The sequence below is a fragment of the Podarcis bocagei genome, assembly GCF_964188305.1.
Source record: "Podarcis bocagei genome assembly, chromosome: 5".
NCBI classification, from domain to species: Eukaryota; Metazoa; Chordata; class Lepidosauria; order Squamata; family Lacertidae; genus Podarcis; species Podarcis bocagei.
Genome location: NC_138129.1, coordinates 32035859 through 32152560, shown reverse-complemented (window position 1 = coordinate 32152560; position 116702 = coordinate 32035859). Strand labels below are relative to the sequence as shown.

The 116702-nt window shown below is 42.7% G+C and overlaps 2 protein-coding genes and 1 long non-coding RNA gene across 6 annotated transcripts; 2 read left to right on the top strand and 1 right to left on the bottom strand.

Moving 5' to 3' along the window:
• Positions 1 to 26202: 26202 nt before the first annotated feature.
• On the top strand, positions 26203 to 82870 carry ACSS2 (acyl-CoA synthetase short chain family member 2). 2 transcript variants are annotated; one of them, XM_081196189.1, is made up of 19 exons: positions 26203 to 26446; positions 30475 to 30670; positions 52623 to 52714; positions 55137 to 55240; positions 55760 to 55832; positions 57935 to 58010; positions 58763 to 58877; positions 61087 to 61125; positions 64733 to 64870; positions 66421 to 66591; positions 67373 to 67506; positions 68161 to 68293; positions 68855 to 68911; positions 69349 to 69429; positions 71697 to 71805; positions 72561 to 72629; positions 77379 to 77555; positions 79879 to 79953; positions 80828 to 82870. In XM_081196189.1, the coding sequence occupies exons 1-19, from the start codon at positions 26314 to 26316 to the stop codon at positions 80953 to 80955; spliced, it is 2100 nt and encodes a 699-aa protein (XP_081052315.1). In that variant the 5' UTR covers positions 26203 to 26313; the 3' UTR covers positions 80956 to 82870. The 2 variants fall into 2 exon arrangements, with proteins under 2 accessions (XP_081052315.1, XP_081052316.1); XM_081196190.1 differs by lacking the exon at positions 61087 to 61125 and having other exon boundaries at positions 26204 to 26446.
• Positions 82871 to 84266: 1396 nt separating this feature from the next.
• GSS (glutathione synthetase) lies at positions 84267 to 96810 on the bottom strand. 2 transcript variants are annotated; one of them, XM_081196416.1, is made up of 13 exons: positions 96673 to 96810; positions 94169 to 94326; positions 93039 to 93184; positions 92335 to 92410; positions 91736 to 91875; positions 90393 to 90509; positions 89456 to 89536; positions 88790 to 88867; positions 87994 to 88060; positions 86882 to 87076; positions 86486 to 86567; positions 85783 to 85972; positions 84267 to 84715 (listed from the first exon to the last, which is right to left on the bottom strand). In XM_081196416.1, the coding sequence occupies exons 2-13, from the start codon at positions 94295 to 94297 to the stop codon at positions 84592 to 84594; spliced, it is 1425 nt and encodes a 474-aa protein (XP_081052542.1). In that variant the 5' UTR covers positions 94298 to 94326; positions 96673 to 96810; the 3' UTR covers positions 84267 to 84591. The 2 variants fall into 2 exon arrangements, with proteins under 2 accessions (XP_081052542.1, XP_081052543.1); XM_081196417.1 differs by lacking the exon at positions 96673 to 96810 and adding an exon at positions 96260 to 96503.
• Positions 96811 to 96928: 118 nt separating this feature from the next.
• LOC308588360 lies at positions 96929 to 103768 on the top strand. 2 transcript variants are annotated; one of them, XR_014008635.1, is made up of 4 exons: positions 96929 to 97303; positions 98638 to 98736; positions 98939 to 101731; positions 103650 to 103768. It is a non-coding gene; the product is annotated as an uncharacterized lncRNA (long non-coding RNA). The 2 variants fall into 2 exon arrangements; XR_014008636.1 differs by having other exon boundaries at positions 96929 to 97366.
• The last annotated feature ends 12934 nt before the right edge of the window (positions 103769 to 116702 follow it).

Genomic DNA, 116702 nt, shown 5'->3' with positions numbered 1-116702 from the left:
AGCAGAAACTGGGCCACCCTGATCAGCATCCCTAGGGGGACTGGCTGTTGTAAAAATGGCTCCATCCAAATTTTACAGGAGCTAATTCAACTACTAAGTTTCCTGTGCTCACAACTGGTTAAGTTGGTCCTGTCCTGTTTTCTAGTCCCCCCCTGTCTCCAAGAAAATCTGTGCATAGCTGAGGGTCTTGGTCTTCCTCCATTCCCATGCATCCCATGTGTGCTCTCAGCCCATGTAAAACCCTGCAGCACTTAATGTACAGCTGGATTATTAGTTATTGCCAGTTCAATTCATGCTGAAATCTCTGTCCATCACCCCTTGCTCTCATGCTTCCTGCAGGGATCCTAGCTCTGTGCATGCGCAATTACTTTGAACTGAGTTGTTAGACCGTTAGACATAATGGAACGCCCATGTGTAGATGTACTATGTCACTGAATACCAGTTGCTGATGGGAGGGGGGAGCTGTTGCCTTCACCCCCTGCTTATGGGCATCCCATAATTATCTGGCTAGCCACTGTGGGAAACGGCACCGGTTTAGAGGGATGTTTGTCTGATCCAGCTGGTCTCTTGCGAGTAAGGGTAAAATAAATGGCGCCTTAGAAAGAGAGGAAAGCAAGCTAGTGTTGAAGGGTTCTTAAGTCATCACCCCTACAACTCTTTACACATAAGCAGCTTCCCATATGAGACTGAGGCAATAAATTAATTGTGTGAGGACTTTGCCGCTTCAACAGTCTGGGGCCGAGTACATACAATAAATTTCCCAAGTCTGAAAGGGCCATAGATGCCTGTATTACGCACACTTATCTGCCCCCTTTCCCATCCTGCTATAGTAAAATGGGTTTGCCGGATTTTTGAAGCACAACAAAACCAATTCGAACAGAGATCACAGGAAGTGGCTACTACTAAACCATAGTTCAGCACTGTGCCCATGAACAGCAGTGAGTCTCAGGTTCAAGGGCTCCTGCTTCCTCTCTTGTGTTCAGCCAGGAGACAGAAAACTTTCGCTTTCATTTTCAGCTAACCAATGTTGCTCATTATGTCTGAACTGAGAACTGTGGTTTGTGTTAACTAGGATAGGTAACTGTGGTTTGAAGATGGCTTATTTCCCTAAATCATAATTAACGCGAGGCATGGTTTGTCCAGGTTCGGAGATAACAACCACAGTTTGTTGAAAATGGAAAGGAAAGCTTTCAATCTCCTTAGGCAATTGCAGCCAAGGAGAGGAGCTCACTGCCACTCATGTACGTAGCACTGAACGGTGTGCTAATAAGGCCAGTCTGTGTACTGAAGGGCACAATAATCACATACAAAACTAGAAGAAGAGGAACTTTTCCAGATTACAATACTATTAATCAGTCGGGTGGGTGTGCATCTAGGTGACCTACTGACATTGGGTGGGTTTTTTTCTCCTGGAATTTCATCATGGCACTACTGTTGAATGCTGGTCCTAAATATAGCTAACCACAAGCAGACCATACCCTAAGCTTTGTGCCTCCTGCTGGTAGAACATGGAGCACTTGCAGCTGTCTGGCTTTTATAGGGAAATCCTCCCCTCTCGCCTAATAAAAGGGAGTCAAGTGACAACAGGTGCTCACACTTTATCATGTTGCCACCTTAGAAGTGGTCAGGCTATGGCCAAACTCCTGTTACAACCATCCCCATTCCCATTCCCTAAAAAGAATAAAGGCAAGGGGGTCTGTCGTGTAAGGGAAGAATTCCTAGAGCCTCAAGTGGAAACAAGAGTCTATCCTAGCTTTCAGACTAGACTTTTAAGGAGAGGCATTTCTCCTCTTACCCTGTTAACTTTCCTATTCATACCCAGTTTAAACACGTTTCTGGCATGTTTTCAAGACAAACTGATACACACAACACTGCATATTGCTAGTGCCATGATATGACTGCTTTTGCTGCCCCTTTCAGGTGTGTGCCAGGGATCCATGGCCCGGGTTTACATCTTACCTATGCTAAATGCCTAAGTGACTGGTGCCCCTGTTTAAACAGTGGTGTCTGTCTAGTGGAATGCCATGTGGGTAAACTCTCGTGCCGTCGTTTTTAATATGCTGTCATCATTTTTCAACCAGGTCCCATTCCCTTGGATTTTGCAATATCCCTTCACAGATTTTCAAACACTTTCCCCCCCTTTTGCTTTCGTTGCATTACCAAGCACTGAGTCTTGGCCTCATTTCTTCTGCTGGCCTTTTCTTGCAATGTTTTGCTTTAATTGTGCCCTCCCTGCTTCGGCAGGTGCCTCTTCCTTTGTTTTCACTTCCTTGTTTGCAGTGGAGCTTTCCTTCCATTCTTGATGTTGCTTCTCTTCTTTCGTTTGATCATTTAATCTTTATTTGCCTTCCTCTCACTCAGCCTTTGCCAACCTGGTGCCCTCTAGATGTTTTCAACTCCCATCTTCCCCCTAGCCAGCATGGCTGGGGCTGGAGGAAATTGTAGTCCAAAACATCTGGAAGGCACCAGGTTGGCAAAGGTTGCTGTAGCCCTCTTCCACTTCCCTAATGTTTTATGTTCCTTGGCATGACGTCCCATTGGCATTTCTCATCTCCACCATAAGCACCACTGTGCTGTCTCAGGGCTGATTCAAATCACTAAATTTCACCACATGATCCTGTACATGTAAACTGACTCTCTGATTGTGGCTGCATTTTTAGCACACAACTGCAGGGGCAAATTCAGCAGTGTGAACAGAGCTCTGTAGTCCCCAGCAATGTATATGTCTAATTTTTATTTCACATGCACATTTCAATGTTCCAATTTTATTATTTTAATCCTCATATGTTATATATTACGTTCTTCCCTCTGTATCTTCCTGAATCCACCCCCTCTTCTTTTTCTTCCTGCTAATCACCACTTGCTCCATTGTCTTACCCTTCATCTTTCTTTTTCTGTTGCTGCTTCTCTTTTCTTCAGCCCTTTGTTCCTCTTTGCAACTTTTTATTTAGCATTTTCTTCCACCTCATATGCCTTCCATTCATTATTGCTTGACCACAAATCATGGCCCTTGGCTTTAAAAGCATTGTTCTCTAGAAGGTTGAATCATTCCTAATTGGTTTGTGTTTCTTTCATGTATACACCTGTAAATCTGCTCCATCCAGTTTCCAGATGAAATATGGTGGATCCCCAACCCTTCCAAAAATCTGCACCAATTCTTTCTATCTATCAACTATCTATCATCTATCTATCTATCTGTCTGTCTGTCTGTCTATCTAATGAAGTGGTCCAAGGGCTGATTTTTGCTCATTTTTCTCCTTTTTAAACAGGTCGTAGCCACCTGGAGCAACTCATGCCTTACACATTTAAAACTGAGCTACAAGTGTCCCTGGGAGCAATGGTACATAATAAGAAGTTATCCCTCCCAGGGAGATGGTATGAGGGAAAACATGGCTACTGCCATAGGGGTAGCCATTTTTTGTTTTGCACAATGGGTCCATGAGTGAGGTCATGCTTTTTCCTTCTTAGCAGTCTCCCTGGAAAGGATGGCACATCATCACATCCCCGTTCTCCCAGGGACATTTGCTGCTGCATTTTCAACATATACAGCCAGAGCCATGCTTTCTAGTTACTCCAAGTGCCCATTACCAGTTAAAAATAATGTGCGAAGCCAGGCAGAGGAGCACCTTGTGGAATTTGGTAAAGGTGTAGACAGTCCAAAGCAGACCACATTCCAATCTGCATATTGGTACAGATAAGCTGAGTTGTCTTTAGATTTCAGAACCACCACATTCTTCAAGCATCACTACTCCCAGTTGTATTCCAGAGTCTGACAACTACTTAATCTTCTGCTCTCCTTGTTTTTGTCCTTTTCAGATCCTATTGAGCCACCATAATTGCTCATTGAGAAATGTATTTTGGCTTGTTGACATTTTCACCTTTGATGCTTGCTTGCTTGCTTCACATTTTCAGAGAGCACGTTGTGCTTCCTCATCTCCTTCAACAATTCCATTACTCCATCCTTGCACTTGATCATTTCTTCTCGTTGTTTTGACTTCAGCTTCTGCATTGCATACAGTGCATGGCTTTTATGCCTCTTTCTTTCACAGCGTTCACCAGTCATTCACTTTGTGCTTCCCTGTCTCCTTGTTCTCGTCCCAATTTCCCTCTGCCCATCACATGCTTTCATGCTCCTCAATTTAATTTCAATCCAGAGGCCTTGGCAGTCCTGAATTGTCTTTCCCCCTTGCCCTTATCTTCCATCTGCTCCCTCTCTGAGTACATTCCCAACCCTTCCTCAAATGCCTTTCTTTTTTGTCTTTCTTGTTGTTCATTTCATTTATCAGTCACTTTCCACAAAGCATCTCAACTCCCCTTGAGTCATTTATCTTTCTCACATTCTTGTGGTTCCTCCCATCTTTTCTCTCGTTATCCTCCAAAATACCCCACACACCCCCAGGCCCTTTACTGCTTTCAATACTTCTATCCTGCTTTTTTCTCTGGGCATCTTCCATGCACACAACTTCTGTACTTCTTCAGTCATGTATCTCCATTTCCCTTATGTGCTTTCCCACTGTCCTTCTGCCTTAACCCTGGCTTCCCCAGTCCCACATTGTTCCCTGATTTTTTTCGACTTATACTAGTCCCCTTGTTCATATTCAGATGCTCTTGTATCTCTTCTTTCTGCATTTCTTATTTGGTCCACCATCGATATTTACTGCTCTGTGATGCTGGTGATTGTGCTCCTTCAGTTTCATTGGTAGTGAACACACACAAACACACATTTATCATTCCCTTTTGTCCATGTGTGCACCCCTCCACTTCCCTCTTCTTATTTCAGATCTTACACATTTCTGTTATTCCAGGGATATGGTTTCTCTCTGAAATTAGCCTGTAGTGGTACTATTCCATATTTCCCATCACTCCTCTGACAGCTTTGAATAGCAAGCGATTCCCTCCCCTCCCAAGTTCTTAATTTCTCTTCTTTTCCTGATTTCCTGGCTTCAGCTCAAAAGAAGCCCTGATCAAAATAACACGCCACTTTCATTACACTGCAGGGTAGATTTAACAGTCATCCATATCAGGCACTCCTTGTGCTGTGCAATAGGGGAGGCATTTGTTGCACACTCCCACTGCATAAAGGGTTGTCTTGTTATGCATTGCACCACTCTGTAAATTATCCTTTGTCCATATTCCGGTGTAGGAGGCAGCCATTTCTTCCTGGAAAGCCACATTCCCAAAATATATCATCAATGCTAGCACAAAATAGCTGATATTTTACATTTTGTACTAGGGGCACATGTCCAAGGAGAAAAAACATGCCCCATCAAGTATGAAGGGCGTACACATGCAAAGTTTGGTATGTGTCTCTTAACAAAAATCACACGTGTCTTCAGTCCTTTCCAGCTCCTGTTACAGAGTTGTTTTCTTTAAAAAGAGGACACCTAATCTAACATTCTGGAAACAATTGGGTTGTTTGTGCTGTTAAGGGTAGGGATGCAGCTCATGCTTATGGTTTCTTTATGATTCCCAGCTAAGATCTGCTGGATCAGACCAAAGGCCTAACATTCTGCCTGTGGGAAGTCTGCAAGCAGGACATGGGCACAACAACTCTCCCCTACTCGTGTTCCCAGGCACTGGTATTCTGAAGCATCCTTCCTACAGTACTGGTAGCTGTTAATATTCTTAGATCTGTTTGATCCCCTTTTAAAGCTGTACCAGAGCTCCCTCTACCTGGATGATAGCACCATGAGCACAAATACTCACACATTCACAATAAGAAGGGCCCCCAAGTTAGTGGCCATCATAACATTTTGTGGTAGTGAGTTCCATTGTTTGCACAGTGTCTGGATGCCACCTCCAAAATTCTAGCTCTTCAGTTTGGAAGAGAAATCATTTCCACTATTGCTGTGATCCATGCTGCTATAGTCCAGAGATTCAAATTGGCCCTCCTGGTAGTTGCACCTTCTTGTTATGTTCTGACCTAGTTTTGTGTGAACATGGCAACCATGTGCCCAGTCAACTAATGCCTTCGCTTGCCAAGAGGATTGTAAATATTCACTTTGGTTTGGGGCATGTCTTGACCGTTGTTTTTGGCAAAGGGTTTCTGTGGGAGGCTGTTTCTCCAGTCTTTAGGTTGAAAAGGTTCTGTCTGGTCAATTTCTTCAATGTCCACAAGCTGGATTTTTTAAAAAACAACAACAACAAAACAACTCCAAGTTCTCAAACACTTGTAAATGGTCTCGGGGCGTTTTACACTGAATTGTTGTAGAAAATGAGAGTCTAAAATCTGTTGAAAGAGCCATTAAAAAAAACTCTATTAAAAAAACCCTGTCTCCATTTTGTCATTTTACTTCAGTAGTCATTATGTTGTTGCTTTCAACTTCAAGTCTGACATCTGGTGTCATTGTGGCATCTTTAGGATTCTATCACTCATACATGAAAGAGGTAGAATACCCAGGAAATATCACTGCTGTAGTAACTGTTATATGGAGTCCCACACATACATTATTTTTTAGAGACATCCTCTGTGATTCAGAAGGACTCACTTAGGTCTCTACACCAGTGTTGTTCTACGGCAAACAAAGCTATAGAAAAAATGTCAACATATAGGTAGGCACAGTACAGAGCCAAATTCACTAAACCAACAAACAGGCAAATTTACCTGCAGCAAAGCTGTTTTTAAATTATATATCAATGTTTTATTAGCACTTTAAGCATTTGGAACAGCAACCTATGCTTTTCTAAAAAAAGGAGTATGTGCTAAGAAATGTTGCAACAAATCTCACCATTTCTGGTTTACAAAATGTGTGCATGGAGTAGTAGGAGAAAAGTATTTTTTGCTTTAGCACTGCTCTCAGTCTACTAGCGAAGTAGGAAATAATGAGCTACTGCTGTGGCTGGGAGCAACTACATATAACAATCTTGCATCCTACCTCCTAGTTCTTTAAAAATGGTTGGAGTCTGATCCTCGCCTTGCTCCAAGGCAGCACACATGGGGTTCATAGGCAGTTTGTATTCTTTCCAGATAACAAAGGAGAAAAATAAAAGGTAAGCACACCTGCTGCATATAGTCACTTTGCTCCTGGCTCTCTGCATCTATTGCAAGATGGGTGCAAAGAATGGACTCATCTGCTCTTTGTTTGCCAGCAAAAAGAACAGGGTGGTGGCCAGACTGCTCTTGCTGGGCAAGGAGCTCCACAGTGTGGATGCAAACATGGAAAAGGCTCAGCTTCCAACATTCAGCGGTGCAACTTCGAAAGCTGGAATCCAAAGTGGAGTCTCCTCAGTGGACCTCAGTGAATGGTAAGGAATATGTGAAAGACGGCTCTTTAAGGCGAAATATGGAGAAATATGGTATCCTAGGGCAACCGCTTGCCTATCAAAAAGATGGCACTGATTTGAATAAGTTCATTCATAATTTAGATGTAAATTCGGAAATAATTACTATAATTTAAGTAGAGATACAATGCATCTCCGTGGGCGGCACACAAGTCTGCCATCCTGCTGCTAAATGCTGATGGGCAACTTTAAGACCCCGCTTTCCCTTCCTGTGTTTCTTGTAAACCTAATGTGGACTGGACACCCCTTCAGATAGAGGACTGTCCTCTGTAAAGTTGAATAAGTAATAATAATAATAATTTATTATTTATACCCTGCCCATCTGGCTAGGTTTCACCAGCCACTTTGAGTGGCTTCCAACAAAACACTAAAATACAATAACCTATTAAACATTAAAAGCTTCCCTAAACAGGGCTGCCTTCAGATGTCTTCTAAAAGTTTGGTAGTTATTTTTCTCCCTGACATCTAGTGGGAGGGCGTTCCACAGGGTGGGTGCCACTCTGTTCTTTGCAGCCTGTTCAGCTTAAAAGGTGAGCCAAAGAAATTGGCACTGGCTGCAGCTTAAGGGCCAAGGGCTGCCCCCCACAGAGGGCCTTTCAATAATCCAAGCAGGATTATTTTGCCATTGGACTACTTGTTATATCCCAGCTCTCTGGGCAAAATTTGTATAGGCCCTTAATCTCAGCATTGTGCTGGGAGGTGGAGTGGCAGAAACACTAGATAGTTTATTTTAATTGGAACAATTTAGAAACTGGATCTGGTGAAGGAATTTCCACAAGTGCCCTGGGCTGCTGCTTCCAATATAGATCATTAGTACAAGTAAAGTATATTCACCCCCAACCCAGAGGAAGATGCACATACTTGTATCTAATCTAAATCACTAATGCAGCAGTTGCAAAATGGAACAGTTTGACTATAGATGAGGATTACTCCACAGGAAGAACTATGAATGGGTAGAATTGTTTATTTTTAATGAACAAAAGCTCTTCAGAGTAGCAAGACAATGGCTAAAATGCTGAACATGCTGAGAAGTGTTCAAACAAACCTACGAAGAAACATCCCAGTAAGAAAGTTCCTGTTTAATGGGAGTTTTTCACATGACAATAAAAAACGATGCAAGTTCTATAGAACGTGCATGAAAATTCCTTTTTAAAAAGCAGCAGCAAGCCCTGGTATGCATGATACATTTAAAGCGCATGACTTTCTCCAAAAAAATGGGGCAACTGTAGTTTACCCCTCACAGCTACAGTTCCCAGGAGTCTTTGGGGGAAAGTAAGGGGATTTAAATCTGCTTTGAATGTATGGTGTGTGTCATCTTAAATCCCCACACAGCACTGAAGATCCAGAAAAGCAAATTCAGTCCACCCAAAAGGGTTGTCACTTGCCTCCTAGCCTGGTATGGCCGGTGAATGAAGCTCCATGGTGAGAGCATCCCTTTGAGAGGAATACCTAGATAAACAATAGAAGGGAGTAGCTCCTGCCCTCTGACCAGTAGTATATTGTAAGAGTTTGTGGTGGGTAATTTGGCAGTGGGGGTGGGACAGTATTTCCACCAGGGGAAATACAGGGGAAGCCCCGTATCGGCAAGAGCCACACATGAAGCCGCTGGGAGGGAGGCTGTAGGGGCTTCGGCATCCCCACACAACTGGGCCAGGCACCGCAGATTATTGTTAGATTATTGTTAGGGAAGCAGCAACACCTCCCTATCAGTTCATTCAGGCGGCTGCATTAGCAGTGGGTGGGCGCAATTCTAAAAGCCACAACTCTACAGGGATTTTCAGCTCTCCCGCCCCACCATCCCCTTCCATTTCTCCTTTGCTCCTGTTTCCATAGAAGCCACCAAATCTGTTTCCATAGAAACAGAGGTGATTGTTTTGGATTCAGCCGCAATGAAAACAAATGTGGGGAACCTGACAGAGCTGAAAAGGAGATGGCGAGCAGGCAGCGGAGGAGAAAACAATCCAAAAGAGAGGCGCAGGGTAGGCCAGCCTGAGAAAATGGAGCTGGAACTGGACTGGACAGTGGGAAGAAGAGCGAAGGGGTGCAGAATAATGAGGGGGCCTCTATACCCAACAGCTGCCTTGTTTGACCTGCTATATTTTGACAGGGGTTAGGTTAGGGTGGCCAGAATAACTGTGAGGTTTTAGCACAGCATGGTACAGGAGAGCAAGAGTACAGGCCCAGGACATGCAGCTGGTGGAGGCCCATTGCTGCCCCACTAACCTCAGCCTTCCGTCCACCACCTCCCACCGGCCTGCTGCCCTATTTGCAACCAGTTCAGGGGGTGGCACTGCCTGTCAGCTTCCTCCTCTCCAGTCTCCGTGTTGCCCCTGTGTAACTCAGCAGGAAGTATGAGAGGGACAAAACTAGAATTAGTTTACAGTGGTACCTCGGGTTACATATGCTTCAGGTTACAGACTCTGCTAACCCAGAAATATTACCTCAGGTTAAGAACTTTGCTTCAGGATGAGAACAGAAATCGTGCTCCGGCGGCGTGGCGGCAGCAGGAGGCCCTATTAGCTAAAGTGGTGCTTCAGGTTAAGAACAGTTTCAGGTTAAGAACGGACCTCCGGAACAAATTAAGTACGAGGTACCACTGTACTCTGCCTGTCATTGGCTCTGGCACCACCTCCTGTTGGTCCTCCTGCCTTCTACCCTTCCAGTTTCCACCAGCACTAGTCACTGCTGTGTACAATTCTTTCTTTCTTTCTTTTCTTTCTTTCTTTCTTTCTCCCCACCCTGACCCTTTTTCTTTTTCTTTCCCTGCAATCTGACAGCTGTTCCTGACTCAGTTTATGGCAAATGGGACTCTTCTGGCTTGCTCAGCAAGGGCTAATAATAATAATAATAATAATAATAATAATAATAATAATAATAATAATAATAATGTGTATGTTGTTTTGTGCACCAGCCCAAGCCATTTTGCTGGGGGCTGAGAAATGGCATGCAGATTTTTAGTTCTCTTTGTGAATGGGTCAGGAGACACATTTGCCATAAATGGGGAGTGCAAAGTTTGTGTCAGCAGATCTGTTCCTTGGCCCAAGCCAGTAATCACAGATTGTCCATTCCATGACTTATACTAGACTAGAGAGGACAGAGGAATATTCTAGAATGAAGATATGGGAGTCTGGTTGTCGCTCTCTCTCTCTCTCTCTCTCTCTCTCTCTCTCTCTCTCTCTCTCTGTGTGTGTGTGTGTGTGTGTGTGTGTCAGTCATTTAAAGCATTTTTAAATGCTTTTCGGGTGAAAAGGCTCACAAGAGTGGCTTATGTAAGAACAAGGAAAATGAAATCCATGCCTGAAAGCTAACCATCTAAAAGCCACAACACAAAAGGAAAAGGGGGTTAAGAGGGAGAGGAAAACTTGGGTCATGTCCTACAGCCATCTGTGTCAGAGTGCACAGGAACCAAGAGTTATTCTTCCTATTAGATTGCTAACTGGGACCAGACAAATGGAACACGTTTGTCAGAAGCCTTGGAATAGCTTCACTCACTTCCAATCTATTGCCTGGCCCAGTTATTGATTATAACCTTCAAAGTCCTAACAGTTTTTATATCAAGATATCCCAAGGACCATCATTTCCCACGCAAACCTGCCAAGATCCACATTACAGGACCCTGAGTGGATCCTTGTAGCTGCAGGGAATTATCCGGGACAGGGCCTTTTCTACTGCAATTCCCCACCTTTGGAACTCATTCCTCAGCAGAGCTCACTCATCTTTGCCTCTGTTACTTTTTCAGTGCCAAGTTAATATTTATTTTATTCATGAAGGCTTTTTAGGATGTGAGTTTGTTTCAAAGCCCTTCAGAATCTTTGCAGTGGTATTATAATCTCAACCAAGATTTATTCAGTATCAAAAACAATCACATTAACAAATCATTCTATGTGATATTACAAAGAATCTTAGATGATTATGTGCAGCAGTTGATTGGCAAAAGACCAAGTCTTACCCTGTTTGTATATCTAAACCAAATATAGATGTCCAGTTAAACTTTGGGTTTAAATCTCAGAACAGCTACTGTTTTCTGCTGAACTGTGACCTTATGGGAGTTTTTTTTTCTAGGAAGCGCTGATACAGAATAAAGCTTGAAATGTGACCTTGACATAACCTAAAGGCCAAAATATAATATAAAATTACATACTTGAAAGGGTGAGCATTTCCGCACAGATGACATATGAAGCAACTGGCAGAAGACGTGGCTGTTTTTTTTTTATGTAGTTGCTCGTGGCAAACAGATCGTTTAAATTGTTTGCCACAAGCGAAAGCTGCAATTTTGCATCTGACCCAAAACCTGTGTGTATATTTAGGGACAGCAAGATTCTGCTTACGGCTAATACATCTGTTCAATATGAACTGCATAACTAACATATAAACAGTTGCCACACAGGGATGCCCTACCATCCGTTCAAGTTAGGGGAACCTTTCCCAGCCCAATAAGAGGTGCATTCACTTCTCGGTCCCATGCCCAAGAAGGGCCAGAAGCAAAAATGCGAGGAGCGACAAATGTAAATGTTTGCCTTTGTTCTGTAGGCTATGTTCTACAAACACACCTTCCTGTCCTCCATCCAAGCTAGCAAGAGGGATGATCAGAGTTTAAATACACATCCCAGCAAGGCACAAACACCCTTGGGATGTGTGAAGAACCATTTCTGGGGGAAATGGGTGGGGCTGGGGAGGGCCTGGGAGCACACTAGGCCCCTGAGCCTGAGGTTCCCAACTCCTGCACTAGACCGAGGGAGGTGGCTACCTCAGGTGGCAAATGCCAGCAATGCATGTTTGATCCCTGCAAAGGACAGCTGCATATTCCTGCATTGCAGGGTGCTGGACAAGGGGATTCTCACAGTTCCTTACAGCTCTACAATTCTCTGAGGTACCCCTGCCCTTCCAGAGTCCCGTAAGCTAGCTTTCTTTCCTCAGGTATATGATGAAGGATGTTGCCCCACTGCCAATGTTGAAGATTCACTTGCAGCCCGGTCAGATTCTGCATGTGGAATGAGGGGGCGGCTGCCCCACACAACCTTGTATATCAGATACCAGCAGCACTATCCCAATGAACAGCACTCTATGGTTGTACTTTACTAAATCACCAGCTTATAGCTTGAAAGTTCCCTCGAGTCACCGGAGGAACTGGATACGTATTTCTTTTGTGTCAGTTGTGAGGATTGGCCAGGAATAAAGTAAGCACAGTCACACAGCTGTCCAGTGAAAATGCTAATTACATGCTTGCTGCCTGTTCTTAAAATCCCTTCTGAGAGGACGTATGTGAAGCAAATTTCTAATTCTGCACTGCCCCCTGGCGTTCAGCCAGCATAAACAACCTTCCTTCAAACAGGTTATAATAATAATAATTTTATTATATATATACCCCGCCCATGTTTCTGAGTTGCCCCAGCCACTCTGCCCTAGGCTCTGCAGAGTGCACAGCAATTAGGGTTTGTCAAGGCAGTGGCTTTCTGTGCTCTGTGGCTGAGTATAAAATCGTTGCGAGGCACAAGTTAGCTGTGTATAGTACCAAGCCCCACAGTGAACACAGCTTGACTAACATTGTGACACAAAATTAATGTCAGTACAAGAAGCTTATTATCCATACCCAGTGATGGATGGATAAGCCCCGGGTTACTATAATGCAAAATCATATATGGTCTCTTTGGGCCAAAACAAAACTCTTCTCAAGTGCAGACTATCCTAGCAAAAGATGGATTATGTCTTCATTTATTAAAAGCATTTATAAACTGCTTAATATTTTTTTAAAAATCTCTAAGTAGTGTACAACATAAAACAGAAGCATGAAAACATATAAAAATGAATAAAAACAGGATCTGGTTGTATTTATTTTTAAGCATTTATAAATATTAATGGTATCTCATAACACTATAGTATCTTTATTGATTTATAAAGGTATTTATATACTTTCCTCTCATAAGTTTGTGAAGCAATATTAAGAACTCTAAAAGAAAGAAAGAAAGAAAGAAAGAAAGAAAGAAAATCAGTACAGAACCATCATTAAAATGATTGCCTACTCAAGAAACTTGTAAACAGCCGCAAAGGCCTGTTGACATAAAAAAGTTTTCAAGAGATGCCTGCAAGTCAGGAGTGAGGATGCCTGTCAAACCTCTGCCAGAAGAATTCTCCTTGGTGTTCTGCTTGAGGTCAGCTGGGTCTCTGTCACAGGCAGAGCAACTAACAGCTCTCCTCTGGATGATCTCTGTGATCACTTTTATATGTATTTTAAGAGTGTCCTCGGATTGTCAGCATTTAGTAGGAGTGATTCAAGCACATAGCAGGAAATTTAGGTTTTTGCTATTGAAAGTGGATTGGAAATGTATTGAAACAAATGTGGGATGAATGAATGATTAAACATCCTGCAAGCAAATCAGGATAGATGCGGGATAAATGAATGCTCAATGTTTGCTGGTTTCACTTAGGTTTATAATAGCAATGTAAAGTGTGTATTGACCAGAATGCTTCTCCTCTGCATTCTTGTCTACAGAAACACCAATCAGATAAGAATAGCATAAGAGAGGCTCAAAAGTGATTTAAGCATCAGGCTGAAGAGCCAATTCGTCATCAGGTTGAAGAGCAGGGGTCAGCAAACTTGCCGCGTCTCCAGCGCCGATCGCGCGGCGGGCCGGAGGGCGGGGGAGCGCTTGCCCATACGCATGCACACACCCTATTTCCGGCGCACTTCCAGGTCGGAGGAGCATCAGAAATAGCTTGTGCGCATGTACACGGGCCTCCTCTAACCCAGATGTGCACTGGAAATAACGCTTGCACATGCACAAATAACGCTTGCATATGCGCACAAGCTATTTCCGGTGCTCCTCCAACCTGGAAGTGGGCAGCCGCACAGCACTGGTAAGAGTGGGCGGCGGTAGCGGGGGTCACTGTGGGATAGATAAACAAATCCCTCAGGCCTTATCCAGCCCGTGAGCCTTAGTTTGGGGACCCCTGTTGAAGAGCTTGCATTTAAGCCAATTCGTCAAATACTTTGCCTTCCTGCAGAATCTGTGTTTCTCCAACAGAGGGCAGTAAACCCCCACTTTTTCTGTTGACAAGTTGACCATGCCATTCCTATACAAACCTCTCCTCTGTGCACATCTACAGAAAGTGTGTCTGGTCAAAAAGCTACATTCTGGTAGCTGATTACGTCAGAACAGAAACAAGCAAGAGAGTTAGGTGATGATGCTGTGTTAAGTCCAGAGTCTTAAGACTGACAGCTTTACAGCAAAGCCAGCAAAAGCTTTCTTCAGAAGTATCAATTGTGAAGATGAAATGTGTGAAGGAGCCGTGCTAACTAGCCCCACTTCTATCTTTGTGAGGAATGGTTGAGAGAGTTGGGTACATCTAGCCTGGAGGAGAGAAAACAAGAGAGGTGATATGATAGCCATCTTCAAATATGTTAAGGGCTGCCATATGGAAGGCGGACTCCTTCATCTGAGATTTTCACACAGAAGTTGGATGGCCATCTGTCAGGGATTCTAGATGACCCTTGGGACCCCTTCCTACTCTACAATTATATGATTCTATTATGTCTATGGCTGCCAGGTCAGGAGCATCCCAGACCCTGGGATTTCAGGGCCCAAAGCTGCATGCAGTCCCCTTAATAAATAAATCCAAATTTAAGAGGCACCCTTCCCAGTGGGAAATTTAAGCCCTATCCCTGTCACTTGAGGGTGGCCAGGCAAATCTGGAGATTTCAAGTCAGCCCTGGGGGAGTCCGACAGCCCTGCCGATGTTGCTCAGGCTTGCGCTGCCCACTGGAATCTATGTGCACAGTGTGGATGTCTGCAACACAGATGCGTTTACACAGACCTTGGGCCCTTCCCACACCCCCTTCTTCCTATCTGCCAATGTCTCCCCAAAGCCACTTTCTCCCACCTGGGTTCTGGAGTCCATAAAATATCTAAAACTAATGGAAGAGCAGAATGACTTAGAGGGGAAGAGTTAAGCATGTAGAGCCAGTGTGGTGTAGTGGTTAATAGTAGTAGACTCGTAATCTGGTGAACCAGGTTCGCATCTCTGCTCCTCCACATGCAGCTGCTGGGTGACCTTGGGCCAGTCACACTTCTTTGAAGTCTCTCAGCCCCACTCACCTCACAGAGTGTTTGTTGTGGGGGAGGAAGGGAAAGGAGAATGTCAGCCACTTTGAGACTCCTTCGGGTAAGTGAGAAAACAGGATATCAAATCCAAACTCTTCCTCCTCTTCTTCTTCTTCTTTTTCTTCTTCTTCTCTAGAGCTCTGCATTAGGATGTTTCCATTGACCCTCAGTCCTGCAAAAAGGACGACGATATGAAAGCCCTGCCTGCAATCCTGCTGAAAGTTTTATCTTCTACACACACACAGAAACAACGGTCAGCCAAATGAAAGGTTAAAATCAGGAAACCAGCATTATTTATCATTCCTTTGGGTACCTAAGCAAAAAAATAAATAAAGTGAGGCTCTCCTTGGTCAAGCTACTTGGGGACCACATGACCCCCCCCCCCCAGCCATAACATTATCCTCCCTCAGCAGTTTGGCCAAAGAGAGTTCATGCACCCACTCAGGAAGTTGACAGGAAGGAGTAATCGGAAAGGCAAGTCAGGTTGACAGACACTCCACTGTCTCTTTGTGTTTCCATCTACTGCCTTTGTTTTGAAATCTTTTGTGCAGCACGTTCATGCCATTGGGATGGATGTATAGAAGGAATACTTTAATTACATTGGACAGCAGTTCAGTTAAGAAGGAAGGCTGTATTTATGCCATTGGTATGCAGCAAGGATAGCCAATGTGGCGTCTGCCAGATGTTGTAGGGCTTCCACCAGCCCCAGCTGGCTTCAGGGATTATCAATGTTGTTGCCCTCCAGAAGCTGTTGGGTGTGATGTTTCCTCTAGTATCCAGAGGAAACAAGAACCCACCCACCGTGCTCAGCTTCACTGTGTATTGCTATTCTGATATGATATAGATCAGCCTTTCTCAACATTGGGTCCCCAGATGTTTTTAGACTACAGCTCCCATCATCCCAGTCTAGCAGGACCAGTGGTCAGGGATGATGGGAGTTGTAGTCCAATAACATCTGGGCACCCAAGGTTGAGAAAGGCGGATCTAGATGCTCCCACTCACAAGAAGGCTCACAATAAGCTCCCTCGATTTTTCTTACACGCTTCCACATGTACAAGAAGTACAAGAGTGGAAACTTACCAGAAGAGACAATGGAAACACAAGTCTATTTCACTTAACTAACCTTGACAGTGCCCTTTCATCTTCACTGTCCAAGCAGTAAATTGATACCATCTCATAGAGGCTCAGCTTGGCCTTTCAATAGTTCCCAACTGTGGAGTCATGTCAAGCATTTGCCGATGTCAGTCTGAATTCCTTCCAGTTCCCTTGATCTTTTATTCCTCAACTCACTCAAACTTGGGCTGCACTTTTCTTCTGGTCTCTGATTCAAAGGAATAACATCTCTGCATCTAATTCTTTAGTTTGTAGAAGTCCTCAGGTGCATCACACAGGCTATTTCACTCCTGGGGAAGCTCCCCCCCCTTCCTTCTATTAAGCTCTCAAAGGCCACTAAAAGGTGCCTTATGTGAATGCAGCTGCTGGCGTCTGCCAGCCACATTAAGTGACAAGGTCCTGTCCTGAGCAATGCTCTCAGCCATTTCAGTCTATACTGAACAGAAGGATGTGATCAGCCCTAAACCACTGTTGACAGCAAGGTGCAGAGTGCAGGCATCTACAGCAAAGTTCTGCAGCAGAGTTTTGGAAGGGGCAATGCTTCTGAATACCAGCTGGAGGAAACCAGAGGAGGGGAGAGTCCTCTTGTGGTCAGGTCCTGCTGGCTGTTTTGCCATAGGCATCTGGTTGGCCTCTGTGAGAACAGGATGCTGGACTAGGTGGACAATTGACCTGATCCAGCAGTCTATTCTTATGTTCTGTCCAGACCTTTCTGAGCTGGGGAGGTGGAGGCAGAGAAAGAGAAACCGCAAAGGCTGACAAGAAGAAGTAACTTTTGCCAGTTCAAGAACATCAAGGTTCACATGAGGTTGCCAGCATAACATCCTTAGCAAAGCCAAGTCTTTTCTTCTTAAAGTGTTCTGTATTTATTGCCTTTGGCTGTGCAAAAACCATACATTTAAAATACATTTCCACACTCAGTGAACCCTAGCAACTATAGTTCATCCCCCACATTGCATCCTCACTACAAGGAAGGCTAAGCAGAGGAACAATGATTTGTCTAGGGTCACCTAAACATTTTCTGAGTTGGGATTTGAATGTGACTCTCCCAAATCTAAATCCTTAAAAACTCGATTTGCCTCCCAGAAAACAAGAATCAAGAGTCTGGGTACTGCAGTAAAGGGAACCCCATCAAGTATATAAGACTTTCACAGTCTGCAAATGTGACGTGAAGGCTGGGAATCCCTTGTAGACGACGACAGTTGCCTGGAGACAGAGGCCATCAGTTGTGCAGCCTTAGTAGTGACCAGAGGAATGCCTGTTGGGAGAAAAATGCCATGGTGCATCTGAGCACCTTCATCTGCCCCAGCTGCAATAAAACATGTCTCTCCTGTATCAGTCTCTACAGCCACAACAGGCGCTATAACCTTCTGACAGTCTTGACTCCACCCCCAAAAGTGCACTCCTTCATTGTCTCCCAAGACAGATGAGTGCCAACAACAAGACCTCAATAACTCTGCTCCTGTCAGGCATTAGGGAATTGGATCCCCCCACGGTAGGCTGCCAGGAATATATAAGACAGTGAAAGTTCTTACCAATGTCTTTTATTCAATATTCACACAGAGAGGCTTAGAAATGCAGCCTCTTGGAATAATGGTGTTGCTCCGAGTAAATCTCTCTCTTTTTAAAAATATTTTTAAATTAAGAATTTAAACAAAACATATTATCTTAAAACATATCATCCTTGATTCCCCCCCCAATTCCCCCCCATAAAATAACCCACTCTTCCCTCCTCCCTGACTTCCCTCAGCTCCAATCTCTGGTTTCTCTACAAATACTATTCTCTGCATGTTACAAAACTGTATAAATCCTTAATTTATCTGACTGCTTATTGTCAATAAAAAGTTTGTGAGTGTTTATTCAAAACCTGCCAAGGAGTCCAATTCAGTTTGGTGTTTCTTTAAATACTTTGTAAAAGGTTCCCATTCATCTTTAAAGTCACAGTTATCCTTGTCCCATAGTTTATGTGTCGATTTTGCCAATTCTGCGTAGTCCATCAGTTTCTCTTGCCATAGTTCTTTAGTCAGGGTTTCCTCGTTCTTCCATCCTTGTGCTATTAAGACTCTTGAATACATGAAGATATTTTTCAGCTTCTTTGGCAGGTCTTTCTCTACAAACCCTAACAAGCTCCGAGTAAATCTCCACCCCCCTCCACTTCCTCAATCGTCAACAGCACCACCCACCTTACGGTGGCTGCTTAGGGTCATTTGTCTCCAAGCCTTTTGCTCTCCTACTTTCAATGCTGCCAGGTTCTGGAAGAAAGGGGGTCTGGAATGCTTTCTAGTGATAAGGTGTCAGCCAGCTGCTCCAGCTCTGCTTCCTCCTCCTCTCCCATTATTTCCCAACTTTGCCCTTCATCTGCCTCTGAGCTATGACCTCCTGCAAACCACTGTTGTAATTCTGAACTGTCTTCCTCTTCTCTGGAAGGTTCAGGCTGGGGAGGCGATCTCCACCACTCCTCCTCTGTACAGTCCCTGACAGTTCCCTTGTTACACCACTTTGCCTTATATTGACTAATGCCCAGTCCTTTGTCACACAACTTGGCTTCCTTCTGCTCCTACGTGATGCATTGCATACTTTACAGTCAATTTCAAAATGCCTTCAGGGACTGGGTAGCACTGCCTGCTAGACAAGTCTACCTCACTGTAATATAACTGAAGAAATATTTTCATGCAACAGTCTTACAAAGTGTTGCTAATTTCAATAGTTATTATGTAATTTTGCTCATTTCTTGGGAACTTTCTTCTAAGAAGCTCCAAGTACATTTCTTTCTAGTCCTCATAGACCAATAAAGCTTGGCTTTCAAAACACAGAAACATTCCAAAACTCTTGCAAAGAGTGTGTATGAGAGTCAGGAATATAAAAAGTGTGGACAAATCTGATAAGAACTCCTTCAGCATTTAAACGCCCTCATCACGAACACGATTTGCTCTTAATAAATGCTCATGTTGTACCAAAGAAACCCAAATGTGCTTGCTACATAAATTTCTGTGTTCAGAAGTTATTTTAGAGACAAGCAGCAACAATGTCTAACTCCAAAATAATGTCTTTAGAGAAAAAAACCTGCTACCTATACAGAAAATGTATGATAAACAATTCCTCTGACACACTGCAGAAATAAATGTACATACAATTTTCAGGAAGTCAAATCTGCATGCCAGATCTGTGAGCTGCGGAATACATATTGCCATGGTTACAGACCATCTCACTTAGGGAATTGTCAATATAGTGCCTCCCCACACTCAGTGAATGTGTGAGCAAGGTTATGAGGAGAACCCATGACTAGGGCTGTGTACACACACCTTTCAAAGCACATTTGAAGCTCATGCTTTACCTCAAAGAATTCTGGGCACTGTAGTTTGTTAAAGGGTTGCTGGCAATTGTAAGAGGTGAACTACAGTGCCCAGAATTCTTTGAGGTAAAGAATGAGCTTCAAATGTGCTTTAAAGGTATAGCACTGTGTACAAATCCTATGTCAAGTTGACTTGGCTGAATCTGCACCTAGACTGACAAATCATGTAGGGCTGCTGCTTGAATGTTGAGTGAACATGCAGCTAATTTGGGCTGAGGTGGTGATGAGTGGGAGAGTCTGGCTGAAATGTTTGTGGTGGAAATTTCCCTATCTCATACTCTCAGCATCCACTACCAAAATTTATTCTTGGCATGTGCTTACACACCACACAGTTAGAAAGGAACTTGAATATACAGGATCAAAGTAAGGAAGCATTTTTAAATTGTTGTTGTGCTTGTAAGTTGTTTTAGGTCACTTTTATGAAGAAAGAGAGTAATGAATGTAAATCATAACATCACACTGCTTGAACTTGGAAGACCTCCTCTGTTTCTCCCAACACTCTTGGTTGTTAAGATCAGCACAATAAGTTTTCTTGAGAGTTCCTTCACCCTCTGAAGTGTGGGGAATGGTGTCCACAGAGAGGGCTTTCTCTGTGGCAGCCCCTAAATTGTGGAATTCCCTCCCTATAGACATGTGTCTAGCATCAACATGGTACAGCTTCTGCCATATGTAGAGGACATACCTTTTTGCCCTGATCTTTGGCACTTGAAATAAACATATTTTGGGACTTACCTTATTCTTCTGATCATTCTTCTAACTAATTTTAATACTTGTATTTGTTGTAACCTGCCCTGGGACCTTATGATGAAGGGTAAGAAATTCAGTAGATGATTATTATATGAATCCTCTACCTTTACATGCTGAGATCTAATTGCTCCAGCAGGTGGCAGATGCTCTACAGTGTGTTGATATGTCAAAGTTTATCAAGGAATCTGACTTTGCCCATCCTAGTGGCCTGTTGGGAAGATGTCTGTTGAGAGCTGCAGCAACTGTCTTTGTCTTAGGATAGGATCAAAGAGTGTATGTGGTCATTGGATTTGCTAAACACAAAGGAGGAGCTGAAGGAAAACAATGGGGTTACTCTCCCTGTTTCAAATACAGAAAGTGATTAGCAGGTCAGTCAGAGAGTCAGTGACTTGCTGGGGTATTTCTAGTTGTGGCCAGTTCCTGGAAGATGATGGAGAGTATATGGTGCAACTACCCTGCCTTAAAAAATCAATCAATCATGGCAAGGTCCTCTCTTTTTTGGCATATGTTGATTTGTAAAGTGCACAGTGAATTAATCAGGATTGGTGCTTTGGGAATCTGCAGCATCACAATTGACAGGCAAAGGAAGGAGTTAACAGGAAGGGGTGACCCAGTGACTTGTATATTCTGCAATTCTCACAAATGATATTCAAAAAAATTATAAAGACAATTCATGATCCATGCTATTGTAGCTTACAGCTGTAATAAACAGTGCACAGCCGTCAGCAGCAGCAACAAGAAAAAGAGAGCTAAAAACATCAGAGCAGACAGAAATATCTTTTTTAGATTAAATTGTATTAACTCCTGGAAGAAAAATATGAAACAAACAAGAAACATGTAAGTGTAATCCCAGGACAAGTTATTTCCCTGTTAATAATTTGCGGCTAGCTTATTACAAAATGTAGTGTGATATTAGGCAAGGCTTATTTTAGCCAAGGTGTTTGGCTGAACATAGTAAGGTTATCTCCAGGCAAAAGCTTCTCATCTGCTAAAAAGAGAATGGCACTCTGAGCCTAAATATATTTACTTTGGAAGAGGACCCATTTATTTAAGTGGAATGTACTACCACATAATGGTTTTAGGTTTATGGTGTAAAGGCACAATGTTATGCTGCAGTTAATGTGGGCTGACCTGCCTTAGGGAAGTAGCATAAGTGCTACTCTGCTGGTAGAGACAGAGCTATGCCAGTAGAATGACACTGCTGGCAGAAGGCAGCCCTGTATAGGAAAGCTTTTTAAGGTTTAATGCTTTACTATGTTTTTATATATGCTAGAAGCCGCCCAGAGTGGCTGGTGCAAGGGTACTACTGGGAAGGGTACTACTACTACTACTACTACTAATAATAATAATAATATGCCAATGGAACTCTTGTGGTATTCCAGCAGCAACAATAAAAGCCCTCTTGTTGGCATATTCTACTGGTGAAGTAACAGCAACAGAGCAAGCATAACCCGGGTGGGGATGTGAGTGCGTCATGGGCATAATGTAGTTATGTCACATCCTTCATTGCAACAACACATTCACACTGACTGCACAACTTTGCAACATGTAAAGAGCTAGTGTATGTAATTTCCTTCCCATGGAAGTCAGTGGGAGGGGATTTTATTTTATTTTTTAACTGTGCCCACTTCCTTCTATGACAGCAGAGCTTAGAATGTGATGTCACGCAACACCTCCAGCAGGGCCCCGTCTGCACTACACATTCAAAAGAGTATCATGCCACTGTAAACGGTCAAGGAGGCTTCCTAGAAATAATCCTGGTAACTGTATAGTTTATTAATGCTGCTGAGAGCTGTCAGGAGACCCTTATTTCTCTCACAGAGCTATAGTTCAGAGTGCTTTAACTATCAATCCCTCTCCCCAAGAAACTCTGACCAGCAACGGTGACAATGGGCAGTTCCACACCATACATTTAAAGCACATGCAATGCATATTTAAAGCACATGACTTCCTCCAAAGACTACTGGGAACTATAGTTCCTCCAAAGAGCTATGATTCCTGACACCCTTAACAGACTACAGTTCCCGGATCCTTTGGGGGAAGTCATGTGCTTGGATGTGCTTTAAATGTATGGTGTGCATTTGCCCTAAGCTCCCTGCTGCTGCTGTTGACCTACTTGCTCCAGGCAAGCTCTGTACCCTTGTATGCTCCATGTCAGACAGCTATACTGTGAAAAGTGTTCCTAACCTGCTTCCGGTGACTTGAGGGACACGGCAACTACTCTTCTGATGCCTGTCAAATCAATGTCCAAGAGACGACTTGGCAATCCTACCCATGCCTTTGCTTTTTTATGATCTCATCTGTTCCAGATGCTGTTCAATAAAGGCTTTGGCATTGCCATATGGGTTGTTTCTTTGTCACATTAGAGTGGGTAGAGAAGGAGCCCTTTCCCATCTCCAGATGTGAGCTGGCCTCAGGACAGAACTTGGAGGGGAATGTGCAAAGATCCTGGTGGGCTCAGTCAGTGGCTTGTTTTTTTTCTGTTCACACCACCACAGGTGCCCAGTCCCTGACCAGCTTGTCTGTGCAGAAAGCAGAAGGGCATAGGTGACTATCACACTGAAAGCTGAACAGACGATTCCCCTGGAAACCAAAAGTTGGAGAATGGCAGCTGGCAGCTCTTGTAGTTCAAGAAGACAAGGAGGGGATCACACCATGCCAAAGTACAGGTCCGTGTTCCTCAAACTCCCCACTGTTGCCACCACAGACGACTTGAAATTTACTGAGGGATTTGGCAGACCCCTTAACTATTGTTCTGCCTTTCCATAGCAATTGTTATGTTCTGTGCTGGATACTTCTTTTATTGTATTTCATTGTGTTCCATGGAATTCAAATTGTAATACAAGATAGGAAATATAATAATATTAATATTTGCATAATATTTTGATGCAATGGATGCACCATCTCCCGTCTTCAACCACAAATACACAGACACGCTGTAGACCAGCTGAATGAGGCTCACAGACCACTGGCATTCCATGGATCACAGTTTAAGAACTCCTAGTATAGCACTCTGCTATGAAGCACTGCTAAGAAGATGTCAATGAACTTTCCTAACTTCCAGGTTACTACTGTCCAGCATTAACCTGGCCTTGACTGCTAGGAAGCTGGTGCCAGGCTCTCCATTGTGAAAGAAAGGTGGTATGATTTTGAATGGCATCCTGTATGTGAATCACGCCATTGCTGAGTCATAGTTCTGGAGAGAATGATCTTTTCTCAGGCGCAGTGTGCCAAATGTGAATTCCTGGGTCCAGCCTCATTGAAATGTTGGACAGAGGGTGCTGCCAGACAACCTGTTCATTGAGCATTCTTTCTGATTTGTTTGGAGGGAGTTTAGATGGTGTTTGCCATTTAATGAGCATTCACTCCAATTTGTTTGTGGGGAGGCTAGACTTGTGTCAAAGCAAGCGTTATCCCACACTACATATTCCTGTCACTTTCCTTATTGCCAAAAGCCCTGTGATACTTCTCTCCATCCCAGCTGGCAGCTGAATCTTACTCCAACACTGGCAACAGGATAGCATCCTCCAAGACACCTGAAGGCTAGTTTAGGGAGTGCAGTACTCCCCAAACACAGCTCTATCTTCCTACTGAAATGAGTGGCTGGGGGCTGCTGCTGCCCGAGGTGCTTCCCTCATCAGTGAACTCTGCCTGATGGTAAGGCTGTTGTGTTTTTCATTTTAAATGTGAGGCTTACATTTATTTATTTTTAATTCATTTATTTACATTAGTTTTGTGCTATGAACCTTAAACTTTTCTCTGTTGGCTAGGCAGTAAATTCAATGTTGAAAGGGTTATTTGCTGTGTTTTTTCATGATTTAGCAATGTTCTCATGGCAGAAAGAGCAGGAGAGGCTCAGCAGGACTTTATTTTGACTGTTTGTAGACCGATTAATATACAAAATTTTACTTAAGTGGGGTGTACAGAAAACTAAAACAACAAATGTTACTGAAATGCACAATAAAACCATTACAGTGGTACCTCGGGTTAAGGCACCAAGGTTGATGGAACTTCCTTAGTCTGTGTCTCACTCTGCTGCTGTCCACACACACACACACACACACACACACACACACAGTTCCAGGCCACAGCACATTTGATTAGGATAATTTCTCAGGAAGCCTAAAGAACAGCAAATGGGAGACCCCCTCCATGCACAGTTCTTTCTCTGGCCTCTGAGCACCTATCCTCCAGCTACTCTATGTTAAGAGTCCTGACAGTGCTAAACTACGGCTTAGTGCAAATGCATGAACCTGAAGACTCTTGGAGAGGAAGAGATCCTGTCTGCTCTGCTTCTTCTCTATTCTGGCTGCTGCTGTGCTGCTGTTAGCTAAATCATGGTTTGGCTTAATGTGCCATCCTCCTTGCTGGAGGAGACCAACCATAAACCTGGATTTGGACAACTTCACATGCTAAGGCAAACCATGCTTAGCTTGCGGTAGTGCATGAGTAGCAGGACCAGGGGAGGAGCACAGTGGCCATCTCCTCTCCAGAAACCCTCATACTTGCATGTTTGTGCTAAGCTATAGTTTGGCAAGCATGATGTGTGGACCAACTCAGGTGTTGCAGTAAAAACAAGAGATTCTTGTGATATCTTTAAAACTACATATTTTTCAATGCACCCATATGCATCATAGCTGTCAACGTTTTCCTTTTATAAAGGGAAATTTCCTTATTCCAAATAGGATTCCTTGCAAGAAAAGGAAAAAGTTGACAGTTATGATATGCATATATACCTGCCAAATGAAGACTTCACTTCATAAATCTGATTAAATGAACTCCAGTTCATTAAATCTTATGCTAAAACAATCTTGTCCTGTACATAATTACTCAGATGATAGCCCCTTTCAATTCAGCAAGACTTACTTTTAGGTAAATATACACAGGGCTGCAGCCTAAAGTTTGAAAGCTTTGAAGGTGCCACAAGATTTGTTATCATTGTATCAAAGGCGGTTTTGTGCATGGGGGTGGCAGCTGTATGCTGCAGCTTGTGAGGAGGGGTCAGTTAGAAAAATAGCATATAGGAAGGGGTAGCCCACTCCCCTAACTACTGACAATTAGAATTGCTCCCTTTGAAACTTCTTCTTATTTAAATAAGAATAAGATCCTATCCACAGAACTCTCAAGCTACCTCTAATTTGGTCTTTGGGCATTTGAAGATGCTTTGGAGGGCAGAAGGAGTATCTCATGTTTCAAAGTTGTTCTCTTTATGGTCGAGCACACTTTTAAGGACCAACAGAAGAGAACGTTCAGCCCAATCCTGTCCAAATTCTAAGTTCCACCAGGACCTACCTGTGGCTGTCACGTGTGTCCAGACTGCCTCGTGGTTCTATTTCCTCTCATTTCTTCCTTAAAACTAGGCTAGGCCACGACTGGAATACTTGGCTCAAGGTCGGGCAGTGAACTGAGTGGAGGTTTGAACCCAGCTTTGCCTCACCTCTGTTTGAGGCAAAGGAGCAGGCGGGAGCTGCGGCCTGAGGCCAAGGCGGGCCTCCCAGCAGCAGCAGCGGCGGCGGCGGCTCCAGGCTTGGGCGGAGCTTGGCGCGGCTCCCTCCCTTTCCCGCCGGCGCCTCCCCGGCTCCTCCTCCTCCTCCTCCTGAGGCTGGAGGAGGCGGTGCCACAGCGGTGTTTCCTAGTCGAAGCGCCCGCCGCCTGCTCACTCGCTGGCCGCCCGCCGCTTCAGCGCCGTCTCGCTGTCTCTCTCGGCTGGAGCCCGACGAGATGGTGTTGCCCGACGAGAAGTGCGCCGCCGGCGGGGTGTACCGGGCGCCCCCGGACCTGGCTCGGGAGGCGCATGTGCCTTCCTTGGAAAAGTACCGGGAGCTTTACAGCCGCTCGGTGGAGGAGCCGCAGGGTGAGCGAGGGGCCAGGCCCCGGCGCGGCGCGAGGTTCCCGGGCAAGCTTCGAAGCCAGCCTCCAGGCCCGTGCCGCTCGCCGGCCGCCGTGCCAAGGGCGGGGAGGAGGCGGCGGCTTGGCAGGGAGAGAGCGGCCGCCGCCGTGTTCGAAGTTTCCCAAGGGCGACTTGGTCCGGGTCCACATCTTCGCCTTCCTCGTGGGCTTGCATGGCTCTCTCTCCTCCACGCCCTTTCCGACTCGGCGCCAGCTCCTTGTTGATATGCGCCGCTGCTCGGCCCGCAGCTTTTAGAGGAGTCCCTCGGGGCCTTGTGCCCTTGCTTGCCCCGGTGGGTGGTACCCTCTGGACGGGCTGCTCAGGTTGCTGTGCTCCATTCGGGAGCCTTCGGGTAGTAACAGGTGTGGCGGCAACCGACGCATCTCCCTGCTCGTCTTACTTTGCCCGGGTGGTCCGTCCCACCCGCGCGAATGTGCACGCGGTGGGGCAGCCTTCGTGGGCACCCCAGCCTCAAGTCAAGGCTGTTGCATGCTAATGCTCGCAAGCATTAGCGTCGTGCTAGTTACAAGTTTCCGCAAAGATACAAGACAGAGTCCTCGTCTTCTGTTGAACTTCTGTTGGAGACTGAAGCAAGGGATGCGTCTAAGCTCAATACTTGGGAGGCCAGGGGTCCTGTGTTGTAAGAAAGCGACTGTGTTACTTGGAAGACAGTACTGTATTAGCACATTGGGTGATGCCCAACTGTGTACATGAGTTTTCCTTGTAAATTCCTAGAGCTTTGCTACTGCTTTTGCAAGCATGCCAAGCTCAGCAGACTTTTCCCTTGTGGAAATGCGCGGCGCTGAGCTAACATTGCTTGATAATTCAGTCACGGATATGTGCTAAATGCACAACACCTGGGCTAATTTCCCCCAAAATATGATCATTGGCTAGATGTTACGCATGTTAAGCCCTCTGTGAGTAGTGGAAGAAGGTTGTAATATTCTTGCAATTCTGCGCTCTTTCGCGCTCTCTCTCTCTGTGTATGTGTGTGTGTGAGAGAGAGATTGACTGATTGATTTGTAAGGCCTGTGTCCATATTGTGCAAATTCCTGGGCTGTGTTAGCTAGCAACAGGACCTGACCTGAATCATATTGTGATGGTTCTGGGGCTTCCAAGAGGGTTGCATGGGATATATGGCACTCTCCTAGTGTTGCATAGGGACTGGTTTGCCTTTGGATTCCAGAACTGTGGTAGTAGTTGGACAGACAAGGCAAACAACATTTGAGTTTTATTTGTAGAGGAAAAATCCTTGGGAAAATGTTAGTATCACCATGTCATCTGGGGAGAGTGTTGTATAGCAATAACTTCAGCAGTACTATTGTCTACACTGATTGGCAGCTGCTCTCCAGAACTCTTTCAGCCCTACCTGGAGATGCCAGGGACTGAACCTGAGACCTTTCACGTGCAAATTGTATGCCTTACCACTGAGCTGTGGCCCTTTGCATTTAGCATTTGGCAATCTGGCAGTACCAAAGTGAAGGATTGTTGAAATGGTGAATCAGACCACAGAACCACATTTGTGTTCTCATAGATATAAATGCATGCTTGTTAGGGACAGTTCTAGCCAATATGGCACTTTTGCTTCCTATTGGGGCTTTTGGACTAGTTCAACAGGATGCATACATGTGAAAATGCCTGGTCAGATTGGGTTAGTTGTGTAGCTGACACTAGTTTAGATAATAAATCATACATTCTGACCTTCATTATCCCAAGCCTCTTATTTGAATGCTTATTACAAGACTTCTAACACTGGGGAGAGAGAGAGAGAAATTCTTTCTATCCCTTTGAGTTCTGTGGGTATAAAGTTGCCAGTGTTTAGCGAGTACTGAAGTTTTATAGCAATATGAAATACAGTATTGTAGTGCTGATTTAGTGGAGAACAGGTGAACCAGTGGTGAGCAGTAAAAATGATGGGTGCAATTTATATTTGTACAGTTTGGAGTAATTATAATTTCTAGGAGGCTCTTGCTGGAAGTGGTCTACCTAGATGGCTGCTGTCTTTTCATTGTTTTATGCAGATACAATAATTATGCTTTTGTTAAAGAAGTCGCAACTTCAGATGTGCTCAGCTGCATGGTTACAGCAGTGTACTTTAAAAAGGCAAACAGGGGCTGACGGACTATGGGAAGTGTCTTAGCTCAATGGTACAGCATCTGGTTTGCATGCAGTATGTTCTAGGTTCAATCCCTGACTGGGAAAGCCATCCCACCTGAAACGCTGGAGATCAAGTGCCAATCAGTATAGGAAATACTGTTCTGGACAGATCAATGGTTTGACTTTGTATAAGGCAGCTTCCAAGATAGTATGGAGAAGCATTCCTGGATTCAACCTAACTGATCTAAAATTTACTGGGTTGAAGTGCTGTCTGTCTGTTTATGCCTCAAGCACCCAGGTATATTCAAAGAAGTAGTGTTTGGCAGATTTCCATATGTGACATTTCTCTAACCTTCAGCATGAGGAAGTATCAGGGGCCCTTTGTGTCATTAGTACAGAAGTTGTGGTATACTGTGCCAAGATACAATCTAATGTATCAATGCTGCTCTTGTGTAAATTTTGTGTATATTTCTCAAGCTGACACAGACAGTGTTGGGGTGTGTTTCTAGTGACTGTGAAAGACACTTTATTTAATCAGGATTTTATTGGACATTATTTTCGGTCACAAACTCTTAATTTTTTTGTATTTGAAATTTCCAGCCTTGTATCAGCTTTAAAGGCTAACAGATTTACTGTTTATGAAATAAGTTTTTATCAACTAAAACATGCTTCTCCCACACCCAGTAAGGCATCCAAAGGTTGGGAGGTTTTTCTTGTAACAAACTAACTAGCCCTTTGGAGTGTGGGGATGTTTCAAATACAGTATTTCTGCATGAAAACAGAAGAAGTCTTGTCTAAAGCATGTGTGTGTCAACATAGATTAAGTAAAAGAGTTTTCTAGTAACAGCTTCTAGAGGAGAAGTAGCTGTGTTCATCTTTTGCATTAAAACCAAGAGTCTTGTGGCACCTTAAAGCCTAACCAGTTTATTCTTGCATAATTTTGTATGGACTACAGTCCACTTTTCCAGATGCTAAAAGTGCTATCCTTAGTTACAGGTAATGCATATCTGGGGGTTTTTTGGGTGTACTTTGAGGAGGAGGAATTGTAAAGTAAAGTAACAGAAAACATAAATGCAGAAAAATATCTGATGATAAGTAATTAACAATGGCAATTCATGAAACAGTCGCTGATAAACAGATACCCACATCTGTCAGCCAATTAGCATGCGTAGTATGTAAGAAATCCATCGTCATGGTTCAATCCTCAAGTGATGGCATTGAATCTCTTGATATATTGTAATCTAGCAGTCTCACTAGCAGTTTTCTTTTGAAGTTTCTTTGCTTTAGTCTCTCGCAGAGTGTCCTGAGAGGGTGAAATGTACCTTCTCCTGACTTTCCTGTATTTCTGGTGCCAGGTTTTGTTTCTTTTTCTTTTTTTCTTTTTGTTTTGCATGGAGACTGTGCTGCTTGTCATGCAGGATGTGAAAGGGGATTGGTGGCAGATGTTGGCCTGTATCACTTTGGAAGATGGGCAAGTGAATGAACCCCAGATGCTGAGGATGGCATTATTAAATTCTGCATGAGAGTTGCCAGAGTAGCACAATCCTATGCATATTAATCAGAAATAAGTTCCACTTATTTTCAGTGGGGTTTACTTCCAGGCAATTGTAGGATTTCAGCCTAAGTCTTTCCCCTAAGTAAAATCAGTTCAGCATCTGCCTTGTGTTCATGGGCATAGCCAGGATTTTTGTTAGGGGAGCAGGCAGGCCTTTTGTTGCAGGGGAAAGAACCTCAGTTTGCTATGTATTTTATTGATTTTTATTGATTTAGGGGAGCAGCTGCCCCTCCTTGCCCACTCTTGGCTACGTGCATGCATGTGTTGGTACCTTAAACCATATAGAATGGTCTTAAGTTTGAATGTGGTGTTTTATTTATTTATCTTTTTTATCTTGCAGAATTTTGGGGAGACATTGCCAAAGAATTTTACTGGAGGAGCCAACATACTGGACCATTTCTGCAGTACAACTTTGATGTCACAAAAGGGAAAATCTTTATTGAATGGATGAAAGGGGCTACAACCAACATTTGCTACAATCTATTGGACAGAAATGTCTACGAGAATAAACTTGGGGACAAAATAGCTTTTTACTGGTAACATTCTTATTTCAATCAAGGAAACCCTCTTGTAACCATAGAATTAAGAACAATTCTGTGGTATCATTGTGTGTTGGCAGCCGAGTATAGAGACAGGAGACATAAATCACAAGAGAATGAGGATTGTGTCATTAGAGCAGTGTTGGTGAACCTGAAACCCTCCAGATCCTTTTGGACTCCAACTCCCATCAGCCCCAGCCAGCATGGTCGGGGATCAAGCATTATGGGAGCTGTAGTCCCCTAACATCTGGAAGTCCACAGTTTCCACATCCCTGCACTAGGGTGAGCGTGACTGGAAAAAAGTCTACAAGGCACACAATTTTAAAAGGCTAAATTTTAGGTTTAGTTTTAAAAAAATATTTTTGGTACAGCCTTTGCCAGCTTGTTGCCCTCTAGTTGACTTGTTGCATTTGGGAGTTATACCATGGTGCTTTTAAAATGCTAGCTCTCTCCCACCCATGAACAGAGCTTGACATTGTAAAGTTTAGATGCTTGATTGAAGTGCAGAAATTCTAAGGTGAAATGTGGCATTTGATGCAGGAAGTATTCGCTGCCCTCATCCAGGAAGTACACCAAACTTCATTAGCATTCACGATACCGCTCTGCTTTTTGCCTTTTTCAAGGAGACTCATAAATGTGATATCATTTTTTCCCCTTTGCGTAATAGTGCTCAGTCGGTTCCTGTGCCAAGGGACACTAATGCAATTTATTTCCTTTCTGAGACAGTTCTAGTTCCTTATTTCTTTAATTAGCTGTTACACCCTTTGCAGGCCAACGGAAAAGTCAGAATTCACTCCACATTTCCTATCTATGTTACTAGGAAGAAACCCACATTGATCTTCCTGGGATGGTACTCCTAAGCAAGTGTACTGGGCTTGCAGCTGTCGTAATATTAGTGCTTTAGATGCAGGCCTTTATCTTCTGAATATGCTTCATGGTTTAAGTGGTGTTGTGCCTTTGGTTTGGTCACATTGTTTTCTGACTATCCTAGGATCAAGGTGAGGGCTATAAACAGGCTGCAAAAAATACATATTTCGTTAAAAAATCAGGTGAAGTTTCAGAATCTGGATTTCATAGCTGTTCCAGTGTTACTGTCAGGCATTCATTTGTGAGCTTATATTTCAGGTATGCTGCTGTACTTGGTTGCAGGCTGCAGAGAATTGCTCTGGTGTCCCTTCTGATCCTGTTGTGCCACCTTAGTGAATCTCTAGGAGGAGTTTCCTTTGCATTTTTGTAAGAGATTCTGCACCACCCTGTGTTACATTGTGAACTTGTGCCTGAACTTAATGGTGTAACTTCCTTAGATAGGCATTTTACTGGGATCTACTGCCAGTGTTAATATTCTTGACATTCTGCTCACTTTGGGCCATTGCAGATGCTGTGAAAAGTGTGAGACAGATGCATACTGTTTGATGCTCTTGGAGGAGCAGTGTAATAAATAGCATAAAGATCTGGATCAGACTGCAGGATTGCACCCTTCTCTATTCCCCACCCTCTCCCTAGAGTTCAAATTTGGGCTCCTGGGCCTAATTGCTGTTGACTGTTCTGTCAGCAGCAATTTTAACTGTGATTTGACCTTTGAGTTAACCAAGAGTCCCACTTAACCCAGGATCTGAAGTCAGCTTCGAGATGGTTTCAGATCATGAATGAAATAGGCATACTGGTTAATGCTTACCTGGTAACTGTCAATATTGATATATGGTCAGGCTGTTATGTTAGGCCAGTAAGCAGGAATTCACTCTCAGGCGGTAGAGCATGAGACTCTTAATCTCACGGTCGTGGTTTCAAGCTGCACATTGGACAGAAGATTCCTGCATTGTTGGGGGTTGGACTAGATGACCCTCAGGGTCCCTTCCCACTCTGCAATTCTATGATTCTATAAGAAGAAAGAATTAAAGGAAAGGAACATGAAATCCTATAGGCTGCCCTGATGGTTTCTCCTCATTAAACAGTCACTGGCATTAATTATGCAGCAGTCCTGTGAAGCAAAGCACTGTTGGACTTTAGTGCAGGTAAAGGGAAGTTATTGCTAGCAGTTTTTTTTTAATTGTTTGGTCTGGTTAGCGATCAAGCATCTTTCTTGAACTTCTTATTGCTTCCAAGAGGAAATGAATGAAATAGTAACCTTTTTCATTCAAGGGGCTGTGTTCCATATAGGGAACCTCCCAGAGGCCACATGCCAGTGAGAATCAGGCCAGAGGCAAAAAGCAGGTGGAGAAACAGATGCTGCTCTTAAGTAGATGGCATTCCATCCATGAAAAAGCCAGAAGTTTCTATGCAGACAGGTGCATATGGCTCTCTCCATCCAGGCAGGCATCAACACAATTCAAGGACACATTTTGGCCAGGCAAAAGCACTCAAGCAGGGCTAGTGAACTGTGTGTTCTGGCTAATGGCCATGGTATAAGGAGAGTCCTTAAGGTACCCATGCCCATTCTTGAGCAAAGAAACTTCAGAGTGAAACTCCAGTACAGAATTAACCCATATCAATAAATTCAATTTAAACACCTGTGACTTAAATCAATATACTAGGTTTCTATCCCATCAAGATGTTAAGTGGCATTTGTCGCATGAAAACTTGGGCTATAGTATGTATTCATTTTATTTAACACAATACATAAAGCGCTTGTTTGTAAATAATAATAAATTAGTATTTTTTAATTTTCTTATACCACACCTCATGGAATTTCCATCATGTGGTTCCCAGGAGGTCTCCCATCCAGGCAGTGACCAGACCTGTACTTGCTTAGCTTCAGACCATTCTCTGGAATTGTTGCTACAGACTAACGTGGCCACATCTCTGGGATTTGTTTACTTTATTCTGTTTTGTCTCTCCAATTTGATGTTTTGTAAATCTACTTCTCATTGTGTTGGTTTCTGTTTGGGGACTGCACTTTTGTGTCCCAGATTTTTGCCTACCATTACAACAAAGACAATGACAGCAATTCCTGTCCTCCTGTATCAGGGATGGGGAACTGGCTCTGTCTGGACCTTTATCTCCACACACCCTTATGGGCCACGTGTCACAAGTGTGCAGGAATGCATATACCAGAGCGTATTTCTATTCTTTTTCTTTTTTAAAAAAGAATGTATCCCTTTACTTCTAGCTCAAAAAGTTGAAAAGATATGAGTTTGAAGCCTTGGTGATGATAAAAGAGTTTCCAAAGCATGAAACCACTCCGGTTGCATATGGGCAAGGAGTAACATTCGCCACTATGGCTTATAAATTAGACTGAGGTTCTCTTTCTCTGGTATGTAAGGAGATAAAATGCCTTTATCTGGAGGGAAATCCCAGAAAGGGCTTTTGAGATGCAATCTGACATCTAAGATAAGGATTTATGTTGGAGCGTAAATCTGGTGCTCTGTGGGAGAGCAAATTCTATTCTTTCACAAAACTTGAAAGTTCACAACTCCTGTGTTTGTACGTGGGGTTGGTGCATTCCAGTTCACCAAACCAACATGCAGACCTTATCGCTTTTTCAGATTCCCTTTTAAGGGTTGCTGTTTGCCCTGCAAACACAGAAAGATACTGCAGAGAAGATGGTTCTTTGGTTCAATCTAGACAATAAGTGAAAAACCAGTGAACAGCCTTGCATTCCTGTTTTTTTAAAAATAAAATGAAACCATGAAAAACTAATAAGTAGTAGAGTGAGGGGAGGGGAGAAGCCGATTAACCCTTACACTTCCTGCCACTTATACATACAAAATTGCCCATTCCAAGCTGCTATTCTACAAGTGTTACATGGTGCAAGAGGTGAAGTTGGGCAAATGTTGTCGAACTGGAAACTCCACAATGTATTTTTGAGGTCGCCTTTGAAATTTGGGCTATAGCACTCCTATTGTCACGATGAGATTAGAGCTTGGGTTTTCTTCAGTATTTTCCAGAGTTCATATTGGCCTGCTTTTCACACCACACTAAGCCAATCCATGGCTTGATGCAAGCACAGGAGTGTACATGCCCCTGGAGAGGAGTTTGTGGCCATTTCACTCCACCCTAGTCTTTTGCTACACCATGCTAACTCATAGTTTGGCTCAGTGTGTGGTCTAAACCTGGGTTTGTGGTTTAGCTCTATACAGACTAACCATTAGTTGCAAGTATGAGGTGTAAACCATGAGCTAAGTTATTTTGTTAGTTAAATGAGCTGTAAATCATGCTGAATAAAAAGCAAAACGCTTATATGGAATCATCTGTTTGTTTCATTTCAATAATCCATGCCAAATAATGGTCATTAGTTGAGACCTGATATTGATCTGATCCTTTGAACAGTGTGTAAAATTGAATTTCAGTATTCCTTGTTTTGTTTTGCTGATGTATATTAAGTCTTTGTTCAGCCTGAAAAGAAAGTGCTGTTTCTTGATGTGTATGGCATTTATTTATTATACAGTATAAGCAAAGTGGCATTCTAACTCTGCTTGTGTTAGTTACCCTTTTAAGTTTGTGCTTTGAACAATAGCTTTAACTGAGGTTACAGTGAGTCTTTCCCACTAGCCTGAGTTGATATGCATTATGAGCATCAGATGTACAATGTATGAGGTGTAACAGTAGAGGTGTCTGGCATGTGGATGTTTTTAGGTGTAGGTTTGTTGGTTGATCTCCACTATAAAATACTGTCACCTGTTAGGCAATATAAATGCATTTTTAAAGAAAACAAACAAGCAGTTTCAAGGTCCCATTCTTCTAGATCCATACAAACTAACAGCTGTGTAAGATCAGAGCATTGGAGCAATGTGTGGGTCTTAAATTCACCACTTTCTGACGCTAGGGCGCATGAGAGGAAAGTAGATTATGCCCTAAATGTGTGGCCACTGCCAAAAATTTAGCAAATTTCCCCTGCTTTTCTGTAACATTTAGTACAACTTGTGTCCTGACATTAGTGTTGTGTACTTTGCCTGCTACTACTGTTGGCATTCTGTTTAGGTGACAGCTGTGCATGGGAAAAACAGCAAACTTTTAAACCAGTTATGAATGGGTGAAACTAAATAGGACACTTTATTGCCTTCTGATTCCATTTCATTATTACACTGTCTTACAATTTTGGTAGTGTTAGAATAGTGCCGACATCATTGTGGTATCAATACACAAAGAGTGGTGGATGGAGACTTGGTACGTTTTCTGATGTTACACTTCTTATCCGTGAATGCCTATTTGCCTTCCTCCTGGCTTGTTGCTGCTTCCTTCTCAGCCACCCGAACTGCTAAGACCAAACAGCTGCTGTGTTCTACTTCCTTGCCATAGGATATTACAGATACTGCATTAGCAAACCTTGATTTGACTCTTTCCACCTTTTCCTAGCCCCTCCTATCTTTTGCCAAATCTTCTAAAGAGTTTTGCTAACAGCCTTGGACTGCTTTTCAAATAGTTTTCTGCAGTACAGCTGCCTTCTAAAGATTTGGCTTTTTTTGCATGTGTCAACAGGACGCAAGACAGATAATACCATTGTTTTGCTCTGGGATGACATTTCATCTGTTCTGAAGTAGAAATATAACCTGCAACTTTTAATGTATGTGTTTGGCATATATTTTTTCTTTCTCTCCATAATTACCGTATTTTTCGCCCTATAAGACGCACTTTTTCCCCTCCAAAAATGAAGGGGAAATGTGGGTGCGTCTTATGGGGCGAATGCAGGCTTTCGCTGAAGCCTGGAGAGCGAGAGCGGTAGGTGCGCACCGACCCCTCTCGCTCTCCAGGCTTCGCGGACCTCTCCTCAAGCAGCGGGAACGTTCCCACTGCTTGGGGAGAGTTGCCGGCATCCCGAAGCCTGCAAGCGCTGATCCCAGCACGTGCAGGCTTCGCGGATCTCTCCCCAAGCAGCGGGAACGTTCCCACTGCTTGGGGAGAGTTGCAGGCATCCCGAAGCCTGCAAGCGCTGATCCCAGCACGTGCAGGCTTCGCGGATCTCTCCCCAAGCAGCGGGAACGTTCCCACTGCTTGGGGAGAGTTGCAGGCATCCCGAAGCCTGCAAGCGCTGATCCCAGCACGTGCAGGCTTCGCGGATCTCTCCCCAAGCAGCGGGAACGTTCCCACTGCTTGGGGAGAGTTGCAGGCATCCCGAAGCCTGCAAGCGCTGATCCCAGCACGTGCAGGCTTCGCGGATCTCTCCCCAAGCAGCGGGAACGTTCCCACTGCTTGGGGAGAGTTGCCGGCATCCCGAAGCCTGCAAGCGCTGATCCCAGCACGCGCAGGCTTCGCGGATCTCTCCCCAAGCAGCGGGAACGTTCCCACTGCTTGGGGAGAGTTGCAGGCATCCCGAAGCCTGCGCGCGCTGATCCCAGCACGCGCAGGCTTCGCGGATCTCTCCCCAAGCAGCGGGAACGTTCCCACTGCTTGGGGAGAGTTGCAGGCATCCCGAAGCCTGCGCGCGCTGATCCCAGCAGGCGCAGGCTTCGCGGATCTCTCCCCAAGCAGCGGGAACGTTCCCACTGCTTGGGGAGAGTTGCAGGCATCCCGAAGCCTGCGCGCGCTGATCCCAGCACGCGCAGGCTTCGCGGATCTCTCCCCAAGCAGCGGGAACGTTCCCACTGCTTGGGGAGAGTTGCAGGCATCCCGAAGCCTGCGCGCGCTGATCCCAGCACGCGCAGGCTTCGCGGATCTCTCCCCAAGCAGCGGGAACGTTCCCACTGCTTGGGGAGAGTTGCAGGCATCCCGAAGCCTGCGCGCGCTGATCCCAGCACGCGCAGGCTTCGCGGATCTCTCCCCAAGCAGCGGGAACGTTCCCACTGCTTGGGGAGAGTTGCAGGCATCCCGAAGCCTGCAAGCGCTGATCCCAGCACGTGCAGGCTTCGCGGATCTCTCCTCAAGCAGCGGGAACCACCGCTGGGCTCCCACGGCTTGCAGAGAGCTGCCTGTTTGGGGGCTGGGGTCGGGGGAAGCTCGGGCTGCCCCAGCCCCGCGCCTGGGGGGGAAATAATTTTTTCCCTTTATTTCCCCCCCAAAAAACTAGGTGCGTCTTATGGGCCGGAGCGTCTTATGGGGCGCAAAATACGGTAGCTGTCTTCAGAATTCTAGTTCTTGCAAGATCTCATTACATAAATTGTATTTCATCCACAAAGATACCTGCCAAGACTAAAATTGAGTAAGAAGCCAGCCTGACTAATGTAATAAGCTCGGGAGCATAGATGTCTCATATGCTGATTAAATTGGAGGTCCAATTCAATTTCTAAAAGCATGTACATGGTGTTTGTGAAGGAACTTTCCTACCGAAGAACTTATTTAAAAGGCCACATGGCTAGCTGAGTATTGTAGTGCTGTGGGGTGCTGTAATTGAGAATGGATGTAACAACAAGCAGTTGGTGTTGATCTTTTGTGGTATTGAGAAGTTGTATATTCATGCACTAGCTCATCGGTTAGTCTGCTAACATGAATGGTTATGCCTGATCGCAATTTGCAAGAACACACCTGGGGAGAATCCCTTCCTTATTCACAGGTAGCTTATTCACAGTGTATGTGCTTGTCTAAGCCATTTTGAAATGAATGGGAGTTGCACAAGATTGCAACAAAGTGCTTTTGCAACTCCCATTCATTTATTAGTGCAGTGGTACCTCGGGTTACAAACACTTCGGGTTACAGACTCCACTAACCCGGAAGTAGTACCTCGGGTTAAGAACTTTACCTCAGGATGAGAACAGAAATCGCTCACCAGCGCTGCAGTGGCAGCGGGAGGCCCCATTACCTAAAGTGGTATCTCAGGTTAAGAACTGTTTCAGGTTAAGAACGGACCTCTGGAATGAATTAAGTTCATAACCAGAGGTACCACTGTACCAGCAAAGGATTTTTCAGCATCTGCAGATGGTAGGTAGAGCAATTGGTGGGGGAAAGAAAAAACAGGCTGATGTTGAAGCTGTTCTGAACTTGTAAGAGTTCACAGAAATGGTTTTGTCCTTGATCCGTAGAAGCACACTGATTTTCAAAAATGTTGATGTTGTTGAGTTCTTGGTTCCGCTTATTTAAAAGAAATTCCAAATCGCAGTAAATGCCTTGAAAGCTGGTGTACTGTGACAGGGCAGTGCATGATGTACTGTTGTGTATCTGAAAAACCCTAAACCCTCTTATGGGCAGCCTTGGAGCAGTTGAGGTTATTTCACATCTATTATTATTGCTAAATCTTGGTGATTAAAAATGTGGGCAAAGTGCCATATTCTTACAGAAAGCTGGTTTTTCCAGCATTTCTGAGCTCCCTATATTGAGGTTGGTGAGTCTGTTAGTTGTGTTGCCAGAGTGACTGAAACCACCTGCACAGATGTATGGCTATGGCGGTGCAGGTTTCATTATATAACTCTGGGATGATTTTCTGTTGCTCCACCTGTTGTCCCAAAGCATAAGATTAGTGCAAAAAATTTTTTACCATCTACTTGATTTGTGTCTGTGCCAGATTTTTTATGTTTATTGTTGTGCTATTGCTGAGTTGGTTTTTTTAATTGATTTCTGGTTTTATTGAGTTGCATAGTGTGTTACTTTTACTGTGTATGTTGCTCAGAAAATGTCTTTTTATTAGGCTGCTCATAAATTGAATAAAATAAATGAATATAAATTGGAGGTATAAGTTGTATGCCTATAGAAGTTTGGAAATCACCTGGAAGGCTCACACACGGCCCAGATGGATCATATGCGACACTGTGCAAAACTGAATTACACTCATGAAGTGAAAATTATGTTTCTTAATGGTGGATATTTAACTCAGAAGTTAAAAAGAAGGGGCATTTTGATCTTCAGTGTGTTGTTTTAGCCATGTTCGTTTCCAGCATATTGAATGGATTGAGAATTCCCTATGATAAACTACATATATACATCCATATGCAAAAGGGTGATTGGAGGAGTGGGAGAAAGCCACTTTGTTCTGCAGAACAGTTCTGGGATCTTGGGCCAGATGTGGAGGACTTCTGCACTCACGTTCTGGAGCCATTTTGGAAGATTTCCTCTATGTTCCATCTGGGCTCTGTGAGATGATCTGTCTTGGGAAATATGCAAACTTCCTGCTACAGTATGTTGCTTGTAGAGAAGTAAAATATTTTGCTCCTACTGGTGCTAAGTTCCTGCACAACTAATAGAACTGGACAGAATACATATGCATGAGTCCAGCATGATGGACAACTCTCTTATGACAACTCTCTATACATTTGGGGAAAGAAACTGGGAGGGTTCTTGAAAAAGCTGTTAGCTCAGCATCAGCGGCCTCGTTCAATATTATGCTGTAGAAAGTGGTCAATGAGGGTTGGCCAGAAAAACAGAGTGCAATTTGCTTAAAAGGTTCGGGCGGTTCTTTGGGACTGTAAACTGTCAGTGTCCCAGAATTGCTTTTAATTAAACAAATGGTCTTATGTTGTGATGAGCTGAATCTTAATGTAAAGGTGGTGAACACTAAATCACATGGGGAAACAGTGGTGGCATATTGTTGCTAAAATTTTACCATAAGGAGGCTGTTTCATATTGTAAAAGTGTTGATGAGAAGTGGCATGCGATTGCACATAAAAAATGGCTGGTGACATGTGGCAGTCTTTGGAACTATGCTACAATGTGCTGCTGCATATTAAATGGCTTGCTTCTTGGAGCCCTCTTCTTGTGGTTGCATTTCAGATGGCTGCTGTGCCTGTTGTTTATTTTATTTCCTTTCACCAAATTTATGTATCTCTTGATGCAATCATGTCAATCATTGGGGGCTCAGTTTTTGTCTATGCAACATATTATTATAATATTTATTTATATCCCACATTTTTCCCTGACAGGGACTCAAGGTGGCTTACAGATAAAATAGAAACAGCTAAAATAGGATTAAAAAATAATTAAAAAGCAGTTAAACATACAAACACACACGTGTGTGATCTATCAAAACATACAAAGACAACTTACCCTTTTCGCTACTTTTTTGCTAATGTATCATGTTAATGGTTTTCAGCTTTCTGAGTCGTCCAACCCACCAACTTAGTTTCCCATCACATATTTGTAAGGTAGAGCAGTTGTTTCTGTTGAGACCAACCTTGTGTCCCAATATTGAGTCTCAACCTGCCAGTTGAAGGCGCCGTGTACTTGGGGGAATTTCTCTGCATTGTTACTCTGATGTTACTGAAATATATACTGTATCTGACAACTAGGAGTTTGCATTTTGTTTTTCCCTGCAATGCCTTGAGCCAGGATAGCAGGCAGGAGTGCACTAATGTTTAGGATAGTTTCCTGAACAAGTTTTCTCTGCTACTTTTCTTTAAAAATAGGTGTGCCAAAACAGGCCTACTGTATTAGCACAGCACTGTATAAGAACTACAGTACAGTGTGTAAAGAAAAAAGAATCTAACTATGCATGCAGTGCCTGGAGGCTGTTGGAGGATGGATGGCAGCTAACAGATTGAGGTTGAATCCTGACAAGACAGAAGTACTGTTTTTGGGGGACAGGGGGCGGGCGGGTGTGGGGGGTTCCCTGGTCTTGAATGGGGTAACTGTGCCCCTGAAGGAACAGGTGCGCAGCCTGGGAGTCATTTTGGACTCACAGCTGTCCATGGAGGCACAGGTTAATTCTGTGTCCAGGGCAGCTGTCTACCAGCTCCACCTGGTACGCAGGCTAAGACCCTACCTGCCCGCGGACTGTCTTGCCAGAGTGGTGCATGCTCTAGTTATCTCCCGCTTGGACTACTGCAACGCGCTCTACGTGGGGCTACCTTTGAAGGTGACCCGGAAACTGCAATTAATCCAGAATGCGGCAGCTAGACTGGTGACTGGGAGTGGCCGCCGGGACCACATAACACCGGTTCTGAGAGATCTGCATTGGCTCCCAGTACGTTTCCGAGCACAATTCAAAGTCTTGGTGCTGACCTTTAAAGCCCTAAATGGCCTCGGTCCAGTATACCTGAAGGAGCGTCTCCATCCCCATTATTCAGCCCGGACACTGAGATCCGGCACCGAGGGCCTTCTGGCGGTTCCCTCATTGCGAGAAGTAAGGTTGCAGGGAACCAGGCAGAGGGCCTTCTCGGTAGTGGCGCCTGCCCTGTGAAACGCCCTCCCAGCAGATGTCAAAGCAACAAACAACTATTTTACTTTTAAAAGTCATCTGAATGCAGCCCTCTTTAGGGAAGTTTTTAATGTTTGAAGCTGTACTGTTTTTAATATTCAGTTGGAAGCCGCCCAGAGTGGCTGGGGAAACCCAGCCAGATGGGCGGGATATAAATAATAAATTATTATTATTATTATTATTATTATTATTATTATTATTATTAGTTTGGTTCCATGGGCATTTGTGTATTAAAATGGGTCATTTATTCAAAACTAAAACATACTATGTAACACCCAGCAGATGGGCTGGCTAAACGTATGCACTGCCTTGTTTAAGCTCCAGTGTTTTGGAAAATGGACAGATGAGCAGAATAGTGGACAGGTGAGTCTTGCAACAGGCTCTGATTAAAAAGTAATGTGTGCTGGAATTTTTTTGCTGAAGTCCCAACAGGAAAACCCCCAAAACGCTTTTGTATCAGATGCCATCTAAGGCTATTAGCAGGAGTGCCAGGGGATGGGGGAGTGCCATAATGCATGTTTTGCAATACCTCGGTGGTTGGGCCAGTGCTGCCTCTTAGGCAGTTATATGTCATTGTGCAATTGTATCCTTTTCACACAATGTGGTTGGCAGTTCATAATGTTTAAACAACGGTTATTCTTCCTTGATTAATTAAGTCTGTACAACTATAGGTATTTCTCAGTGACGCCTACGATTTGATTTTTCCTGATTTTGGGACACACAGCTTGAATGGACTTGGTCTTGAGATCGACAGTGGAAACAACATTCTTGGCTATTTTATTTGGGCTCTCACAATAAGATTTACGATGAAGTAGATCTTTACAGTTTGATGAGCTGGCTCCAGAGGCTGGTGAAAATGAGGGAACAGCCCTAGAGTGGCTTAACTCTTGGCTTATCTATGGAAAATTATATCATAGAATCATAGAATTGTAGACTTGGAAGGGAACTCAAGAGTCGATCAGTCCAACATCCTGCAATGCGGGAATACTGCCCATAGCCATCCCTGGGTAGACTTGAACAACTAACCTTCTGGTTAACAGCCAGACCCACTGACCCACTGCACTAGGTGGGGTAGAGGATGTTTCAGAGCCTGAGAAGCTAGCCTGTGGCATTTCCTCATCAAGTAATTCTCTTTACATTTTTGTTTAACGTTGTATAAAGCTGTTGGGACAAATCGTCCAGAGTTCTGTGGTGCTGTTAGTATGCTGGTGGTACCAGCCCTTATTTATTCTTTTTAGTTTTCAACCAGTTCTGAAGTATCAGTTTTGAACACAATTCTTAAAAGGATAAGTGGCAGGCAAGCATGTCTGAGGAGGATATTGCCAAATGTGGGAACCACTGGAGAAAAAGCCTTGTCTGAAGTCATCACCCACCTTACCATTCAAGGTGGTGGCACCTGAAGGACCTCTGAATATTATCTTACTGAATGAGCAGCCAATCGATGTAGGAGCAGGTGGGTTGCATGAATGCCCACTTCATGCAAATAACCAGCAGTGTCGATGCTGTTTAGAATTGGATTTGAATGTTGACAGATGTCTCTGCTTACCAAGATGTCTGTGTGCAGTAACTGACCACATAACTTCCTCCATGTTGCCACAAACTATTTCTGTGTAATGGTGTTCACCACCTCACGGCCCTGGCCAGTAAGTATGGTGTGCATACAGATGCTTCTCTCTTTGGCGTTGTTGCCATGTGGCTTAGACTTCAGGTGACCTCTAGTCTTCCTGCTGTTTTATGTGGAGCAATCCTTAGTGTAGCGGTAATCTGCATATACGGCTGAATGGTTTTAGCAAGAGTGTGTTTACAAGCTTACTTAGCAAAGTAAAACAGGTGTAGGTGTATTTGCTCAATGTATGGGAGGTGGTGTTCACCAAGTGTACATACTGAAGCAGTCTTATCTTCTCATAGTTACTCTTGCTAACTTGTGGAGCTTGTGCCAACTCGGAAATAGAAAACAGGTCTTTCTACCACAGCTGGATGGGAATGGACTTTCTCTCAAACACTTTTAGTAAAAAAATTCCTTCCTTCAAAAGAGATGGCAATGTTTGCTGTGTTCCAAACATGTTTGTTTAATAGGCATGTTTCTTTCTTTCTTTTTATTTATTAAAGATACTGACTTCGTGTTTCTACAGTAATGTAGAACAAGAGTTTGAGTTCTGTTTGTTTTATTACAGTCATATTTCACTGTTCTTCCATTACGAAACTCAGAGTAGCAAGCAGAGGGTTTTCAGATCAAAACCTATTTCATTGCAGCAAGGTTTCTGCATTGTGTATCTTTGGACCATGCTTTGTGGATGTGTAATGGGGTGGGGTTTTTTTTTTTGCAATCACTGGAGCAGGGTCCTAGTCTCCAGCGTCCTAGAACCACCCAATTGTCATGAAAGGGGAACTTTTTAGCCACCGAGAAAGAAATTTTCTCACCTTTGTTCTGATTAGAGCTAGTTAGAGTGAAAGGTGATTCAGCCACTAAGAAATGCCTCCTAGGGTCACTCTGGAGAAGATGCATGAGAAGAACATTGAGGAGAGGTTCTGCACGCTCCGAAGCTAAGCATGTGGTAACGCTGAAAACACAAGGTGTTTCAGTTACGTGAGAATGGTATGCAACTTCTGTTATGTACAATGGAATTTCAAGGAGAACACACCTTAAGTCATGCCAAAATAAGATATTGGAGTACTCAAAGTATTTTACCCATGCATGTACACAGAAGATGGTTGAGATACCTGGAAGGCAACACATGATCATTGCAGTGCATCCTTAATTATCATTATTGTATAATTATAAAATTGTATGGTTATTGTGTGATCTTAGAAGTGGGTGTGGCTATGAGAGGGCATGGCTAGGACTGTCATGAAGGGACCCTGCATTTCTAAATTTCACCACTAAGCTACTGATGCTTTGCAGCCAAGGCACATGACCTGTGGAAGAGTGTACAAGTGGACCTCAAATTTTGCACACTGGCTGAGGAGCTGCAAAGTCATTAGTAGCCAAATGTTACACACCAAGCACATTCATAAAAAAGCAGTACAACCAATAGTGTTCAGCTATATTCCTCTTACCTGCACCCTACGGTTGATCAGTGAGGATTCATTAAGCACTTATGCCTCATTTGAGGCACAGTATCAATATAAAATGGACAGCTTTATCCCAGGATATAAGGCCATGTCAGTTCAATTTGTGACGGTTTATATCTTGTCTGTTTTGACAGGCTTTGTATTTAGTGGAATCTGTTCCCTGCATAGTCACTTTCACCTTTTTCCTTGAGGGAAAAGAGCATAGTGTTTATTTTAGTGTAGATGTTGCGAAAATTGTTTCGAAGGCTTGAAATCAAATATTTCCATCTTAGTTACTAATCCTATATATCTTGTTTCTCAGCTCTTAATAAGTCAGGAGCTTGGCTTATGTGCTCAGAATAACTACTTCAGCAAGAGCCTGGAGTGTTGTTTCTTCCTGTATTTAATTTTGACTTGCTAGCAGTGGTCCCCGGGCACATTTAGAATTCTGATAATGTGCCTTGGGCACCAGTTGCGAACTGGCTGCCAAGAGGGTGTGGCATAGTAAAAAATGGCTGCCATATCTATGAAAGTTGACATAGACAGGACCATAAAATTTTGCAGAGATGCAAAACTTCTAATAATTTTTTTTTTGCAGCATGTGACCAAATATGTTCCAGGAACCTTATTTTCCAAACGGTGCTACAGAATGTGTCCAATGCTGCCGCCAATACTGCTGTCAATTTGCCCAGCATACTTTGGCGTGTACTATGGATCTTTCCCCTCCTCACCACTCCCAGCGTGGTGTAGTGGTTAAGACTTGTAATCTGGTGAACTGGGTTCGCATCCCTGCTCCTTCACATGCAGCTGCTGGGTGACCTTGGGCCAGTCACACTTCTCTGAAGTCTCTTAGCCTCACTCACCTCAGAGTGTTTGTTGTGGGGGAGGAAGGGAACGGAGAATGTTAGCCGCTTTGAGACTCCTTAAGGGGAGTGAAAGGTGGGATATCAAGTCCAAACTCCTCCCCCTCCCCTCCCCCTCCCCTTAAAGCCCCTGTACACCCTCAAAATCTGCACCAGATGGTTGGGGGAACCCTGTGGAGCAGATATTTGGGTTTCTTGGTGAAAAGAAGGAAGTCCTATTCTGCAAGTGGAACCTGGTTTGTGCATTATTGGATACAATTCTAAGTCTTGTTTGTGCTTCCAGTTGAAGAGTTACTCTTAAACTCGGGTATTGCATGAATATTCATGCATAATCAGAAATAAATATGTATTTAATGTTGGCCAGCTAGTAATCATACTATTTTATTTATTTAAATATTTTATATCCTGTTCTTCAGTCAAAAAAGGCTCCCAGAGTGGCCATACAAATCATGAGAAAGAGAGGAGAGAGAAGGAAGGAAGGAGAGAAGGAAAGTCCCTGCCCTCAAGTTCACAATATGAAAAGACATTATGGGAAATAAATGGATTGGAAAGGAAGAAGAAATAAGCATATGCAAACACAAGTTCTTAATTACAAAATATGGAACAGAAAGAATAGAAAAGAGTAATGTTTGGGAAACACTCAGATTAGTGTGGTGACGGGGGCTGAATGTCATCTGAAATGAGCAGAAAAGACTTGCCAAGCAGGCTGTTGTTTGAAGTCCAGGGAAAAGTCAAATCAGTCAACAAAGCTAAAAATAGCCCTGCAGAATGAACCCTCAGCCCAACACACACACACACACACACACACACACACACACACACAATTTTAACAACAGACCCCAAACACAGGATCAGAATCCCCCTTGGCTTTTTAGTTCTCTGGAGAAACCGGCTCAGGTATATGTGACATGCACGCACACCTTTTTACTGTCAACGATGTATGAGGTGGCTGAGTGGAGAGTTCTCCATCCATTTGCTTCCAAAAGAGAGAGAGAGAGAAAAGGATGGAGAGAGTAAAAGCTAACCTCTGAGGCCTTGACTGCCCTTCAAACACAAGCACGAGATGGCTGGCTGGACAAGAGATCAGCAAACGTCACACCACACCCCTCCTCTATTTTGGAAAAAAAGGAAAATATGCACACAAGAAAAAGCACTCAGAAAAGGGAGAAATGGAAGAAGTGGCCTCAGTGGTCCAGAGTTGCCCCCACAACCCCCTAAGTTTAAGGCAGCTATTCTGGCAAGAAATAGACAAAGGTCAGCAGATTGCTGTCCCTTTAGTTCTGCAAAAAGAAGAAAAATTAAAGCCTCACAAAAGGGGAAAAGTTGTAAAAGTGGTTTCTACAGTCCAGAGCTCCCCAGCCAAGCACAAGTGACTCCCAACAACTGCCACCCCCCAATAAAACAAGAAAAAAAGATCTACCAACCTACCTATACTCAGCCACTGGCACCGCTTGGTTTTTGGCAAAGTGTAACTCCTTTTTCTCACCTGTACTTTTCCTGTCCAGAACAGAAGGGAGAGGGCAGCTGCCACCCAGTCAGCATTGATTTTGGAAAAGGGGCCGCATGTTCAGTCTATATGTAGTGCAGCAAAGAACTCTGAAGCCTGTTTTTCAGTGGCGGTGCTTTTCAGTTGGTACTTTCATGGGTACCAAAGGGATTGTACGCAGGTCAGTGTTTGAAATTCCCTGGGCATCAGATGTGTTAGCGACTTGGCATGGCCAAATTTGAGACGTATGGTCACGCTGTGTGGCGACTGAGACTTGAAAGTAAAACTTCCGCAGCCCGAGTCACCTGGGTGTTGCTGCAGGAAGTGAAAGTAAAAAAATGGCGCCCTGCATGACTCACAAGTAAGATTGCTTTTAAAATTCCAAAATAAAAATAAAAATTACAGCTAGGCATTCTGTTGTGGCACCATTTGGCAAATAGCTTATATACCTGCATTTCTAACACGGATGCAGGTGTAGTTCTGCCAACGGGTGCTGCATTGGCAATGCCAACCTGTAGAAATGAAATCTGTGTATGAAGTGGTGTTTACATGAAAAGTGGAGTTTATCTTGGTTGTAGGGCTTCTAGAAGCCCAATTTCTCCAAGCTACTTTTGCACATTTTCTTATTTCTTGGGGGGGGGGGGTTTAATGAAAGAAGGAACAGTCTTTCACTTTTATTACCTTGACTTACTTACTCGTTGGGGAAACTGTTTACTTTTACTTTACTTTTTCCTTGTTACTAAATTCCTTTTAACTTTGAAAATTGAGAATATTATATAAAATATCCACATCAATATTTATAGGAATGTCAGCACATTTTTGAGAGAAACTGTATTTTACACCAGCATGAAAGATAACGTGCTTTTTGAGATGTTCAATACAAAGAGCTTTTTGAAGTTTACAAACTAATTTTCAGAGTGTGTTTACCATATGCCATACTGTCTTGAACATCAGAATGTGGAAGAAACGGCCCTCTTTCTGGTTTAGCTTTCAGTGCTGAATAAAGTTTAGTTGGTATGTAAGGGTTAGGGTTTTGTTTTGTTTTTTGTATCTTCTGAACGAATAGCTGATGGCAATTCTAGACAATACTGAAGTAAGAAGGCCAGAAAGTGACAGAATTTTCAGTAGAGACACGCCTAAAGGTTTTGCTAAAGATGATATGAAGCAAGCATGTAGATCCATGGCATTATTGGTGGAAGTCATTTAATTTTTTTTAAAAAAAGATTTTATTTCAATTTGTTCTATTTTCTGAAAGCAAAGGCACTGGATTTTTTTTTTATTAGTATCCACAATGTCTAACCTCTTGTTGCATTTTTGTACATGTAGGACTAAGGAAGTATCTCTTTTTGTAATGTGGGCATGATCCATGCTGTTATGTGTGGGGCTTTGGGGGCTGTGTGGGGGTGAGTATTTAATATATTGTATTATAGCAGAGAGATCTGTGAATAGCTTGTTAGCGTTGTTTGGTGAGCAACATCGTAACAATCACCATATTGATGAAAGGCAAAATTGCTGCTTCTTTCTGTGAACTAGCAAGGAAAATCCATACACTGGGGAAAGTTCTATTTCAATATTCTTTTCTGCCCATTCAGCTTGTTGGTCTTTACATTGATCTGGCTCTCTACAGAGGACTGGGTGGAACCCCCTTCGCCCTGTCTGATTTGCTAGGCTGGACTCAGCTCATCTTACACCATCAGCCCTCATCCTAGCTGTGAGCAAATAGGCTTCTTAGCAGTGTATGAGCCCAGGGGAGGGAATGGGTGTGCAATGTGTTGCAGTTTCATTGTGTAAGAGAACATAAATTAAACATGAAACCATTTCATGCTTCAGATGAGGGCTCGGGTTATTGGGGAATATTCCAGCCGCCACTGCAATCAAATAAGCTGTGACTGAGGATCTTTGGGGTTTTAACATGTGACGTCTAACCCATTAGCCCTTTTGACAAGGGAGAACAGAGTGACGCCTTCCTGGGAGCAGGGAAAGTAAGACGTGCCAAATCTTTTATTCATCGTGTGCCACATTCTTGTGCAACAGATAGGTATAGAGAAGGAGTGGCAAGCCAGAGCTGTCCCAGATGTTGTTGGACTTCCATCAGCCAGCCAGCATGCCCATGATGGAAGTTGTAGTCTAGCCACATATGAAGGAGCACAGGTTCCCTGCCCCTGGTCTAGAGTCCTCAGTTAAAGGTTCTTTGTTGCATTGTGGTCTTGAGCTATGCCTTTTAGTATTTAGATAATTTGTATTACGTATTTGATTACGCCCAGGGTCTCTGTACCTCTGGGTTAGGGGAGATTGAGGATTTTCCCTTTTATGCCATTAAGAGTCCACTTCATGTAAAAGTTGAAACAATAAATGATCTATCTCCACTTTTGTAATTAAAAAGTAAGTTTAAGCATGTCATTTAAGGGCGCGTTCTGAGCAGAAAAGACCCACAAGAGGATGGTAACTTTGGTGGATGTTAACTTTGTTAAGGCAGATGCTAACCAGATTCTTGTCAGTAGATTTTTTTTTTAGGAATCCAGTATAGGCAAGGACAGAAACAACGTTAAATGTTTGGTATTAGTGCCAATAAGCCACAGCTGTTTTGGCAACTAGTTACTTTGGGTTGTTGTTGTTTACACCCTGGTTGTAATCATGTGCATACTCACCTGGGAGTAAATTCCACTAAGTTCAGTGGAGCTTTCTTCTGAGTAGGCATGTATAGAATTGCGTAATAATAGCCTTCTGGGAATGTGGAGAACATAAGTAAAAATAAATGTGCCACTTTCTGAAATGATCTGCCCCAACTTGAGAATAAGAAACTGGCAGTTAAAATCACATGAAAGCTACATAGTCCACATGGCAACAGATGCTAGGTCACCTCTGCAAACAGGCCTCTGCCTTGACTTTTGTAGCAAGACAGCAATGCCTTCTTGGCGACCATGCTGGAAAACCTCCTAAAGTGGGCATCTAATGAGTTTCTTTCTCTTTCAGGATGCTGAAGTATCACAAATAAAAGGGACAGGCTAGTAGAAACTTTGAGAGCAGTTGCATTTTTATATAAACTTGCTTGCAATGTTGCATTTGTCCCTCCACCAATCCACATGAGGGATACCAATATTGAGCTACACCTGAAAGCATGGTTATGCCCACCCTTACATGAGCAAGAATGTATACCCTTATTAAATGCACAATAATCAGTTCTGGAGGGGATCAGCACTCAATCAATAATGGCAGCTGGAATGTGTTTGTTCTCTGCAGACACAGGCAAGAACCTGCCAGGTGACTAAAGTATGGGAACGTAGCCAGGTAGTTACTGTTATGACAGTCTAGAAGAATTTCACATGGGTACTAAATAAAATTTCCAGTTCCGGGAGCCAAAGATCAGTCTCTGATTAAATCGAAGCACAGTTTCAAACACTTGTCAGATGTTAGCGATCCATTTTCAGGCTTCAGCAGGTTCGTTCGACACATTACAGTCAAGATAAGCAAGGGTGATGAGCAACCAGCCACCCCCACCTCCAGCATTGAAGCTGCAGAGGAGGACAGAAGAAATCTACCTTCTCTCCAGCTCCATGGTTGGGAGAGAAGCTGTGGGTTGTTTAGCAGCTGCAAGTTAAGGTGTCTGGAGGTATTAAAGAAACAAAGGAAGCTGCCTTATAGAAATATCTAGACATGCAGTGGATCTCTAGGATTTCAGGCAGGGATCTCTTCCATCCCTACCTGGAGATGACAGGGATTGAAACTAGGACCTTCTACATAATAATAATAATAATAATAATAATAATAATAATAATAATTTATTATTTATACCCCGCCCATCTGGCTGGGCCTCCCCAGCCACTCTGGGCGGCTTCCATAAAAACCAAAAATACAGTAAAATATCACACGTTAAAAACTTCCCTGAACAGCAAATGTCTGACAGAATGTCTTGAATAATATCTGTTCTTTAGAAGCTAAAGTGGTTACTGATTTTGTTTTGGGGATCAGTTCAAAACAGATGGTGTTCAGTTTAAAAATCCAAAATGACCAGCGTTGAAGGAACACTTCCACCCATATACTCCCTATTGTGCCTTGAGGGGGCCTGGTTTTTATCTCCTTTTTTCAGGAGGCACAGTTACAAGTAATGAAACAGATGATCTGCCACTGAACTGCTGACCTTCCCTATATGTCTCAAGCCATTGAGAGCCAAAACAGCATGCATCTTAACACCCCCATCCTTGACAGTCTTTCCTGCTCTATATCAGGAAAGGTGGGCAGGGGAAGACTGGACATAGATGGAAGGTGCTCAGAGCAGTAGTGGTCCCCAACTGGTCACTCTCCTCACTAGCCTTTCCTTCTGGAAAGGTGAGGGCAGGGGGAGGTTTAGGTGGTGGTGCTAGAAAGTGTTCAGCACCCAATCTAGCATGCTGCCCTTGTACCAGCACCAAATATTTGCTGTTTCTGTCATTGTCCAAATCTGGCACTTAATGCTGATGCCTAAAATTTTGAATCTTGTGCTTAGGAATTTGAAAAAAAAAAATGTTTTCCCAAATGCCAGCTGTTGTGCTTTCACCTGGCTGAAGGCAACTGAGAGTTGGCTCACATGAGCTGCAGCTGACAATGTTTAATCCAGTTTGAATGCTACGGGGCAGGGAAGTCAAATCTAGAAGTGTGATGGCGAAACCTTAGGCCTGTCACTTGGTCATGAGCAAAAAACAGGTTAATGGAACCTTTTTTCCACTCTGAGGGCCAGAGCAAAAACTTACCTTCACTCATGTGGGGCATTTTTTTATAGTTGTGCAAGGCTCCCTGCCTGATATCACAATGGCATTAGCTGTCAGCTTCAAAAAAAGCTCTGTCAATGTTGATCGGTGCGGTTGGTGATGCTGCTTGCTAAGTAACAGTTAGGAATGCAGTTTAAGCTCCTAATTGTCCTTTTGGAACCATGTCATTACCTGCCCCACACCTGATGCAACACCTGATGTCAAATGTGGGGCTGATGGGTATTGTTTGGAGGAAATGGCTTTGTGGGCTAAAATTAGGCATGTAGGCTGGAGGTTCCCAACCACTGGTGAAAAGGGTTCTGTGATCTGCCAACAGCCAGACTAATTACAGTCATTAACCCATCTTCATTAAGGATGATACTATCTTAGCTCAATAAGTTGAGACACGAATGGGCCTTGGCAGTGGGTGTACAACCCCTTCGCTCATTCCTGTATAGTAGGAAATTCCCCCCCCCCAAGATCTTAATAAGTCTGCGTAACATATAGATTACAGAAAAAAATAAAATTGTCTTCTAGGAGACAATCAAACCAAGAAGTCTTCCATTAACTCGAGTTTTTCATTTTGTCTGAACTGGGAAACAATGGTTAACAGCTTTAGATGCCCACTTGTCTTTTCAGTGTCTTCTGCTGTATTTTTCTAGAAGGCTAGAAATATGACAAGTTAAAAAATTTAGCTGTCACACTTTCTGCAGGTTTTGTCCTTTGTGCCCCTTTGAGAAATGTGGGTGAGCTATATTTGCTGTTCAGACTGCAGTCATAGTTTGTCACTGAGTGTATGTGTTCATAACTGATCCTTTTTTTCCCCTTGTAGGGAGGGAAATGAACCAGGGGAGTCCATGATGATCACGTACAGTGAATTGCTGAGTAAAGTCTGCCAGTTTGCCAATGTTCTTCAGGAACAAGGTATCTGACTCTGCGGGAGTCTGCAAATTTGCTTGCCTCTGAAAGCATCCCTCCTTTCTCTGATGAGTGTAACAGGTCTTGCCATCCAAGCCTGAAGTTGGGGAAGAGCTTGTGGGATATTTCTTTTTACAGTTGTGCTGCACCTCCCAAGTGCAGAGCAATGCAGATCAGGCTGCACTTTCATTTTGAGATAAGAGGAGGGATTTCATTTGATATCATGCTGCAGCTTATAGGATTGCTTCAGAAGTATAATACGAAGGTCAAGACCCCACCTGTCCCCCACAACTTGGTAGAGGGGTAGAATTGTGGTGATAAATGCTGGAAATGGATTACAGATATGTGCTAAACGAACTTGATCTTTGTGACTTTTAAAACAAAACAGCTTTGTAAGAACTTGTACAAAGAAGGGCATATATATACTTCCAGTATATTTTTAAATTAAATATAAAACTGCACCACATCCATCCCAACATTGTTTCTGAGCAGAAGCATCTGTTCCTTCCAAACTGGGGCTTAAACAGAATTTTTGTTAAAATGTACCGTATTTTTCGCCCTATAGGACGCACTTTCCCCCCTCCAAAAACGAAGGGGAAATGTGTGTGCGTCCTATGGGGCAAATGCAGGCTTTCTCTGAAGCCTGGAGAGTGAGAGGGGGTCGGTGCGCACCGACCCCTCTCCAGGCTTCAGGAAGCTATCCGCAAGCCGTGGGAGCCCGCGAGAGTTCCCCCCTGGGCTCCCACGGCTTGCGCAGAGCTGCCTGCACCCCGGCGCGCTGAGCAGTCGCGCCGGGGCTTCGGGTAGCTCTGCGCAAGCCGCGGGAGCCCTCCCCTGGCTTGCGCAGCGCTGCCTCTTATCCCGAAGCTACCCGAAGCGACTGCTCAGCGCGCTGGGGCTTCGGGATAAGAGGCAACGCTGCGTAAGCCGCGGGAGGGCTCCCCCGGCTTGCGCGGACCTGCCTCTTATCCCGAAGGCCCGTCGCGCTGGGCAGTCGCGCCGGGGCTTTGGGTAGCTCTGCGCAAGCTGCAGGAGGGCTCCCCCGGCTTGTGCGGAGCTGCCTCTTATCCCAACGCCCCGGCGCGCTGGGCTGTCGCGCCGGGGCTTTGGGTAGCTCTGCGCAAGCCGCAGGAGGGCTCCCACGGCTTGCGGAGAGCAGCCTGTTCTGGGGTCGGGGGAAGCTCAGGCTTCCCCCGCCCCAGCCTCGCGCCTTGAGAGGGAAATAATTTTTTTTTCTTTATTTCCCCCCCAAAAAACTAGGTGCGCCTTATGGGCCGGTGCGCCCTATGGGATGAAAAATACGGTGCTCTGATAAGATTATATGCAATTTTGCATATTCAGCTTTATAAATTATTATTATTTGATTCTGCATACTTGTATGTTTAACAATCTTTGCATTACTTTTTAATAAATGTCCTCTTGCTCACCCTTCTGATTTTGCATACCTCAATTGCTATGTCTTATTTTATACATATGTGGCATAATGTTTATCTACAGAACATGAAGAAATATAATTTATTATGCAGGGCACAAACCAATGCTAGCAACAAATGTAAAATATGCAGAATATAGGGATGGTATCAGTGAAAGCAACAAATATGTTTCGAATGATCTTATTTGTTGGTTTGTTTTTTATCTGTCAAACATATTGACATGTGGCTCGTGAATATGTGGCAAGGTGTGGTCAAATAAAGTTGTATTCAGCTTTAAAAAACAAATATCAGGCGATTGTAGGAATGTTGCCAGTAGTATCAATGGATGGAACTACAAAATAAAATGCTGTTAATATAAAGTTATCTTTTTCAAAGGAAAGTAAAATGTAACAAATGTTTGCATATAACATTTCATATTAGATGCATCTGACCAGCAAGAGAACCCTTTGGTATATTTATATTCTAAAATGTTTAAATAGAAACATATCCTCCCTAGCCTTAGAAACTTCTAAATACAAAACGGTGACTGGTTCCACTAAAGAGATAGTTGCACTTTTTACTGGGGCTGTTGTGAGAATTTAACTTGCTAGTGTTTTGCAAAGCAACATGGAAATGAAGCATCAGTGTGCTTCCTCTTCTTAGCTGTGGCTTGAAGAAAACATATTAACAGCATTTTATTCTGTAGTGCCATCCCTTGATACTACTGGCAATGTCTTTGAAGCAAAGATGCCCTTCTAAATTCAGCCACAATGTGCTTCTCTTTCATTGGTAACCCCAGGGATGATCCCAAGTCCCCCCCCCCTCAAAAGTTTTGTTTGTCATGCATACACTTCTGATCTTTCAGGAATTGTATGCTTGTGTTTTTGAGCCTCCTGACTTCTTTTTTTTCCAGCTTTGTTCTTTCTCTTGGAATACCAGGGCCCAGGACACAGTGGCTGAATGGCAAAAAGAGTGTCCGCTGTTTGGCATGAGAAACATCTCTTTCTCTTTCACAGGCATAAAGAAAGGAGACAGAGTTTCTATCTACATGCCAATGATCATTGAGCTGGTGGTAGCCATGCTAGCCTGTGCCAGAATTGGAGCAGTTCATTCCATTGTGGTAGGAAGGAGCAATTACTTCTGGTGTGATTTCTGTTCTTGTGCGGCACTGGCTGCAGATTGAAATGAACAGTGCTTGTAGCAGATAGCAACCCAAATTAAGCTAACTTTGTGCCCCTGAACTGGGGTTTTTTTTGGGGGGGGGGTGAAATCTTGTGTTCCAGTTTAAGGATTTTTAAGCTTAGGTTTTTAGAGAATGTTTTCCATGTTGACATTTGCCACCCCACTCCCTGAGCATTGCAGAGGATTCTGCAGAGTGTTCCAATGCATGGTCTGTACATGTGGGGGTGTCAGCAAAGCTGTACCTTGCAGAAGTCTGGTAGCCATGGGCAAATTGTATTTCAATGAAATATATATGCAATTCTCATTGGAAAAAACCTTGATAATCATCTAAGGAACTCTAGAGCACTCTAGAATAGCCTTTTGGAAAAGTTATGGCACTAATATATTGTAAAAGTGCCATTCGTTGAGTCCCTGTTCACAACTGCAAGTGTGATTAACCGTGTGTTCTTGTTTTTAGTTTGCAGGTTTCTCGGCAGAATCCCTTTGTGAAAGGATCCTTGATTCCCACTGCTCACTTCTCATCACTGCAGGTAAAACAGTTCTCTTCTAAACTGCAGGGCCCTTAATCTTATCAGAATACTTTGCAAACAAGATTGACCTTTTAATGAAAACACCCCATGTTCGGCCAACTTTTTATGCTCTTCCTCTTACTAGGAAGGAGCTATTACTGGGTTGAACTGCAGTCCAGGGATATGTTTTGTCAGGGCACAAGCTGTGGGCAATACATCCGTTTTCTGATAAGGTGGAGTTTCATTATCGAAAGAGCCTCCTTCCACTTTGTTTGATGGTTTCTGTTGCTACAGGTGGTTTCAAAAATTGTGTCAGATTTCCTGGGTGCAATTCTGGATACAGTTTTTAGGCTGCAATCCTATGCAGCTGCCTAGGGAAAAACCCCGCTGAAAAGAGTGGGACAATTCTAACTAGATATATGCATGGGATTGCATTCTTAGTTCATGATTTGACATTCAGTTTGGCTTTCCATGCCAGATAAATAAAAATAAAGGAATTTCCACATTCTGAAAGCATGCATTAACTTAACAGTTCAAACTGTTTCTGTTTAATTTTGTAACACAATAAATCAAGATCTCCAAGATCTGTATGTTAGTCTCCTGCCACTTGCTACATCATGTCGAACTAAAACAGGGGAAAGTCCTGTAAAATCTTCTTCCTTCTGATTGTTCCCCATAGAACACTTCCAAGATTATTGCTCACTGTAAACATACAAGGTTGGCCCTACCATTAGACAGAGTGATGTAACCACCTCAGGAGGAGCATCAACCCCTCACCCAGCCATTCTTGTGGAGCTCTCCAACCATCTCCATTTAGTTGGCGGGCAGAGCTGTGGGGGGGGGGCACACAGCCTGTCCTGCACCCTGTAAAGTAGCCTGCTGTTCTTGGGTGAAATGGTGGGCACTGTCCTGTTGCAAATATTTAAGTAAGGTTGAGTTGCCAGTCCAGTTGAATGGGAGTGCCATCTTGTCCTTTGCAGCAAAATGTGCTGGGCAGGCACTGAAAGCTGAGGCCCTTTCAGTAAGGTAGGTTTCATTTATTCCATAAAGCAGGGATGGAAAGCCTGCAGTTGAAGTGCAACTCTCAGCATTGCACATTCGCGGAGAAAGCTATCAAGGTCTACCAGCCATGATACCTCCACAGTTGGGGGCAGCAAGTCTTCCCAATACCAATTTCTGGAAACCACAGCAGGGGAGCGTGCTCTTTTGCTCATGTTCTGCTTCTTGGTTCCTCAGAGGCATCTGGTTGGACACTGTGAGAACAGGAAGCTGGACTAGATGGGCCATTGGTCTGATCCAGCAGGCTAGATTCTTTTTCTTCTTCTTTTTAGATTTTCAGTTTTACAATGCCCCTACCGATCTTCAGGAGGAGGGGGGGTTGCGGGATCACGACCCCGCCCACACTCACTCCCGCGAGGCTGGCGCCAGCCTTGCGGGAGGCAGGGATTCCCCTATTTAGCATCCCCAGTAGCGCCAGCCAATCGGCTGGCGGCAGGGGCGGGCCTTCTAAAGGCCACTTAAGGTCGGGGCAGCCCTCGGCTCGCCCCTTTTCAGTTTTACAATTACATCGTTTTCCATTCTTATACAGTAGTTCTTTTTTAGACACCCCACCCAGCATTCAGTGACGGTTCTTTGTACATCTTGCTTAGCTGCATATACATTAATTCCTTCACCTTATTTTTCACATTGACATATCATTTATATTATCAACTGTTGGTCACAAGGTATCCCGTACTTGGAATTTGAGATCATTTTTGTTGTTGTTGTAAATAATCCCCTAAATACTCCCACTCACTTCTCATCTGTTTATCATCTTGATTTCTTATTCTAGATGCCATACTTGCAAGCCAGTAGGCTATTCTTATATTCTTATGTCATTGGCCATGCTGGCTGGACTTGATAGGAGAAGGAATCCCACAACATATGGAGGGTCACAGACTTCAGATCCTTACCATAGAGGCCTCTACTGTGTCCATGATTGGTCTTCACTTTAGCAAACTTTCTCTTAATTCCGTTGTTTCCATCCTTTCCTTTAAACCAAGCTGTCCCTTTCTTCTTGTGGCCTTCAAGTGCTTGCAGGCTGTTCTGGTGCGCCAGTTTAATGATTTGCTTACTCTTTGTAGATGCCTTTTATAGAGGTGATAAGCTGATTAACCTGAAGCAGATAGCAGATGACGCCTTGCAGAAATGTAAAGACAAGTAAGTCAGACTGCAGTTGTGGTCTTAAACGCTATAGCATCCCTGGCACAGAGGTGTGGATAGAAATAAAGCTGGGGAAATTATGTGCCATGTACATACACCCCTTTTGAAAGATGCTCACTCTGTCCACCCCACAGCATTTTGTTTAGAACTATAATAGCCTTTCTTGTAAGCATTTGTTCTCCCCTATCTGGTTAACTACTTCTGAAATGGAAGTTGCTGACTTTCCAGCACAAAATATTTGTCAACAATTAATTAGGGCAGGAAGTCAAAACATATTCCCACTTCAATGACTCAGTTCATACATCATCAAGCCATTGGTGCGAAAGCTTACCTATGGTTAAATGTTGTGTCTGAACTGACAAACCATTGTTTGCATACAAGAGTTAGACATTCTGTTTGGAAGAGTGTTTGCAATCCATGGTTTAGCAGAGGGGTGGGGGCCCTTTTTGACTGTTTGACTAGATTTTTATCAGTTCCACTTATGACATCATGATGACATCAGATGACTGATAGGAAAGTGGTTTTTCCATCCAATGAAGTAGCACCCCACAGTAAAGAGTGCTTAGCAATTTAGTGGTAGAACTTGGTTGATCAATATAATTTATCCAGCCTGCCTCATACTTTCATAATCAGCTGCACAGGTTCAAACTTGCGCTCAGGCAAATGACCTAGACTCTCTTCTTGGAATTGTTGTGTGTTTTCCATTAAAATAGTTTGGGCTCATGACTTCATCTTCCCTCTCCTTGTAGGGATGCCCCTCTGCGAAGGTGCATTGTGGTCAAGCATTTAGGAAGGGAAGAACTGGTGCTGGATGGGCCAAGCAGCAAGTCTCCACCTCTCAAGAGAATCTGCCAGAGTGTGCAGGTGAGTTTCCTGTTGTAAATGGGTGAAGGACCTGTTTAAGGGCTTGAGCAGCTTTTCCTTATTTGAGAGAGATGATTGCATGTTTATAATTATTCTGCCATTGGGAGTTAAGATTTGTTTTGCTCCTGGTGCTTCTATCTGCATTGTAGAGAACTAGGCAGAACTGTTTAGCATTGCCAGGAAGAAATGCTATTTTCTCCCAAACAGCCCTTGCCTTGCAATTGAGATTGTTATGTGCGATATGGCTGTATAATAATCATACCCACTCACTGGATAGTGCCTGTGATATCGCTGCCGCCGAAGATTTGTGCTTTTAAAAGTTTACTTTCCTGGGCAAGCTTCACTACTGGATCATGAGACTTATCATCAGGTCCTTCAGCAGAAAACGGAAAAATGGAGCAAAGTTACGCTTCATCCTCACTCTTCCCCACCCCCAGTTTCCTGCCATTCTAGAAAAGTTTATTCTTTAAAACTTATATGGTGCTAAAAGACATATGGGCCTTTTCTCACTTACATAGCAGAATTGTTACTTCCACCACAGATAGAAATCTAAAAGCTATCATGTGTTTAGTCCATGATACAATTAAAGGTCTGAAAACAGGACATTTTTGTGTGCATATTTTCTTTAAACTTGAGGCATTAAGTTGTCTTTGTGAGAGCAGCAAGCACACTAACAGAGTCACCTGCGCCATGAAATAAGCAGTAGGTGGGCTTCTCACCATGCTCTTGAACTAGGTTGACATGGGACCAGGGCTTTTTTTCTGTGAAATTTATCAGTGCTTGCAGTATGCAAACTGTATTTACAATCAGAATATGGATGGGAATCACAGGTATTTCCATTACAGTAAGAGTGCAGAATCTATGCCCCTCCAGAGGTTTCTGGGCTGCAGCTCCCATAATCCCTGACCATTGACCATGCTGGCTGGGACTGATGGGAGCAATAGTCCAACAATATCTGGAGGGCAACAAGTTATTCATCTTGTACTACAGCAAGGTTATCTGTCTTTCTGTTATGTTTGTATGGATTCCTGCAAAAAAAGAGGAACTAATTTGAACATAACTCTGAGATAGTTCCTGCTTTTACTGTTGGTTTATCATCTGGGAAACCCTCAGGTTGCAAATCCATTGGCGCAGTAACATTCTCCCTTGCCATGCAGACTTCCCAGAGCACTTCACTGTTGCTTGGACCCATCCCACTTATCTTACAAATAAGTTGTAACCCAATGTCCACCTTGCCTTTTACAAACTAATCAGTTTATCTTTCCACTACCTTCCACAGCACTTGTGCTGTTCCTGTAAACACACAGTGCTAGATTCCCTTATCACAGCACCAGGGGAATAAGAAGGAATAATATTTTCTGGATAGCTTCTATAAGTGCAGAGGTTTCCGGTGCCAGGTTTCTGTGCTGGAGATACTTCAACTTAGCCGCAATCCTGTTGGAGAGCCAAGTGAACCTTCTCTAGAGGCTATTCTGTATGACAATATATTGTAATGCCTAGCGTGAACAGTGCTTGGAATTGAGGTTATGTGGTTCTGCTCTTGGTTCTGGTCCAGAAGCTTCAGCTATTTCAGAAACCTGCATCCAGACTAGCGATGGAACAAACTACTGCCAATGTATGGGCAGTGAATACTTTGTTTACATTGTTTGATGAGCAATGTATTAACAATGGCTGCATTGATGAAAGTTGCTTCCTATTTTAGTGAACTAGCAAGGACACGTCATACTAGGGCAAATCCTGTTCTGCCCCCTTTTTATACCTGTTCAGCTTCTTGGTCTTCACATTGATCTGGCTCTCTGCAGAGCACTGAGTAAAACCCATTTCTCTTTGGCTGTTTTGCATTAGTTCATCAGAAGCCTATTGCAGATGCCCTTTTTGTGTTACCTTAGCAGTATAAGAACTGGTTTTCCATGGCTTCATCCTGCACTGGAAAGCACAGGCTAGAGGACCAGCCTGGGCTCTTGTATGCAGGAAGAAAAGCTCTGAAATGGAATCAGCCAAGAAGCATTGTCAGGGATTGACCCGTTGCCTGAGCCTATGCTTTGCAGCTCATCTTTAGCATCCAAGAAGATGCGCTTTTGCAGCCATGATGTGCACCCTCTCAGCTGCATCATGTCTTTCCTTGCCAGCATGGTATTTTAAAAGGTATAGGCACCCTAGCACAACTCTTCCACTTCTCAAATCTTATATCTTTGTGAATTTTCAACAGGAAAAAAAGACTGAGAGCTCAAAGAGAGTCCATCCCAAGGTATTTACTGTGTAGCAGAAGCTTTCTCTCGGCACCCCTCTGTTCTGCTTTCCCTTTCCAGCACTCCTCCTCACTTACCTGCTCTCACTCTCGCTGCACGGCACAGTGTGGCCTCCTAACCCCACTTCCATCAGTTGCATGTTAGTCATAGACATCACTGTCCCAAGGGTTGGAAGGGAGCGCCGCGATACATGCCATGGCCTGGGATTGTTTGGGAGGGACAGTGACTCTGTTGTAGTCCTAACACTTTCTTAGTATCTTCTTGTATATGGACATGAAACGTAAAAGGGATTTTACACAAAACCAACAGAAATGTCAAGGGGTGCTGAAGGAATGCGGGTCCTTGTGATATCTCTTAGGAAATAAGCACAGCTGGGGTCCTGAAACGGGGTTACATGATGCACAGCATGTTCACACACTGAATGGCTTGGTGCAGCTTCCAGGAGTTCTGTGCTCAGACCCCATTTCTTTACCTTAAAGCAGCTCTATGGGCTTGTGAAGTAGCCTGTCTCATGCTTCCACCCTGACAGCTGAGCCAGCTCTGCTTCCACCAGCATTGTACCAAATGATTACTATTGTATGTAACAGGCTGAGATGTGGCTCCGGCCTTTATTGTCCTCTTTCCCCTTCTTAGCTGGCTTAATCCAATCAAAATGGTTGCTCCTCTGCATCAAAGTTGTGTTGAAAAACGATTCTACAAGAACGAAGATTTTGCCACCAGCTTTCCAGTACAAGGAGATTTCTATTACTAGTCCTTGATTAGTAATTCTATTACTAGCAATTTCTTGATATTATTTTCAAGAGGTTTTGTCTTTTCTGGGAATTGGCTTGTTGCTTGATATTTGGAAAGTGAGCATGGTTTTGTATAACCTTCATGCTTAACTGCTGTGTACTCTTCTCAAGCTGTAAGCACTCCAAGCAAGGATTTGGATACAGTCTTTGAGCGGTGAATGAAAGAGCGCATATAGGCTCCAGAAGGTGTAGCCTCTTGGCAAAGGCAGTGTGATGCAGATACTACTCAATATGCACCTATCACTCTATCCATTAGTATATGCAGCAGTGACTGTTACTACTGTTTGCCACCACATAACCAGTGCGAGGTCCTGCTGGTCAGCAGCATGTGCCCCACAGCCTGAGCATCATGCTAACACCCCCTGCCAAACGCCCTACCAACTGTGCAAGCTCTAGGGCAGCTGCCCCCACACCAGATGGACAGTGAGTCGGATGCTGACTGACAGCATACACATGTAACCACATTTTGCATTCTGGGCTTGCACCCTTGCCCCGGGCAGTTTTCCTGCTTACATATCATAGCACTACACTGAAAGATTTGTATTGAAACACTTGCTCAGTATTTTTTTTTAAGTAGACTTCAATACATGATGCAGGACATAAGGGGATTATTCAGAAATTGCAACTCACATGTTCTTTTGTTAAAAGTGTAGGGAGAAAAGCTTAGCTATACAGGTAAGCTGCTGCTTTTTCTGAAAGGTGGCTTTATGGCTCCTTTCCAAAAATTTACCAGCTTTGGCACTGCACGTTAGGCTGTGCAAAGGGGGTGTGAGAGTCCTACAGAAATTTGCATGAGGATATCCTGTTCCTGGTAGCACAAATACTGTTACGCCTTACGCAAACTTTCCACAACAGCCTTTTGACTGTGTTTCTCTTCCCCACCTCACCACCCATCAGCTCCCTAGACTGGGATTTTCAAAGATTTTTAAAAATTCAATGAAAATTGGGTACACAACACTGCATTTGTTTCATTTCAACAAGAATGCTTGTTTCACCTAATCACTCTTTAAAACTATTTTGTATTGACTTGTTTTGTTTGCTCAAGCCAACTTCAAAGTGGGGTTTGCAATATTGGCTTTGTACTGAAATCATCTTATAGTTAAGCCTGATGTAACCAGGAGAGGAGCTATGTAGCAGTTTCAGTTTACATGATACACACTCAAGAATCCAGACTCACTGTTCTATAAGCATTGCCTTTGCATTAATACCTACTAGGGTGCACTGTTGTTATGAGAGAACTGATAGTGTGCTATAGAGGATATATTCATTAAAAAGGAGAGAATTCTGTGAGCCCAAAGCACTCGCCCACATGGAGGCTGCCTGCCGCACCTCTACCAGCATACTGCTCCAGCCTTGTCTACTTCCAATCAGCTTCTCCTGGGGACAGCTAATTCTGCTGTTTCTTCATATTGGGTGCAATCGAATGATCCAGTTGTGCCCAGTGTAGCTTAAAATGCTTAAAATGGCCCCCTTCCATTGAGAAGGGGAAATTTGCAGCAGCAACACATAAAGAAACACGGTGAGGGCTCCTCTGGGGATTTATTATTTATGTACTAATTTTTATTAAAAAAAACATATTTATGTTCCTCCTCTCCATCACAATTGCCCCCAAGGTGAATATAAAAATTGCAAGAATAAAATGGTTGATATCAGCTGATCTTCACTGGTGAGGGCCTTTGCTCATGAACGCACAGGAGTTAAAGTGTGTGTTGTACTTCATTTCAGAAACCTTTGTATTTCCCTTAGGCATTCTTGACTGCCATGAGGGAGTTTCCTTACCATTCCTGAATTGCTTCCTTTTATGCACCTTTTGTCCACAGCACATGCACAGAATATTCAAAATGAAGTGGTTTGGATAGCTCTGGTCTCAGCAGATGAAGTTGAACTGGCTTGCATAAATTCAAGGACTTGTCTAAAATGCACTGAAATAATTTGTTCAAATTCATTAAGGGGCTTTCCTAATGCTACCCATTGTAAAGAACTATTTGTTCATGAATCATGAAGATGAAAATACAGTTATGCATACAGGGGAAGACAAATTATTGAAGTGGTTTATAATTATATGAAACACAGTGGGAGACACACACTGGGAAAAACTATTAATAGTTGCATATGAATATAGGATGTGCACACAACTGTTCTGATAATAGACTTACCTATTCACTAAAGCCAAGCATGCAGACTTGGTGAATATTATTCCTGATCCATAGGGCTGTTGGTTAAAAGAATTCTAATAGTTTCTCACACACACCCCCCACCAGAGACTTGGTTTGACCTCGGGCAAGCTTGTATTTCAGCCTTTCAGTAAGAGTAGCCTACCTTACTGGATTGTTGTGACGATAGATGAAAGACTATGAAGAACTTGCAGATCAAGTTTATATATATGCGATAAACAGCATTACTGGTAATAATTATATTTTCTCCTGCACTACATTCCTGTAGCTATTGCTTAGGCTCTGACAGATGTTCAGTAGCCTTTGTTTGCTACTTGGAAAAATAACAGCATTTAACAATAAGATCAGTATTATTAAGGCAGAATCACTAGGATTGATGAACTAATGACACCACAGTTTTGGTCAGAACTGCTCATTTAAACAGGTATTGTGGTGTGTTAACACTGTAGTTGTACTTCTGCAGCTATTAAGAAAGGAAAACGCTTTTAAAAATAGAAGAAAAGCTGAAACGGTGAAGGAGAGTTCTGCTTTAGAAGCCAAAATAATCAATTAAAGTGCAAGAGCTCCAAAGCTGGGTTTTTCCGACCATCTTGCTGTCTTTTAAGCATTATGTGTGCCTCTTACTATGTGGTTTTCTTCAGATACCTTGGAATTCAGACGTCGACCTTTGGTGGCACAACGTTATGAAGAATTCTAGCAAGGAGTGTGAGCCTGTCTGGTGTGATGCGGAAGACGAACTGTTTATTCTCTACACCAGTGGGTCAACTGGAAAACCGAAGGTATGTTCCTTTAATCTGATCCTGTGCCAAAGCATGAAGTGAAGAGTTAATATTTACTTTCCAAGTCACACTCGCTTGCTGTTCACTCTGCTGTGTGGACGCTTTGGATCCGAATGCTTACTGTTTTAATGCTTTCACAGTACTGGTCTGGAACCAGAAATGGGCCCTATCTCTACAAATACTTGTAACGTTAGTGCAACATTAATTACACATTAGTGTAACGAGACCTCTTGTATTCCAGGTGCTCTAGGTTACTTGGAAGGGGGAAAGTTCAATGATAGAGAATGTTTTGCCTGCAGAAGGTCCCAGGTTCAGTCCCTCCCATCTCCCCATAAAAGGATCTCTGGTAGCAGGTACTGTGAAAGTTCTTTGCCCAGAAACCCCGCCTAGCTGCTGCCAGTCAAAATAGATGCCATTGGAGCAGTGGTCTGACTTGTTCTGTTTATGTGGCCCACTGTGAAATTCTGGGGTGGTGGCATTGTGTGTATATAAATACATGCAGGGTGCAGGACTGGCCACATGTATTTTTTCACCGATTATTGAGCAGCAGTTGGCATAAATAATTGAAGGAGGCACAGAAAGCCTAATACTTTTTAGTCTTTGCTATACATAGTACATATACACATTACAGGCTTTCTTCATAACAACATATGCTTCCTAAGCCTTGTCTGTTTAAATTCACACGAGATAAGAGTCTGCGCATAATCTCTGAAGTGTTTATTTCACTGCTTGCTGTACAGAGCACTCACTTTACTGAATTTATGTGGTCAGTGGTTTGATGACTACAAAAATATCACATGAACTAATTTGGTTACCTCTCAGGGCTGTGTTTGGGATTGGTGCCACTATTTTCACATTTAATTATGACACTGCAAGTAAACATTGCAAAGAAAAGTACTTCATGGTGATGTTTCCCTGTAAAAGGGAGTCATACCGCTTACCCTTGTGTGTGATTGAACTAATGTTATTGTTATAATGTGGTTAATGATACAGTAAAAATATGTTTCCTTCTCTCATGCTGAAGTTTTACTGATGTATTTGTTCAATGCGGTAGTGCTTGAGTAAAAAAATGGCTGGAACTAGACACATCAAAGTAGTGTTTCAGTTAAATGCATTGTAAAGTTAAACAGGGAAAACAGGTAGAGAAAAACAGGACCCCACACTGCCATCTGATGGCACAATGTTATAGTGCAAATACAACACATATACAGTGGTACTCGGGTTACATACATTTCAGGTTACAGACTCTGCTAACCCAGAAATAGTACCTCGGGTTAAGAACTTTGCTTCAGGATGAGAACAGAAATCGCGCAGTGGCAGCGCGGCAGCAGCGGGAGGCCCCATTAGCTAAAGTGGTGCTTCAGGTTAAGAACAGTTTCAGGTGAAGAACGGACCTCCGGAACGAATTAAGTACGTAACCAGAGGTACCACTGTAAATCGCTTTTTCTTTACCAATCTAGCTGAGTCCAATGTTGCTGTATGCTTTCTCATATAATGGAAATCAAGCCAGTAATGTTCTGTTTAATTCCAGCTGGTTTTCTTTGTTTCAGGGTGTTGTACATACAATAGGTGGCTATATGATTTTCACTGCCACTACCTTTAAATATGTGTTTGATCACCATCCTGAGGACATCTACTGGTGCACGGCTGACATTGGATGGATAACTGGCCATTCCTACCTCACATATGGACCTTTGGCAAATGGGGCAACCAGTGTCTTAGTAAGTTCTGTGGTATGCGGGGGCTGTATGAGGGTGGGGGAGGGGGAACTAGAAGCCTTACCAGGCTTACACAAACCAAGTATTGAGTGCCTTGATCAAGGTTGAATTGTACAGTGGTACCTCGCAAGACGAATGCCTCGCAAGACGGAAAACTCGCTAGACGAAAGAGTTTTCCGTTTTGGAGGTGCTTCGCAAAACGAATCTCCTATGGGCTTGCTTCGCAAGACGACAATGTCTTGCGAGTTCCTGCTGTTTTCCCCCCCTTCCCCCCTTTTTTCTAAGCCGCTAAGCCACTTATCAGCTGATCCGATCAGCAGATAAGCCGCTAATAGCGCTAATCCGCTAATCTGTCAATGGGCTTGCTTCGCAAGACGAAAAAACCGCTAGACGAAGAGAATCACAGAACGGATTCTTTTCGTCTTGCGAGGCACCACTGTATTGGTTTTGTCATGCAACATCCTCATTGACAAGAAAGCAGCTAAACAAGTTAGGTCACTGTTGATGACCATGGCTCCTCAAACCTCGTTTGCACTGAGGTTCATTGCTGGTCAAGTTCTTCTTATTGTCATTCTTCACAAGTACCTTCTTCTGATTTGAGCCAGGCAGTCTTGCTGATTCAAATCAAGTCATGAATGGTCCCCAAAGACATCTGTGCTCAGTAGCGTTCTTTAGGCTACAGAAGCATTATAGGGCTGCAAAGTTTTGCACCCCACTTGCTGGAAGCAGCAGGTGGGGTGGTGGGTTTCTTCTTCTCATGCTAAATGACTTGTTTTCTGCTCAGTTTGAAGGGCTTCCCATTTACCCAGACGTTGGTCGTATGTGGAGCATCATTGACAAGTACAAGGTGACCAAGTTCTACACAGCACCCACTGCCATTCGCCTCCTCATGAAGTATGGAGATGAACATGTCCGGAAGTAAGTAGGACTTTAAGCAAGACAGAGAGTGGTTTTGCTAATAACCTTCCAGCATTGGGAATATATAATCTCAAACATGCATCGCTCTAGAGAAAAGCAAACCCTAGAACAAAGCTAATTCCTCCCGCCTTTTCCTCAGGAACAGCGTTCTTGTTTTACGTTTGTTCTATAAGCTATGAAGCATAGGGGCCAACTCCTAGGGGCCAAGGTCCTTTCGGGGCCCCCAATAAAATATATGAGCGGGTTGCCCTTCCCCCCAGTTGATGGACATTGCCATTTAAATGGTGTGCATACACCACATCATGTGACTGATTCCATGGGGCGGGGCTTACCTCCCCCCCATATTTTATTTAAGTTGGCACCCCTCATATAAAGACAATGTGGAGAGGACAGTGAGAAAAGAGGGAAGGGAATATACTTGGCTGGATCTTGGTGCTTCGTTTAAGCCCTGATGACTGCTAGAAAAGGTCTGTCTGAATCTCACCCCAATTACTGTGCTTGCTCTTGACAGGAGGCTTTTGTCGGTTTCTGGCAATGTTCTCCTTGTGCTGCTTGGCACTCTCCTTGAAGGGCCAGCTCTGGAACTGCCAACCAATTTTTTTCTTGTGGAGTTTTCCTCCCTCTCTTTAAAAACCTATCTGCTTCTTATGGCAGGTACAGCAGGAAGTCCCTGAAGATCCTTGGGACAGTTGGGGAGCCCATAAACCCAGAAGCTTGGCTATGGTACTATAGGGTGGTTGGCGAAGAAAGATGCCCTATAGTGGATACCTTCTGGCAGACAGAGACTGTGAGTTATTTGGTTCTTGGTTCCCTTTCTGTCTTGTGAATGATCTATTTGCCTGTTAGGATTTTCCTGCGCTCTCCAAGTACTAGGTCTTGGGTGGCATTCAGCTTGGTTTTGCTCAGAGTAGACTAATTGAAGTAAATGAACTTGTCTAAGTAATGCCCATTAATTTCAGTGAGTCTACTCTGCATCAAACTTAGATGAATACCACTTCTTGAGTGGAATTCAATATAGTGGTAAGTGGGGTACGTGGGGGGGTCAGGTTTTCTCCCCTCCCTCACCCTGCATGCCCCCTAAACCTGTTCTGCAGGTTCCCCAATCCTCCAGAGTCAATTTAGGGGTGTGTGGGGTATGCGGAGCAAGCAGGCCCCATTCTGTACATGCAACAACTTAGTTGAATTCCACCTTTTTTGAGTTTTTGCCCACAAACTTGCTACAGTTTTTCTATAGCAAAAGTACAGTTGCTTGGAAATGCATTGCTGCTACCTGCTGTGGCTCGGAACAACTCAGCTTCTCCTCCACTGCCTGGTATTGTTGTGACTGTTTTGGGTTTCTATCCTGCAGGGTGGCCATGTGTTAACTCCTCTCCCTGCTGCCATACCAATGAAGCCAGGCTCAGCTGTAAGTATAGATCTGATTGTTCTCGTCTGTTTGTGCAGCAGTACTTTTTGTCCCCCACCCCCCTTGGGCTTTGGCACAATAGTTCCACTAATAATCCTCTCACAAACATGCAGATAAATGCAAATTATTTTATACACACTTACATGTTTTAAAGCATTTTCTAAGGCAAAACCAAAGTGGGATGATAGGCTCTAAGTGAATAGCAGTTTTCCTTCCTGGAAATTGACTTATTTGCTGACCAGAAGCTTTGAGTGTAATCTTAAAAGTCATGGAACCTTCTGTGGTGAATTATTTGGGGATGGGAATGGAAGAACTTAGCCCAGATGTGAAAACAAGTCCAAAGTTCATTTTCTACCTTCCACATGTCTGCTTTCTCTGGGGGTTTAAGTTTGCATTTTCCACTTCTTCCAAATTCTACTATGAATATTCCTTGGCAGACGCTTCCTTTCTTTGGGGTGGTCCCTGCGGTGCTGGACGAGTCTGGGGAGGAGCTGGAAGGAGAAGCAGAAGGTTACCTGGTAAGAAAAAGTGAAGTTTTTATTGCTGGCTAAATTCATTCTGTGTGTGGAGCTTCATGGGCTCTATATAGTCATTCCCATTTTGCATTAGTTCCATGTGTGGGATATCTGTCCCTTAACTGCTTCAGACAGTGGAGCAGAGCATAGCAGTCATGGTTCGTTACCATTGATAGCCTTATCCTCCATACTATTAAAGCTATCTAAATTGGTGGCCATCATCACTTCCTTCAGAAGCAAGTTTAATACTTTAGGGTGTGTGTGTGTGTGTGTGTGTGTGTGTGAGAGAGAGAGAGAGAGAGAGAGAGAGAATGTGTGCATGCACACACACACACACACACACAAATAAAACTTTCAGCTTGGCCTAGTGACGTATTGGCAGCCAGTGGTATTACTTTAATAAACGTGTTGCATGTTAGATGCTGGTTTCTCTAGTATGCAACCTAGGGCAGCCCCACATAGAGATTGTTCCAGTAATCTCTCGAAGGTACCAGTGCACAGTCTGCTGTGACTGCTATCTGTATCCAGGAATTGTTGAAACTTGTGTACCAACCTAAGCTGGAAAAAGGAACTCTCAGCCACTGGAGCTACTTGGGCCTCAGTTGACGAAGATGGGTACAGGTGTAACCCCAGACTACAGACTTGTTCCTTCAGAGGAAATGCGGCTCTGTTTGGAACTAGCAATTGACCAATTTCCTGGATCTGGGCACCACTCATCTTAGGCTCTTCACCTTGCCAGGATTCAGCTTCAGTTCACTGGCCCTCATCCAGACCACCACTGTGTCTGGACTTAGCATTGCTAGTTCCCCAAAGTTAGCCTTTTAGCGGATACATGTGTAAGATACATATTCACTAGCAGATAGGGTAACTAGAGTGGGAATAATACCTGCTTAATTCTCAGGCTGCTTTGGAATGGGATGGTGTTTGGGAAAGCAGTGCAGAGGACAGGGGTTCGGCCCCTCCTTCTCAAATTGCTGCTGCTGTCTCAGTCAAAATTTGAGTCCTTGGCGGCTGCTCTTTCTAAAGGAAAAACACACACCCCAGTAAAAGTTGGGAGGGTCTACTGTTTAAGCATAGAGTGTGGCAACTCCTCAGCATTGTAATAAGTTTTGAGCTCAGCTCTGATCAGATCAAATTTCTCTCTGGGAGTGAAGAAGATTTGAACTATCAGAGTTGAACTGATTTTACACAGGAGCCTGCAAGTTGTCTTTCACCAAGAGCAAAGGATCATAAAATATATCTGCAGAATGGACCGTTGCCCAGAGCAGAGTCAAAGTGTCAAGAATGTGCATGGGTTGCTTGGGTGCTGTCCAGCTTCTATTTATGAAAGACGATACCATTCTGTATGTTCGTTTAATAATTACGTTGCAGAGGGCATCTGGAATCGCTGTAGTGATGCCATTGTGACATGAATTTCCTGGAAAAAATTGAACACGAAAATTTCCTGCTCTCCTAAACCCACTGTGATCTGATTTAGCATGGTCTACTTGGCTAGAAGTTTTTTGGGGGGGGCATGGCATGGCGGGAGTATGCCATGTTTCATTTTATGTTGTGTGTAGAATTCAATAAGGTAAACACTGGCAACTTTAAAGTAAACTATGATTTGATGCACTTTAATGTTTGCTCGTCCTCTCCTGAGTGTTGCAGCAGGAGGAAACAATTCCAGAGTCTGGCATGTGGTGACATTTGAACTTAGGCTTGTAGTTTGTTTCTTGGTGAGCTAACAGACCTTAGCTTCAGGTTGCGGTTTGCTTAAGAGAGAAAAACCACGAGCTCTAGTTTACATGCATTGACAAGCCAGATTATTGTCATGTTTCTGTCTTGTTTCCAGCATGGAACAGTTGGGAGGACCACATTCCCAGGGTTATGCCATGTTATAATTGTGGTTATCAGTGGCATATCTTAAACCTAAACAATACATGTTGTATCAGACCCAAGGTATGTCTAACCCAGTTCTCACAGCAAGACGTATGTAACTCATCTTGATCCTCAGTCACTAGTATTCAGAGGCAAACTTGACTGAATGGGTATTTGAACTCTGGTCTCCCAGGACAAAGTCCATCATTTGAGCCAATGCGCCATATTGACTTAACACCCAATGCCTTGTGTGAGCATAGCATTATACCGTATTGAATCCTTTGTGGGAGGAGAGGAACAATTCTTTGGAAGTACGCCACAGTTTCACATGGGACAAAATGCTCAATGCAATGTTAGGGCATAGTAAAGAAACCCACATTTAATATGTTCTCTTATTTGTACTCTCCTTTTAGGTTTTTAAGCAACCCTGGCCTGGAATAATGCGCACAGTGTACAAAAACCACCAGCGGTTTGAGACCACGTACTTCAAAAAGTTCCCTGGTTACTATGTGACTGGAGATGGTAAGGTTCTACACGGAATCCTGTAATACTGACAGTAAAGCATGCTTCCTGTATAATGTGGTACGGATTAAGCATGATGTATAAAAAAGAGGCTCAACATACTTCCTTTGTGCAGCTTTTTTTTTATTTCCAGCCCCTCCATCTCAATTCTCTTTCTAACAGGGACTTAGAGCTATATGTATGGACTAGGTTTGATTCGTATTTGGGTTTTGTGAGCTTTTAATTTGTAGCCGTGGAATGAATGCTCAGATCTTGGCAACAAAGGCAAGAGGTCCCTTTATGAAATCCACAGTCCGCCCTGCTTGACTCCCTGGAATTAGGAGCAAATTGTGGGAGAAGACGTGTGAGTCACAAAGGATATGGGGAACAAACCCCCTTTGGCACCCTTTATTTACATCAATTTGATTTGCCTGGAATTTGATTTGGATACTGAAGTTCAGCCCTGAAATATGCAATGCATAGGGTAGGGAGGCACTTAGAAATTGGTTCATTGGGCCTTTCCTTTTCCACTCATTCATCTTTGCTGGTCCCATGTATTTGCAGTTAGGCAGCAGGGCTTCTGGGCAATGAGGTGTGACTACTGCCTTTCACTTTACTCTTTTTTGCTGTCTTTTGTTTCTTAATAAATACTTAGTGTCATTTGTTCACATTGTGCTGTGTACACCCACCCCCACCCCAGTTCTCCCTAGATGCTTTTTTCCCTAGCTGGCTACTTTACATTGGTCAATTTGCTGGTTTGGTTTTTTCCCTGCCAGGCTGCAAAAGAGATAAAGATGGTTATTATTGGATCACAGGTCGAATTGATGACATGCTGAATGTTTCTGGTAAGAACAAAATCTTTGTGGAAGGTTTCGAGTTTCCTGTAAAACTCTCCCAATGATATGGTAGGCCTTTTTGACATGATATGCCACCCTAGGCTCGTTTGGGAGGAAGAGCAGGGTGTAAATCGAATCAATCCAAAAATTTGGGGGTGGGGTGTGTGATATGTTTCCTCCTCAGTACTGTTTAAAGCATGTGGCTGACAGAGGGTCAGCCAAGGATGAATGAGATGCTTGGGCCAAAAAAGGTTAGACCAGTGAATGCAAAAAATCAATAGTGACTGTGCTTGCATAATCAAATTCTGGCTTGATAGGCCAGGATACGTTTGAGCTTCATGCACACACATGCAGCCTCTTTACTCTCATTCTTGCTTTGTGTGAATGGGGAAGCAGAGCAGGAAGCTGCAGTTAGATGTTAGTGCCTGATTTGTGTAAACTGGGAACTATGGTCACTGTCATCAAAGCAACAAGGAATCCTGGCTTGTTTGGAAGCCATTAGCCACCCGTGTGGTTTATACATAATACAAAATTATGGTTAAAAATGGTTTGTTTTTCTCCATGTGCAAAGCATGGAGTGCAATGGAATCATAGGGATTGATGCAGGTGCATAAAGCTTACCTGAAAGCAACCAATGTCTGAGCCCATCCCCTTAAGAGCTTCTTTCTACTTTATAGTTTTGTCTGCCCCATTTTCCATGTCATTACCGAGGAGGCAGGTTTAGTCGTTGTTTGAGGACTATCCCTGCCTCCAGGTCTGGTTCTGACCGGAAGGATACAGTAATCAGCAAGGGAAACCCACATGACCTGAAAGTGTTGCTGTGCAATGCCAGGTCAATGATGAATAAAACCACTGCCATCCACGACCTGATTGTGGATGGAGGATTTGACCTGGCATGTGTGACAGAGACCTGGTTGGATGAAGCAGATGGGCCTGTCCTTGCCGCTGCTTGCCCACAAGGTTTCTCTTACACACAGCAACCCAGGTCATGTGGGCGGAGAGGGGGGGTTGCAGTGATTTTTAGGAAGTCATTAGTCTGCACCAGGCGTCCTATTGGGAAGACCCAGTTTTCTGAATGCATGTTCTGGAAGTTGGGCAATAGGGGCAGTACAGGATTCCTACTGGTATACCGACCTCCCCGCTGCACCAAGGATTCCCTGCCCGAGCTGCTTCAGGTTGTGGCGGATATGCTCCTGGAGACACCTAGCTTGGTTGTCCTGGGGGATTTTAACATCCATGCCGACACGACCTTACAAGGGGCTGCTCGGGACTTCGTGGAAAGCATGGCCTCCATGGGGCTGTCCCTGAATAAGTTTGGCCCAACTCATAGCCATGGACATGCCATAGACTTGGTGTTCACCTCAATGGATGTTGGTGATCTGACACTAACTAAAAGCGAAACAAAAGAAGTGCCATGGTCAGATCACTTCCTGGTGCAACTGGACTTCTCCGCAACCCTTCCCCTCTTCAGGGAGGTGGGACCGATTCGGATGGTCCGCCCCCACCACTTAATGGATCCAATTGGCTTCCAGAGAGTGGTAGGGGATGCTTTATCCCAAGTTGATGGCCTTTCAGCTGATTCCCTGGTGGCATGCTGGAATGCGGAGTTAACCAGGGCTATTGACTGTCTGGCTCCGAAGGGCCCTCTCCGATTGCATGGAGCCCGGACAGCCCCGTGGTTTTCCCCGGAGCTGAGGGTGATGAAACAATCGTTGAGACGGCTAGAGCGCCGGTGGCGGAAAACTCATTCTGAATCAGACCGGACACGGGTTAGAGCTCAACGTCGAGCCTACCAAGTGGCAATGGTGACGGCGAAGAGGGCCTTCTTTGCCGCCTCCATTGCATCTGCAGAAAACAGCAGCAGGAGACTTTTTCACGTGGTTCGCAATCTATCCGAACCACCTGTAGCACCGGGGCCTGGTAGGGACCCCAAGATCTCCTGCAATGCTTTTGCAAAGTTTTTTGCAGATAAAATCGCTCAGATTCAGAAGGAGGTAGACTCCACCGTGGGAGCAGGGCCAGGGCGGGAGAGTGCTAGAGTTCTGTCTGGTCCTGTTACATGGGATCAATTCCAATCTGTTACCTCCGAGGATGTGGACAGGCTGCTTGGACAAGTGAAACCGACCACCTGTCTCCTTGATCCTTGCCCATCCTGGCTGATAAAAGCGAGCCGGGAAGGGCTGGGCGATGGGCTCTGCGGGGTGGTGAATGCTTCCCTCTGTGAGGGAGCCTTCCCAGACCCGCTGAAAGAGGCGATCATTAAACCGCTTCTTAAAAAAACATCTTTAGACCGGCCAATTTGGCCAACTATCGCCCAGTCTCAAATCTGCCATTCTTGGGCAAGGTGATTGAGCGGGTGGTTGCTGAACAACTCCAAGCACGCCTGGAGGAAATGGACCATTTCGATCCCTTCCAATCGGGATTCAGGCCTCACCATGGGACTGAACCTGCCTTGGTCGTGCTGGTTGATGATCTCCGGCGGGCTAGGGACAAAGGTGAGAGCTGTTTCCTAGTTCTGCTGGATCTCTCAGCGGCCTTTGACACCATCGATCATAACATCCTTCTGGACCGTCTAGAGGGGCTGGGAGCTGGGGGCACTGTCATACAGTGGTTATGCTCCTTCCTCCTAGGCCATGTCCAGAAAGTGGTGGTGGGGGATGAGTTTTCAGACCCCTGGGCTCTCACTTTGTGGGGTGCCTCAGGGTTCTGTCCTCTCCTCCATGCTTTTTAATATCTATATGAAGCCGCTGGGAGAGATCATCAGGGGGTTTGGACTGGGTGTTCATCAGTATGCAGATGACACCCAGCTCTACCTCTCCTTTAAATCAGAACCAGTGAAGGCGGTGAAGGTCCTGTGTGAGTGCCTGGAGGCAGTTGGAGGATGGATAGCGGCTAACAGATTGAGGTTGAATCCTGACAAGACAGAAGTACTGTTTTGGGGGGACAGGGAGTGGGTTGGTGTGGGGGATTCCCTGGTCTTGAATGGGGTAACTGTGCCCCTGAAGGACCAGGTGCGCAGCCTGGGAGTCATTTTGGACTCACAGCTGTCCATGGAGGCCAGGTTAACTCTGTGTCTAGGGCAGCTGTCTACCAGCTCCACCTGGTACGCAGGCTAAGACCCTACCTGCCCGCGAACTGTCTCGCCAGAGTGGTGCATGCTCTGGTTATCTCACGCTTGGACTACTGCAACACGCTCTACGTGGGGCTACCTTTGAAGGTGACCCAGAAACTGCAATTAATCCAGAATGCGGCAGCTAGACTGGTGACTGGGAGTGGCCGCCGGGACCACATAACACTGGTTCTGAGAGATCTGCATTGGCTCCCAGTACGTTTCCGAGCACGATTCAAATTGTTGGTGCTGACCTTTAAAGCCCTAAACGGCCTCGGTCCTGTATACCTGAAGGAGCGTCTCCACCCCCATCGTTCAGCCCAGACACTGAGATCCAGCGCTGAGGGCCTTCTGGCGGTTCCCTCATTGCGAGAAGTGAGGCTACAGGGAACCAGACAGAGGGCCTTCTCGGTAGTGGCGCCCGCCCTGTGGAACGCCCTCCCATCAGATGTCAAAAAGATAAATAATTACCTGACATTCAGAAGACATCTTAAGGCAGCCCTGTTCAGGGAAGTTTTTAATATGTAACGCTGTACTGTTTTTAACACTGATTGGGAGCCGCCCAGAGTGGCTGGGGAAACTCAGCCAGATGGGCGTATAAATAATAAATTATTATTATTATATTATTATAGGGATTTTAATGTTTGTACTGTGCCAGTGACTCCTGCATAGTCATGGGGTTTTCAGGAAGCACATAATATTACCTGCAATGTGACCTTTTGGTTTCCTTTCATAATGGTCCAAAGAATCTCCATAACTATCAAATATCTGGGCACTTGAAAGCTATTACTGTATCTTTTCAGAGATTGAAATATCTAACATTTACATGTCTCTGGTTTTTGTTTTTATAATTTATCATGGTACATAGCACCATATCCGCTCAAGCAGAATCAGTGCAGGCATACTCTTTGGGGAACTTCAAGGAGTCTTCTCAGATAGACTAGAGGAAAACATGTTTTCCTCTTTTATCTTATGAAGTCCCAAAAAAATAGAAAACAAACTCACCAAACTAAGATATGGTTTGCTTTACTATTATTGGCTACTTTTATTTATTTTTTAGCTTTTACAAGTTGTACTTGGGATCAAACTGTGTTTTCTCCCATAGTACCTTTCTAGAATGCTATTTTGCAACATTTACATCTTGACCAAGATTTTAGTGTAAAGGGTTCCTTTTTTATTTAGGTGATGATATTTCTTTGGCAATATGCAATCTATGCCAATGGATAACCATGTTGGCCTCAGCCAGTAGAATTACCTTAAGCCCTAGCCTTCAGCATGGGTCTTGGCTTGCTTAGTTATTTATTTTCATAAAATTTATATGATGCTTGATTGCTCAAAACAAAACTTCAGTTTACAAAAAGAATAAAACAACGAAGTTATCAGTAAAAAAAGACAATTGAAAGCAACTATATAAAATATTCAGATTTTTTTTAAATAAAAAAACCCAATAAGCGAAAAACTAGATTAAAACCAATTTCAACATGGATAGGCTTTCCTAAATGAAGGTATTTTCAGCAGGTGCCGAAAACCGTACAGTAAAGGGGCCTGCCTGATGTCAATAGGCTTTTGTGGAAAACCTCTTGAAAAGTGAAGAGGCCTGGGTAGCAATGCCAATTTAAGAAAACGCCCCCATTTCTTTCTGTTTGCAGGGCACTTGCTGAGTACAGCAGAAGTTGAATCTGCTTTGGTGGAACACCTGGCGGTTTCGGAGGCAGCAGTAGTAAGCCACCCGCACCCAGTGAAGGGCGAGTGCCTCTACTGTTTTGTGACGCTGAAGGATGGTCACGACTTCACAAAGAACTTAGTTGATGAACTGAAGAAGCAAGGTAACCTTGGTAGACCACCGCATGTCGCTTGGCAAAAGAGCCAGAAAGTCCTTTTGGATTTGTGAGATGGGTGCGGGAGGGGCAGGGTAGCATGCTGCACATGCAACCAAGGAAGAAGCCACCTTAGGCCAGGTTAGATTTTTTGTCCAACTGGTCACATCCCAATGAAGCTGAATGTTGGAAAACAAAAGGAAGTACTTCTTCACCCCACATGTAGTTAAATTACGGAATTTGCTCCCACAAGAGGCAGTGATGGCTGCCAACTTGGATGGCTTTAATAGTGGATTACAAAAAAATCACGAAGGATAAGGCACAGTAGTTATTGCCACTGATGGTTGTGTTCTCCTCCTCCACCACTGTCAGAGGCAGTGTGTTTCTGAATAGCAGTTGTTGGAAATCACAAGAGGGCCGAGTGCTGTAGTGCTCAGGTCCTGCTTGGGTGCTTCCCATGGCCATCGGGTTGGCCACTCTGAGATCAGCATGCAGGGCTAGGTGGGCTTTTTCTTTGTCCTTGGTATTATCTAGTCCAACTGTCAGTCTCTCTGGAATATCCAGCAAAGGACATTCCCTTCACTTCTTACCCAGTTCTTTTAAAACTGGATATACTAGGTACTGAATTCTGGACCTTAGGCATGGTAAGCATGTGCTCAGTTGCTGAGCCAGGATCACATTGGTGGAGCAGATGTCACACCAGCCTGTTCAGCAAAAGGAAAGCTACCTGCTGGCTCAGATTTTCTCTTTTGGAGATCATTCTTCAGCCCTTCCAATCTTCCTGAGATGAAGCCCCACCCCCACAACTTGCATCATCCCACAGCCTGGCTGGCAGGACAGTTTTCAAATAAAAGGTTCATTGCTTAGTAGTCCCAGAAGCTAAATTTATCTCTGCTGGCCTTATTGCCTCCCACATGTTGCTCTCCTTGCCAGCTGGCACCTGACTTGAATACATAAGGGCAGACCGCATGGCCCGTGAACAGGGTGTGGGTTTTGCAGTGGCAAGGCATGCACAACAACCCTTCCTTTCCCTTTGACAGCGGAGTTGCTGTAGAGGAGGGTGGGTTTGCACAACAGGTTGGTTTCCAAATTGGACTCTGGGGTAGCGGTATTTATCTGACCGAGGTCTTACGGGAACAGAAATGATTTGATGTGTTTTTAATGAGCGGAGCAAGACTTCCCCAGAGTGGCTGCTTTTTAAAACAGGCCTGTTGGTGTTAGTTACTCCCGGTCAGCCCCTTTGTCATTCAAACACTTGTATTCTGCAGAATCCTTTCACGCACTCATCAAGGAGAAGAGTTTCCCTGAAAGACTATAATGAGAGACAAACTAATCCCACTTTCCACTGTGCAGCTGTGAAGGGACATCTGGGGCGTGCCAAGGATGACACCTGCAGATGGAACAGGCACATGAGGATGAGCTAGTGCCTTCTGTGTACTGACTGTGGATCTAGACCATGCCCCATTGGAGTTCCACAACAGATGCAGAGAAGTCAGCGTGGGAGGGGTCCCTGTGGTTTGAGAAACACTGCTTCCTGTCAGAAATAAGAGCAAATAGAATAAAACTCTTGCATACCTTTTAGAAGAACGAATAAGTTCTAATTGGAAATGGGAACGATGAATGAAGAACCTCTGTTACAAAACTGAAGTGGAAACAATCAAGGAAGAATTTATATTACAATTTACAAATCTTTTTCCTGAAAAGGGTTTTGTTTTCTGTTCCTACTATGTGTGTTAAAGTTGCATTGCAGTGTAACAGGGAGCAGGGGGGTGCTGTGGTCTAAACCACTGAGCCTCTTGGGCTTCTAATTGCAAAGTCTGGCAGTTCGAATCCATGCGACGGGGGGAGCTCCCGTTGCTCTGTCCCAGCTCCTGCCAACCTAGCAGTTCAAAAGCATACCAGTGCAAGTAGAAAAATAGGTACCACTGCGGTGGGAAGGTAAACGGTGTTTCCATGCGCTCTGGCCCTCATCACAGTGGCCCGTCACGCCAGAAGCCGTTTAATCATACTGGCCACACAACCCAGAAAACTGTCTGTGGACAAACGCCAGCTCCCTTGGCCTGAAGTGAGATGAGCACCACACCCCATAGTCGCTTTTGACTGGACTTAACTGTCCGGGGTCCTTTACCTTACTTATTGCAGTGTGTTCCTATTGAGAATGCCAGTCATTTCCACTTCCCCAGGATATTCCATTTCTCTCCTTTCTGGGTGGGATGTTGGTGTCTTGTTCAGCTATTCTCCCTGTTTGCATGGGTTTTATTTCCTCAAGTCAGGTGCTTCACGAACGGTCCAGAGGCTATCATAGCTAAAATCCTTAATCTTTCATTTGCAGTTAGAGAAAAGATTGGACCCATTGCAACACCAGATTATATTCAGAATGCACCTGGCCTGCCCAAAACCCGCTCAGGTAAGATGGATTTTACTGTATATGTGCAGGAAGCACAGATCATGGTGCGGTAAATACATTACATTACAGGTTCTTGCTACTAGTTGAATTTCCATTCTCTGCTTTCTTTTTGGAAACACAGCGTGGAAACTGGGAAAACTAGTAAAGCTGTGAGTAGCTATTTAGTAGCCCCTGTTGTCTTGGAGCCTTGTGGAAAACATGGAAATCCTCTTGTCTCTACTGTAGGAATGACATGACATTTGTTTTTATTGGCAGAAAGGATTTCTAGTATGTAACAAGGCAGTAGTGGCTTGTGGGGAAACCCAGCCAGGTGGGTGGGGTATTATTATTTATTATAATGCCCGTATAGGTCAGTGGGAATTGTATGGACAGCAACTCCCAAGGCAAAGTAGAAGTTGTTTATCATCATGGGCTTAATAGACCACAAGCTTAGCGCAAGTCAAGAGTGATGCAGCAGCAAAAAAAGCTAATGCTATTCTAGGCTGTACCAACAGATGTCTAGTGCCCTCATCAAGGGAAGTAATAGTACCTCTCAGTTCTGGTTGTATGGCCATCTGTCTTGGATCCTTTAGTTGAGATTCCTGTATTGTAGGGAATTGGACTAGATGACTCTTAGGGTTCCTTCCAACTCTACAGCTCAATTACTTTATTGTCTTTGGGCAAGTTGCTTAGAATTTTACTCCCAAGTTATTAATTTTATTCAATTCATTGTATTTTATGTTTGTAGACTAATCTGGGGTCAAGAATCCCAGTGTATATCCTATTTTTAACAGCATGTCCTAAAATCCTGCGTCACTGCCTAAATACCATTCATTAATCATCTTTTTCTTGGAATGCAAGTACAGTTTGATGTTACACTGCCATTTCTTTGCAGGTAAAATTATGCGGCGGGTATTAAGAAAAATTGCCAAAAATGACCAGGAGCTGGGAGATACCTCTACTGTGGCAGATCCAGCAGTTATAAACCACCTTTTCAGCAACCGGTGTGAGACAATACTGTAGCAAGGCAATTCTAGAAGAAAACAGCAGTAGTGCAGGGATTTGGTGAGAATATGGCCCCATTGAGACAATGACAGTGTTTCTCTTGAGATGAAGAAGCTGCCCAATGCTGAGCTGAATGTAAAATGCTGTAAATGAAGAGAAGAAACTGGTGCTCCAAGATCCAGTCCTTTTGTGTTGTAGATCTAGTTGTCTGTGCCTCTGGAGAACTGTGTGCATTATGTTGTAGACCGGTAAACTACATATCTGAAATTCCAGCCTCATTGACGTCGTACAGAATGACTTAGCATTTTAATTTTCATGGATTAGTTTCATGAATTGTTTATTTTATTTTTTTACCTCTTAACGTGCTGCAAATGGGCAGAGCTTAGAATGTGTAGGCATTGGTGTGAAAAGATGGCTTTGCTCCCGAGTGGTAGTTAAAGGCTTTGAGAACCGACAAACTGAACAGTAATCCTCATGTTGAGGAAGAATTATTGGAACAATTTTTTTTTAAGAAATCAAGCTTTCATTAGGTTTCTTTCTTTCTTTATAAAATCCTGGATCCTCTGGCTGCATGCCATGGGAAAATCGAAGTTTATAGAAAAACTGCAACTCTGAAACTGTATAAAACTACTTTCCATGCTATTAATGACAATGACTTTCCCCCTCAAAAGGGAATAAGGCTATCTATTTGTTTTGGATTTTAATAGTACGTTTGTGTATGTGTGTGTGCAGAGCTGAATTTTCCCAGTGCATCAAAATTTTTTGCAGGTGGAAGCAAATTCAGGGAATTGTAGTAATGAAAAGTTGCATTCAGTGCCTAGATGTATCCTAGAGGGAGGTTCATAAATTTTCCGTGGCTGTTGGTTGGTGCAATTCCTGTACCAATTGAATATGGGTAGGGATTCACTTGGATGGATGAGAAGCAGGTGCTGTAGTGATACCCAAAGTTTCAGTGACATGGGGCAGTTCAGTTACTTGGTTTTCCATGTGACCAGCTATGACACCACATGAAGAAAATGGATATAGCCAGTGATTCTCACCTATGTTTCCTATGGCTGGGGAAAGCGTAGCTGCATTTGTGGAAAGTGTTTCCAGGTAAATTTTTATTTAGTCCAGTTTATGCTTCCATTTCTTGATATAATAATGGGCATATGTGTGACCAAATACGAGTTGCTGCTTTTGTGGAGGGACAAATAATCATAACAACACTGTGACCATTCTGCAGACAACTATGCAGAAGTGTCTTTTCTCATGGTTGGGTGAATATATCCATCGTTCACAATACAGCAAAATCACAGTTAAGGATTTGCTTATTCTAGGTTTTTCACCATTCAGGTAGCAAAGAAAAAGATATCAAATCAAGTTTAGGTAGAGATCAGATGTGGACACATAACTGGGATCCCCCCCCCCAATAATTTGATCCCACAACTCAGACAAACTCCCTAATAAATGTAGATGAAAAGAAAGGCTTCTTGTCTCAATAAATTTTGTCAGGGTATGTAATTCTAGCACATCCTTCAGTGCTGCTGAACTGGAAAATGCCATCCTCCAATTTTTTAAATTGAAATCAAAGCTTTAACTGTGATAGCCACAATGGTGTATCCCAAGATGTCTTCTTTGCCCATGTAATTAAAGCATGTCCCGAAAACCATGTGCTTGATAATTTAACATTTTTCTGACCTTGACTCATGGTTATACCTTTCTCATTTCTTACCTGCTGTTAGTATTCTAAATGCACTTGTCTGTGGTCTGCAACATTGGTGTATATTTAATCTAATGTCCTGCAGCATTAAAGGTAAGCCAGTGGCTTGCTATGTGCTGGTAACATGAAATAAGTCCTTTTAATCTTGGTCTGACATAATTTTGGTTGGGAAATAGCTAGAATTGTTTTTAACTGAAATAAATCAAAGAAATAAAATCTATAAAGCCGTCACAGTTGGTTGTGGATTTTTTTGTTTATATTCAGTGCCCGGTTTTCATTTTGAAACCTAGACCAGACTTTGGCTTCATTTTGATATAACCCTAAAGCCGTGGTTCAGCACAAGATGAACAATCCCAGCATGCTTCTGAGCTGTTTCCCTCGCAAAGAAAGAGCCTGGAAACTTGTGCTTTCCTTACATGCAGTTTGCCGAAGCTAAGGCAACATTATTTTAAAAACACAGGCTTCTGTCAATTGATAATCTAACTCAGAGCTGACTCACTGAAATTCATGGACAAGAAACTCCATTAATTTTATCACTGATTGTTTTCCATTAGATAGCAAGGTGCTTTTATTTAGAAAACTCATTTAGACAATTGCTGAGAAAATATGTCTAAATTGTTACCTTTTTTCCTGTTGGTCCTTAATACTGTGCTCTCAAGACATGTTAATTTTATAAGCCTCTCCTCTAAAGACATATTTTCTAGGCATAAGAAGTTTGTAGTTTAAAAAAATAGGTTCAAAGGCCTTGATCCAGAAAGATCCATGTATAAACTCAGATGCTGCTGTTTAGAAAGAAAACCAAAGCCATCCCAGCTGTATAAACCCCATCTTTTAAAAACAATATTGATATGCTGTTTCAAAGTAATTTATCTGACTTCATTAAATTTCCCCTATCTTAAAATGGCACATAGCTTGGTTTTGTAGGTGAGTATATTCCAATTGTTAATGCTCAGGGTTTTGTTTTGGTGAGCAGACATCTTCCATAGTTTCAAAATGTTTGAAAACTTTAACATGATTAACTTCTGCTTCTTTCAAAAAAATCAGCAGATAGCATGTTGAACACAAGTGTATTCTTCAAAAATAAATATGTTCAGATTCTGAGCATACTATATTATGTGACTACTGGATATTACTCACCAAAGTAGCATAGGATAGACCAGATTGATCAACCAGTTATTTCAGCTGAAATAAAATCTGAGATCCTTACAACTTATATCACAGGACATTCTTATTACCGTTGTTTGTCTCTGAAATCTGTTTCCCAAGAGCTCACCTTCCTTTTCTTAACCCTCTTCCTTTAGCATACACATTCTGCCTTTTCAAAATGTTACAGGAGGGGTCCAGGAGCATTGAAATAAAATCAACTCTTGTCTGGGGGTTTTCTTTTCCTTTCCTACTGTGTCCCCTTTTTCCTGTGCCATATCATAATGTTTGTTCATTGTTCTGTGACCTTGCATGCAGTTTTTCCTTTGTGATGTATTCCTCTCAAACAAGAACGTAGCAGAAAGCAGGAAGTGTTGCACAGCATCTTATGCTCAGAAGAGTAACCCTCGCCAATGCAGAAGAGATCAAGATAATACACTATTTTGCTACCACGCCCTTGAAGGTGCATGCAGCTTGTATAGTGCTGTCTCAGGAAATGCCTGATTAGAACATCAACAGATTGTCCATGGTCACAGTACAGTAAAAGGGCATGAAGTCTGTGAGAAGCATGCTAAGGGTGCTTCAAACAGGAAATTGTCAAAGAAAGTCAACTGGAATCCAGTATTTTCTTGAGACCAGGAAGAAGCAGTGCAACTCTGCCTGCTTTGTATCTTGGGGTCACTGGTGAGAGGAGGGCTTCCAGTATCAATCTGATTGTCATGTCCGCCCGTTGGCAATCATGCCCTAAAAGAGAATGTCTCTTATTTTAAGCACAGTGAGGATGATGTCAGTGATGAGGTATTCTGTTTTCATATCACATAGGGAGTATCCAGAACAGCCACTCCAGCTGCTACTCCGCCATCTGCATGTTCAACAGCCTTTGTTCGCAAGAGATGGCCAACATGCTTGTTCACCACAAGATCCTGACCCAGTCTGCAAGAGAAAAATCAAAAGGACTAATTAAATTCATATAGTAACAGTTTTGACTCTGCAGTCTCACCAAACTCCTGCTTAGTTAACAGTGCCTGCTTGATGTACAGTTTACCAGTGTTTATATATGCATACTGACTTAAGAGTATTACGACTCTTACAGAATTATGCATGCACAATAACCATTTCAGCAGGCACAATTAGTATCTGCTTTAGAATAGATGCACCTAATGGCCTCTATATACACCCACACACCACCTACTAAGCAATGTGTGTGTTACACTATTGTCATTAATTATATTGCTGCCATAGTAATAAAAACGTAGGAGGCTGCTTTATATTGCATAAGATCATTGGCCCCTCCAGAGACCTGTTTATTGAGCACTCATCCAATTTGCATACCCAGAGGTTGGATTATATCTGCTCTTTACTGATTATTCATTTTGATTTGTTGGCAGAGCAGGTACACAACTGAGAATTTGGCCTGCATTCATGCTAACACAGAATCAGAGTTGGAAGGGACCCCAAGGGTCATCTAGTCCAACCCCCTGCAATGCAGGAATCTCAACTAAAGCATCCCTGACAGATGGCCATCCAACCTTTCCTTAAAAACCTCCAATGAAGAAGAGTCCACCTCCTTCCGAGAAAGTCCATTCCACTGACTTACGCATATTCCCGTAAGCCAATGCATTTCTCCATGTCTTCTGAAAACAGAAGTGTTTTTATAAAGCAGATTTGTTGTGCTAGGCAACAGAGCTCTTTAAACCACTTTAATTGTACCTAAGGTTCCAACATGTGCTTGAATACTTCTTGTATAATAGACACCCTCACTGACAAAAGTGCTGTATTTTTTCTCCCACAGCACTACTTTGGAGATGCTACAGATTGCGCCTGGAACACATGCTATGGATACAGAAAGTACCACCAATGAGCTCTGTAACACTTCCACTGCTCCAGAGTTCCTGTCCAGTGGCACATTATTTAGCCCAGTACTAACCAATGCTATGCATAGGAATATAAAACTATTAAAAGCAAAGGCACAGACCCAGTAAGTAATGTTACTTTCTCACCTGATGTAGACTCCAAAAATTCCCAATTCAGATACACATTCTGATACTTTCAGTGGACTGTGAGCCCTCAGTAAATAATTCAGTGCAGGGAGAGGCTTTATCTTGTCCATGAGAATGTAGGAGGTCCTTTCTGGACTGTCTTTAATTTTCTCTAGAACCTGCTTGAGCTCTTCACCATAGAGGTTGTTCCCTGACAAACACAGCAGCAGGTAAAATGAATTCACTAGAGCTGGAGTAGCTGGTGGATGAAGTTGTGTGTTGGGTCCCTGTAGCCACCCCAGCATGTACAGAACGTGAAGAAAAGCAATCACCGATGACTGGCAGCAGTGTAAGTGGTAAGCAAGCCAGTGGGCTTGAACCATCAGCTAATTCATGGTGTGTGTGTGGTTGGTTGGGGAGAAATGATGCTGATCCAAAATGTGAAGAATATGCTTAGATAATGCTTCCACAACATTTTGTTTCATCAGCTAAATTGCTTGTAACCTTTTTTCCTACTAAGTTTAAATTTCAGTTTAGATATGCAGTACAGTACTGGAAGAAAGCACTACAGAATTATTTGCTACAGCATCAGGGAAGACAATTTGTCCCTAATAAGCTACTTTTGTTCTTACACAATTATTTAAAAGGTGTGTGCATACAGATAAGTCCTGATCCTTGAACCAGGCTGTTGACTCATCATACACAAAGAGAACCAGTTACTGACCTCCTCCCTCACGTTGTGGCTTTAACACAAAGCGGTCTGGGTCAGCGATAGCCATGGCAATTATCTTATCACCTTCTTCATCCTGCAAGCAGGAGGAGAAAGGGGAGATATATACACATACATACTCTCTCTCTCTCTCTCTCTCTCTCTCTCTCTCTCACTCACACACACACACACACACACACACACAGCACGAGTTTTGCATATATTTTTTTTACAACTTTGGCTTTAACTAAGTTCTATTGCCTAACAAATAAAATTCTTGACAAAACAGATTTCACAATGTATGAAGACTATAAGAACATATTCATCACAACAATCTCCTCAGATGTTGTACTGTGCTGCATACATCCAGTTCAAGGCGGTGTACGTATCCCTCTACGCATTACTACTTACCATCTCCATAGAATAAAGGCCAGTGAATGTTGCTCTCAATCGAGCCACTGCTTCTGGTTTATTTGGCAGTAATTTTTCCAGTGTTCCTGGTCGGCTCAGCTCCTGCTGAACTTTTTTGGTCCCAGCAAGCTGTGTAGCAATATCAGGGCACTTAACTGCTCTAGATCTTTCCAACAGCAACCGTGCCTCCCAGTTCTTTCACAAAAACAGAAAAAAAGATAATTTCAATCAAGGTTCTATATAACATGTATTGTTTAATATTTCAAAATTGGGAGTTTTATGCATTCAAATACATGGGTAGGTGCAGAGGTTGACACTAACTGGGATCCAAAGTACCATCTTCTGCTTGCAGAGGGGGTTTTCATATTTAGCCTTGCAGCTCCACACACCTCCTTCCAAGCCATTCAGAGAATCACCCCAAGAGGCAAACCTAGGATCCAGTGGAGGAACCCTAAGCGGCTGGGTCCCTCCTCATGACCCCTTGGAAGGGTGGCATTGGTAAGAATGATATAATTGTATGCAGATACACACGCCACTGCTACTCAAGGCACAACAAAACCTAGCAAAAACTGATATTTTCAGAGCTCAAACTGAATACGTGGCTAGAAAACATTTCTATTTACCCATGATAGCCACAAGCCTGCATATAGCAAGTCAGCTAAAAGCACCATGACTATTAAGCTCTGAAGTAACCTGCCAATTCAACTGGAAACCTCATTTTAAAAATATGTAGATTTAGATGGCATATTGAGGCAAACAAGCCACCAGTCTCTCAGCACGGAACAGGTTAAGATATCACTTCCACCAGCTAGATGTCTTGGGAAATTGGCTGAACTACTTCTAGAATTAGCTGTTTGATAGAATGTATTCAGAATTCCCCAGGTGATTACCAAACAACTAAAGAATTACACATGCACTGAATTCATATTTGGGGTCCAACTGTGCCAAGGATAATGTCACTTACAGTGCCGCAGAGCTTGCACTCAAGATTTCAAGACAGTGGATGATATTCAATGTCAATTAGAGTAGACCCATTGCAATCAATGGACTTAATTGTTTCAGTGGGTCCACTCAGAGTATGACTTAGCTGGGTATTACCCAGTAATACGAACCTGTTTGTTATAATTCTTTGGCACGTAACCTTCTCTATAGTACACCACTGCAACTTCCTCCCCATCTCTGAAATAAAGATAAGGAAAACAATCAGTAGTTCCTTCAACATGGCTCTCTCACACACAAGATTAAAATATTATATACAGTACATTCTACAGATGTAGGATTCTGTTCCATTTATGAATTGTTTCTAATCCTGCAAGAAGGGACTTACAAAAGAAAGCTTTGAAATAAATTACCTAGTGGATCAATAGATCACAATCTCTCTGCTTATGGATACAAATATTAGTTCCTTTCAGAGTTCTTTGGTGAATTCTATATAGCAACTTTCCATGTTTTAAGTTGTATATCAGTAGTACATAACTGAACATGTAAGAACTGCATAGCAATGGAGTTTCCAAACGAGTAGCATGACCTGAATCTTGACAATCTGAACACACTTGTTTTATTAACAGCAACATTAATGAAAATAAGAGTCTTCATTAAAACCCCGGAAACATAGCAGATACTTAATGTTTACATAACAACCCAAGATGCAGTTTATTATGCAAACTGCGGGAGGCAGTGGAAGACAGGAGTGCCTGGCGTGCTCTGGTCCATGAGGTCGCGAAGAGTTGGACACGACTAAACAACTAAACAACAACAATAAGCATATCAAAGTGGACTTATTAGCACTCCCAACATCAGCCTGTGTTATTTCTTACACATGCCAAAACTACAGCGTGAAATCCTCCTTGAAACCACATATGGGCTATCCACACATTAAGCTAAAGTTTGTGTGCTCACTATACTTACATATGCAATCTCTTGTCATTGTCCAAAGACGCTTTTTCAAACACATCTTTAAATCTTCTTCGGATCACCCGGATATTCCTTTAGGAAACAGACAAGAAATATTAAGGCTAAAGTCCTATACACAATTACCTGGGAGTAAGTCACAATTGCATTATGAGATTAGCTTTATATATGTTCATGTTATAAATCCTGCACTGTATTTTAAAGCTTAGTTAGGAAAAGATAATGTAGCTATATACAATATGCATTGAACTTCTAACAGTATTGAAGAGCCCACTTTTGTCACAGAACCTTTCTGCAGTGAGGTATCACACAAAGAACAATCCAGCCTGTTATAGCACAGAGGATGTCTACTCTGAAGTATGTCCCATTAATTTCAGTGGGGCTTACTCGGAGGTCAGTGGGTATCAGATTGCAGTTTTAAACCCTTCAGGTCCTGTTAATTATAATAGGAGAGTTAAATGCTAAATCGTGTCATTAGGTTTTACTAGGACAAGTGTCTTTTTGCACCTTAAAAGTGTAATGAATTTATCTTTAAAAAGTATTATTTAGCAGAGCCAAAAAAAATGTCATTAAGCAGGAATGATGTAAGTAAGACCAGATTTCACAGGACTAATTAAATGGCATTACATGAAACACTTCATCTTATTAGAGGGAAAAAATTACCTCATCCAAAGTTCATTTTCTACACAGCGTTGGTCAAAAATATTCCTCTGAGCCTCTTCAACTAGGAACATTACCACTGCTCTGAAACAAAAACAGAACATATATCAATATACTAAGTTTCCTCATTTAAAAATATATTTTTGTGCTTCTTACTTACTATTTACAGCAGCTGTACTGAAAACTTCTACAACAGGCCAAAACTACAGTGCCAGATAATACTTGCAGGAAGGCACAATAGAGTGCTGCTTTATACTGTACATTTGCCACTCCCTGCTGTTTCTACGCCTTTCTTCTACATATTTGGGCATGTATATGACAATTATACAAAGAATCAAACAGATACAATAAGGGGAGATATCCATAATAAGGAATTTATAGTTTAACATCTGAAAGGTTTCCTAATAATCCATGCATCCAACAGCTAGGGTCTTCCTTCAAATAGTTATACTAGCTTTGTGGTCCTACCCTATAAGAGGAAGTGGGTTAAACAAGTAATTAAACAGTAGAATTATATGTAAAACAGCTCCAGTTGATTTATCTAGCTGGGGAGAGAAAGGTCTATAAACAGGCCCTCCTGGTTCAGTGAAGAAAACCCCCCACTACTGCCAGCATTGTTTTGCAGGTAGTGGCCCTGAGACCAGTTTTTCCATCTATGCCAAGAGACATTTCAAAGGAGGTGTCTTCCATAACATACAGGAATGTTGTTGTCCCCCTAAAGAAGGGAATGAAAACCTACTGCATAGGAAGATAAAATTCTCTTTCCCAGTTTTCCTTCATGTGCCTATTCCTATCATACACTTCCTTCAATATTCTATAAGATGGAGACAGAGGGCTTATTTGCATTTTCTTGTTTGTGAAAACAAGAAGTAACAGAGCATATTTCATGCAGATGAACAACAATCATAGCTATGTAGAGCTTGCAGTTCTCTTCCCCTACCTGTCTGAGCCGTAGAGTTCCCAAGCTTTTGCAATGCCCGTGGCAATCCCTTTGGCTGGATTATTGGTCAGTAATTTTGAGGCTTCCTTAGATTTCCCTAGAATGTTCAACACATGCCTGCAATTGGGATGCATATAGAAAAGTCACACAACAATTCACTGTACACAGCTGCAATTGAAGAGCCAACCAATTGAGATGTAAAGTACAAATGCCAACCATCCTTTATGAATGGTGCACGTGTGTACAAAGTTACTTTTGCATGCCAAATATATGTAAGCCCAGTAGTTGACAGTAAAGTCATGGCGAAGTAATCCAGCTAATGCGTCCTTTCAGTGCAAGGATTTCCACTTGAAAAATAAGACTTTCTCCACCTCTCCTCCCCCTTGTGCCCCTCCCTTCCCCAAATTTGCTGCAGAGGGCTGCGGGAAACCCTGGAACAGATTTGGGGGAATACATGGGGGGACTGTCCCATCGTGAAAGAGGAAATCAAGTTATGCATGTTCCCAGGTACTATAAATTAATTTTGCACTTGACAATAGATTCCTGAAAGCTATATATAACAGACAAAGCTTTTCCAAAAGGACACAACATGCTACTGTGTCTTCTCTGATTGCACTGCCCAAGTGCAAAAATCAGAATTGGGATCAGAATTCAATATCGTGAGAACCTCAGATTTCATTTTTCATAATAAATAAGTCACCTGAGGTTGTGATGGCCAGCTGTGACAAGACTCACTGAGAGTCACATCTACAATGCTACTGCTTGTGATTCTCAGAAAGGAAGGTGGAAATGCTAGATGCTAGATTACCTCCTAGGCTGGTGCAACAAAGAGGCCTAGATAAGATACATTGGCATCACACAAGAGCAGCAGGCTCAGTTCAAGATCACACACATATTGTGCTAGCCTAACTCGGCCCATTGCAGGGGTTTCTGTTGGCTACTGCCTGTAAGGATACTGCCAATAGTAGCTTTTGCCTCTCATCTGGGCAAAGGCATTGGCCTGTGGAGCCAGGCAGAACTGGGTGGAGATACGCATCTGCCTCATCCAAACGCCCCCCAGCACAGCAAATCAGGGTATTGGTTTGCTATGCTAATTTTAAAGTGGCTTCTGTAACATGGGCAGACATTGCCAGGTAGTCTCAAAAGCTAAATAAGGGAAGAATGAGCAGTAGGTGAGGGGGTAGGCCTTTAGCATCTTGTCTAGCTCTTTGTACCTCACCAGCACAGCAGAATTATACACAGCCTTGGTGAAAGGATAAGACATGAAGGACCATCTATAAGCCAGCTAGAAGTTGTTTTGCTGAAAACACACACAGAAAGATACACAGTCTGGAAGTCCTTACCGATGCACCGCAGTGGTTCTAGATGTGAGGCCTCCAAAGCTGGCAGCAATAGTGTTTATTTCTATTTGCTTTAGAGCTGGAGTGCCTTCTGCACCATAGTCAAACATGTAATCAGAGCGATTAATTCCTAAAAACACAGACTGGACAAGGCAAAAAAGAAGCAAGAAATAGAGCAGCCACCATTCCAAAGAGGATTCTATACATTATCTGTCAAGTGCCAACTGAGCTAAAAACATCTTATGGGGGAGGTGGTGGTGTTTTGTTTTGTTTTGTTTTTGTTTTTATTATGCATTTAATGTTTTTATATTTTGTTTTTATGCTGTGAACCATCCTGCGATGGATGGTATACAATTTTAATAATAAAATAAATAAATAATAATAATAATATTTTGACAGTTAAAAAACATCATATTTGATTACTGTGCAACTACCATATTATTTATTTAAACAAAAAATAGACACTGTTTGATTGTAAACAAACAACCCTCAAAGCCGTTTACAAAGAGAATTAATACAATTATTAGTAAAATACAGTTTCAAACAACTATTAAAAACACTAAAAAACCAAACATATTAAATCATATATTATCATGGAATACCTGAGTTATTCCTTCTTTCAAAACTTGCTTGTAGATTTTGAAAAGCTGAGCTGTAAAGTCATCTACTTTGACAGTACTAAGAGGAGAGAAAACAAATCTTTAGTACTCAAGCCTGCTGTGACAAAACAAGGAAATTATCATTACAATCTTTTATGTAAAACCATTTGACGTTAATACTTCTTTGTCAAGCCCGTGAATTGTGGCCTTAGCAATAATGGCAAGATGATTTCATGTTATACCCCAGCTCTGAACATATTACATGAAAGATGCTAGTTCTATGAAATCAGGAGGGCTTATGTCTACATAAATGTTTAAAGACCTCTTGTGCCTTGAATAGCTGTCTGACAATCTAAAAAACAGCTGGTGAGGCTTTACCTAAGGATGAAAATTTTGCCTCCTGAAAACCTTTCCCAAGGGGGAGGGGGAGGAAACTAGCAGTCTTGGAATCATGTGTCAGATTTCACAAAGCTTGTGTTCACACAGAACAAAAACATGCGTTGTAAAAGAAAGCTTTAGTTGTTCTCTAACCTTTCCTCTTCAATTAGCCAACTGCCAATCAGGCTAACAGGCAAGGGAGTTAATGATTATGAGACATTTAGGAACATTGGGTTGAAACTAAACTAACCTTAGTACAAATCAGAAGTATATCCAAGATTAAGGAAGTTTAAATTCAAAGTTCTTTTTTCCTAATACGTAATATGTACCTTGCAAGAGTGCGTTCCAGAAATTCTGTGTTCTGGCTAACTTCATCTACCAGCAGGTTAAAGTCTTGTTGAACTGAATAGGCTTGCTCAAGTAGACTGCTTGGTACTGCAGATGGGAGCAGTGTAAAGGGAGCATAATTCACCACCTAATGACAAATGTTTAAAAATGAACGTGTCAAGAACTACCACTTCCTTCCAGTAACAAATCAGGTTAAGCCCTTTTAAAACTTGGGAACATACAGGATGAATATAGGGGATACAATACAACAGTACTAGAATGGAACTATACCTGCAGTAATCTGGGGTGCGGTGAGATAAGGAGATGTAGGAGCAGGGAGGAGAGCCACCTAAGAGCTACAAAGGATAAGGTAAAGGAAATGGGAGTGAAGAGTTCCCTTTCGCTCCATGCAACACACTGACTGGCCTACTTGCATTGCGCAAGTTCACACAGCCAGATTCCTCTATATAATATTAATTACAAATATACCCTCACGTGGAGGAAAGCTAGGGCAAAATGGCAAGGGTCAGTTCACACTACTGAATTTCTCCAGTTATGTTCACTGCATGAAGAAAGGTTAGTGTGAGCTGGATAGTGCCTACAATGAACATTAGCAAAGTGACCGTGTGTTGCAGGCGTCTGCTAGTTGGGACTATAAATGTTGGCAATACACATGTGAACATTAGCACAGACATAATGAAGGGATGGGGACACAGTGAAGGATAAACACACTGACTGACAAAGCTGTTTATCCACACAACTGTATACATGACAATGCAGAGCCAGCTTTATGTGAATTGTGTGATACATGCAATGAACCAGCAGCAATCTCCCCATGTGCCTGCCCAGTTCATACTGCATGGTGCTCCAGTGAAGGGGAAAATGGACTATTTTATGGGTGAAAGTAGCAAACTGTCATGGCAGCATAAGGCTAGGATGTAAAAAAAAGTCTGGTATGGCTAATGTCACAAATGGACAGTGCATCCTGGTGAGAACTAGCCCCACTTTAGAATCCCAAAGCTTTCCCCTTCCCTAACAACATGCCGACTATGTTGTCACTGGGATTTTTTTCCCAAGTTTTACCATCTTCCTTCCATGGGTGTTGGATCATGAAATCTAGTTTTAAGCTTACATCAGATGCATTGGGGTCATCTTTGGTCCTCATGAGAACACCTTCAAGTAGTGCCGAATCCACTGCAATTGGTGCCACATACTGAATGAGCTGGACATTACACAAAATGTCTTTCCAAGGGGCAGTCATTGTGAAGGCTGAGGCAGCAGAGAATAAATCTGAAAGCATTTAAAAATAATTACCATAAGGCAGGGGAACCCAACATTTGAAGGTGGAAGAAAAAAACAGTTTCAGAAATTTATGGTAATGGAATCCTAGAGAAGCAGTACGGTCCAATGATTTTTCTGCCTGAAGTAGAGCCCCCTATTAGGGTGAAAACTTTTAAAGAAATCTTACTTTACCATTCAGACAGTGTTTTCTGCCTTCATCAACTATCTGCCCTTCACTGCCACCCTGAGCTCATTGGGAGGGAGGGATATAAATTTAATAAACAAATGGTGCTGGCTGCAGCAGGCTTCTTACCCTACTCCATGGCAGAACCAGCCCTGGATACAAGCTAAATAATCATCTAGATTTAATGAAGCAATATGTAGCCCTTTGTGCAAGTGTAACAACTTCTGCTTTCACAATGGGACTTTCTCCTCTCCATCCCCTAAATCTGTTTTGAGGGCAGATCTGGAATGACAGGGAGTGGCACAATAAAGAAGCATCTCCATTTTTGTTGCATAAAATCAAGACAGAATAAATGTTTTCATGTTTTGTTTTATTTATTGCAAGCTGCACAGATAACTTTGTATTATGGGGTAGCATGCAAATGCTGCATATAAACATATAAATTTTATTTTCCTTTGTTACAATATGTATTTTTCTAATGAAATAATGGACAGGCTAGAAATTAAAATGGTGAAGGTATGTATCATTTCCCCTGCACCCCACAACCGCAGAATGTACATAAAGTGCAGCTTCACTCTCTGCTGTTCATTTGTGTGAACAAAGCTGCAAAACAAATGTCACACTGTCATCAATTTATCACACTGTCCTTTTGTAACAACTCCCTGACTGTCTGCATAACCTGAATCCAGCAGTCAACACTGTGAGGATGAGCTCCCAGAATGCAATGTGGTATCTATGTTTGCACATATTAGACAGGTTAGTTAGTCATATTAGGATAAACTGCATTGATTGAAGTATTCATTTGTGTTAGAGGAATCTGTCAGTTTCTGAGCATTTTAAATGTAGCTCCAAAGTGCATCTGGCAGTTGTACCTCTTGGGCAGGGCTGTGGTCCATTAACAGTGAGGTATGATTTCAGGTACCAACAAGTAGAATAATTAATCCCTAAGGATATGGATCTCAACTCTTCATGTCAAAACAGAACTCGCATGCTTTAAACTCTAAACAAACTCAGGCTTATGACAATACAGTAGCTTGTTCAAGAGAAAACCTGTACACAAAGCCATACTGAAAAAGGCTGTTTAGCTGTAATAGTCATAATGACTACGACATTTTCCAGCCTTTTTAAGTAAGCAATTTAAAACTCTCCTAGATCACATATACTTGTCACATGCACACCCACCCTTTCACTTAAATTGCTCAGGTTGAACCACCAAGAGAGCAGCTCTTTAAGTACATACACATTTAGGCACATTTTTTACACCACACGCTGGGAAAAAGCTGGACGTCTATGGACATTCCATAAGGCATTCTCCTTGTGTGTCACAAAGGTAGTGCAAAGAAAGAATGATAACAAAACCGTAGTGAAATTCAATGCAACCAGATAAAATTCAAACTTTCTTTAAAATATTAGTTCTGGATTATTTTAATCAATGTACCAAATCACTGAGGTAGTGGGAGACTTAAGGGAAGTGGGGGGGGGACTCTCCCACGGCAAACACAAGGAAGCAAATGCTGAGTCATTCACAACCCAACCCAACTCCAGCACGTTAGTATAAAAATGATTGTGCAGTTGGAGAAAATCTCTGTGTATGCATGTAAACAGCCTTCATATTTCAGACTAGATGCCCCAGTGATACAAAATGCTCTCTGTCTCCCCCACCACCACCACTCTTCCTTCATAAAACAGCCTGACAGCTTGTTCTCGCCCCCCTTTCTATGGGGCGCATGTGGCCCATGTTTGCCTCTGAATACTAACCTTTGCCTCCTGGGCATTGTACATCGTTAGCCCCAGGCCACTTCTGCCACTCCTAGTCCTTCAAGTAAGGATTAGCCCCCAAACATTTCGCCCTCCATAATTAATTAAACGGGAATAAAACTATTCTGCCTTTAATCCCCACCCCAACAACCACCACAACTTCTCGTCGTTCGGGGAGACAGCGGGTGGGTTGGCACCACTTTGCCCTCGGCGCTCCCGCTTCCCGGCTCCAACGCGGCAGGGCAGAGGCGAGCGAGTCCGAGGACCCCCATCGCCCCCTCAAGAAGCTCTCCCCTCCCGCTCCCTCGCCCCGACCACACCCGCCTCCTCACATTTCAACTGCCTATGCAACCGTTGGAGGTAGCACGATGACGGAGACCCTCCCCCCTCCCTCTATTTTTAAATCCGGGTACCTGGAGTCAGTCACTCGAGTGAAAGTCCCCAACCGAGAGCGCTCTACTCTTCAGGCGCTAAGAATCAGATGGCCCTCTCACAGATTGGCTACCCCGCCAGCCTATCGAGAAGCCGACTCGCCCTTTCCTGCTGATTGGCAGGAGCCTCACCCAATCGCGTTGGAAAACTGCAAGGAGAAACGGGAGGCGGAGCCAATGCAAATAAAAAAAGGCGGGTTTTGCTATTCTACCCCGCCCCGCCCCTTCCCAGGTTGCGCAAGGTTGGCCGGTCAGGAGTTTCCCGGGCGCCATTTTTGAATGTAGTCGACTGGATGGGGACGGAGTGGCGGTTATCCCTGGGATATGGGTGTGACGGGGTGGGTGGAGGAGCGGCGTGCCGTTCCCCCAACATGGAGAGGGCCAGAGCTAAGCCTCTGGCTGTTGCTCGAGCCGCGGTTTGTTGCTTAGAAAGGAAGCCGCGATAAGCCTGGTTATAGGAGAGGGCCGTGAGACACGGGCGCCTCGTCACAGAGATATGCGGGTGCCAGTCCCCATTGTCGTGAGGGGCGCTGGCGTCACGCGTGTCTCCCCGAGAGCCAAGGGAAGGCCCGCAGCAGGGGCTGAGGGAGGAGCTGGTTAGAGCCACCTGCGGGTAAGAGAGACGGGACGGGAAGCCAACGCGGGTTGGCTGCGAACCTCTTTCCTCTGGGTTTAGGTAGGGTTGCCATACGTCAACAACTTCGCCAAAAAGAAAAGCTCAACAACTTTTGTGCCCGGATTTTCACTTTTTGAAATATGTCAACTCTAGGTGAACTGGAAATAGCAGGATCAAAAGCCTGTCAGGAAGGGTGCGGTCTCGGAAAGTATCTGCCTTCTATGCAGGAAGTCCAAGCTTTGGCGTGAATACCCGTCGCCTTGTTGCCTCATTTCCTTACCCACTCTTCTGATAGCCATTGATCTTGGCTGATCCACCACCCACAGGTCGTCTGGACCTCCAAAAGTCTGTCCTGGCCCATGGATGCTTAGAATTATCTCCCAGTGCACCTGCACGATTTTATCCTATGTCCTTCAAATGAAAATCCCTCCTCCAACCCCGCCTTTGCTTTACTCGGCACACCGATTATCATGCCCTAATGTGCAATGAAGCACATGCAATTGAAACTTCTGCATATTGCTTCTCTTGTTTGTTTAAAACATTTTTATTCTCTTTAGCCAAAAAAGGCTTTTATAGTGAAGTACAAAAGACTCCCTGTCCTCGGGTTTACAATCTGCCTCCTTTATTTGTTGTTTCCCTGTGTTGAATATTAGATTATGTTCCTCATGGAAGTAATCTGCCTTCTTGAACTATATTTGCCATGCTATGTAAATTGTGCTGGGAATGATAATGCTGGGAAAGATGATTAGATAGGTTTGTTGTACTTAAATATAAACAAAATAAAAAAATTCCTTCCAGTAGCACCTTAAAGACCAACTAAGTTAGTTCTTGGTATGATACTTCTTCAGATATGTGTATCTGAAGAAGTGTGCATGCACACGAAAGCTCATACCAAGAACTAACTTAGTTGGTCTTTAAGGTGCTACTGGAAGGAATTTTTTTATTTTTATTTTTTTATTTTGACTATGGCAGACCAACACGGCTACCTATCTGTAACTTAAATATAAACAGCAGATGCAAGGCCCCTTAGAGAAGCAAGGGCCTGTTCTGTTGATCTCAGTGGAGCAGACACACCTGAAAAGTGAGATCAGCACACCACATAGTTTAGGTGGTTGTAGGGTGGTCCAAAAGGATAAAAGATTTTAAATGATAAAATTATTTTGGAACAATTCAAGGTGGTGTAGATGTTCTGTTAAAATATTATGTACCATCCTAAGAAGGCCCAATAAAATCTACATTAATATTTTTTTAAGAGGAGTATATTCTGGTAGGTATATTTCAAATTTTGTTTTGGTTTATAAATGACTAGTCATGCTATATTTACATTTTAGGTGATATGTCCAACAAGAACTCAGCGGAGTCTGACACAGAAAGTGAACATAATTTTTATTCTGACTGTTGGGAAGAAAGTCTTATACATATCAACAAAGGTAAACTGAAGACCAAACAAAGGAGTACCTTTATTCTAAATTTTTAACTCTATTAATAGATAATTTCTATAGTAGTCAATTTATTGCTGGTATTATAATGATGGTTTCTGTTAACTGCTTTTGAAAACTATAACTTTGGTGTGTTTTGTAATGTTCAGAAATAATGTTTTTGAGTTGATAGGTTTTCTTTTTTCCCCCCCAGACTCACTTGACTCTGACAGTGAAAGTGATCTCTATCTTCATTCAAATAGTCAGTGCAGTTTGTTTGAAAAAGAAGGAAAAAGCAAATTGAAAAAAACTTTATTGGTCTCAGAAAAGAGCCTTAGAAAATACTGCAAAAACTGCCCCTTTCTACAACATTTAGAGAACACTACACAGCTTCAAGTAGAATTATCTCCAGAATCTATATTGCAATTAAACTTTAAGGACTTTCAGACAAATGGTCAGTCGTCAAAAGCTTATTCACCCAAAATATTTCCAGATCTTGACAGGTCTTATAGAGACCATTTGTGCTTAAATTGTAGAATCCCTTATGTGACTGTAACTAAGAATTCAGAAAAAGAACAAACCTTTTATACAATTAAGGAAGCTTATGCATTTGATAAGCTACATCAAAATCATCCATCAACTGATTATTATCCCACTTCAAAGCAGAACAAAGCTGTGCAAGTTTCCTTTCCTTGCAAAGAAACGGAAGCTGAGGAAAATGCTGTCTGTGAATTTTTCAAACAATCAGCAATACATTCTGAAGTAGAAGAGACACCAAACAGGAAAGCTATAATATTTCACAGTACTGAAAGTATTTTCAGTAAAAACACAAATTCTAATGAACTGGTGAAAGACAATTCTGATTACTCTTCAGAAAAGCCTTATAAAACTCACAGTCCCCAGACACCTGAGCAAATCTATTTGCACCCCAGATCTGGAGAACTTGCTATTTCTTTGGTATTAGAAGCAGCATATAGAGATCCATCTGGTTCATCACAAGGAGTTGGTAATTCTTCAAATGTTAGGGTGGGAAAAGAAGATTCACAGAGGCATGCTTTAGCTTTTAAATTTAAAGGCCCGGAATATAACCAGTTGTTTAAGAAGTTGCGTATTTCTATTGTTCCAAGTTCTGTACACTCAGATACAGAGAAGGAAAAACATAATACACCTTTTATAAAGCTGGTAGGGCTTTCACAAATTTTGGTTGATGAGTCCAGACCGTCTCTTGCCTCCCATGCTGAATCATCTGAAGCTAGTCAGCCTCTGGCAACTCATCCAGAGCCATCTGAATCCCGAAGCTTCAGCAGTGATTCTGACCAAGTGCTATCTTCACTGGAACTTTGGTCTTCCAGTGGGTTCTTTCCATCACTGAAACATTCACACACAACTCAGTCTTCTCACTACTTTGTCCAATCATTGCCATGTTACAAGGTTACCCCTGTTCATAGGACTTCTGAAGTTCCGAAAGTTCAACTGAAGGCCTCCAGGCCTGTGAAATCTGTTGTGTTTACCAAAAGCACAAAAGTACAGAAGGACAGGAAATTGCGAGCCAAACCTCATACTTCCAAATTTCAGTGGTCCAAGGCTTTGTATACTGAACCAATAAACCAAAATCCTCAAGCAGCAGAAATAAACAAACTGTATTTTGTACCCTTAACACAGACTACTAAATGTACCTGCAGCCCATTGCTCGATTTAACTGTTGATTTGCATTCTGAAGGAAAGTATTCTGAAACGCTCCGAAGTGTTCACAGAAAATATTTCAAAAGAACTGGAGGTGGCAAAGTAACTCCTAGATTTTCCTCCTGTTGCCTGCGAAATCCAAATCCTAGATGCCATTTTGAGAATCTCCAATATATTTCTCCAGGGAGAAAGAAAAGCAATTCAAAGATGCGAAACATACTGAACTATTTAGGTTGGACTGGAGGACAGAAGCCATGTGAAAACTGTAAAGGGGGCGTTTCTCCCACTCTGGATAGTTCAAATATAAAGAGGAATGAGATACGCACTCCACATCTCCCAACTGATGGAAATTCCATTGCCTCACTTCTTCCAGGTTCAAGGAATAGTCCAGTTCCACTTCCTACTGCACTGTCTCTTTCAAATGAGTGGAGGCATTCATCTGCTCCCTGTATGCAAACTGAAAGAGGCACTTGGAGCCCTGCACTATCCTATTCTGATGCTAAATGTAGCAATTCTCATTCTCCTTGTGCAAATATTAAAGTAGTGCAGCTACCCAAGGAAACGAATATGCTTAAAAATATAGGTATGGAAGAAATGGATTTTGGAGCTGTCCAGATGGCTGGTGGAGGCTTAGCCCCCAGGAAGCACTCAATCTGCCCTTGTGGAACTATGTCTCAATGCGGCTTGTTCCCCAATGGAGATATTTCAGAGTTGGTTAAGGAAAAAGCTAGAGGAAGCTCCAATATTAACCCGAGAGCCAATATGACTGAATTCAGCAGGGTGAATTCCCGTGCAGGAACCTTCAACACACAGGAAGACTGCTGTGCTAGTTGTCATCATTTCTCTCCAATGTGTTATTTTCATGATCCACAAGAAGTGGCAAGAAATCATTTTACTAAAGTACAGTCCTTCTTTGAGAATGGATGTCCTAGGAATTTGAGAGAAAATGTTGTAGAGAGAAACAAGGCACAGAAAAGAGGTGAAAGAAAAAATGTCAGCTTCCATATAGGACCAAGTTATTCACAAGTGACAGGTACACACAATGCATCACTTTCTAATTATGGCTATCAGGCACCTGTTTATCACTCTGAATGCTCAGGCTGTTCATGCTGCCAGAATACTGTTAAAGAACATCTTGACTTAAAACATCAAGTGCTAAAGAACTGCTTAAACAGAGAGAGTGTTTTTCTAGTGGACCCTGGAAAAGGGACTAGAAACCAGTGCAAATGTTCCCAAGAAATCCTGCTTTTCTGTGGTGACCAAACTGATACGTATAAGGGAAACAGGTGTGATTTCCATAAGAACAGAATCTAACTTTACTCAGGTTTGTACTTGTTTATATATTTTTTGATATATATGTGGCTATCAAGTTGGAAGGATATAGACGTACTGTACTTTTCTGATCTGCAATTATTTTTTCCCCAATGCCACTGAGAAAGTGGGTGCAAATGATGCTCAAAAAATTGCATGTTTATCTGTAGAAGAAAAGTTTTTTGTTTAGCAAACTAGATAGTGAGGAGAACATTTCCGTCCCAGATTTCTCTCTGGCCTTCTAGTTTTCTATGGACTGGGATTTTTTTTTCCTTATGGAAAAACATTAAATCTTGTGATCCCCCACCTGTAGCCCTAACACAGATGTACCACTTCAGTGAAAATTAGATCAAAGACTTTATGACTGTCTATAACAGGGGTCTGCAACCTTTAAGACAAAAAGAGCCACTTGGACCCGTTTCCGAAGAAAAACAACAACTGGGAGCCGCAAAACCATTGCGACATTTAAAGCATGCACGCCGCTGCCCTCCAATCTGACAGCGGGCGGGAAGGTGACGTTGGAACGGTGCGTGACTAACGCACGCACCGCCCCCATGCAACGTCACAGCCAGTACAGCACCCGCCACAGTGGGGAGTGTCGGGGCGCACAATGCGCCTCCTCCCCTCGCTAGTATCTGCCCCAGAGCCGCGGCAAAGGTGTAAAAGAGCCACATGCGGCTCCGGAGGTTGCAGGTTGCAGACCCCTGGTCTATAAGGAAGTTCATATGCATTTCTTGTTGAACTAATAACTCTGCAAATTGTGTTTTCTTATTTGAACTTTTCTACCTAACAATGAAGACCAGGACCCTAGTTTAACCTTATCAACTAAGTTCCAGCTCAGATTTTTAATTTTAGTTATGTGTTTCTCATATTTTACTGTTTGTATTTGTTTGGATAGCTTATGAGTTGTCTCAGAAGTTTCATACTGTGGGGGCAAGGCTTAATAAATTGTTTAAAAACAGTTGGGCAAATATTCAATGAAAGATAATTCTGGAACCATCAGGCAGCCATTGAGAATGTACACTATACATGGTATAAACTATTACTGTCCATAGTACAGATGGCATTCTAAAAATATATATAGTGCTAATAATGAAATTAAGAATTAACTTATTTTCTGCCAACCTATCCATTAAAAATACTAATTGGGATTAAAGCAAAAGTGTGGGAACAGGGCATGGGGAGACTTAAACCTATTCCAAGCTCCTTTCAGCTTGGTGACATGACCTTGCAACCCAGCAGAACTTACACTTGCAACGTGGGTTGTGTTAAAAAAACCTTCATTTTAAAGGCTTGTTTTCCCTAAGGCCGGCTTAGCTGGCGGAAACCCAACTCTTCAATAGAGTTTGGAATACAGATAATTTAAAATGGCCTAATTTAAGATGGCATAAATTCTGCTAGCTTCCTACAGATTGCTCTGCCAAAGTTGCATTTAACATACAATTGGGAGTCAAAATTAAAAGTACACTGTAACTTTAAACATACTTTCTGATATGAGCTGCTAATAAAAGAACCCAATGCAAGGTAAAGGACCCCTGACTGTTAGGTCCAGTTGCGGACAACTCTGAGGTTGCAGCGCTCATCTCACTCTATAGACTGAGGGAGCCAGCGTTTGTTCGCAGACAGCTTCTGGGACATGTGGCCAGCATGACTAAACCGCTTCTGGCGAACCAGAGCAGTGCACGGAAACGGCGTTTACCTTCCTGCCGGAGCGGTACCTATTTATCTACTTGCACTGCGTGCTTTCAAACTGCTAGGTTGGCAGGAGCGGGGATTCGAACCGCCGATCTTCTGATCAGCAAGCCCTAGGCTCTGTGGTTTAGACCACAGCGCCACCCGTGTCCCTAGGCAGTGACAAATAGGACAGTTACCTGTCTGAAAGTAGTAGATATTTTTGTTCATCTCTCACTTGTGCTGTTTATTTTTATTAGGGATCTTCACATTTTAACCAAGGATGGAAAAGGCTCGATGGAATCCACAAACGCTGTTAAAAAAGAAGTTGGTACAGTTGTTTTCGATGACAAGTCAGTGGTTTAAAAAATGAAATGTTGACTTTTGTTGGTATGTGCTTTGTAGGGAATATCAATAAATGAAGACCCACAAAGGACAGTCACAATGGGTTGTAGCCAAATAGTGACACATGCAGCTCATGTTGATACTGCATCGCAGTTTCCCCACCAAGCAAAGAAGGATAAACTGTTTGGTATACAAGGAGAATAAGAGTGCTTCTAAATTGTTGCTGTTTTGGATTGTGGTTCAGTCACATAATGGGAAATTCAGGTTGCACAACTAAAATTTATTTGGCACTCTAGCACACCAACCTTGCTTTCCCCCAGAATTGGACTTTTTGCCATAATGAAAGTGACGGAAAAATGCACTGGAAAGTGTGGATAATGCTTGAAACAACACGGTCTGTTATCTCCACACAGATCAGAATGAATGCTCAATAAATAATGTCTAACATCCCTGCAAACTTTGTGTAAACAAATGAGGATAAAAGCTCAAAGAACAAGTTGCCTGGAAGGAACTTTAAGTTTCAATCCTATGCCCGCTTATGGAGGAGTAAGCCCCATTGAAATCAATAGGACTTGTTTCTACAAAGATATGTGTAACACTGCACTGTTAGCATCGTAATAATACATATTGTTTATAGTAAATTGCAGAAGTATATATGATATAAGTCTAATACAGCAAAAGCAATGAAGTGTTGTGTGATATCTTGAAGACTAGCAGATTTATGGCATACACATTAGGCAGGGATAGGCCCCCTGACCGTGGCTGGAACTGATGAGAGCTTGGAGTGCAACATTATATTTGGCTGCTCCTAGATTAGAGCCTACAAGATCATATTTTCTTTAGTCCTGTCCCAAATAGTTTTGTGGACTTAACTCTCCTTGAAAGCATGTTCTCCCTAAACAGGAGTATTGGATGAAAAGCTTTTTACCTCTGACCTGCCAGTGAACTGCTGTCAAGCAGCAGTTTGGCAGTCAGTGTTTCCTTCTGTTTTCTCCAGTGCTCCCTGCCATCTGCATGTAAGATTCATGTGACTATTTTCACTAGTTATGAATGCCCAGTTCATGAATCCTGAGTCTCATGATCAATTTTTGTATCATCAAGTAGATGTGCAAGTAGACTTTTCTGCATTACCTTGTAGCACCCACATGATGGCAGTATATGAAGGCAAGACCCCCATCTTTCAGGATTATTCTTCAGTATGTACAATATTATTTGAAACTTTCTCTTTTTCTTGTTTCAGTCGCTAAACTTTATAATCTGCATACTGTTCCTGTAAGATAGCTTTACTCAATTAGCTTTGCAGGAGACCTGAGCTTAATAGAAGAGATTTTGTGGCATTACCAGTCTATGCAGATCAATGTTGCTAGTAAATTCACTTGGTCATGAATGATATAAACTGCAGCTGATGTGCATGCTTATGCATTAGCTTTTCCGGGTCTAGGATTCAGTATGGTTGAAATTCAATTTTTGTAACTAGCTGTGACTAATCAAATGATTCACATCACTTCACTATGATCATATTTAGGTTTACAGTGTGATAAAAGTGGATGTTATGGACTGATGGTTTCAGCTGTTCTGTTGAATTTATACTCTTTTGCTGAGTTTCTGTTTAAATCACTAGTTACTTAAAGGAATGTGAAGCTATGGATGGAGAGATCAGTCCAGCTCTTATCTATGTCATTTTCACAGGTGATCATTCATTATTTGTCCATGTTCATCTGTATTTTTTAAAAAAATGCAATGAAATTTTGTATTTAAATATCTATTTTCTCAAGTTACACATTTCTAAATGTATTTTATCTTAAAATAGGCACTTTCATACAAATTTTGGTGTGCCTTTTGAGCTGAAATCTGTATTTCTACATTCAGAGAAGTGTGAAATATCATAGTGAATGTGCATTCCACATGCTCATAGTGTATGTCCTTTAGTTTGGATAAATATTATTAGAATTTACAGCACTCTTCTGTTGACATCATCATTAACATGGTCTCTTTGTTATGGTTGATTGGTCACATTGCCGCTGCCCCCCAAAAAAACTTGATGAAGGGTTGCTCTGTTGTTCTGCTTCAGCTACTCTAGAATCGTTCGTGATCTTATACATAACAGATTCTCACTAAACAACCCATACACCGTCCCAATCATTTGAAATCATCTGCTTTACCTCTGACTGCTAAAGTTTCACTCACATACTTTGAAGTTAGTTTTCTCGCTCAGTCATAAAGGTAGAAACTTGTGAAGAAGGAGGAGGAGGCGGAGGAAAGATTCTCAGGGTGCCATATTCACATCATGTCCTTGCCAGATTCTACATTTGGATAGAATCATAGAATTAAAATAGCACTATACTTAGATTTAGGATTACAAATTATTATCAGAACTGAATAGGGTCAAAAAGCCATCTAATTACAACCACAAAAAGCCCATTAAGGCAGGACCATTTATCCTCCAGATCTCTGCCACCGACTACTTTGTTTACACTATCCAGACTACACATGGTAAAAGAGAACAGGCACGCCAGAAAAAACACTTGCAGAACACTCTACAGGGTGAAGGTGAAAAGTAAATTAGATCCCTTCTCAGATTTCTTCTGATTTTTAAGTTTTCAGGGTGGTTTCATAATATGAACCACCTAAGTTTCTAAAAATTTAAACACTGTAATATTAAAATTCTCTTATTTTTTTATGCCACAGTCAAATATATTTACCCTGGGCAGCTATTTCAGTGAACTTTACTGTGTGCTTAGGACAGCAGCATTAATCATCCTGTTGATAATTCAATATAGCAGAGGGACACACTAAATCTTCTCTTCTGGACAGGGGGAGAGGTGGTTTGGATACTGGAGGGACAGAAGTGATATCTTTGTCATAGGAAGACTACAAGCAGGTAAAGTTTGAATTTACAGTGCCAGGCCTCCCTTTGTAGGGATGGAGGAACAATTTGAATGGTCAGCTGCCAGAGACTTATGGAATCTGATGGATTTCTGAATGTGCTAGGGGATTTTTCAGTAGCCAAAGCTGATAAACCTGTGGAAGCCTTTACCTCGTTTTAGTATAATGCAGCGAGGAGACCTATAGACAATATCGCTCCAGATTACACAGGTTTTGAAGATGGATCTATTTACACATGCATTCTCATCTTTTAGTTTCTCTTTTAGTGGCTGTGCTGTTCTAATGAGATGGTTTTCCGGATATTTTAATCATGGATATTTATCTTTTAATGTTTTAGTGGGATTTTAGAGGGGGTTTAGTGAGATTATTTTATATATCATGGTATAATTATTGTGTATTTTTATTGTATTTTTAAAGAATGTTGTGCAATTGGTGTTTGTTTTATAAACTGCTTAGAATCTGTCTGGTCATAGAGTGGTATATAAATTAATGAAGAAGAAGAAGAAGAAGAATGTACTATGGGCTGTACACAACCATAGAGTTTATCCTTAGATTGCCTATCCTGCTGCTTGTTGGATGGCTCAGCCTGGACAACTTTTAATATTGTTACCCAGAAAACAGCAATCATGCTTCTGTCATGCTGACAGCTAAAGTATATGCTGCTGCCACTTTAAAAGAGCACAGATCTGTAGATGACTGCATTCTTTCTCAGGTCTTTAGCTATATTTTAGCCTTTAATAGTCCTGGTAAGAGGCAGGATGAAATGTCAATAAGTGATAAGCAGTCTGAGTGTTGCCTATTGACTCTGTGCTCTAAAATGGAATTGTAGGCATGGTTTTGTCTCCAGTTGGTATGGAGACTGGATTGATGTTATAATATCTCTTATTTGCTTATGAAGGAAGCCTTCAATAATTGAGCTAACTACTTTACTTAATGTGTCTGAAGTTGATAACAAAAGTTACCAGCAGATGTAGCAGTGGATGTTACCATCCTGGAAGGGAACAGAATAGAGTTTATACAAAAGATCAGAACAAAAGTATGCCTCTGGTGAATTTGTCTTGGGCAAAACTGAACTTGTGTGGTTAGATTGAAATGCAGAGCAAAACATATCTATAGTTGATTTCTCCCCTATTCCTTTTCCAGTCATGGCCAGGGCTTGTTAATAACATAGTTACTGGTATTTGACAATTGCTAAAACTGTCCTCTTAATTGTAGCAGGATTGCCTACTATGGTATAGTAATCACTAAGATACCTTGCGTGTAATTTTGTAGCCCAGAGAAGAGACAGTAAATTGGCAACAAAATGAAATATAATTACTCTCATTTCATTCATGTCAGTGAGTGAGACTGGAATATAAATTTGTGCTGGAGCACTGATCCTCCACAGTATTACCAGCATTTAAAGTATATCTTCTGAAACTACATGCCACAAATCACTTTGGTAGTGCCACCCATGGAAATGCCAGCTCCTTTTATGAAATGGATCCAGACAGCTATTTTTTTACACCTAGCTTTTCAAAAGATACATTTTCAAAAAGATACATTTTCACCTTTTCAAAAGATACATTTTTTGTAATTTTTATTTGTCATTCTACTGAAAAAGATATCCTGATCAGAAAATAGTTGCTTATATATTTTATTAACACAGGAAAGGTATTCATGTCAGAAGATTGTGGTGTTTTTGCACCTTTTAATTTTTTTTTTTTAAAAAATCAGATATAAAGCATTTACCTTGTTATAATCTGTTTGCTAAGATATCAAATCAATATATGTAAGATGGCTCATTAATCTTTATGATAACAAATTAAGTAGAAAGTGTCCAATGATAATACTTTTAGTAATCAAGATTATTATCTGCTATGTTTGTGTATTCTGTGCTAAGTTTTATGTATATTTTGAATAATAATAATAATAATAATAATAATAATAATAATAATAATAATAGCTGTCCTGGATAAGGTCTGCTGGAAGAGGGAAAAGATAACCGAGGAAGGCAAAATTGCATAAGGTGGGATGGAAAGAAAAAGAGTCAACAAAATTGTCGCTCACCAAACAAACTGTGAAAAAGACTGAACTGAAAATGGAGACAATAGATGTACTGCTCCCTGTCTATCTGTTTGCTTTGTAACACAAAAAACTTTAATAAAAACTAATTAAAACAAAAAGCAGAATTGGCACCATTGTAAAAATACTCTGTGTCATCTGAAGGGAATAATATGTTTTCTGAGACCACACACTTTTAGCAAGGTTTATACATTTTATTTGCCAAATACTTGTTGTGGTGATAGATAGATCTTTTAAAAAGTTGCCTCATGTCTCAGATGGTTAGTGCCTCTTGTGTCTCTGTTCAGTACATACAGTAACATAACAAGGAACACTTATTTAAGCAAGGCTGAAAGTATCACTTAAATAGGTGAACTGGTGTTGGCAGGATTAATTAAATGAGATGGGATAGTTGTAGAGCCAGAATACTTTATCAGTTACTCGATTAATTGATCATTTTAAAACTTTGATCAGTTTAAAAGGTGTACCCAATTCTTTGAGGAGCAGATTTTCTAAAAAGCGCGTCTTCCTGCTGTCACCGGACCTGGTCTGAAGGCGGGCTGCGGGGAGAAGAGCACTTCTCCCTGCTGCCGGCCCCACAAGCGCCTGGGGGGAAAATAAATTTTTCCCCCTTTATTTCCCCCCAAAAAAACTTGGTGCGTCCTATAGGCCGGTGCGTCCTATGGGGCGAAAAATAGATTTGGCTATATCCTCACTAAGTTAATATAGAGACCTCTGATATGCACCTCTAGGAGTGAGCAGAACAGACAAAGATATCACTGAGTGTGCCAAGATAACCAGCAACTTGAAGAACACAACAGGATGCCTACCACTGGCGTGTAAAGCTTATTCTAGATGGGTTAAAAAGGGCAAGGCTATTTAGGAAGTGGGGAAGACTGGTGTAAAAAGTCCCTTTTCGGTAGTGCTGTATGAAAGAAACAAGCACTCAAAGGTACCCGATAACATATCCTAGTGTAGAGTAGGAACAAAAGGAAAGGCAACCTCTACGTCAGACCTCACCAACATGAAGCCCACAGGCACAAATGTGCCTGCAGAGGCCTTCCCCGGCACTGGGAAGGAGGTCCTCTCCTTCCACTGAAATTAACCTTGAAATGATTTCTTATAATTATTTCTGAAAAAACACAGATTGTGCAGTTTATCTAGACTGAGCCTCTATGTTCTCAATGTAATCCAAACACAGTCTTTGGAGTAACTGTTCTTTTTCCAGTCTGAAGAACTCAGGTTAATAATTTCCATTAAAGAAACCTCTTTAAAAATTAATTTTAACTTCTCTTGCCAGCTTGAGCTGAATGTGAATTTTGGCCAACATGACATTTACTCTGCAACTATTGGCTATTTGTATATATGCCTCCTTCGTGATTTCCCCTTTCTTGCATTTATTATACATGGCTCCAATTTGTCTTGCTTGTTTCCCATACTCTGTGCATTTGTGTTGAGAAAACTGAAACCAAGAATCGTTCCCTCCAGCTGCTTCCTTATTGTAGTTTCTTAGCAGGATTCTGGAGCACCACCTCAGTGTTAAGACACTTTATGTGGAGTTCTTTTATATTATAATCCTGTTGGAAGGGTTCATTAATTATTCCCATTCTCATCTCTGACACCATGATAGGTTTAAGATGCAGCTCAGTAAGGGTTATATAGGGGTGGGTTTTTGGTTTTTTTAATGGCAGACATGGTAAGCATTTGGCACATATACACTACAAGAGATGAACAAGAGCAACTGTGACATTATCTTTGTTTGCTAAAAATAGCACCCTTCAAAGTTTAAAGAAAAGTGTATTATGCTTGTTAACCTCTCCTGTGTCTGTCAGGCGTTATAGCGTTAGGTGCAGTATTCCCTTTCAAGGCCTTTCCAGTGCTAAAACAATTGAAACTCAATACATTGTCAGCAATGAAAGGGGAGGGATAAATAGTTGTGGCACAGTCTGCATTAATCACCATAGAACAATGTAATACTATGAACTCTGTCCCATGCACATGCAACACTTAGGGAATATATTAGACTATCCATTTTTTAGTGGCAGAACATCTTCAGGTTGGGCTAGGAACATCACCAGCCTGAAACCCTGGAGAGTCACTGCCAGCCAGTGTAGGAGGTATTGAGCTAGATGGACCCAATGATATGACTCGGTATGAGGCATTTCTCTCTAATGTCACCTGCTCAATATTTAACTACAGTAATAAAAACAGCCTTCTTTCCCCCTCCCTCAACTTGATCCACACACACAGCAGAATAAAGTGGTATAATGGGCCATACACAAATGCTTCTGTGTTTTCCCTATGTTAGAAGTCCTGCAAATAGAAAACCAACTTAATGGGCAAAGTGATGGGCCATAATGTTTATCTCTAGCTAGATTTCTATTTTCAGGGAGCTCTTTATGGAAGGGATTCAAAAGTGGCATCGCTCACCTATAGTCTCAAGTGATACTCTTTGTTCCACCAGTACAACATTCTACTACCTCATTCCTATTGCTTTAGGCTGCATGTATAGACCCAGTCTTGAGAGAAAGAATTCAAATAAAAACAAGAGAAAAGAATATTCTAGACCATGCTGTTTTCTGTACCTGACAGGCATTTTATGCTGGGCTTTCTGAACTGCTGGTTCCTGCTTTGAGAGAATAACAGTGCAGTGGGGAGTGAGCCAGCCTGTATGGTGCCGGTTCCCAGGTTTCCCCCTACTATTGAATCATACCATCTCCTCTTAGGTAATGCCAAAGTAGAGGTAAATCCCATGTTTCAATAGGGACAGAAGAGAATTCTGTTCTGCATTTTTAAGCAAGCCAAGCTAATTTATACCTCTCAGATGTGTTGAAATATAATTATCCTGCAGATTTCACACTCCTCTGAATTTTGCTATACAGTCCTTAGCTCAAAAACTCTGCCAAAGTTTATTAAAAGTAGTATTTTTAGGATGCAGTACGTCTGGAAATGTGGATATTGAGATGAAATACATATTTACATTAGACTAATCCATCCCTATATTTAAACAGCCGTGAGGCTACAATGTTTTATTTTCTTCCCATATGTCATTCCTAATCGGCTGTCTTCATAGATCGTCTCCCCACATGCTTTACCCCATATTCTCACTGCCTTGGGCCCAAATTCCATATTCAAATATACATGCATAGGATTTTAACCTCAGAATTATGCAAAATGCGCAGAAATGGTACAAACACAAAGTTACATAAGCAACAAAAATTCAAATGAATGAACCTAGCTGCACATGCAAACTTGCCTGTAGTTGAAAAAGTTGCCTGCCTGGCATGCAATCACCTTTTGTGGTAGAGAGGCCTGGATTAGGGTCAACTAAATTTTACTCAGAGCAGACCCACTGAAATTGAGGGGCTTAACTTAGTCATGTTCATTGATTTCAGTGTGTCTGCTCTGAGTAAAGCTTAGCTGAACACCGATTAAAGTCAGCAAGAAGAAAGTATCAAGGACAAGCCAGTTCAGTTAACAATGATGCTCAGGATACAACTCAGCAAGATGGGAGATCCATGATTAGAGTTTTTCTAAAGGGGTAGATAAGCTCTGTGTGAGTGAATGAGAAAGTGATTTGTATTGGTGCTATGGCACAGGGAGAGGATAGCAGATACAGTGGTACCTCAGGTTAAGTACTTAATTTGTTCCGGAGGCCCGTTCTTCACCTGAAACTGTTCTTAACCTGAAGCACCACTTTAGCTAATGGGGCCTCCTGCTGCTGCTGCTGCGCCGCCGGAGCACGATTTCTGTTCTCATCCTGAAGCACTATTTCTGGGTTAGCAGAGTCTGTAACCTGAAGCGTATGTAACCTGAAGAGTATGTAACCCGAGGTACCACTGTAACCCTCTTTTCTCATACCATTTCCCCAGTCTGAATAGTCCCTGCCTGAGCTGCTCTTTGAATCACAGGGCGAAACATTTAGGTACCTGTATGAGGCAACAACAACATGCTCATTGCCTAATGGCTGCAACACCAAAGTGAATGTGCATGTGTGAATGAGCCACCTCAGACTAAGGTCAAACCTACTGAACTGTCGTATCATTTCCAACCATCAGTGTTTGCATTGGAGTTGGTGCACGTGTTCCGCTGCGAGTCATAAAAATGTCTGCTTTTCAGTCTCTGGGGTTTTAGAGAAAACATCAGCCACTTTTCTATGAGGTATAACTGGGGCCATGCAAAGTTCAAACACAACTTACACGCTGCAGATTAGCTACTGGTTGAAATTACTTCATCCTAAAACTGTGCTGTGCTTAACTCCTAAGGTAGACAGCCCATTAATGTTGACTGTAACTAATAGGGCTTTGTTGTGAAATGCATTAAAAATGGTCATATCATCTGAGACGATGATATCATGCTTAGTAGCAGCTAAATAAAGAAAAAACAATTGCGCTATTTTTGAGGAAGAGGTTTCATATCAATCCTACGCCATAGTGTTAGGGATCTTTATTTGGTTTGAAATGCAAAAGAAAAACAACTACAATCTCCTTCATATAACTGCCAGCTTGAGGAAGGGCATTTAAAAACAAACAAACAAACTCTATTGTTTCTAGGCTTTGTTTCAATATGAAATGCCTAAGGTAGAGGCAGCAAAGCTAAAGCCCGTAATGGATGCATCTATTGTTTGAAGTGTGGAACAACAATTGAAGGGTGTTCTGGCTTGCTAAAAATAGAAAGGCAGCTGCTGCTGTCCATTTCTTAGTAACTGAGAATAAAACAATGCTCAAGTATTGTCTGCATTACTGGAGTAGTGACATTGGAACCACTTCGAAAGGACCAATGGGATGGATCAGCAAGTTATTTATAAATGCCTAATGTCATCCTTTCCCATCCCCCACAATCTAACTGCACTTTCTTAGCCTTTTGCATTACGTTCTCTCAGTTAAGGACACAAAAGGAGCCCTGCTGGATCAGACCAAGGCCCGTCTAGTCCAGCATCCTGTTCTCACAGTGGCCACCCAGATGCCTATCTCGACATATACAGCTGGACTGAGGATTGTAGACCCTGGAAGTACTGAAACAGGCTTTCTGATCCTCTGGATTAGAGCTGCCAGGATATTTTCCAATGGACACATTGCATGGTACAAAATTTTTGCATAGAAAGCATAGACTAGAAAATAGCCGTCAGTTGATGGCTATCTTGGTCCAAGAATGTGGAACATCGATGTGAATTATATGGAATGTATCTTTGTCCTGCACCTTGAATGATTCATCTGAAACATTTAACGCTCATACTGCTTGAAGCAGGAGATGGCTTAATAGCCCAGAATATACATCACCTTCCCATCATAGTGTACTCGCGGCTGTAGTGATTCTGCACCCACAGACAGGCTCAAGGAATGGCAAATGGCTTGAAACAACTCTATTAGCTTTTTTAACTCAAATAGCTTTTTGATTGAATTATCAACTTGAGACTCTTCTATACCTCAGTTTTGTCATTTAAATAATGGAGTGAGCCATGAGACTATATGATTGAAAAAAGCAATTGCTGACATCTACAGTTTGAGCCAACAGATTCACCTTTTGGATTAATGGTTTGTGTATGTACAGTATACCTTAGATGTTTAATGAAATGAGAAGCACCTTAGAAGAACACAAATGATAAGCAATTTTTTAAAATGGTTTTAAAAAACTGGGTTCATTAATTCTGAGGGCAGTCGTTGGTTTTATTTTGTGCTGCACACAGTTGGCAGTCCTGTTCCTTTCCCATTTCTGAAGACTGACAACAGTAAGTGGTCATTGCCAAATTCCAGAGTGGTCTTAGCATGGTGGGGCATGAAGATGTCAGTTTAGACAGTACATTTTGGAACAGTACATTTCCCTGTCTCCAAGCTTCATCTATATGCATCATTTTTGAGAAAGAAAAGAGCTTCAGTTCCCGCAACATGGACTTTTCCAGTTTCAGAACTGAATTACAGAAGAAAAAACATGTCTTATAATTTCCAGAGGTGAAGCCATGTTAGTATCTTGCAGCAAAAGCATAAGCTTTTCTGGACTACAGTCTACTTCATCAGACACATGAAATGTTATGCTAATCTGCAGGTGTGCAGATACATGTTGGGTGGCGGTGAATTGTAAACTTAGGTCAGAAGGGAAAACAACTGCATACATGTGAAGAGTTTCCGAGTTCACTTTTTTACCATTATTGTTTACAGTGTTAATAATTTGAATACCCCCCTCCCTCTCTCAAAGATATACAAACCAGCTGCCTTTTGGAAAACTTTAAATATATACAGGGGTAGATTAGTATTGTTACATGTCTTAGCTACATTGCTGCCCTGGGCTCCTTTGGAAGGAAGGGCAGGATATAAATTCAACAGGAATAACAAGAATAATATGAAGGTTATGTTAATGCAAGCCATTCACAAATCTAATATTTATACATTTATTTGGCGGCAACTGATTTACTGACAATGGCACTAAAAATATGGCTTATTTTAATTATTGATCTTTCCCTGTTTGCTGTACGGGATGCTGATCAATTTGCTCAGAAGTGTTTCAGGGAAAATGTAGCATAATCACCAAAGTCTGTGCAGTATGTAGACCAAAGAAGATCTGCACCTTTAATTCCTACAGAATAAGGCCCTGGAACAAAGGCATACCTTGTAAACAGTTGAACCTGCCTGCACTTTGAGAACAGCTTTGCTTTCTTTACTGATGTTTTAAATTTTATATATTGTATGCTTTTTGGAAGCTGCTTTGAGATCCAGATGTAGTTAAAAGATGAGCCATATATATATATATATATATATATATATATATATATATATATATATATACAGTATATAAAAATTCTAAATAGAACAAAAAGTGTTCCTTTGAGGACCTGTGAGAGCATTTCTCTTACCAAATGCCTAGCACAACCAGCTGCTTCACATCTACAATTAGGCAAGAGAACTCCTGTTCCACATTACAGAATATTTATAGAAAGATGCCCCATCACCTGGCTTAACATCACACTGTGAGTGATTTTTTAATTATTATTCAGCTTCAGTTCTATAGGCCTGAATTGGCTTTAAGATGTGGAGGTATCGGGATCCTTTCTTGAGTTTGTTCATCTGTCCCATTGAGGACTGTAGATCCTCTGTATCTCTTGGAAAACAAGTGTAGTCAAAGTTGGGCAGTGGCTATCCAATGAAGTTGCTTATTTGTGCTTGAGTTCAGAAAGAGAAGTAGAAGGAATCATGGTTCACCCTGCCTGGAGCCTGGAGCTGCTCAAGTCCCATTAAGTCATGGTGTGGCATTGCATGCATGATAATCTACAACAACTGTATGTTTTGCATGAACGACACCCGACTGCCCTCATGGAATCTGACACGTGCTGCTATTCAAAATAGCTCTTGAGAAAGAAGACCTTAGAATAACTGCGGTTCCTCAGAACAATCAGTAGCCCTTGCCGCAAGTGTCTGCAACAGAGGCCTTAATTACACTGTCCAGACAGGACTTTAAGGTGCTTAGCTGCCATCTCCCTATCAGTGAGTGAAAAGCTTTGGCGGCTAACTTTCATTCTGTATCACATTCTTAAAATAAAGTCCGTTGTGCCCTTGTCCCTCCTGAACAGGAACCCAGTGATCCCCGAGGGTATAGCTCGGGTTCAAAGTTTTTCTCCTGCTGTGTGCCTGTCTGAATTACACTCACTGTGAAGATGATAACTCATCTAGTAAACATAGCATTGCCTTTCTCAAAAATCTGGAGAAAAGCCAGGGATGGCTGATGCTCATTTGCTTCCAAGAAATTTCTTGAGATCAAGAAATGAATGCTGGCTTCATATGGATTTTTATTCTCTTATCTTAATCCTCTTTGAAGCTACAATCCATTCATGGTTTACTCCAGGGTAGGATCATCCATTTATGTGCCCCTCCCCAATTTTCTTTTATTTTTGAACCTGTCCAACATTTAATAATTCCATCCTATGAAGAAATGCACCCTGGTGCCTCTCCGTTTGGAGGCTATGTAAGTGGGAACTGAAGAGAGGGAAGTCCCAGGTGGGTTTGGGAGGCATCAACACTTTTATTAATTCCATCAGCAGTCAGCAGAAT

What these genes read in the sequence shown, in the direction of transcription:
- ACSS2 (XM_081196189.1), top strand. Translation starts at nt 26,314, where the DNA reads ATGGTGTTGCCCGACGAGAAGTGCGCCGCCGGCGGGGTGTACCGGGCG. An exon ending in CTCGGTGGAGGAGCCGCAGG is followed by an intron (nt 26,447 to 30,474) that starts GTGAGCGAGGGG and finishes TTTATCTTGCAG; the next exon opens with AATTTTGGGGAGACATTGCC. An exon ending in CCTGCCCAAAACCCGCTCAG is followed by an intron (nt 79,954 to 80,827) that starts GTAAGATGGATT and finishes ATTTCTTTGCAG; the next exon opens with GTAAAATTATGCGGCGGGTA.
- GSS (XM_081196416.1), bottom strand. Translation starts at nt 94,297, where the DNA reads ATGACTGCCCCTTGGAAAGACATTTTGTGTAATGTCCAGCTCATTCAG. An exon ending in CTGGAACGCACTCTTGCAAG is followed by an intron (nt 92,411 to 93,038) that starts GTACATATTACG and finishes CTCTCCTCTTAG; the next exon opens with TACTGTCAAAGTAGATGACT. An exon ending in AATGACAAGAGATTGCATAT is followed by an intron (nt 88,061 to 88,789) that starts GTAAGTATAGTG and finishes TCTTTATTTCAG; the next exon opens with AGATGGGGAGGAAGTTGCAG.